The sequence below is a fragment of the Rutilus rutilus genome, assembly GCF_951802725.1.
Source record: "Rutilus rutilus genome assembly, chromosome: 11".
In the NCBI taxonomy this organism is placed as follows: Eukaryota; Metazoa; Chordata; class Actinopteri; order Cypriniformes; family Leuciscidae; genus Rutilus; species Rutilus rutilus.
In genome coordinates, this window is record NC_140216.1 from 16363188 (window position 1) to 16482982 (window position 119795).

General features: G+C 38.1%; 1 protein-coding gene across 1 annotated transcript; it reads left to right on the forward strand.

Moving 5' to 3' along the window:
* Nucleotides 1-24073: 24073 nt before the first annotated feature.
* arid1ab (AT-rich interactive domain 1Ab) lies at nucleotides 24074-112125 on the forward strand. The gene is made up of 20 exons (XM_084424158.1): nucleotides 24074-25363; nucleotides 53458-53670; nucleotides 61142-61720; nucleotides 61867-61983; nucleotides 89387-89627; nucleotides 89746-89820; nucleotides 90344-90508; nucleotides 90625-90931; nucleotides 96822-96961; nucleotides 97087-97184; nucleotides 97604-97813; nucleotides 97987-98191; nucleotides 106003-106135; nucleotides 106261-106433; nucleotides 106914-107055; nucleotides 107256-107366; nucleotides 107514-107613; nucleotides 107702-108530; nucleotides 108618-108748; nucleotides 108839-112125. The coding sequence occupies exons 1-20, from the start codon at nucleotides 24476-24478 to the stop codon at nucleotides 110741-110743; spliced, it is 6762 nt and encodes a 2253-aa protein (XP_084280284.1). The 5' UTR covers nucleotides 24074-24475; the 3' UTR covers nucleotides 110744-112125.
* The last annotated feature ends 7670 nt before the right edge of the window (nucleotides 112126-119795 follow it).

Below are 119795 nucleotides of genomic sequence, written 5' to 3' on the forward strand. Positions count from 1 at the left end.
TATCCTCAGCTGTCAGTTTTAGTGTGAATTTGCATTATTGCAACTGGCATGTTATTCTGTTACAGCGTTCCTTTTATATCAAGTGGACAGTCAAAAAATGCATCCAGACATTCCCAAACCAATTTTTTTATAGCACATTTTAGGTTGTACATCAGTTTTGATTGCCACCTAATGCATCTTTATTGAAAATGAAGATCCAATTGAAGTGTTTGCTTCAACTTTGCTCTGTTTGGTTAAATTGATGTTTATCGCTGTGGCAGATGGCAACCTTTCTACTTCATTCATCTAATTCAGGGATGTATGCGAGCTTCTTGTAAACCTTCTTTAATAACACGGTTATTGAGCTAGAAACTATAAATAAGGGAGTGGAGGGGTGTGGGCATTGTCAATTTACAGCAAGTTTCCCTGATTTCCCCTGGGCGTGGGTTGTTAATTTAATGCAAGATGACATTGTGGCCGACCACATTGGTGAGCAAAGACAACAGGGAATCCTAAAGGCCTTTTCAAAAGCAGTCCACCACTATGGCCTTTGAAACGCTACTCATTTGTGAGCAGATTTTACAGCTAACCTGCATGGCAAGAATCGTCAATTTACAGCTGTCCTGTATTGAGCACAGGAAGCTGTTTCCCCCCCATGCCTCTCTCCTTCTCTGTCAGATCCAGCCCAGCTTTTCCCTCTCGCTACCGACCATAACAGGGAGCCAAGCCTTACATTAAATCTGTGTTTCTGCATAACGGGGCCTCTAGTGTTTTTTTTCTGGGCTGCTGGGCCTCTCTGTCTCTCTCTTTTGCTCTCCTTGCAGAGCAAGTGCTTTATTGCCTTATACAGGCAAATCCAGCTGTACTCTTTTTATCTCTCTTTGCATGCATATATATAAAACACTAGCTCTAAATGAAGCTCAGATTATAGGCCATTTTTTTGTTAGTAGTGTTTGCTCAGGCAAGCATCACTTTTATCAATGCTCATACTTAAAGTTAACGATTTTAATGAACCCTTAACCTTAAGTATACAATTTTTGTGCGTAGCTCCCGCACCATTTGTGCTACAGACATTAATGATGTCTCCGATTGTTAGGGGAGATGTGTGATTGGATGGTTTTCATTGATACACTCCTAACAACCACTGAGAACACCCTAGCAACCACTTAGCAATGGCCCAGTAATCAGCTAGAACTCCCTGGCAACCACCTTGCAATTGTGTAGTAACTACTAAGAACAGCCTTGCAATGGCTTATCAACTAGAACACCCTGGCAACTACCTAGCAATAGAGCGGTCAGTTATGGAAGTAAAAATTCCATTTGTTTTCTCCATAGGGAAATTGGTTTTTAACAATATAACTTATAAAGCCTTAAAGACAGACCTACTCTGAGCTACGAGATTGTTAAGCGATAGTGTTTGCTTCTGTTGAAGCTTTCAGCTCTCATTATTTCAGCTTAGTTTTAAAATAATCATGTTTGACAGTGGAATTTGTGGTGGAAAAACTACATTCCCCATGATGCTTTACAGAAAATTCCACTAATTCCCTTCATGGGATTGTAGTTCTTTCCATCACTAAAGCCGTTAAGTACACAATCATATAGCTTTGTATTTTTGTCTGATTTTCAAATACTTTTTTGCTTCAAAGTTTGTAATATTGGGATTCACCAGTTTCACCTAGCAGCTGATTGGCTTTGTTCGTGGCGTATAACGCTTTAACCAAGACTTTTGAAATCCCTATGGGAAAAATAAATGGAAAAATACTTCCGTAAAAATGCAGCTGAAAAAGTGGGAGGGCACTAATGCACTCTATGGTCTAGTAACTACTTAGGACACCCAAGCAACAGCCAGAACACCTGGCAAATACCTAGCAACGGTCTACTTAGAGCACCCTAGAAATGGTCTGGTAATTAATGAGAACACCCTGGCAACCATTTGGCAATAACTTAGTAACTTCCTAGAAAACCCTAGCAACAGCCTAGTAATTAACTAGAAGAGGGATGGGAAACTCCAGTCCTGGAGGATCACTGTCCTGCACAGTTTAGTTCCATCCGCAATCAAACACCCCTGCCTGTATTTTTCCAGTATCCTGCAAGACCCTAGAAATGGCCTAATAATCAACTAAATCATCATGTCAACCACCTAGCAATGTTCTAGTAACTACTCAGAACACCCTAGCAACAGCCTAATAACAACCTAGAGCACCCTAGCAACAGCCTATTAGTTAGAATACCCTTGCAACCTCCTAGCAACAGCCTAGTTACCACCTAGAACACCCTAGCAATTACATAGTAACGCCCTGGCATCCACCTACAACATCAAATCATCACTTTTGGATGGGTGCGCACACTGTAAAAAATGTCTAACCTTCCCAACTCAAAATTTTCTAGTGACTGATCCCATCTAAATTTTTCATTTGGCCCAAGTGAAATTCTGTAAATGTAATTTGATAATTTACAGAATTTCACTTGCGCCAATTGAAAAATTTAGATGTGACCAGTCACTAGAAAATTTTGAGTTGGGGAGGTTAGAAATTTTTTACAGTACACCACTTATGTAAAAATCTTTTAGCCTCAGTGTACTTTTTGATCTGGTTGGTATATTCACTTCTCTTTAAGATAAGCTGTTTTATAGCACAAATTAAATTGACTTGAATAAGTACAAGCTTTTTCATGTCAAATCTCCCCTTTCCATATTCTCTCATCTAAAAATGTCCCTCTGCTGCCAGAAAAATATAAACTGAGGATTTTGCAATGTAACCTTGTTTCTAAAGCACTCTTCTTTATTGTTGCAGCTTTTGTTGTGATTGTGGCACCTACTGCCATCAAAAAGAAAAGATATCAAAATGTAGTGTTTTCTTCTTTCTTTATTTCTTTTTTCAACAAAATACAATCCCACAGCTTCTGGCGAATCTGTGAAGATGCTCATGAATATTACTCACTTCATTTTGAAAGTCAGTCATTCTTCATTAGAGGACATGCACTGACAGCAAGAGGTTTATTTGTTTGTTTATACGTGCTGCAGTTCTGTGCAATGACCCGCTTAAAACAATAGACGGTGACATCTGAACATCAGCATCATCAAGTCAATTTTTTGTTTTCATAGAGGGGCAAACATGACAGACAGTGGCATTTGCCAAGCAACTCCATAGTGGGCATGATGCCCTTTGCCAGGCACCATGTTCAAGGGTTGGATGCCAGCATTGAGCTAATGCCCGATTAGTTAAGAGGCAATCCCAGCATCCTTTCCAAATGAGCACGGATGCTGTCCAAAGCTTGGGGATCCCAGATATTTCCAATAACACATGTCAAAGGTCAAAACCATCTGGCCATGATAATCCAATCTGAATCTGCATACTTGATTTAATTGAGTCTGATTTGGAAGGAAATCAGTGAAATTCAACAGGATCGATTTAAACATGATAAAATGTATTAAACAGAGATGCGAGTAATAAGTGAAATAAAATGTAATTAACCAAAATAAGTCAATGTTCTAAACCGGTCTGAATCCCTTCTGCATGTGTAATATTTTGTGTAGCTATGCACAGTTGATTGAATTGTGAAAACTGTGTGTTACATCCCACAATAATACCAGGTGGTTGGAGGGGAGGTGTTGAAAAATAAGAGCAATTTGAATGATTTGTACAAAAAGGACAGACACTTTAAATGTGAATCAACACTGTAAAAAATGATCATGATTTTAACAGTATACGACCGTAAAAAAAGCTACGGTAAAAACCTGTTTAACAGTAGGTTTCTTTACTATGTGTGATGAGTAACTATAATAGATCAAACCTTTAATGTAAAAAATGTATGTTATTTTACAGTAAAAGTTTTTGGAAATTACTGTATAATTGACATTCTCAGAATTCCCTGTGTGACACTTCACATTTTACATTAGGGTTTTATGTTACATTTAATGTTGAATTAATGTGTATTGCATTACTTTAGTGCCGTGTATTACCGTGCACCATCTATATATTAGTACATTAATTTCAAAATTTGTGGAAAAGCTGCTTGTGATGAGCTTTGGTTCATCATGTGACTCTCATCACCATCTGTTTTTGGTGGTTGCCAGTGCATTACAATGGTACAAAACAGATATTAGTTCCTCAATAGGTTGGTATATTAACATTATATCAGTTAATGAAATCCGTTTTTTACTGTAAATTTAAGTTAAATCTGTAAAACATAAAATGTTGCTACCATATTTTTTATGGTCAATTTCTGGCAACCACAGCTGTTGTTTCATTACTGTAAATTTCACAGAATTGTTTTTACAGTGAAGTTATTACATTTTGATGAAACGTTCTTATTAATATTGATTTATAATTCAAATTTCATTCTGAAGAATGTGGACTGCTTAATTTGTTTTTCATTTATGTTGATTGTGATAAACTAACAAACACCGGGAGGGGAACTTATAGATCTCTTAAATCTGTTTCAATTCTGAGAAAATTCACAGGCACAGATTTCAAAAACCCTTGTGAGAGGAAGTGTGCTTAATTGTATTGACTGTGCACTTGTAGTGTACTTCAAATCTTAAAAGTATTTTAAACTGTACTTTAAAAAAAAAGCGAGTTCACTTTCATGACTGTTTCTTAACAAACTTAAGTAGACTTTGTCTATAAAGTGCACTTTGTAATAATTGTTTTTCTGTAGCAATTTAGAGGTATGGTTGCATAAGTGCAATGGTTCATCAGCATTTCAATGAGGTATTAGAAACCTTAATCCTGCCCACCTATACCTCTCAACCCTCACCTTTTCCAGCCTTGCCCCCGGGGCAAAAATCCACACCAACTCCCCCAAACAAAGCCCTCAAGGAGTATGCAGACCCCCTGCGGGGCCGCAGCACGTTTTGTTTTCACAGTTGACCGCATGCTGGGTGGTGCTGGAGAGTTCAGCATGCGACTTTATGCCTAAAGTGTGCCAGTCCATACAGAGATATCCCAGCTGTCCCTGCAGTGGACCACACAATGACCCTGTTGATTAGGGCGGAAATAAGAGGTGAAGGTTTTGATATATGTGATTCCCAAATATGCCAGAGTAGCCTACAGGGCAAATAAAATATGTCTACTAGATTTAAAAAAATAAATAAATTTAAGAATATGTAGTCACATATTCTTAAATTTATTTATTTTTTTAAATCTAGTAGACATACTTTAAGTGCTTGTCTGCACCATTATATGTTGCTATGTCGTCGCTAGAATGTTTTGGGTGGTTGCTAAGATGTTGCTTGGGTGTTGTTTAGGAGCCCACACCTGGTCTCTCTATATACTGCATATATATATATATATATTTATTCCCTTCTTCGGTGTGAGATTTGCTTAACTGCTTGATTTTCTTTTGCTAGTGCTACCTTGGTTTCATGTATAAACAATATATTTTCTGTATTTTTTTCTCTCTCGATTTCTCTGTACCAACGTATTAGTCTCAGTCACCATACCGTGCTGCCTCCCCTCCCCCTTCCTCACGCAGATCAAACTGCACAGTTAATATATTCCCTGTATTTGAATTTTTGGGCCCTGGGTGCACAGCGCTGCTTACACGGCAAACAAGATAAAGTCTAAAGCAGAACCCTACATGAGCCCAGGAGCACAAAGGCACTTCTGCACACTAGCATCCTCTTGAGGGACAATGAGCGATATTATACTAAAAAGCAGGCAGAAGCAGCAGTAAGAAAACTGAAACACACTGAGTCGAAAGTATGTGAACGTAAACGCTTGCAGCTAGCTGTGAAAAAGAAGTGCTTTGAATGTGCAATTTAAATCGTAAAAAGTATATTTTGTAAAAACAAGTACTTGCAGATAATTGTAAGGGATCATCTGTATTTCTTGTCTGTTTGGGTGGGTTTTGCACGTGTTTAGTTCTGTTTCCTGTGTTTCTGTTAGTTATTATGGTTTCTCATTGTTTGATTATCGTTTGCACCTGTTGTTCATTTCGTTGATTGGTTTGTATTTAAACTCTGGGTTTCCTTCTGTTCATTGTCAGTTCTCGTCGTGTGTTTAACAGTTGTTTTGTTTCACTGTGTGTTTTGTTAAATATAGATCCAAACTGCTGCGAATAGATCCTTTCTTACCTTTATTGCAACCGGACGTGACAATAATATAATATTACTGAAATAAATGGCCTGTTAAAGAGAATATACTTTCATGTTTTAAGTACACTTTTAAAAAGTGCAATAATGTCAAATTAAAGATTTTACTTTAGAGTACACTTGAAATCATTACGTTTAATTATTTTTTTTAGATTGTCGAGATTATTTTGATGAATAGCCTACTAAATAACTAAATTACTAGATAATAATTTTAACTGTGGTGTGTAATTCAATATTGCATTTAAAGATAATAATACAATTTTATTTCAAGTTATATTATATTTATCATAACAAATGTGTAATTAATTACAAATCAAATGCATGACATTTGAGTTTCAATAGAAGTTACATTAAAGTATGTTGTAGTTTTCCATAAATGCTTGTCAGTACATTTGGCAGTGTTTTAAATACAATAGAAGTAATTTTGAAATTGAGGGTGGGTCAAAAAAGCACTCTAAAGTTCAACTTATTTTCAATATTGAATTTAATAAATAATTTTTTTTTTTTTTTACATTACTTTCCATTCACACTTATATTCATTTCAAGTATTTGCCTCAATGAGTACTCTTTTTAAATATGCTAAAGTGACACAAGGGTATTCACAAGCTTGGTTTCATCCAAATGAATCAGAATGAAATTCATAATCGCAAACGATAAATTGAAAGTACGTGTTGCATTGTCTGCAATACCACAAGGGGTGCTATAGTGGGCATTAAAGCAAACTACTTCTGTGGTCAGTTTCTCGATTAGGTCAACTACTGTCATGGTGCAGCAATTTCAAGAGAATCTTGCTGAGCAAAGTTAGTAAGTTAGTTAAACAGTAAACAGATTTATAGCTAGCTAGCTGAACATTGACATATCCGGTTTAACGGCGCAGACATTTGAACCTAACTCTGTCGCTGCCTTCCTTGAGTACTTGTTACTATCACAGAAAAGCATAAACAATTGGCCAAGGATTCACATCTTCATTTGCGTACTTGTGTAGAGCCACATTTATCGCCACACTCTGGCTTCAGAAGTTTTTTCCATCCTGGATAACAAAGTCTTTCTTTGGGCTGTCGCTGCTTTTTACTAGATCCATCCATCTTTTCAGAGTGTCGGACTCAAGACTGACTGGCGGCTGCTCAGTCTTCCCATCTGTACTATGTCGATAGCATTCCAGTGGCTGATCTCTTACTGGTCATTTGAAACATCTGTAAAGCTCAATTGACACTTCCTTGGCTTTAAGATTACAGGGATTATTCATCTGCTCGACAAGTGCCCATCCAAGAGTTTTAATGATCTTTGGAGATGCACAGCAGATGTTATCAGACAGACCAGCTTGTTTTGGTTGGGCCATTTGAAAATGTTGTATATGAAACAAAGGAGAGATGATTATGTTGTAAAACATAGGCTACATTTTATTGTCACTGCTGTGGATTGAGAAGCACCCATAGGAAATTTGTGTTGTTCAGAGTTGGTCAGAGTAGATGCAAATACAATTTTCAGTTATGTTGTATTGAAGAATAAACTTTTTTTCAGATTATTATTAATTTGTTTTTAAATAAGAGACAACTGAGACGCATGTTGACATACAGTGCAGAGTACAGAGCTGTAAAATTAATAGAACAGCTCAGATCATTTGGTCTGGGAAGAATTTGATGACAAATGACATAGGCTACTGACTTTTGATTACAGATTTTTCTGAGAAGCGGCATATTTAAGCAAGTCTCAAACTGATCTCTCTTTATGTCTATGAGAGACTGAGACATTAAAAAAAGAGAGAGATTTCTGTGATTTTTATTTTCTTCTGGAGAATCACATGGAGCAAAGCAAATGGTTAAAAATAAAACATAAACAGAAGCCAGACCTGCCTTCTATTTTATAGCTGTTATTTTACTTACAGTAAAAAGACAGTTCAGCACTTAAAGACTGGTTTGACAAATGTCATTTTCTTTCCATTGTCGTATTTCATATTGAAACAGGAAGGTGGACAGGTCTTAAAAAAAAAAGAAGAAAAAAAAGCAAATATCCTTTTATTTAAGACACACCACCAAACTATGTTTTGCAACTTGCACTTTTTTTTTTGCAGCCTCTGCTGTATTTTGCTGTAAATAAATAAATATTTGGTAAAGGGAATACTTATAAGCCATGAATCAAGCCAGGTATTTAATAATCAGACAAACAATAATAATAATAATAATAACAATATTAATAATAATAAGTATTTAATAATACGACAAAAAAGAACAAGACGAAGTACTGTACAGCTTTAATGAGAAAAATAACTACAATCCCACAAAGCATTGCAAATAGATAAATATAAAATTATTGATTTAAAGATGTTGATTATAAATAGAAACAGTTTATTTTATGTGTATTTCAAAATATAAAAATATAGAGTGTTGGAAATAAACACCCTCAGGCCATCTATATACAATAGGAGCGAATGAATTATATTTTTTACTTCAAACACTCTATTACTAGTAGCAGGAAGTATTGGGGGAGGGACATTCTAGAGAGCATTTGATTGGACAAAACATTTCATACGCCTCTGAGCAGGAGATTATGTCATCAGTAGTTTTGCTCCATTTTCTCAGATTAGTTTTGCTCACTCTTCAGTTGTACACTGGATTATTTTAAAGGAATAGTTATTTTACTCACCGTCAGGCCATCCAATATGTCTTTTCTTATTTTTCTTCTTCTTCAGTAGAACAGTAAAGAAGACTTTTAGCTGAAACTGGTCCTTGGTGATTTATATCATGCAAGACAATACAATAGCTACCATCACTTTGAGAGTCAAAAAAAAAAAAAAAAAAAAAAAAAAACTTAGCAAAAACAAAATTAATACCTGTGGCTCCTGAGGATTCATTCAGGTCTTATGAAAGCGAAACGATCGGTCTGTGCAAACTTACTAACTTACTATAAAGTTATTACCAGTAGCCCACAGCCTCACAAACGGTCCTGAGCGCAGTCACGGCAGTCTGGAGCGCGAGCTTCCTGTCGCATAATAACATTTTACATTTACATTTACATTTAGTCATTTAGCAGACGCTTTTATCCAAAGCGACTTACAAATCAGGACTAAATTAAGCGAGTCATCATGAAGAGGCAAAAGACAACAACAACGCAAGAAGTGTTCAGAATACGAAGTTCAGGCATTATTCAGAGTAGCATAAGCATGATAAGTGGGATTTTAAGGGAAAGGTTTTTTTTTTTTTTTTTTTTTTTTTTTTTATGAGTTTAGGTGCTCATGGAAGAGATGGGTTTTCAGCTGTTTTTTGAATGTTGTCAGGGATTCAGCATTCCGGATGAGGGTGGGGAGAGTGTTCCACCAGCATGGAACTGTGAATGAGAATGATCTGGAAAGTGATCTTGTGGCTTTCTGTGATGGAACCACGAGACGTCGCTTGTTGATTGATCGTAGGCGTAATAATATTGAGAATCTGTGAAAAGTCAATCTTCCCGCTTGAGATCGCGCAAGCGAATGTAATTTTAATTATTATATAGTTTGTGGCATCCAGGATAAGCACAAGTACCATTTTGATGAACAATACAACAAACGCGTCCCCTCTCTGTTGTAAACAAACACAGCGTTACGGCTCACGTGTGAGTTTGCTCCCGCGCATACGTCATTATGCGTCAGGAAGCTCGTGTTTTAATAATCTGCCGCGAACGCGCTCAGGACTGTTTGACGAAGCTGTGAATTACAGTAGGTAGGCTACTACCATACTAATGTTGTAAATAATGTTCAGTTTCTTGCTCAGACCGACCATTTCGCTTCATAAGAACTCAATGTATCACCAGGGGCCACAGGTATTAATTTTGTTTTTGCTAACCCTGCATGTTTTTTTTGTTGTTTTTTTACTCTCAAAGTGATAGCCATTGACTTGCATTTATGAATCCTATGTTTGAGCTAAAAAACTTTCTTACACCTACACCTAAAAATAAAAAATACACCTACCTACATATTGTAGGCCTGAGAGTGAGTAAATTAACAGTAAATTTTCATTTTTGGGGTGAACTTTTAAAACTGATAAACATGAACTAAAAGCCACAAAACTCCCATTATGATTATCTAAATTATCTTATTCTAAATTAAATTATAATTATCTTATTATCTAAAACAAGTGAGTAGTACTCTTAACCTTGCAGTGTTTTGTCATGTCCAGGAGTGTCTCCTCATGTTATCTTCATGTCCCCTGAGGGATGGATCATGGATGATACCTTCAAATCTGTCTCAGACTGTTGATTACGAGAAATATGGGCATTCCTAAGAGTTCCAGTGTGAAAAGCCCTGGGCGAGGTGAGTTTACCTTAAAAATAGAAAGAGGAGTCCCTCTCACAGCAAGAGCATACAGAGAGGACAGTGCTTTATGTAACCTGAATATGTAGGCCTTCTATTAGCTTGGTGTCGGTGTTTGTCAGCGTGACAGTTACAGATTTTTCTGGTATATTTTCACTCTTTGAAATGGATGACATGCCGATATGATGTGCTCGGGCCACACTTCTCAGCTAAAGAGGGATAATGTTTAGCGATAAAGCTGTCAAAATGAAGATTCTGTCATCATTTACTCACCCGCATGTCGTTATAAACCCCTAAGACTTTTGTTAATCTCTGGAACACAAATGAAGATATTTTTAATATTCTGTCATCATTTTTTCCATATATTGAAAGTCCAGGCAACCACAATTTTCATGCTTCAAAAAGTATAAAAAGACATTGTAAAAGTATAATCAATATGAATCGAGTTGTTTATTCAAAGTCTTCGGAAAAGAAGTGAACGCGTGATAAATATATTTCATTTAGGTTTAAATTCATTTGGAAATGACATGAGGGCAAGTAAACGATGGCAGAAATTTAATTTTTAAATGTAAATTTTTTTAGGTTATAATTAAAAGCCATTATTTAGCCATTTTTAAGTCTGCCTCCCAGATTGTTCCCAGAGTGTTTTGATAGTTAAAGATCATTCATTGTGTTATAGCAGCTGCCATAGCACTATGTCAGTTATGTAAATTTCAGGTGTTTCAACCAAATGCTAAAACGGTTCTAGAAGCTCATTGTGATACACAATATCACCAATAACGTCCAATGAAAATGAGATTGAGAGAGAGAGAGAGGGAGAGAGAGAGAGAGGAGGGAGGGAGGGAGGGAGGGAGGGAGGGAGGGAGGTCTGGTTAGTTTGGTTATCTGCTTGCCTGCACTAAGTAAAACACTTGTGTCATTTTTTTAAAGTGAAGTTTTATATTGGTCGAATTGAAAATCATGGTTTCTGGTTTAAAACTGTTTGTCTAAAAGCAAATAACACTCCCTATAGCACCAGACTGTAGATGTGAAGAACACATAGGCCTACTGGCTATCTTTACTGACTGCAGAAATTATTGGGGGTTTTATTCATTTTTCTCTCTTCTTTTTTTAAAACAACTGAAAATATGATGCATATTTTAAAAAGACTTAATTAAGACCATATAAAAAGCCACACAAACTATTGTATTGTCCTACATTAAGTAATATTTTGTCTTATATCTAAAGAATTTATTGATTTTATTGATTAAGTATATGAAATGAACAATAAGTATATGGCCTTCATAGTGAATCATCTTTTTGCCTTTGGGAAAATAAATATTTTTGATTAATATTAAATTAAAGTATATTAAATTAAAAGGTTTGATTTAATTCTCTGTATTATAGGCTAAATATTTTGAGAAAAACTAAATTTGGCAGTAACAAATTAGAGTAGGCTATTTGTTAGTATTTGGTCCAAAGTATCTTCTTTTTTTTTTTTTTTTTTTTGTGGGAATGAGCAAAAATTCAATTGCTCTGCTCAAAGTGCCACTTCCTTCCTCTGCACACTACAGATTTGATGTGTTTTACTGCTACCCAACAATCCAGTGGACGGAGCTCATGCAGCCACACTGCTGTTTGTATGGGATTTTGTTCACTCTGAGAATAGTGTTCACACCCAGGATGTGTTGCTTAACGTGCACAAGCACAATTGTGAACTCAGTGTGTTTTTATGCCAAACTTGACTCCACTTTTGTTAGAAAATTCCACTCTGGATTGAGTTGTCTTGACAATCCAATGGCTCCATTCCCAGACTGGATTCCACAGGGTTTACAGAAAACGGGGGAAAAAGGTACCTGCCATGAGGACTCTTTTTCTCATGCCTGACAGTTTTACTGTCCTTTGCCTGGGTCATAAATGATGATTAATTTACAGTACACTGGCATTATCTACTCTTGGTTATTATTATTATTATTATTTTCTTTTTTTGCTGACCAAAAAACCCCAATTGTGGTTAAAAACCCTTTTGTGAACTTTAACAGTGTACGGTTTGAGGAAAACTGCAAACATAGAATGCATGCAAAGTTGTGTGGTTAAGTAACACTATGAAGACAAAGCTATAGCCTCAGTTGCTTTTGGTTTAGGATCAAAACCTGTGGTTTTCACCTCAGAGCCCTATAAACACCATGTGGTTTATAAAGTGCCAGCAACAAGTGGTTTTGAGCATCATATAAGAAAAAGAGTGATCCGTTGTCTTTTGAAAAGCTTAAAAGTGAGAGATTTGATCAAATGTTACCTTTGGTGACATCTTGATGCTCTAAAGAACCACTTGACTAAATCAGTTGTCACTATAATACAGAACACGCATGTCTACATTAAATTCTTTAAAAAAAGTCATTGGTGTTTTAAGCTGAATACTGTTGGTTATCTCTTGGCCTTTTTGATTCCCTTCTATTAGACTGTGACCATAATAATAGTGGTGGCATAAAAACTTACTTAATTCTTACTTCAAAATGAATAAATATTATGTCATTGCATTAGACAACAAATGATGTGTCATTTATTTTCAAGATAGCACAAGCGCAGTTTTTTCCAAAAAACATTTTCCAAAAAGATGCCTGTTACAGTATTTTACAGTAAATACTGTTCAAACTGAAGCCAAGAAAAAAAAGTATTCGAATGCTTAAAACTATGAATTCCATTAGATGTCCAAAAATAGCAAAAGGACACATTTTAAGTTAAAGGTGACATATTATGCCCCTTTTCACAAGATGTAATATAAATCTATGATGTCCCAAAATTGTGTCTGTGAAATTTCAGTCGCAAATACCCCCCAGACCATTTATTATAGCTTCTCAAATTGCCCCTTTTTGGGTGTGAGCAAAAACGCCCCGTTTCCCTTTAAATGCAAATGAGCTGCTGCTCCCCGCCTCTGTTCAGAAGAGGGCAGATGCTTTACACGAGCTTCGGATACTCCAGCAATAACAAAAAACGCGAAATCGCGAATCTCACTCATCCAAAATCTCAGAAATCGCCAGTAGCGGAGTGCAGACTTACGGAAGATGCACCTGGACGTTTCTGAATGGTCATGTAGGCTATGTACTTGTGGAGTTACATTGATTCATTTCATCGACTTGCAAGTTCCGTCATCATGTTTAACTTTTACACAAGTTGACACAGTTCCATGAGGTCTTTATAAAACAGCTGTGACATTTTTCAGTTAAATAGTGTTCTGTGCTCGTCTGTGCAGCCAACGACAGAACAGTTTGCATGCTTTTGCTCCAACTTTTGCCATTGCGTTAGAACTGGTTAAACTACTTTTGTCACTTGTGAAAACCAAATGGTGGTGCAGTGGGTGGAAAAGTGCAGATTAAGGCGCGGTAATATTATATTAATATCCCCTTCCTACGTCAAAAGGGGAGTGAAATCTGATTGGCTTAATTTTTGACATGCTTGCAGAGAAAGGCTTACCAAAACAAAGTTACTGGGTTGTCACTTTTCACGTTTTCTGGGTTGGTTGATGCACCGGGGACCCGATTATAGGACTTAAAGCTACAATATGTCATTTGTTTAGCCGCTATGGGTCGCTAACCTCTTACAATAACAAAGGCATATATTGATGACACGCAGTAAATAAGCGGAATTATGGAACTTGTTGTCATGCCGATGGATCTAATAGTGTTTATGGGAAATAATGTTTATGGATGAGTGAATACATTGATGTTTTTAACATGACTGTGGTATGAAGCAGGTTGCGATTGCTAATGAGAGATAGATATCAGCGCCACACCGGGGTCCCGGGGAAATAAAGGAATGATGACATTTCATTCTACCGAACTATTGACAGGCGTCAAGTGACAAGGGTAGGGGCACTATTTAAAATATGAATTTCTCTGAATCTACAAATTCGTGTAATCATTTAGGATAATGCAAGTACACAATTGAAAGAAATATATAACACTGGCAAGTGGTTTTTGGATATTTTGATACAAAATTCTTACATATTGTACCTTTAAACACATGTCCCCTTTAATATTTTCACAAAAAAAAAGTTTGTTTTACATGATAAAACAATAGATATTGTGCTCAAATTCAAGATGGAGGAAAAAACCCTTCAAAACGTTTGAATCAACTTCTGTTAAATTTTTTTATAGATCTGTGTATTACATTTGTGTATTATAAAAACTAATTGCAGATATTAATTAAATAAAAGGCCACTTAAGTGTAATTTCTTGACTACACTGAAATGATTTTTGTCAGTGTACAATGTACTTCATGTGGTAATATCTACAATAAAGGGGTTTGTTAAAATGAAATTAATTATTTGTAACACATTACAATAAGGTTTCATTTGTTAACCTTAATTAATGTATTAGCAACGAACTAACCATGAGCAGTACATTTGTTAATGTGTTAATTTTTGTTAACGTTAGTTAAAAAAAATACAGCTGATCATTGTCTGTTCATGTTACTTCACAGTGCATTAACTGTTAACAAATACAACTTTAAACTCAATTTTAATAATACAATTTTAAATGTTAAAATTAACATTGACTGAGATTAATATATATGCTATAAAAGTGCAGTTTATTATTAGTTCATGTTGTTAAATAGTGTTCATTTTTTAAATAGTGTTCCAACCAATCACCGACAGGGGGTGGGTGTTGTGAGGTTTTGCGCTTGTGTTTATGCATGAGCGCAAAACCTCACAACACCCACCCCCTGTCGGTGATTGGTTGGAACACTATTTATTTTGGTTTTGAGTGGTTGGTGAAACCAATTGTTTTTGTGTGCAGATCTCAGAGTCTAGGCTGCCTACAGAGACGTGTTTTTTTGACGGCATGCTTATGGGGCGGGTAGCTAGCGGATCGTTAGGAAAGATTAGATGAATGTGATCATTTATGTTTGGGCCTTTTTTGCCCTGAAATCGCTGATACAACCTTTAACTAATAACTAAAGTTTAAGCTGCAATCCGTAGTTTTTCCTCTGTTACTATCTCTGTTGGAAATCTGCAATTGCAGTTATTCACGGAATTATCAACTTTACGTGGGTTGTGCCTCGGCATGGCACAGCGCGGATAAATCCAATGTTTTGAGGAGAATGTGCGGCTGTCAATCACCGCGCCGGTGTGGATTCTTTCATTCGGAATCACAGATTCTACTTTTTTAAAGTATGACAAACATAAGAATTTTCACCGGAAAATGTCGTCTGAACAAGTAACATCCACTTTTGTTCTGACCAACTAAGGGGAAAAAGCATTGCAGTAAATCGCGCTGATTAAATCTAACGATCGCTTATCATATCACGTCAAACCATGCAAATTATACTTTGTTCTCAAATTGTTAATGTTTACAACATCAGCATTGCGTGACTACATTTAATGCCCCTCTGATATTTATCCTTATTTTCGCATGTGCAGTCTCTTATTTTCTGTAGCCACTCCGAAGTCCGAAGTCTTTTGCATTTTACATCGGGTGAATCTCCAGTTGTCACTGGTGATTGTCGTTTGAACCTTTCTGGATCCGCCATCAAATTGATACGTTTAATTATATCAAGTGCTGCGAGAAAAGGCTATAAATCTCCACCTCCAACAATCTCACACAATATAGCCTACTAGCCGAGACGCCTTCTTTATGTTTACAGATGTGACGTAATGATGCAAAGACATGCTCGAATTTCCTGCGAAAATCCACCAGTAACACTGGAATTAAAAACATTATTACAAGCTTACCGTTTTGGATCGAGCTAAGGCAAGCAAATAGTTTTGAACACTGGCTGGTTATGTACTTGCTCAAAAATGTATGGATAATTTTTAACCCAGAAAAGTTACGGATTGCAGCTTTAACTAATGAAACCTTATTATAAAGTGTTACCAAATTATAACTGACTGAATTCAACCAACTTGAAAATAAAACAAGGTTTTACTGAAGCATAACTGGCAGTAGATAGAAAAAAGTGGAGTATCCCTTTAAGTAATTTTACCCTGCAGGTTATATCTGCAGGTTATATCTACAGCTTTATGTCGCGGTGCAGCACTCCACGTTGGCAGCAAGTTTGAGCTGCGAGAGTTACCTGCTGCATGATAGCCTTTGCTACATTCTTTGATGTAGCCAGTCTTCCACTTTTTTCGGAAATAAGCTCATTTTACAACTCCCCCAGAGTTAAACAGATGAGTTTTACCGTTTTAGAATCCATTCAGCCGAACTCCGGGTCTGACGGTACCACTTTTAGCATAGCTTAGCACAGATCATTGATTCTGATGAGTCCAGTAGCATTTCTTTCAAAATGACCAAAGAGTTTCAATATTTTTCCTATTTAAAACTTGACAAAACTTTTTGTTTTATATGATGAAAGTTATTTTCCACCTTGATGTAAATACACTCACAAAAATGAATTCATTACCCTTGCTTAATTTTATACAAAATTTAATTTAGTTCATTCAAAATAAATCAGTTTAGTTGGGTAAACATAATTTAGTTCTACTACAAACTACTTTTGTTTTTTTTAAATGTTGATTTAACTTTTTTAACTTAATGTCTAAACTAAATAAACATTATTCATGTAGTTTTAATACAAATTGATTGAGTGAACTTAACTTTTAAATAAATTAGGTGGATTGAACACAATTTAAGTTGTGATAAAATGTTAAATTGTGTTATTTTAGCTCATTTTAATTCATTAAACTTAAGAGGCATATATAAAATATATACACTATATTGGAGTGTATATTTGTTTTAAAATGCCAATTGTGATGAACATAATGTGTATAATAACCTCATTGAAGCAAAATTCACCAATCAGCAAGGAAGGAGCAGCCAAACAAACATTTTCTTCTTTGTCCTTCAGCAGATTCTTACACGAGTCACGACTATACTACCCTCTATAGGTCTGGTGCAATCAGTGTGCATTTGTCGAATGTGTCCATCCTGAGCTTTATTGGAAATTGTATATTGGGTCAATGTAACTCACTTAAAATAAAACAGTGTTCCCTTGTTTTATGTTACATAAACCTGATTGAACTAGGTAACAACAAAAATAGATTTTAGGTAGAATTTGGTAGAAATACCTCAGCAACAACCACACGTTCACTTTTACAGTGTGTTTAACACAATTAATACACTTTTTAAAAAGTGCACTTTGTAATAATGTCAAATTCAATATTTAATTTACAGTACATTTTAAATCACTAGTGCAAAATGCCCGTGAAAAATCAGTTTTTGTGTGTGTTTTTAGTAATTGTTGGTTTGGTGTGTTTGAGTGCTCATTGTTACAATTACACAGCAAAAGTTCAGTGACAATTTTATTTGTGCATGGTAGAAAGCACAAAGTGAACTCTGAGAAAACGCTATGCAACAGTTTGTGAATAGGCTACTACAAATGATGCCCGTGAAAGAGACTGTGAACGCATTGAATAGGATATGTTTAGTTGGTGAATAGCATAGGCTACTATTACACAGTAGCGATAACGTTAAGCGCACCTGAATGAAATATAATATTCAGAAGTAAACAGCATAGCTGACTTACAGATTCACTTAACATCCACAAATGAATAAGCGCGTCGATTCAGGGAGCAGTGCAAAGTGCCCGTGCAAAATCAGTTTTTGTGAGCTGATTGCCGTCAAAAAAGTTCAGAAGATATTTCTTAGCGATGGCTGATTCCAACAGTTTCAATATGATAAAAAATTACTTTTATATTGATTCAATGGATTAATTGCATTTTGAAAAAAAAAAAGTGACATGAGTTTATTGCAGTTTTTGGGAAAAAAAGATTTGAATTTGTTATGTTATTATAACCTAAAGATGCTATGTGAAAGTTTGAAACAGAAAATAGTGGTTTTCACCTTGCCACTTTCTTGGTAAAGAAAACACATTTTTACTCAAATTAATCAAAATGGATTTATCACGTTCTGGAACCAAACTATAATATTCAGAAGTAAACAGTGTAGCTGACTGAGTGTTTATGTCAGAATGTTTATTTTTAAACCACAACCTTCTTGGGGCTTCTTTGACCGATACAACCCTCTAATGTCAGAATGTTTATTTTTAAACCACAACCTTATAAAAATGATATATTTAACGATATCTTTTGCATTTCTCATCCAAACAACATCAAACTTGGCACTGCACTTACTCATGCCCGTGGCAAGACACCTGTCGAATTTGAAATCCATCGGACTAACGGTTCGAGAGATATGCGGTTAACAGACACACACACAGACAGACAGACAGACAGACAGACAGACAGACAGACAGACAGACAGACAGACACACAGACAGACAGACGTTTCTGTAATTTATAGATAGATACATGACATTACAAGTTCATTAATGACATATTGACAGTATATTTTACTATAGGACACGTGTGTAAAATTTATGAGAACCGACTTCATACATCCAATAAAAATCATCTTTAAAGTCCTGTAGTCAACCATTTTATCCATTAAACTCATCTTTGATCATCCAAAATGACATATTTAAGTGTTTTTTCATTGAAACAATTCTTCATGCCTTAAAATAGCTTGAATGTTACTCTACACCCTTGCCTCATTTAGGATACACGGTTCTATGAATATGCAAATTAGCCCCGTCTCGACTCACTCACACCAGCTCAGAGATCCACTCGTTGACGATCACACGTTGACCTGCTTGGTTATAAGGTAGTTTGTGACGTCAGAAACACCAGCGATTTCAAACCGCGTTTTTGAGACTGTCTTTGGTTCACTGCAGTTTTAGGAGAAAATACTCAGCAATGGTGTTGACTTAGAATTTACACATGGTTTGTCTTCAAGCATATTAAAAACACCACGTAGATATATAAACAACATTAAAAACTTGATTTTCACAACAGGGGGACTTTCACACATTTTACTTTAGCCCAATGTTTAATTCATTTTAAATGTTATTATCTTTGTAGTTAAAGATGCTGGCTTACAATTTATGTAAGGTGAAAAATATAAATTTTAAGGTAACAGACCTTCTCTTAACTCTAATCAGTGGATGATCACAGCTTATCAACAGGTTGTTGTGATAAATAGCTTCCACTTACTATTCCAGTGAGTGTATGTGCTTAATATTTAAGTAACGGCGTAAATCTTGCGAATACAGTGTATTTTTGGCCTAGGTTCCTCTTGGATGGGTTCCAGGCTCGTCATCGTGGAGACCGGGGAGAGCCCTCGGCAGCGGACCACAGGTGATGCATCACGCTCAGACTCATGGGTAGGTGGTGGAGGGGGACAGAGTAAACAGTCGTAGATCACAGGCTGTCACAGATGGGCTGTGTCACGGTGCCCATGCGGCGAACTCACAGCCAGAGGCCTGGTGATCTGACTTTGAGAAAGCTTTTAATCTGAGTTCATTAGAAGGGTTTCACAGCAGAAATTAGAGGTAAAGACACTTATGCAGAAGCTTCATTTATCCTTTGACAACTATGACTAAGAGAGTGAATGTGAAATCCATGTAGGTGGAAAAATCTCTGATTCATTCTTTTCAAGTGGGGGAGAGCTGGTGGCCAAGCATTTCTGTTGCTATACAACCTGGTCCCTCAGTCTGAAAGCCCAGGACTTGCAGCCAGAGCCAAATGTTTCAAAGAAAAGTGGCCCCTAAAGTCAATGGCATTCAATGAGCCCTGGATCTAAAGGCCTTTGTGCTGGATTCTTAGCATTCAACTTAAATCTTCCCATTACAACTGCCTATCTGCTAATCATGTTCATTCTTTTTGTATTCTTTTGTTCATTGGCAAACAACATGTCCATGAACTTCATTTAAAAAAGAAAAAAATTATATATTTTTTTCAAAATCTAGATTTTAGCTTAACCCTCCCTTGCTAAAAATAAGTATACGTATAATGGAAATAATACACTTTACAAGAATACATTTTAGAGCAAAAATGGATAAAATGAAAATGTATTATAGTTTATATTAAATGCAGATATTTAAACTTATAAGTGTTCTTTTGACACACTTAAGTAGACTACATATTTGAAGTAGCCTATACTACAATTGCAAATCCAATACGATTATGCACATTTCATTTTCAGAACGGTTACGGAAACATTCAAGGAAAAGTGTGTATTTTATGTGCTGCAAAAATGGTTTATCTGTATTTGAATGACTTTTCCCCCTTCATTATAGTTCATTTTATATGAGGGCAAACAAAAAAGTCTTAAAGCCAATGTGAATTGATTTTGCAAGCCATTTTACAATAATTCGACATATTTATGGGCGAAACAGGATATTCCCCAAGAAAAAGTGTAGGGTCAGACTTTTGTCCATTACAGAAAGCAGTCTGGCTGCTTGTAAGTATGCTAAAACAATGCCTAATTAAACATGTTCCTATTGGTTAACATTATCCGATAGCCACGTACCATATGCGAAAAGGGAAAGGGAAATCATATATTCTGATAAAAGATTACAAATAAAAACACCTTTTCCCCTGTGAATAACATGCACCAATGAATTGTACACAAGACCAGGGACACACATTAAGAAAACAAATAGGGTCAATTTTGATTTCATGTTGACTTTTAAGCACCTATTGTTATAGTAATTTGCTAGAGTAACTGGAAAAATGCTTTGAAACAAACATTAAATTGGTTATAAATGCAAAAAAACGCTGGAGAGAGTTCCCAACCCCCTCTGCTGCCTGTATGTCTACATTCTAGCCGCACTACACTCGCAATTCTGCTGATATAGTCAGCGACTGACCCCCCTCCTCCACCTCGACACACACTCAGGCGCATTCGCACCAAGCACACACACACACACACACACACATGCGCACAAACATGCGCATTTATAAAAGCTTTTTGAGTCTATTTTACTTTATAACAGTAAAAACTTGTTTATGAGCACTGACACGGGTCAGGCTACCTGGCGTCTTTCGCAGGCGCAGGTTCTGCATTGTAGCGAGAAGGCGCTGTGCGTGTTTGCTGCCCATCCCCCACAGCCAGATAGCAAAGTTCTGCTGCTTTTGCAAGCACAGAGCCAGCCGCTGCTGCGAGAAGCGAGGGAGAGAGAGAGAGAGCGAGAGAGGCAGAGGCAGACAGGCAGAGAGAATGAGAGGGGGTGGGGAGAGAGCAGCAGTGTTTGAGTGGGGGAAAGAGCATGGCTGTTTCCATTTGGTTATTTACTTTGCCCTGCCTGTCTCTAAGCTCTCTGGTATCTCTTTACCAAACCAAGTACATGTTTCGCTGTAGAATTTGGTGTGCCAGATTTGATTGCTGCGGCCTACGCAGTTTTTTTTCTCTCCCTTTCTCAATGGCTTGCGCTGCATTTCACTTTTTTTCATTTTCACTTCCTGCTCTCGGTCCATCCCCCATCCTCTTTCCCTTTCCATCCCTCTCTCTCTCTCTTTTTCTGAACACATGCGCACATACACATTAGCACACAGGCTGTAATTTCATGCTGTCCTCTGCACAGATCAAACATAATTCTGCTGCAATAAACCCTCTCATTTGCTGTCTGAAATATGCAAGAACACACTTGGTTCTAAACACTTGTTTATATTTTGTATAGTGTTGTACATTTCATGTTATAGTTCTGAAAATATGATGAAACTGTTAAAGTATTATTTTTTGTACAATTGTATTTATTCCATTCTTAGCGGTGCCCACCAAAGCACAATTTGAACAATCCCCTAATTTAAGCATTGAAATGTGAAATGTTAAAATACTTTGTCCTATTCCAGCTTAATATGGTGAGATGTGTATGATTTCCCTGAAAAGTGTAAACAACGTGGCACTGTCGGTCCTCGCTATGTTGTTAACTAAAATTAAATGTCATTTGTATTGACTATTAAATATAATTTTTGTGAAGATGAAATTAAATTAAAATATAAATATTAAATGAACAGATTAGATGAAGTGAAAAATGTACTTAAAATGAGAAATGTTGCTTATATATATGTTATAAATATTATTTATAAAATAATTTATCTGAAGTAGGCCCACTTAAATGACTAAAACTGAATAAAAAATAAATTAAAGCTAAATAAATATGTAAATAAACAAATAAAGATGACAAAAGAACATAAGAAAATTACAAAAATAAAATAAAAATAAAAACAGAAGCTAATTCAAGATATGAGTAAATATTATAGTATTATATAAATAATACTAAAATAACAGTGGTATCAGGACAAACCCAACACAGTAACATGACTTCAACCAATGGCGTGAGTTTGGGGTGGGATAATCTTTTTGGCTGACCAATGGCTGATGGGAGGAGTGTTCATGAAACCTGTTTGAAAACAGTCATTATTCTCGAACATTCTGTTTGGTGACAGGAGTGGCACCAAAATGACACACTTCCCCTTTAGAGATAGGTGCACGAGGCACACAATTTTGTGTTATGGACGTGAATGAGATTCGGATTGAGAAAAGGTGTGCTAACGATCAGACTTTGCAGACGTTAAATGGGTGAAAATGCCATATACTATAAGAGGAACCTGATGCACATCGACAGAACATATATCATAAATACATAGAGGTAGGCCAGAACCCAATGGACCCTTTTCACAGTCTGTGATGATGTGTTTCCACTGTTATCAACATCACAAATCTAGTAAAGTTTATCATATTTTCATTATTTTTTTAATTAATACACATTTATTACGCTATTGTGTTATATTACCTTGTTAGTAAATGTAAAAACGAATTAACGCTGCTGCGAAGGTGTTTCTAATAAAAGAGAATGATGGCAAATTTGACACCTTTCTCTCTTCTAACCAACATAATCGATCTTTCTTTTTTCCCCTTTTTTGAAAAGTCGTGGAAACTCTAGCACTGATTTTTTTTCTTTTGCTATTGGAGCAAATGGAAATACAAAAATTATATTTGCTGTCGTCTCCCGTTCGCCGCTATAGAAGTTTACCCAATTATAATGACTTCCGCTTCTGATAACCCCGGAAATGTGAAAAGGGTCCATCACCCAGCAACCCCTCGGCAAAGCACTCAACACCATAGCAACTGCATAGCAACCACACTGGCGGCAACTGCATAGCATCCTGGAATCCCTAACATTGTGGCACTGAGTTTTGCATGGGCACATTTTTTTTTTTAAATTGGCGTGAAACGGAAGTTGAGATCCCAAATGTGACGTATATCTGAGTGAACGTCTTTTTGAACAAGAAATAACGTAAACTCTTCTTTTCTCATTTGTATTCTGATGCCATTGAACATATTGCTAATACATTTTGTAGACTGTATACAAAGTTGTATGTCATAAACATGTCATCTCTGTATGTTTTGCAAGAAAAGAAAAGTAAAAAAAAAACAAAAAAAACAACAGCAACAACAAGAAATAATGTAGGGCAGACTTGATTTTGTCAATGGGGAATTGTCCCGCCCGTGTTCCAGTAAACACATCATCCGAGAAGAGAAGAGATGTTGCTGCAAGTGAGAGGATAGGCTACGTTATTTTGGTTAAAGATTATGAGGGCACATGAATACAAAATAAATACATAAATAAATAATATTTATATATAATAATAATATTTATAATATTTATAATAAATACTGCAATATTCCATAAAATCTTTTGGGGGGGGGGGGGGGGGGGATTTCATGGTGATGTTAAGAAAAAAATATTTAAAATTTTTCATTGCACTCCACCTAATTAAACAACAACAGCAACTCTAGATTCATTTAATACAATACAATCTCTATGTTATGTATTATTTCATAATAAAACCCAAAGCTCACACGTATTTTGTGTTCATTCCACGAACTGGAGCCAGAACTATGTGAAAGTACTTGATGACATACTTCTCCCTCTCGCTCCGGATCCGCATAGCGCTCCATGACGCATTTTGCATGTGACCGCGCGCTTCGGTAAAATGGCTGTGTCTCGCGGAGCCTCGTGCTGGTTTGATCGGTTTCTCTCTCGCGCTCTCGTTCTGTAAGAGGCCCCCCCTTCACATACACACTCACACACACATTTGTGTCGGTTAAATTCATTCCCGGGACCTTTATTTATATTCTCCAAGAAACTTTTTATACTCGAGTCGCATTCGGGAGAGAAGACCGAATTCGGTCTGAAAGTCGAAGGAATGATACGGGACACGGGCACGTCTTTATAAGAGCGTTGTATTTATATTCAAAGTGACTCGCGGTGAAAGAGAGGGAGAGAGAGAGATCATGGCCGCTCAGGTCGCCACTCTCAACACTAGCCCGCCCGTCGAACTTAAAAAGCCGGAGCGGGAGCCGCAGGACGAGTCGGTGCTCGGAGATAAGCAACAGGAAAGCAAGGAGCCGCGCTCCGACGGCGGATCCCCGGGCCAGAAGGAACTACAAGACGGGGCCGATGTGGGAAATGCTGCTGGGGGAGGAGGAGGAGCAGGAGGAGACCCTGACATGAAGAACGGCAACGGGAACCCTTCCAGGGTGAACAATAACAATAGCCAGAATGATTCCGAAGGAAACAACCACCCCGGCATGGCTCCCCACCACACGGGCGCCTTCCCCCCACCTCCATACAGCTACAACCAGCACTACAACCGGGCCCCTTTTCATCAACATGGCGGACAACAAAGCCCTGGCATGGCAGGGCCGGCGGTGATGGACTCATACCCGCCCAATTCGCACGAACACGGCTACCCGAACCACTTCAACAACTACAGCCCCTTCCCAAACCGGACTCCGTACCAGCAGGGCCAAGGCTACGGCATGAATTCCCCGCGAAACAGCCAGCAGCCGACGGCCGGGGGGCAGCCAGGCAAGCAACCGCCGCCAGGAGGAACTACTACTGCTGCTGTTGCTGCTTCCTACAACAACCAGAGGTATAACATGGGAACCCCTCAGCCCACGTCCACCCCAACGCTGAACCAGCTTCTGACTTCTCCCAGCTCCACTAGGAGCTACCAAAACTACCCGGCCAATGAGTATAGCGGCCAGGACGGGGCTACCAAAGGACCGGGGGACATCAGTAATCAGTACGGTGGCGGCCATCCGGCCTGGCAACAAAGAAGCCATCACCCTCCTCCAATGAGCCCGGGAAGCACTGGACAAGCCCTCAACAGGACCCAGGTAAACTTTGCTTAACTCGCTTGGCTAGAGCTGTGTGCTTCGGTACAAGAGTCTGCTATTGTTTCTTCCGAGGTGCGTCCAAATTCGCGTACGTAGACACTATGTATGCCGTTTTATATTATATAAACAGTGCGAATAGTGTTCACTGAGAAATCTAAAAAGAACAAGTGCATTTTAAATACCCGGATGATGCACTCATTTCACCGAAAATAATGAAGTGTGGAACGCTGGACACCTCATGCACCCAACGGTCGCAGCTTTCCTTACTTAGCGGAGGTGGAGGGGCTTTCAGACTACTGCATGACAAAATAACCGTATAAAATTCATACAATAGACGGTTGAGTACATAGTGTAAACGCATAGTGTATAGTATGACATTTGGGACACAACTTCAGTCTGCTCTAAAATGGCTGCCTCTGTTTTTCCAGCGAACTCAGTCCATGTAAGCAGCTTTTATTGTACTGTATTTCTGTCCCTTGTTGACTAGTTTTGGGCTGGTTGTGCGAGACAGATGTCCAGAGCTCGGACAGGGCTGATGGGGGCTCGAGTTTGCATGCTGAAATTGAAGTAATGCTAATTTTTGAGGCAGGGCTCGCTGCGTGCATGCAGCAAAAAGTCCAGCTTCGTGTAAGCCAAGATTCACATGATTTGATAATAGTTTTGTCGGGAAAGTTTTGAACGTTTTTGAATAAAGGTTGTTGGTTTGGCTTATTCTGTTAAGATATTCAAGTTCGTTAACGGCTCGTTTATTAGCCCCCAGACTATCATAGGAACTGCTAGTTAAAAACCGATGCTAAACACATTTTCAGCCCGAATATATCACAGTTCGTGGGGTAAAAGTGAACATTAACGCCGCATTAACAGTTAAGATCGGTTTGATTTGAAACGCGTCGCGTTTGGGAGTGTTTTGAGGCGTTTTTTTGGGCTGTACGTGTGTGTAAACAGGCTGAGTGATGTGAGTAAGTGCAGCGGGCTGCTTTGCTTTGGGATTTGAATTATGGAGGTAAAATCCTTCTGTCAAAGGCAGAAGACAGTTGGTCTTAGGTTGACACGCGAGCTCAAATCTGATTGGCTGCCTCTTCTCCTGCGCCTGGCCATTTATAATTGCACCTAATGCAGCAAAGAGCCTCGCCGAAGAGCTGCTCTACTTACACTCACTGTGTGCATGGGCGCCTTTTAAAGCGTTTCATGTTTTAAATGTATGTAACTTTATGATTAATAATAGTTTTTTTTTTCATTTTGAGTCACTTTTGCATTGAAACAGGAGAATCTGATTACTGGTATTTCATTTATGTAGCATTTCATAAACAGGTCATTCATGCACAAATCTGCTTTGTTTTTAACAATCATGATTAAGGGATTTTGCAACTTTGCTTTAAAATGTGTGCAATGTAGAGCACATTTTAGTGATTCAGTGGTTTGCAGGGTCTGCAATGTCCAATGTTAAGAGGTATTTGCATTTCATAAAAAGGCATATCTTGTGCATATCTTAATGAATGTCATTTACTAGGTTATGTTATGAGCTTTTGGCATTTGGATCCAAGTTGCCTGCATCCAGGTTTTCTGATATTTAGAATGCTTCTAACTTATTTGTTTAGGCACTTTTTTTTTTTTTGCGAAACTAAACAGATTGTGGTATTTTTATGAGAATATTTGTAACATCACAAGGTCTCAATTCTTTGTTCATTCAAGAATCTTGATTGACTATCTGAATCTATTTTGATATGAAACTTAATTCTTCTAAATGACATGCATTTTGAATTTTGATGTTAACTTCTTTCATGCATACTATTTTTCTTTGCATGTCGTGAAATGTTCATTAGCAGTGTATTATTATTACAGATTAGTATTTGTAATATGCAGAATTATATCATAACTTGAAAACCATGTTGTAAGGTTACAGGGATGTTTATTTGCATCCAGGTTTCTTGTTTAAATTTCAGGTTGCAACTCATTAGATGCATTAGGTGGAAGCGTTCCTACTATATACACAGTGTGTCACTGATCCCGGTCCAGGTAATATTAAAAGTAGCATGCTTGTTCAGACTCAATGTGTGTCTGTGTTTACAAGCAGTGTAGGTGTTAGCCAAGTGTCACTGCTGTTATACTACCATCCTGTCCTCATTGTCAAACTCTCTTTCTCAGGCTCACACCTTTCTTGAACCCTCAGACATTTATGCTGTTCTGAGATTCTTGTTTTTGAATAAGAGAATAATGTTTAAAGACTTGATTGTGTATTTTCTGTGAAAGTGAAGTGTTTTAAGACCCTCAGCCAATGCAACAAATATTTTTTTAGTCCGTCTACTATGCCATAACCTTGATGGGAAGACAAGAATATTTTTCTTAAATTAATAGTATGTCGTCCTCTAGAGTGTTTTAATTTTCAGATGATAGTTTTGTGGTGATTCTTTCTGTTAATCAGCGCTTGTGCCGGATGAAGCGACATTGTCTCTTTTTAGATGAACAACAGGTGATTTAGTGTAGATGTGACTCATGAATGCACAAACTTATTTCTGAGTTTGATTGTACACACTGTATAGTTTTAAGATTTGCACATTTCTTTTGTGAGCAACTTTTGTGTAGGTAGCTGAAGACATTGTTAAATGAATAGATATTTTATAATATTTATGTAATTAATATTTAATATGTTGAAATTGAAAATTGAATAGGCTTCTCTGTGGAGTTCTGTAGGTGCTGGACCTTTTTGGACCTACAGTAGTTAGATACAGATGTGCATAACATTTTTACATAGATTACTTCATTTCTGCATAGATTTGTGTATTTAAAGTTCTAATTTGTGGTCTAGCCAGATAAATTGTGCGATGTTAAAGATTTTCAGACTGCAGGTTTGCATGAATGATGCAATGGGCGACTTGAACTTGATGATGGTGTGTCATTTTTAAAAGCAACTAGCCGTGGCATGCATATATCTGTGCTAATATTAAAGTGGGACTTTTTTTGTGTACAAATAGCAGAACTGTAAATTAGTTGACTAATCAGTATTAATTAGCCGAGAGATGTATCTCAAAGATAAAATGAGTAAAAGCTTGAGAGGAAGCCATGAACAATTTTCTTTAGCTGATTTCTTTTAAAGCCATAAAATATGGAATAAATATCTGTGTTTGGCAAATATTACTTGAATGCAAAAACTGAAAACTATTCAGATTTGCTGTAGATGACACTTCTCTTTTCTTAAAAAAAAAGAAGAAAATACTATGTCCCCCCCCCCCCCCCCCCCCAATTACTTAAAGGGTAGGCCTACATTTTATTTATTTTCATGCACCATTATGTTGACTGAAAAGCTATTGATGAAAAGTAGATTTACAAAAAAGCAATATTTTGGGTTTTAAAAAATTAATTTAACACAATTTGACCATATATACACCAATATTGCAGATTAGATAAATGATTAATAAATGTAATATATATATATATTTTTTTTCAGAGACTTCTGTGAATGTTTTGAGTGGTTAATGTGGATTCTTGACAGAGTTTCTAATTTATTAATGGAAATGGACAGTCTGAATAGATAAATGGAAATTAATCTCTGCTATCAACATGGTACTAGGGTTGTCTCAGTACCAAATTTCAGTAGTCGGTGCCAATACCAGTCAAATTTCACGGTTCTTGGTAGGGCTGGGTGGTATGATGATATCATAAGGCCATCCTTAAAAATATTCTTGTTTGCCGTAACCCGACCGACCCTGTCAATTTAGGACCGACCCAAATAATAAAAATTTTTCTCTTTTAGTCCGACCGACTTGCCGTTTGTAATCTTGCGTTAAGACCTACCGATTTTTTTTTTTTTTTTTTTTTTTACTCTTCAAACAACTAATACAAATGCAATAAAATGATATTAATTATATTTTAGTAAGTATTGTCAATATAAATTGCCCATACTCCTACATACAAACGTAGGCTAGGCTTTTCCGTGGCGTCATCTATGATTATAAGGGCTTTAGGCTAGGCCTATATGTGAAATGAAACCGAAATCGCAACACTCAGGGAGAAAAATGCGTTCATCAGAAAAAACTTCATCAGAAAATGTGTTTAATACTAATATATTGAAACGTCTGTTTCTACATCCATACTTAATAAAGGAGTCCAGACGTTAGAAAAATATCAGTATACACATGCGTTTTATATTTAATATGAGGGAAATACACTTGTTACGGTCCGGACTTGACACAAAAAATCTTTAACTTTTAGGTGGTAAAATATGTTTTAGTAATTCTATGAATTATACTCGCAAACCAAAAGTAATATGCCCACTGGATGAAGAAGGGTTGGCTCTCCACAGAACATAATATATTCATTTTATTTAATTTTTCGTGTTCGTATTTCGCGTGAGGAACAAACAATGTTACGGACGTGACCGCTCTGAAAGCGGCACTATAAGACTGCTTTAAAACTTTCACAGAGATCTCAAACAAGCATTTAAAACACCAAATATTAAGGATTGGAATATCAAGCAAATTAATATTCGATGATTGATCGAAAATCGTAGGCCTATCTCTCTCCCCACATGCTCACCGGCAAGACGCTCCGACATAAAATTTCTCTGTAGCCTGTAGGCTAATAGGTCTATGCGTTGTAGCTCAGTCATTAAAAAACGATTTCGTTTCATATTCATGTTTAAATAAAAAAAAAATATATATTTTATGTTGATTTATATGAAAAGTGAAAAGCATGAATAAGATGATCCCGAAAATATCGGGAGACAAATGGAGTGGGCCGCAGGCATGATTTTGACCACTTCATTAAGTTTGTTTTTGTAGAAAGCCTTTCTTTAAAGTGAATTTCGTTTTGTATTAATTGTATCTTAATTTTAATCAACGTTTCATCAACCAATTGCCTGGATTTAATAAATAAGAAAATATAGTCGCTGGCGCTTGAACTGGAGATCGTCTCTTAAATGAACCGAAACTCAGTGTATAAGCTACTTGCCTCACAGACCTGAGATGCAAATTAGTTTAAATTCATTTTCAATTTTAATTTCAAACCAAAATATTTTTAAGGATGGCCTTACCATGGTATAAAATGTCTCGCTAGAGATTGTACGTATCGTGTACATCACAGTATTTAAATAAATAACACTATTGACAGTTCAGAGTGATGGAATGCGTGAATGAGAATATAAAGAGCGTGCCTGATGTTACAAAGAGTTATAAACTCAATATATCATGAAAAGGATCCTGGTGCGGTGCTCTTGCTGAATGAGACACAGCGCAAGCTGGCGCACAGTAAGCCGCGTCTCAGCATGCGATCGTGAATCCAGTTCTCTTTCACTTCTTATTACGCTTGATTGGTCAAATGCACACAATTATGTCAAAATGTGTGGAGTATTCATGTAAACACAGCCGGTTATGTCTCATGTAAAGGTAATCAGTTGGGTGTAAACTGGATGTGTGTCAGTATAATGGACCTGTGCGTTTGGTCTTAGTGACAGTAGCGTAATATACCTGCTGCTCTGCATTATTAATGTTAATCAAAGAAAAGAGAAAATAACTTACTGCGCTTGACTAAATGACTTGTTTCAGCTAAGAATAAATGTATATTGAATTCACACAGTGAAGATTGCAATATTTTATTTTTTACATTTGTTACATTTCTGTACTGATTCTTGTAAATAAACCTATTGTACCTGGTGAAAATGGTTTAATTCTTATTTTTTATATTGTTTGTCCTATTGTTTGTAATTTGCTGCTTTTTTCTTATTTTTAATAAAACAAATGAGATAAATTAACACAAAATTACTATATCGTAATATCGAATACAATTTTTCATATCGTGAAATAAGAATTTGTTTGTTGCCCACCCTTAGTTCTGGGTACTGATTTCGTTACCATAGCTAACACTATTGCAACCATTTTGTTTTTACTGAAGAAAAAAATGTGAATGAATGAAATGAGTGAATTTTTTTATACTATTAATGATTATAAGTAAATACATTAAAACATTAGCAAGTTGCCTTCAAATATTGTTCAGTTAAATCTTTCCTGGGACAAAAATGGTCTTTGGGGATAGCAGATGAACGCACACAGACACACAGACACACACACTAGAAAGTACCCTACCCATGTGAACTGCGAGCCCACTACTGACAATAAATCCAAAGTAGATGCAAAGAAATAGTTTGTAATATTAACGTATCCTATTTATTCATGAATATAAAAAATAATCAATGTTAGGACACATCATAAAACATTTGTTATCTGTAAAAAGTCAATGAGTGACTGATTTGAAAAGTTAATAACAAAAACACTCACATGAGCGTTTTAAAGCAGCCGGCTATCAGCGGGTACCAGTACTGCAGAACGGCAGGTATCGTCACATTTACATGATAAAATTAATCTTTTGTAGGACAAAGATTCATTTTTGGGCGGTTGCCAAAATATTTAGGTTACAGGAGAAACCCTGATTGCATACTTTTAAGACTTAATGCACAGATCTATTTTGACACATCATATTTTTTTGTTCTGTCTATTGTCAAACATCAAAATTTCTGATTCAAACCCACATTTTAAAAAGGTTTTCACTCCCCAAACTTTTTGGTGTGTACTTAGCAGCATGAAAAATAAAACTTTTATTCAAATAATGTATGGGTTATAGAGAAAGCGAGGAAAGAGCAATGAAGCTGATATGACTTCAGTTCAGCCGCTGCGCAAGTGAAAACTCGTTTTATAATAAACAATCTGTTTATATTGCACGTTGGATCTCTTATTTATACTTTGTTAGTTATAAAAAAACTAACAATGTTTATACTTTGTTAGTTATAACAAAATGATGCACGAAAGCATGCTGAACGAACTTAAATGCCTCTGATTGGCCATTGCATTCATGTGCTAAACAAAATTGTCTCGGATTGGTTGCAACGCTGCAAAAAACGTTGTAAATAGAAACATTTGATGCTATTCAACAAGCGCCCACACAAATAAACACGGCAACGTTTGAAAGCAGCCGGCCATCAGCGGGTACTGGATTGACCCAGTGCTGCAGAAAGGCTGGTACCGTTACGTTTTAACAATTTAAGTATCGACTTGGCACTGGGACCGGTACTTTTGACATCCATAAATGTACTGAATGATTTATATTTGCATGGTAGTCCAATGTTCTCCAAAGGATGCTTTTGGTTTACCATGAAGCATGCAGGTCTATTTGAATATTAACTGGATGCCCTTTGAACTGTTCTAAGACTAGCCTTTCTGACCCAGACCTTGGCATTGACCCATCAGACTGCCCTGAGAGCAAAGAGTTTCTGTTTAAGAGAGAGAATCCTATCCCAGCATCCTCCGAATGAAGGGCATGGTCTCAGTTGCCTGCGGGGTAATGAGTGAACTGTTGCTGCCACAGCACACTGTCTGCACTGCTGAGTAATGAATCTCCACATGCTGCCTCACTGTGAGTGAGTGTGTGTGTGTGTGTGTGTGTCACAGATACTTAGGGAAACAGAGCCGGGAGGGGGGTGTTTTTGTGAATGATCCTTTGCTGCCTGCCGGTGACAGCTGTGCGCCTGTGAATGTGGGTGGGTGTGTGAGCATGCACATGTTAGCGGACGCTGGGAGAAGCACTCTGACCGGCTCATGCTTCATGCACCACCAGCGATCCGTCTATCTTTTCAGGACAGTTTAGGTTGACCAAACTCTGCACAAATTGGCCTCTTGTACGCTTGCTTTACCCACGCAAAAGCACTCATGTAGCCCTCAAACTGTTCTGCACATCACATCCATTCCTCATGTTTCTCTCTCTCTCTTTCTTTCTTTCTTTCTTTTTATTTTATTTTATACTTGCTCACACTTTATGCCAGTTTGCATGCCCCTATACACTAGACGTATCCGACCGTGCTGGTGATTGGGAAGTATGTAAAGTGATTTTTTGAAGTAAGCATACATTTAAGATGCAAACATGCGTTAGGGATGTGCAACAGTTCAAAAAATATATACTTTCAAAATGGACCAGTCACTGGATTGCCTGAATGAATAGTTGATTAATCATTCTAATTTACGCTGGCTTCACTTGACCCCGACTAGACACGTTATTGTGGGAGTTTTTACAATGCAAACTCAGTGGATCTCAGTCCTGGTCCTGGAGGATGCCTGCTCTGCACATTTTGGATGTCTTCCTGTGCAAGTCTCGTACCTCTACTAATGAGCTGGGTAGAGTTGCACCAGCCATTCGTCATTCGTAAGTTCTTACTTAAACTGGAACATAAATTCCAGACTATAGGCTTAGTAAATACTTGTTAGTTTGTAACTAACTCTACTTCTTTCTGCACTATTCGTTCTTAAAGCAGAACTTGTCTAGTACATGCAAAATCTTACAGAATTAATGTGTAGTCACATAATGACATTTACCTTCGATGATGAATTATTAATGATAAATAATTGTTAGGTTCAATCAATGTACTTATTGTGTTGTATTGCAAAACACTTCTGCTGCTATTGAGGTGGGATAAGGCAGGTTTGGTGGTATGGTTAACATAAATGACATGTTGGAAGGACGGTTTGTCGTAAAGATCTTTCAGTTTTATTTTCAATTTCAGTGTGTTTGATGGTAGTTTTTCTCAAAAGAAACCGAAAGCTTGTGAATTTACTCTCAAAGCAGCATGTGGCAGATGCTGAAAACACTGAACATCACACGTGTGTGTGTTTGTGTATCAGATGAAACGACACCGTTCATTCAAACAGACACATGCAGAAATCACTTAAGCGACATGCACTGACTGACTGTTGTCACTTTTATTTTCACTGTGTGATAGGCTGTTAGCCTAATCCATATCAAGTAAAAAATGTCCTTATGAGCTTATCGTTATCAGCATAAAATTTATAACGATTTCGATATGATATATTTGTTGTTTTTTCATTGCAATGTGTCCCTTCCTTTCTTCTTCTTTGGAAGTTCTACATGTACGTACAATGAGAAATAGGCTTGGGCGCCTGTCTTAGAGCCACCTTGGCACAATCAATTGCTTGAAATGGTGTACCAATCATTTGCCATAGCATACCGTTGATGATGAGGTGTTCCCTTTCTCCTCTGTGATTGGGGAAATGTCACATTTAAGCAGTTCCACAGGGCTGTTTGGAAATGTGAGGGTAATGTATTTTCTTTTGACATTTACTTTTAAAATGTAGCAGATTAGCATAGTAATTTCCTTCTTCAAACTTATGGTCCTGGAGTCTGCAGGCTTCATTTACATGACACATATATGTGTGTGTTGTGTGGAGAACCGAACGCCATTAACCTTTTACGGGCTTCTAGAGTCTGCCACATAAATCACACTAATCCCTAGTGATATCAGACCACAACTTCCGTGAGAAATGTGGTTTCATACCCTTATTTGCCCGTTTGCTTTTTGGGTTATATCGAAATAATGCATGCCTGAATACTGTAGGCTAGTTGTTTGAATTACAATCCAATTTTTTTTTACTGCTATTGAGCACTTAACCGTACTTGTATATGGCTCAAGTGGCTTTTACTGCTTTTTTATTTGTCGTCTTGTCAGTGCTGAATGTCATTCTCGGCCCACACTCTTGTTTTGAGTGAACTGTCAAAACGCCTATACAAATAATCTGTAGGATTTTTGACTCCCTGTTGGAAAACACACTCTTGAGTGGCCGTTAAAATATTTTTTTGTCGTGGATATTTTTGCGGTATCAAAAAGGTGAACTTGTGGTCTTCATTATGTTGTATGTGGAGTTACAAAGTCTTTCCATCCATATAAACATCGGCCTAAGGATTTGCATGCCCACAATCCAACTGTATCTGAGAAATATGCAAAGGACAGGTGCCGCTAAACAAACCTGTTGTTGTCATGATGACCTGACAATAAACTAGCGAATCCCTGTAATAGCATCACTTTGTCCTCAGGACTGTGCCTTTTTAACGTCTCTTCCTGTAACAGCTTGCTGAGGGCATCACTAACTTGCAGCTGTCACCACAAAGCAGTGAAGCTAACCACCTTCTCCTGATGTTTCAAAAGCACTGCCTGAACAACTGGCCTGGCTGACAGGTCCAAATCAACGGAGTAAGAGAAATATGCCGTCTCTGCTGTCGGTGTAGTTAGCTTTGGTTGTGTCTCCTAAAGGAATGCTTATTCGGACAGTTTTTGATTGACATGGACAGAGTGCACCTAGAAATGCATGCCATTTTATCACATGGTGGCTCCATATTCTCCCACATTGGTCAATCATGTTGATATGCTAGGGCTGGATGCTAGAAATCTGTCTGGTGGAGATTTTGCTTTTCTTTTTCCCAACGAGCCTACTGCATTTTAGATTATGGGTGGCACTTCCGATTTGGGAAAGTTCCACTCAAAAAGACTAAAACAAATCATTTTAAATCATAAGGTTGCGCTACAAATAATCTTTATCCGTCAGTTTGGCTGAATGGGCTGTAAAATTTCCTTCATGTTTCCTTCTAGCTGCATTCTTTCCCTCCTGATTATTTTCTTTTTTCCTTTATTCCACTCTAACAGTATAAATAAGGACAACATATACTGCACATTTGTGGTCTGCTCTCTTAAATTAAATTTACTAGAATGCACTAAGAATCTCGTTTTTTCTCCCCAAATCCTCACGTCTCATTCCAGGTTTGTTTTCACATGGATGTTTTAAAATGTAGCCTAATTGTCTCCTCTCTTCAGTTCTAATCCTTTTAAACAGTGTTTACTGGAATAGGTAACTAAAGCAGGTAAATATAATATTTATTGTCTATCACAATTAACTTTGAATTATTAACACTCAGTGTTCCATGTGTGGGAAATTTGAGGAAAGGGAGAAAGGGTTAGTTCACCCAAAAATGAAAATTCTGTCAGTAATTACTCACCCTCATGTTGTTCCAACCCCGTAATGCTGCGTTCACACCAAACGCGAATATGCGTCTAAATTCGCGCCTGCCGCGTGTAGTTATACGCGTGACCACTTTGTGTTCATTCGCGCGTCAAGAGCGAAATCGACGCGCGTAAAAACAAAAGTTTGAAGCGAAATTTACGCGCGTCGCACGCGTCAGAGGCGAAATCTGGAGGCAAAAGTTTCGAAACCCGTTGGCGGCCATCTTTTTTAGATGTTTATCGAGCATTAGCATTAGCATTAATCGAGAGCGTCACCGCTCGTATATGCTCTGAAGAGCAGAAACAGCTGCGTAGGGGACATCGTCGCTGTACTCGGGTCCACCAGACCCTCCGGAGGGTTTCAGGAGTTTCACAATTTGCTACAGGAGCTAGGTTTGGTGGACCTAACGGTGAGGACGCTGACGAGGACAGCGTAGGCCGTATAAGGCCTCGGCCTCGAGTGGTCGCTGCCTGACGAGCCCGCGCTGTACAGCCCGGCGCGAGGTTCACCCTCACCCGCACCCGCACCCACCTAATCTGTCATTTACTTTTTGTTTTGATAATAAATGGAGCCAGCCTCCAAAAGTGAAACCTGTCCTGTGATTTTTGTTTTGTTTTTATACACTAAATTGTGTTTGTTGTCTGTACATTAGATTAATGTTTCATATAATCTAGAATAGATATATATGGAATAAATAGCATTCAATACAAAATGAGTATCTCTCATATATTGAAATCGAGTTTTTATGTGAAAGATTTGCTTTGTTGTGCATTTTAGTCATATTACAAAATAATTTGAGGCCACACATAAAATAACATTATAAAGTGTCACTTCACCACGTGACAGCAGCAAGCAGGCTCCTGATTGGTTAACGCGGCACGAATTGACGCAGAAGTTCAGATTTTTCAACTTGGGTGGCAGACGCGAATTCGCGTCAAAAGCGTGAATGCGCAAATAGCACTAATAAAATCATTCGCGCGTAACGCGCTTAACGCGCCAGACGCTCAATTCGCGCCATTCGCGCAAACGAGGCGTATTCGCGTCTACCGCGCCGCGCTCTACGCTCCATTCGCACCGCAGGAATTTTTTACGCGCGTAACACGTCTTTGCATTGACTTAACATTGAAATCACTCGTGCCTGACGCGCTATTCGCGTTCGGTGTGAACGCACCATAAGACTTTCTTTCATCTTCGGAACACAAATAAAGATATTTTTGATGAAATCTGAGAGCTGGCTCACTCCTTCATAGGCTGCTAGGTAATCTATCTGCCATCCCAGAAAAATTAGTAAAGACATTGTTAAAATAGTCCAAGTGACTACTAGGGTTGGGAATTGTAAGAAATGTTCCGGTTCCGCCGAACGATTCCGGTAGAATAATGTCATCTCAACGTACCTGGGTTTTTTTAATATGCTTATTTGAATATGATTTTTACTTTTTTTTTATATATTTTTTATGAATTTCATTTTTGGTTTGCAGAATTAGGCTAGTCAAATGAGATTAATTGACTTTTATAAAGTGTTTAATTCACTGAATTATGCAAAAATGGGTGAAGGCCCATTCACACCAAAGACGATAGGCTAACCGTAATCAAAGCTATAAAGTTTTAATAATCTTTCTAATTCTATGAGAATAGCAAACTCGGTACCACGGTTGTAATGATAAAGATGCAGAGGAATGATATCATTGGAATTGCTGTTAGAACAAAAATGTTTTTGACAGCCAAACAGAATTTAGCCGATTTTAAAGAACTTTAGCACTTAAAGGGGCAGATGACAAAACTGCAGCGTGTGCTTTTAATAAACAGAACAGTAGGGGTGTGCCATATCATACCGTCCACGATAATACCGGTATAAATTTTTACATGATAAAAAAGTGTCATATCGCGATATCACTGATATGGCGCATTACGTTCCCTAGCACACACAACAACAACACCTGTCTGAGCGCGAGAGCAGCAAGTCAGCCTCCAATGACGATTTAGTACCTAAAAAGGAGCTACTTCAAAAGTATTTTAATAATTCCCGCAGGTCTACCACTTATAATGCGGGAAATTCCCCCGCAAACACTGATTTTACCAACCGCATGAGTGTTCAGCTGTGCCGCGTCTTCTCTCTCTCGCTCTCAAAATGGGTTGCACAAGTCAAGCGTCAATACCACACTCTTGTGTTTAGCAGTCAGGACATGACGGAATCTTTTGTCACGTGCATCGTAACTAAAGTTTAGCATTTTCACTTCTTTTTAAGTCTCATCAGTTTAAACATTTGCGATTTTAAACTACTCTCGCGCGCTCTCTGAGAGATGTTTACTCTGCGTGCATACATACAGTAAAGCCGTCTCACAAACAGCTCGCGAGTAACAAAAGTTATTTTTCGCGGATTAAATCGCTTTAACAGGGGGAAAAACACGCAAAATTGTGTAAAAATTCCGGTCATGGTTAGTGTATTCGTAAACAGTCGGTTATGTCTGAAATAACCATAAAATGCGCGTGACAGTGTGACAGACAGTATAACAGTAATGGATCCGGGCACTAGCTCTAAAAGTGACAGCAGCCATATGTGTCTGTCATTAATGTTGTCGTCAAAACGACAAAAGATAGGCTATTAATTCTGATTCCTTACAATGAAAGCTATGTATCTAATTCAGTCAGGACTTAGGACTAGTGTTATTTTACATTTGATTACCTTATTCAGTTTCTGTAGTATTTCTGAATAGTGTTAGACGGACCTACTCAAAAACTTTTATCTATAAATTATTTTGTATATATTTTTTGCTACTTTTTTCAATTTAATTCAAAGATTGAAATCAAGCTTCCTTGTGTTGTGTAAACTCTTAAAAACAAAATTACCCAATTGTAAAAACACAATGAGTGAGCAAACATTTTGGTGAGATAAATGTAATAATAATAAAAAAATTCTACATTTTTTTTTATATCGTCATAAATATCATTATCGCAAATATTCTTGAAATATCGTGATATAATTTTGAGGCTATATCGCCCACCCCTACAGAACAGTGTTGTTGTGGACAGAAACCGTAATGGTTATCATTATTGATGTCATTCTTGGAGTAAGTGGTCCTTTTATTCCATCATTATTTATTATAATTTATTTATTATAAATGATGTAGTGAATTTCCAGGTTTCCCAGTGGCGAAAATAACTAGCCTATATTTGTGATAGTGATAAAATGACTCCTACCACTCCTTGTACATATGTGAAATGCTGGATGTGAATATCAGCAGGTCAGTTAACATCTCTGTATTACTTTACTGAATTCTTGAGGGCGTGTAGCATGCAAAGTTTTTTTCCTTTGCTCCATTTCTTCTGAATTCTTCAGGATAGTTGGAGAAACATTAGGGGTGTTGAGTTTATCTGCAAATGTGTCAGTTGTTGACTGTAAAAGCAGTGTTTCCCCTCAGCGCTGCTGCAGAATCTTCACATGATCAGTAATATCACGACATTCACTTCATTCACTTACACACCGAAAAACACTGAGACATGGCGACCGGCGGCGCTGCTAATGCGGTGGCTCTGAATCCACTCGTTGACAAGAAAGAAGGAAAGAGCCACATATGGAAATATTTTCGATTAGGCTAATGTCAAGTTGCCATAAGGGGCCGTTCACATTAGGGCTGGGTATCGTTAAAAAAATTTCGATACCGATACCGATACCTTGATTTCGATACCGGTTCCTGATCGATACTTTTTTCGATACCAATTTTATGAAATCCATTTTAACAAGATTATAACACATTACCTCAGAAAAACTTTGGTTTTATTTTTTCAGTTTGACTCATGCTCCTTAGTCAGTGCACAAAGGAACAAAAAAAGCACAAAGGAACAAAATATTCCTTATACATATACATAAGGTACAAAATATTTTTTTTATAAAGAGCTCATGCTCACCAAAGCTGAATTTATTTCATCAAAAATACAGTAAAACTTGTAATATTGTGGAATAGTATTACAATTTAAAATCTTATTTGAATATATTTCAAAATGTAATTTATTCCTGTGTTGTCAAAGCTGAAATATGAAAACAGTTTTTGGAAGGTCATTTTTGATCACTTTAATGCATGCTTACTGAAAAAAAATTCTGACCAACACGTTTTTGAACGGCAGTGTACATTCAGTAGGTCATTATTGCAATATAAACACAGTCAGAGTGATCAACAAGGTATCTCTTCATTTACCAGTCGAAGACGCAGCAAATTTCTGCTCTTATGTTTACTCCGTGCACTGTCAAGGGCTTCATCATATCTGTCGCGGTACCGTCTTTGCAGCCATTATTTTACCACAAATACTGCATCGCACGCTGTTGGCATCGAGCCTGGAGAAATGTAGCCACACTTTTGATCGACTTTTCCACATCTTTAGGGTATTGTGAGTGTGTGTGCTTGCGTGTCATTGAGTATGTGCGCGAGTTTGTGTGTGTGTGCTCGCGTCCATAGGCTCGCGTCTCATGAGAATGTGCGTGGACAGTTTGTGTGCGTGGACAGTTTGTGTGCGCGCGCGTCTCATAAGAGTATGTGCGGAGAGTTCCGCGCGTCTCGTGTGTGTAGAGTTTGCGTGTATGTGCGTGAGCGAATTTAGGCGTGTCGTTGTGCATTTCATATGTATTTGTTTGAGCACTGACGTTGACGAGTTAACCCCTTAGGTATCGAAATCTGGTACCGAAAAACAAGTCATTTTTCGATACTCGATAGTATCGAGGCAATTCGGTCGGTACCTAAAAAGTATCGAACTCGGTACCCAGCCCTAGTTCACATAGCGTGTTTTTTGTGCGTGCAAATTCGTTATTTCAAATCAGGCACGCGGCAATTGCACTAATAATAGAAGCGACACGGCGCGCTCGTTTTTCCAGGCGCGCATCTGTTCATGGTTGCATAGCAACGACAGACGCCACGGAGAGCAAGCGCTTGTGGAAAGGAGAAAGCGATCCGAACTGCGAAATTGGTACTGAGAACCGTGGGTTTTCACTGGTATTGGTGCCAAATACTGACATTTTGGTACCGTGACAACACTATTAGGTAGTTATAAATAGGCTTATCACATACAGACCTTTTCTACTTTTAAGGCATTAAACATACTGTAGGCTACATTCTCTTATCACTAAGTAGAAAGACATGTTCTGATAACTTCCACATTCTCTGACGGGCGCACTTCAATAAAGTAGGTCAGCTACATCAATATCGAGGAAGGTCTGTAGTTGAATAAGGTTAGGATAGCTACGTTAATATTCTTTACTGAGTTAATTGCGAGTGAGCTGTATGGTAACTGAGGGAGTGACATAGAAGAATAGTATTTACTTTTTTATACGTGGGTTTGTTGTTTTGGGACACCTAATGGCCCTCCCACAATAGCATTCAATTACCAAAGAGCCTTAGAGATCTTCTATGAAAAGCCAAGAAAAATTAAGTGCTCACAGATTGGGTGTGGCCTTTGCCATTAAGATAAAATTTTCAATAAATTTTCAATAATCTTTTTCTGGGTTGTGCCATTTCATTTTTCCCCTATCAATTTCTACCTTATAGCTGAAAATTAACACAAAAGATAAACATGATTAATCCTGTCTAAAATTATAAAATGAAGGTTTCTGTTTCTATCCACAAAACTTGGCAGAAGTCATGGTTTAAGGGGTTATGTAAAAAAAAAACCTTCCGCAGGTGCATGCCCCCGGACCCCCCCGCGCGCGGCTCGGTAACAACCTCCGGCTCGTAACAGCACTGCTGCTGGACATTTTTTAGGGGGAAACGCTGAAAAGTCACTAATATTTCCTCCTTCCTGTGTCGCCACTGGTGGTAGTTTTTTCAATTTATAGCTTTGATATTACTCAACCCAGTGAGTTGTAATTGAGAATTGAGTACAGCTTTCTCCTACAATGAGTCCTTTACTCAACAAATGAAGGGAATTTTCTGTTTAAATTGCTGTTGAGAAGTTAGGACTTGTCTCAGTGAGTACAGAATCTCATTTGCAGTCACACTCCCAATGCGGAGCAAATCAGGGAACATGAGTTGAAAGCGTTCGTTCTGACTTGTGTTTTCAATGTTGTTTGAGCTCACAGCATGTTACACATGTGGAACTGTATGGTTGGACACACGTAATTTTGAAAGGTTTTGAAAATTAAAAAAATGTAGCAATCGAAACATTTCCTTTTTTTTTTTATGCTTTCGGGTACCAATAGTGTGAATCTCATGAAAATTATCATGAACATGTAAAAACAAATCAAGTCTTAGTGCTTCTAAAATACTTTACATTTTCTTTTAGGCAAAATACAGGGCTCAAAATAAGAACTGTCCGATGTTCTGGGGCCAGTGTGAACGACGTTTGGGTAGGGCTGGACAATAATTCAATATCAGTATATATCGCGATATGATTTTTTTCAATAACGGTGATATGATTTTTAAACACATTTTTACATTTGGGGGGCATTTTTACTGCGTGATAAATATAAGCAGCATGGCACAACGGTTCAAATGTTCATTGTTATGACCAGAAATGGATAAATATTAAGTCTGCTGTTTAAAACAAATAAAGAATCAATGTAGGAGAATAAGTAATTATGTGCAAAACAGCGGGAAACTCTATTTGTGCAGTGTGCGCATGTCAAAAAATCAATTCCGATTTGAAGCTTGTGACATAAACGCGCACATCAACCCGATAACTTGTTTAGCGCTCATGTGAACACTACATTCAGATTCATCAATCGGAATGAATTCAGGGTGTCATCAACACTCAATGTCCCTCAGCAACATTTGTTTTTGTTGTTGCTCACTTTTTTTTTTTCTATTTTTTTTTTTTTCTACAGCAACTCTGAGCACTTTTCATATTCTTTATCCTGGCTGAAGCACTTTTGTTTCAATCTATAAGAATAATATAATCAACCCATGCTAGCCTATAGTTTAAAGTTAAAGATATTAATATTAATAAGTTGAGAGTCTTATGTTTATTTGACGGTGATTTCACATTGTTTGTATGAAGACTAAATACAAATAAAATATCAACAATAATTTATTTGTACCATTTTTATTCCAAAAAAATTATATAGTTTTATAGGAGGAGGTTTCAGAGACTTGGCAAATTCATTTTTCAAAAGTTTGTAGGTGCAGACATTCGCTGTGGGCGTTCTTGGCAGTTTTTCCTTAGGCTTTTATATTGTTCATATCGATATCGGAATTATATTGTATCGGCCGAAATTAAGAAATATATTGTGATATGTAGATTGGCCATATCGGAACTGCCACTTGCCTGGTTGGGCCAGTGCTGCATCATCACTAAAGTATATAATTTGCACATGTTTTTAACTCTGTTTGATATTCGCGCGCTGTGTAAGAAGTTTTGTGTGCTCAACACATCCGAAGCAAGCACACACAAAAATACGCCTCAGATAGTGCAGAAAAACTGAATTGAGTTCTCTCACATCTGCTTGCACCTGAACGGACAGATTCACACCAAATTATGTGAAAATGCCTGTATTGTCGAGTATCCTAGTAAACAGTCGATCCGTGCAGCTCTTTCAGTGACTGCAGCCTAGTCAATCTGCTGCTGTCTGTCTGTCACTAATGTTAATCTAACAAGGACAAAGAGAAAAAAAATCGCTCGCTGCTCTTGGCTGAATAACTTAACTTAACTTAACTTTAAGGATTAGCCTAATCTTTACATAATTTCTATAGTGAAGACACTGCTGTGTTATTTAACATTTGATTACTTTATGCAATTTCTGTACCTGAAAAGCACTGTTCATTTACATGATTGTTCTATTGTATTTATTTGTGCTCTTGCTTGTAATTTGGTTATTCGTTATTTTACTGACTTTTTACTTGTCTCTAACAATTAGAGATGCTCCGATGTATCGGCCAACAAACGGTATCGGCCGATAAAAGTAATTTTCACTATCGGCCGATTGTTTAAAAACAGCCGATGATCAGTGCCGATTATATCCCGTCAATCAAAAGGGTGCAGAAAAATGTGTCAGACTGCAACTCTGACGGTGTGTGTGAAGGAAATCTCTCGTGTTGAGTTAGTTTGGGCAAGTTAATGCGACAATAACGCTTTAACAGCTAAAAACAGCTACATAAAAGCAGGCTCTATTTGACCCTATGAATCACCCGTAGTTCAAGCCAGTTTTTCCTATACTAAACATTATTTGTAGCACGCCTCTCATCCAATAATCACAAATAGCTCTGTGCTTTGTTACTTCTAAAAAGAAACAAAGTGTCATCTTTCAAATTCTGTCCATTTTATCACGAAATTCAAACAATAAATGGTGTTTTGACGCTCTTAAATGTGACAGATCGCTGTGGTGCCTCAGTTCAAGCAGCAGCGCGGAGCGCAAGTCCTTTTTCTTCTACTTTAATACAAATTATATCAAGAAAAACGTGCATGAATATCAAAAGGTAAGTTGAAAAGTACAGTACAACTTACCGAAATCCGTATCATGTCTCATGTAATCACTTACCGCAGAAAGATGTCAATAAAACAGCTTGCGAACAATATCACTTAATGTTGCATTTACCTCAGGAAAGTCATCCGTTTTTTAGTTAGCTTAAAAAACAAACAAACAAAAAAAAGCTAGAAGACATTTACTGTTAATTATATATATGTTTGAATAAATTTGCCATGACGACAACAAGTGCTTATAAAAACTACCTTATATGTGTAACTGAGTTTTATACAAACATTCCAGCTTTTATTTGAGTGTAAATATTTTATCTAGAAATAAATAGCCTAGCAGTTGAATATAATAGCTCTGTTAATTTTAACCTCTTAATATTATAGTGTACCAAGTTAGAGGTTCCCTGTATAGTTTGCAGCATTATTTGAGAGATTTTTTTTTTATATATAATATATTTTTTTATAAGAAAAACTAAACTATCGGCATCGGGCGATATCATTCTGAATAATTGACTATCGGTATCGGCTGAGAAATTTCATATCGGTGCAGCTCTACTAACAATATTTAAAATTTCTGAGTTAAAACTCAGAAATCTCTGAGTAGTTTTTGGTATCATAACCTTATTTATTAAGGTCAAAATAACAATAACCAGTCCTTTTTTTAAAAAACTTTAGAATTTTTTTTTGTGGTGAGCCTAGTGAATTTTGGCAAGTAAAAATTTGAACCACTTCTCCAACCGCAACCCTCTACGGACACCTTGGCAATAGAATAGTGATTGGCTAGGACATGTTTTAGTTTACTCTCCCGACTGATATACTATATATATCATTTATCTATCCAGCCAAATCTATCTTCATGAAATGGCACAGCTTTTTAAATATCTGAACGTTAGGGCTGGGCGATATGGCAAAAAAAAAAGAAGAAGAAAAATCCATGATTTTCACAAAAAATCCGAATTCCGATTTAAATAGATTTTTTTTTTTTTTGATTTTTTTTTTTCAAAACATGTTTTAACTTTATTTTGTTTTGATTTTCCCTTCTGGGATTTGATCTGGATTTCACCCTTGGGGTTAAAGTGCAATCAGAAACAACAAGCCAAAAAGACAAAATGGCAGACCCTGCCTTTGTAACAAGTGAAAATGAAACATAACATAAAATGGGTAAAAAATAAAATCAAATTAACTTACATCACAATAAGTGTATTGTGATTGTCAAAACATTTGGTAACTAAACAGAATTTTATTAAGTTTAGTGACAGGTATGCTACTGTTTTATTATTACTTGAGACAAATTTCACAATTTAAATTCTTGTGTAATTGATTCTGATCTTGATTCAATATCGATTCCTTTGGATAAATATTAGGTACGAATAATAATGTTAATACATGTTAATTAAAAAAAAAATAAAATAAAATAAAAAAAAAAACTCACCTAATGCTGTAAACATACAGAGCCCTGTCAGCTGGTATTATTCTTAAAGGTTAAAAATAACATCTCAAATTAAATATAATGCGTTTTTTATAATAACAACATTATAATATTTTAATGATATAGGTAAAAATAGAATAAATATGTAATATAGTTATCATATTTACCAAAATACTCCCAAATACGCCCAGCCCTACCAATAGCTAATGATAGGCATTTAGTCGCCCAGAGTGAAAATTGTTGCATATGCGAGTGATTTACTTGCAGTGTACTGGGCCAGTAGAAAAATCATAGCGTTGAGCCCTGAAATATTTCTTGTTTCACCCAAAAAATAGAACGAACAACATTATAACCCATTGTTAAATCACTGTTTTAACTCCTTCAGCACGTTTTTATGTATTTAAATGTGTTAAATACATCAAAATGTAATAAATGTATTAAAGCATCCAAATTCTGTATGAACCTAGCAATAGTGTGGAACCTAGCATGTTGCATACAAGTTTCAAGGATGCCGTTTTGGAGATGACCGGATCCTTTACGCTACTTAAGAGTAGAAATCTTCTTTCCACGTGCATGTCCAGCGCTAACTGTTCCACACTTGCGCTACTGGATAAACCTACACTGGAGTGATGTCATTTGTATTAGTGTGTGTTGGTGTTTTGGCACAGCGATAGTCCTTTGCTGTAGGCTTGGACTGTTTGTTCGTGTGGAGGATTAAATTAGCAGCAGTTGTTTATCATCCGTACCCAATCCATCTGTCTGGCTCAGTAGAGCCGGCGCTATCTGTGCTATCATACTTCACTCCAACGCCCGACCTCTCAAACACACACACACACGAAGCGGTCCACACCCCCTTCCCTAACAGACAGTGAGACATTCCACCCGGTGTAACCTCCTCTGCCAAGAGTGCTTGGCTTTCCTCTATGCAGATTAGCCATGTGCTAATTGCAGTTATTTATTTATTTTTCCCTGCCTTTTTGGATAGAGAGTGAGAGAGGAAGGAAATCAGCCATGGACGAGCGATTGATTGGTTGAAGAAGATGAGAGATGAACCGAATAGCACGAGTGTCTCTGAGCTGTAACATTATTTTAACAGAGAAGAGGTGTCATGTCCAATCACTTAAGAGATTTACAGACCCTAATGACAATATTTGAATGTGTTTGAAGTCATCATGGAATCAAAATTAACTTGCATTCAAAAATTTGAGATCAACAAGTTAAATTAATAACTTATTCAACGAGGATATGCACTAAACTGATCAAAAGTGACTATAAAGACTATAAATGTTTTGTAAATTATGTTTTTTTGAAATGTGCAAATACAATTTTCTTATTATTTTTCATCTAGTTAATTGCTGATAAGTTATGAAATTCTTTTATGAAATTGAGTTATGAAAGCTGAAATTCCTTCCCTGCATTTTTTTCTCCTTAAATATCCTGTTTTAAATGACCGCTGTTTCAGGTTTCATTTGATTTTAATTTCGCAATGTTTCATTTCGATTTCTGTGTGGTTTTGTTTTTAGGAACAGCCAGGGGTGTTTCAAGAGAAAATCCCATGACTGGCTCCTTGTTATTGTTGCTATGAACTAGTATCATTCATTAAAAAAGTGAAAGGGGATACTCTCGCCCTCAGTGAGTAATGCTGCAGTGGGAAATCCTTGAATTCCCCTCAGGGATCAATAAAGTATGTCTTGTCTATTTAAAAATGAGACTGCGAGATATGGTGCTGCTTATCTTTGACCTTGCCTGAGGATGAATTAAAAGCACTTCATTTCTGAACAACTGTTATTCTCTCTCGCCGTCGCATCCCACCCTCATTCCCGCACTTAAGGGAGCCCTGGGGTAATTCAAATACATAATGCTGTGTGAAAGCAACCTCAGCGTTTTTAGACTGCATGCAGGTATGTGCTCTCAACTGCATGTTTACCACGGTCTTAGACAGAAAGAGGATTTAGATATCTTTTGACCTGCTGTCTTTATTTGTGAGCCATTCTCTACATACAAAAATTAATTTGTTCTTTTTCACTGGATATGTACTTATTTAAAGTTCTCCTGTGGTGGAAATCAAGGTTTTAATGTTGTTTATATGTCTATGTGGTGTTTTTAATATGCTTTGACAAACCATGTGTAAATTCATAAGTCAACACCATTGCTGAGTATTTTCTTCTTAAAACTGCAGTGAACCAAAGATGGCGTCAAAAACGCGGTTTGAAATCGTGTCAACATGTGATCATCAACAAGTAGATCTCTGAGCTGGTGTGAGTGAGTGGAGGCGGGACTACTTTGCATATTCATAGAACCGCGTCCGCATATACTAAACAAGGCAAGGGTGTAGTTACATTCAAGCTATTTTAAGGCATAAATAAATAAAAAATTCAAGTAAAAACGCTTAAATATGAGAGATGAGTTTAAGGAATAAAATGATTGACTACAGGAGGACTTTAATGATGAGGCATTAAATCTAGCATATTCTAACCATGTAAAATCCCTTGTTTAACCATGTAGAATACAAATGAAGATGGCAACTTGGGGTCAGAAATTTACTCAGATCTTTGTTTAGACATAATTCTTCTCTTTTATCTACTTCCATTATCCTTTTGGTCAAGGGCCTCATTGATCTCAGCCATAACCTTGTCTGGACTGCTTTATCACGGCATGTAGATGCCATCTTCCATTCTTATACAAGTAAACACGGCTGTACCGTCAAAAATTAACTCAACACTATCTCCATTCTGGGCTTGTGGGCTACAAAACTACATCTCTCCCATTAATCAACTTGAGCAGACACTAGAAGCATCCGCTGCGGCCCATCACTCGTCCATCTGAAATAACATTTAATTTTTTTTTTTCTCCTGTTCTTGTTTCTTGCTCATATTGACAGAAGAAAAAGTGCCCAGATTTACTTCAGCTTCTGGAGGAGCAGTGCCGATTAAAGATTTGCTGTGGTCACAGCTGTTACCACTTCAACTGTCCTACCTTGTCTCTCTGTGCCTTTACTGGTCCTAGTGATCTTTGAAAAGTATAGTCCAAGACAAAGAATATCTGAATTTATAAAAATGACCCTGCTCAAAAGTGTATGTACCCTTAATTCTTAATACTGTGTGTCGTAACCTGGATGATCCTGGATTTTTGTTTTGTGATGGTTGTTATTGAGTCCCTTGTTTGTCCTGAGCAGTTAAGTTGCCCAAAGTTCTTTAGAAAAATCCTCCAGGTCCTGAAAATTCTTCAGTTTTCCAGCATCTTTTGCATATTTGAACCCTTTCCAGCAGTGATTGTATGATTTTGAGATCCATCTTTTCACACTGAGGACAATTGAGGGACTCAAACACAACTATTAAAAAAGGTTCAAACATTCACTAATGCTCCAGAAGGAAACACGATGCATTAAGAGGAATCTGACAACAGCCGGTATGCTCCACACGGAGATCTGATCTCACCATCATCAAGTCCATCTGGGATTACATGAAGAAACAGAAAAAAAACTAAGATGGACTAAATCCAGAAGAACTGGGGTAATGTTTTCAAGATGCTTGAAGAAACATTCCTGCAAAGCTACAGTACTGTGTTTAAAAATGCTGTAAAGTGAGGATGCTTTCAAAAAAATATAATGTCATAAATGGATTTTATTTATCAATTAACTTCTATTAACTAAATCAAATCAATATTTGAGTGACCATCCTTTGCGTTTAAAACAGTTTTTGTCCAGGTATGCTTAAGTTTTTCAGGTAGCTTTGCAGGAAGGTTTCTTCAAGTGTCTTGGAGCTAGGGCTGCACGATAAATCGCATGAGATTGTTATGCGCATCTCGTCAGTAAAGCCGGTTCCTTGATTAGTAGTAAATCGCCATCACCTGCTTTCAGATGGAGCGGCATTTACTACAAAGAGCCGTAGTTAACTGACAAGCTGAGCCATATCGCATTAATATCGCGGACGTATCGCCAGCGCTAATTAATGCGATATGGCTCAGCTTGTCAGTTAACTACGGCTCTTTGTAGTAAATGCCGCTCCATCTGAAAGCAGGTGATGGCGATTTACTACTAATCAAGGAACCGGCTTTACTGACGAGATGCGCATAACAATCTCATGCGATTTATCGTGCAGCCCTACTTGGAGCCATTGCCCACAGTTCTGGATTTAGTCAGTTTTTTTCCTGTTTCTTCATGTAATCCCAGATGGACTCGATGATGGTGAGGTCAGATCTCCGTGTGGAGCATATCGCTTTTGTCAGACTCCTTGTGCATACAGAGGTCTCACTGGATTATTGTAATTATATTACAATTAATAGTAAAATAAATGTTTGGAAATGTAAACTGATACTGACTTGGGATGAGTCACGATTTTCGAATATTCGATTAAATTGTAGAATATCATAGGTTGTGCGATTTATTGTAAAAAAAAAAAAAATCGTTTCGTGGTGGGAATGGAGCACTGAGCACCGCTCGCTCAACCCAGAATGTCCTGAATGTCCTAATTACTGACTAAAGTTTTTTTCTAGTCGTTTAGTAGTTGTTCATTTAAGCCATTAGTGTAATCACATGTTTATATTAATTTAATTACTTAAATATATACTGGAGAGAGAATACTAAACCATAATGAGCGTTTATGTAATAACTATATATAGCCTATTTCTCACTCAAGCGCACGCATAAAGCTTGCCACAAAGAACCGGCAAAAGCAATGACTGTGTCAAATATAGCAAGGAGAATTGTTAATTGTTTTTTAATAAACTAGTGTTTTCTGTGTCAGTGTCGGACTCGGCTGCAAAGATGAAGTTGACAATGCGGACTCGCAATCTTCGCAGTATTATGAACGCGCCTATAGAAAGAAAAATAAAAAATACAAATATTTTATATATATATATACTTTTTTATTTTTTTCTCATGTGAGGCAAGTAGCCTATACGCTGAGTTTCAGTTAATTTATGAGACGAGCTCCAGTTCACGTGCAAAGTGATCACGCTGGTGCCTCCATGTCCTGATTATATTGTTTGCTATATTTGCTTATTTATTAAATCCAGGCAATTGGTTGATGAAACATTGATTAAAATTAAGATAAAATTTATACAAAAATTTCACTTTAAAGAAAGGCTTTCTACTAAACAAAACTTAATGAAGTGGTCAATCATGTCTGACCCACTCCATATGTCTCCCGATCTAGTGCACATCTTATGATCTTACTCATGCCGTTCAGTTTTCATATGATCAACATAGATGAAAAAAAAAAAAAAAACCATTATATTATTTAATCATAAATATGCAACTAAATGCGTTTTCTTTAATTGATACAACACGTAGGCTATAGTAGGCCTACTGTATTGGAGCAGGATTTGAGTGAATGGCATTTTACTGGTGAGCATTTGGGGGAGGGGTGCGTGGTTTTTTTTGTAGTGTATTTTTTTATTTTTTTATATTAATCGAATAATTCCCAGCGATCCTTGAATATTTTTGCTTGAAATGCCCATCCCTAATACTGACACACTACAGCAAAAGATATAAATAACTGGCTTAAAACCATTTTTTTGTGAAGATACTAACAGGCCTAAGACTTTTGTACAGCACTAGGCTTGCTGCAATAGTCACTTGCCCACCATGCCCAACAGGATTGTTGGTTACATCACTTGCCCACCATGGCACCGCCACCCACCGTCTATTTTTATTTATTTATTTTTAAATATAAAATCATTAAGTTCAGTTAGAGAACAGACACCATTAAACTGAAAGTGTCTGCTTAATAAAGAGAAAGCCGAACGAGAATCGCAGCACAGATCAGCAGCAGGAGTCAGATATAATTTATCACGAGAGTGAGGAACTGACTGACAAGGTGACGGCGGAATATTTGGTGACAAAGCGAAATGTAAAAGCAGAACATATTATCCTAATATCAAATATTGTCCTGTTTAAATGTTATTTTGAATGTGATGACCAAAGCATTATTTATTCATCCTTCAAAGATTACCCCCATTTATAAAACTAAAAGTTTCAAGATGTAGGAATTTTTTTTGTTTTTTAAAAGGAAATGTCTGACATTTTAATTTTTTCCGTATCGAAAACGTACCGAACTGTGACACCGTGTCGTACCAAACCGTGAATTTTGTGAATTGTTACACCTCTAATTTATTTATTTTGTGTGTATATTAGGTTTGTATGTTTGTGTGTCTCATGTTTCATTTACCTCACTGTCATCAGTAAGCTTCTGTCAGGCAAACGTCGACATTAATTTGCCTGGTTCAGCATGTTGAATCGGCGTCGGGTCATCAGTGAGAGAGTTTGCTCTGATTCAGTTTAGCGAGTCAGTGCACGAGAATAAAAGCAAAAGTGATGAACAGACTGCACAGACAGAAGGCAGTTCTAATTTTACGCAATCTTGCCTGAGCATTCCAAAATTTAAATAGTTTCATAATGAGCTGCCTGGAATTTAGAAAGTAATTGATAATTAAAATGTCAGGCAAGTGCTGGTTTGTTTACTTTTTTAATATCTACAGTCCTAGTTTCAGTTTCCCTTAATGATTGATGAATATGATACCTGCTGCAGGCATGAGAATGCACATGCTAGTTGGCCGTTTTCTTTTGTTTCTGCGGTGTGTTCAAGCATTGTTTTGTTTTTAGGCCTCCGCGAAGCGACAACCCAGCCGGCTTTCGTTGCCACCAGTTCTTTGATGTAGGCTTGTCACATCCTTAACATGAACAATGTGTTTTTGTTCTTTCTGATTCAGATTTTACATTTTACTATTCAGTTCATTTGAGAACACTTAAAAGCAAGTGCTGCCTTTTTACAAGTAGAAAAAAGATGGGCAGTTCATTGCCAATTTCAGTCGATGATCTCAGTTTCTGCCTAGAAGTGGAAGTGTCCCTGTCATCTTTCCCTAATTCCCAAGCACTGTATTCTTGTAGTACCAGAGACTTTATTCTTTATCTCTCTCTGTCCTGTGAGCTGGTGTTCGGGTCACCCTTCAGTCATCATACACATTTGTTTCCTCTTGTCTGTTTTCAAAGGGAAGTTCAGTGTTCATCCAGTCTCCAGCCGCTGACACTCAGGATGGCCTGGCAGATAGAACCGCTGCTTTCATTCTCTCATTCATTCCGCGCCAATTTCCCCTCCCTTCATTGGCACTGTTTTTGAAGCATACAGATCTATTTTTGATTTTGGGTGGTGTCCCTTCGCTATGCTCTAGCTAATACTGTTGTGACATTGTGATTGTTTTCATTCTTAACAGTTGAAACAAGCCTCTCTTGATATTGATCACCATTGACTTCATTTTAACCAGAGATGCTTAAGTGAATGCTTCAGAAAATTAATGATCCAAGTGCTTGGCGTGCAGCTGGATCAATCGTATAAGGAAGCTGAATCGTACCACAATAATTTCACTTCCTGTATGGCACTAGCTAATTTTGAACTGTGCAGCTGAATTATTAGCTCTTACCTTTATTCTTTTTCTTTTTTCAGCCTCCCGTCCCTATGGACCAGGTGGGAAAAATTCGAGGGCAACACTACGGTGCTGGAAACCCCTACTCTCAGCAGCAAGGACCTTCCCCTGGCTCCCAACAGGGTCCTCCTTACCCAGGACAAGGTTATGGACCCCCGGGACCCCAGAGATATCCTATGGGCATGCAGGGCCGCACTCCTGGGAGTATGAGCGGAATGCAATACGGACAACAGGTCAGCTTAATGTATTTATGTTGTGGTGTTTTGTGTCATTTTGATGCATTACATAGCTTTGAGATGGTTTCCTCCCAAGTAAAATAGTCAGTTGTATGGCAACTATAGAACATGGTGCTCAACGCTACGGATTTTTTTATTTGGACCCGCCACGGAAAAGTAATAAATAAAATGCTGACGAACAGGAGAAACACTCTGCAACAATACAGTCAGAAGGCTTTTCAATCTACAAATCACCATCATTTACCATGGATTTACTGTAGTATTACTAACTGCACCATGGTATTGTGGAGGAAATGTGGGATATTCATATCAAATTTTACTATATTATTAATGTAGACATGTTTTAAATGAGTAATATAATTACTGTTTTTTGTGATTTTAAGCTATAGCGTTTGTGCATTTATTCTAAATGTATTTAGGCTACTGTTTTTCATACAAATACCATAGAAACCATATATTTAGATTTTACCATGGTAGTGAGGGGCTATATGCATGGTTTTAACTGTGGTTATCTAAATCAGGGGTGTCCAAACTCAGTCCTGGAGGGCCACTGTCCTGCAGAGTTTAGCTCTAGCCTGCCTGAACACACCTACCTGGAAGTTTCTAGATTGCCTTGATTATCCTTGATTACCTTGATTATCTGGTTCAGGTGTGTTTAATTGGGGTTGGAGCTAAACTTTGCAGGACAGTGACCCTCCAGGAGCAGGATTGGACATCCCTGATCTAAATGCATGTTACTATGGAAGACCAATGGTTAATTTTAAGAAAACTCTGAATATTTAAATTTGACCATATAAAAAAATAAAACAGATTTTACTGTTTTTGTTAATGAACATAAATGTACATCAGCATCTTAACTCAAGCTACTGTCAAATGTGCATTTCTAAGATATAAACCATGTAATATTAATATTGCAGCCTGCACTGCAAACTGTGCTGAAGATGTCATTAAAGTCAGGCAACACAAACCTGTGTCATGATTAGAGATGGGACGGTATGAAAATTTCATATCACGATTATAGTGACCAAAATTATCGTGATTTATCAATACTATCACGGTTTTGTTAAAACGAGATGAAAGTGTTCAAAAAGAACTGATGCTCACACTGAAAAGAGTTTTATATATACACAAATAAAACAAGCAGCTCTATGCACTTTTTTAAGCAAGATTCATTTCTGTGGCATTTCCTTCCTTATAATGACCGTTGGCAATAGCAACGCATTATAACGGCGCACATCCATGTATCACAACGGACGCGCTCTTTCGTTTCATTCAAATACAACTTGCCGTCTTGTGTCTCCGTTTTTGATTGTTTTGAAAATTAAATCAGAGTTGATTTATTGTTTACAGTGTTTGATATTGTTGTGATCATCTTGTCTGGATGATTGTTTTGTACGCTGTACAAAATGGATTTATAAACGGGTAAGATTTAAAACATTAATCTCAATTTAATATGTCCCCGTAATTATGTGGTAAAAACGGTGTACAATGATATATACATTACTATACCTTAAATGTCACTCTTAATAGTCTTGTTTGAACTTGATCGTTTGTCTTTGGCTCAAAGCCTCTTGCTGCGCACTTTTCTTCGCGGAAGCTTCACGTTTATTTCAAGTTAATGAGATCAAATATATCAACTCAAAACAACATTTTGTGCCCAATTATTTCCCAGATGTAGTTTTGGTATTGAGGTCAAAGTTAATTTGCCTTGCGTTCGCTATAAACAGTGGGTGACGGTCACACAAGAAGACTCGGCAGATTTGAAGCGTTTCCCCCCATTGTAGTGACCATCCTCGATTAAGTTTCACTCAGGCCTTTGTAAAAGCCAAAATATGACCACACCTCAGATTTGGTCCTCTTAAAAGGCTGAAAAATCTCCCGAGCACGGTCACTGCCTTCCGCCATTCCTTCTCAAAAAAAAAAAAAAAAAAAAGCCTGTGTCAGACTGTTGCTGAGTTATTAAAATCGTGATAATAATAATTTTTATATAATAATTTTTTTATTTGAATAATAATTAAATTTTAAACGATAATACCAACCGTCAGTACATTTTATCGTGATTTATAGTGAAACCGTTAATTGTCCCATCCCTAGTCATGATTTGAAACAATATCGACCACATGTAGAAACTAAGAATTGTTTTTCTATTAAGATATTTATTGTAAGGAAAAAAGACTGGAAAAGTGCAAAGAAAAACGTGAAGTGCTTGTCATGTTCTGACAATAAAGAGTAGGCTAGTTTAAAACCACTGTTAATGGTCTGGTTTCTACAGCTTTCACTTAGAAGAAAAAATCTGCTTTTAAACTTGAAATAAATAAAGATTTGACGTATTGTGATAATTATCAATATCGACTGATATGAAAGATTTCATTGTGATACATTTTTTTGGCCATATTGCCCATCCCGACAGGTATCCTTGTATATTTAAATAAGGTTATAACACCAACATATTAGATAACCATGAAATTTTACAATTCTCAATTGTAATTTCGATACCACAGCAAAAACTGCTAGCCTAACAAACACAAATTATTAAACCTTATTAACGACACTTAAATAATAAATCAAATTGCAATAGCACAACTAAATACAATAAAGCACTATTTTTTTGTTGTTGTTTTTTTTCACATACAAAATTGCACTTTCTATTTAATTTAATGGACATATACAATTTTACAAATCAATTTTGCTCAGGGGGTTGGTAAAGAGACCCTTTCCATCTCTCTTCTGCAGCACTTGCTTGTGCATTAATGCCACTACGTCGCGTAATATGGACTGCACTTTAAAACAATTTTCTGATTTTTGTTTCGGCACATCCAGTACCCCGGTACAGCGATTTTAACCGAGGGTGACAAGGAACGTACATTTTTTTGTGTAGGGCACCCAAAAGTATGCAGCTAAAATACTCAATTTATGGATTTTACAAAATATGATTCATAATTGCGGGAGCTAATTCACATTCACAAGTTTGTCAAATTAGTTTTGACACCATTTTATCTCCATACTGTAGAATTCAGGTGGTTCTGGTCTAACCATTTGGTTTATTAACATAGTGGGCAGACCTTAAGTCTACTGCCAAATTTATTTCCAGGGTCTCAGCTTGAACCTGAAGGCTTCTGACAGTCCTAAGACGTTCTTGATCATAGCAGCATGAGCTCATGAGTCTTTTCATCTGCACTTTCAAAGAAGGTTGTTATGAGGTCACAGTGAGCCTCGGGTTTGTCACATGGGGATTTCCTTGCACTGCTGTATTTTTGTATGTGGCAGTCTTCAAGTGTCTGCCTTTCTTCATCCCGTTGTCTGTGCACTTGTGCTAGGTGCCCCATTGTGCTTGTGTTGAGTAAGCAGATGCACTGGAGTGCCATCCATTTGTAGACTGGCGTAGAACATGCTCCTCAGGTTGTTTTTTATTAAACCTTCCTGTCAGAGGTGTTTTTCTTCCCCATTTTTATATTTCCTTTTTTCCTTGAGAGAGAAAGTGCCCAGCTTGTCACCATCAGGCTTTTGTCACACAGTACATTCACCAGCAAGGTCAATTTTTTGTAGGCTGACTGAAAGTAATGAAATTCAAGCATTTCCCTGAAAGCCCATGTATGCCCTGGTCGTTCAAATGGATAAGAGCCCTGTAGAAAACACTGACCTCAGTCTTAGTGAAACCTAAAATGTATTTTTGCTGCCATTGTGAGCCTTTTGAAAAAAGTGGAATGAGAACACATCTCACAATGCAACTCACATTAACTGCTATTTTGCACAGTTGCTTGCCAAGTTGATTCTCATAATTCAGGGCTCCAGACTGCGACTAAAAATATTAATTTGCGAGTGATCTTTTTGCTGAGATCGCCACTGGCGACTATATAAATGTACATGTTATGATTACATTTTTTGTCTTTTTACCTGCTGTTCTGTGATGAGTAGCCCATCACATCTTTTGTCTTGTTGACGTAGCCTAATAAAATGAGACAACGCGCAGCAAAGTTGCAGTAAAAAAAGAAAGAAAAGCAAACCAGCATGTGAGAGAAAACGACGGAGCCGTAAGTGCAGGAATAAGTACCACAGATAAACATGTCAGATGTGTGGACGCGAACTAATCGTTAACAATTCTAGTTTTTAATTGATACTGTTTTGGATTCTTATTCTCAATATTGTTTAATCTTTGCTGTTTTCTGCTACTGCCTGAACTTCACATTATTTGTCACGCAGCCATTCATAATCGCAGTAAGATTAGCAGTTTTGCACTTAATTGTCACCTTTTAATGTATTTAATTTTATTAAAAAAATTAACAAACTTTCAGCTCTCAAATTCTGTCAATTTTATCATGAAATACAAGCAATAAATGTAGTTTTGGCGCTCTTTATGTGGCCTGACAGATCGCTCAGTCAGCATTTCGACCTTGGAAAGAGCTTGTCTAAAACAGCTTGAGAACAATCATGTCACGTAACGTAAAACTTACCCCAGGCTCAGAAAAGCCATTCAATGCTCATACACTTGTAAGTCAGCTAGAAAATAACTATAGAAAGGGGCATTTTACAATATGATCACATAATCCTCATATTTTTACTTAACCTGTTGTCTACATGAGAAAGAATGGAAGGAGCTAAAAATGAAATTCAACAATGTCCTTATAATTGCTTATGAAGAGCTGTCTTTCACCAAATTTACCTCTCAGATACTAATGAAGAAAAATAGATTGGGTGTGTGCAAGACATACGACAACGTTTATAGGATGCATTAGGAGGCCGCAAAACAGTGCCGCTGCTAGCAATTTTGGTGCCCTAAGCATAATTCCTTTATGATGCCCCCCACCCCGACCCCCCCCCAAAAAAACTTTGTTTTTGCCAGTTTAACTTTTTATTACCAAACATAAAACTCAGTACCAATAACACAATAGCAGCATCACAGTATAAAACTTAAGAACACTAAAAAGAGAAAGTAAAATCTTCACATCTTTGCTGACTTTGTAAACATATGTAGAATAGCCAACACACACTACACATATGAAAGTGCAAACTTTTCTTCAGTAACAGAACAGCAAAATAAAAAAATAAAAATAATCCAGACATGTTTTTTCCCAAATTCAATGTCACTTTGAATAAATTACATTTATTAGACAAAATATTCAAACAAAGAATCTCTTAAAATTATAAACATTTAAAACTGAAAGCATGGCAGCCAATGAGTTCTCCCCCTTTATTCCTTATGTATCAATTATTTGATTAATATAATATAATATAATATAAAAGCATAATAGAATGAGGTGCAATAATGCACACAATTAAACAGTATTGTTTGCTTTATATCATTCATAATGACATTTTATATTTTTTATATAGGCTATTTAACAGGAATTGTTAGCCTACCATGTGCACTGCACTGACTGCTAACATTAACTGTTACTGAGAAAGTATTAACCACCGTCACGTCAAAATAAACCTTAAACTACTGCTCAATATCTAAAGAAAGATAACAGAAAGTAACAGCTAGCTGGCGTCAGTTAAATATGTATTGCTTTGTATTAGGTCATGTTTAACAGTAAAATCTCAATTTAGCTTGCACCGAAGTTATAAGTTATAATAACATAGTTTGCTAACATTAACGTCAGCAAGTTCGAGGCGCATTACGATTAGCAGCAGCACATTTCCCGTAGCCTATTTAAGAATGATTAAACATGGACTTGCCTGCAAGTGGTGCACGGGCATCATCTCGCTGTTTCTTCTTCTTTCTTTTCTCAGATCCTAACTTCTGCTGTCTTTTTAGGGGCCATTTCCAAAAAAGTTGCCTTCTGTCTGTCAAACTTCTTCCGTGTTCGTCCTTCGCAAAGGCGCCCGCGCGAACAACCGGCACGGACCATCCAATGCGGGGGGGGCAGTACTTTCTAGACTAGAGCAATTCAATTATCTTGTTCCCCCTTTTTTGTTACATATACATGGCTAAAATGTGCCTAATAATATTTTCTATAGGCTAATGAAATAATATCGGCATTATAATTTTTTTTTTCATTAGGCTATTTTTGGTGCCCCCTCAGCACTTGGTGCCCTACGCACAGCGCGGCGCTGCCGCCAAACTATACACAGAAACTGAGCCAGTCACCATAATGATGTCAGCATCACTTGGCCAATGAGTAAAGAACAATTCTTTGTAACTGTATAAACTTTCTCAAGTTGTAAAATAAATTCAGTTCCTACTTTAAGTGAATCTTAGTTCCCAGGACATCCACAAGATGGATGAAAACGGTGATGCTGTAAACGATCATGAAAAACACATGACAATAAAAAAAAAAAAAAACTTTTTTGTGGCACTTAAAAATATTAATTTGGTGCTTATTTATTTTGTTCCTTTATATGAGCCAATGACTCTTTAATTGATTTTTTTTTTTTTTTTTTTTTTTTGTCTGGAGCCCTGTAATTATATTTGGATTAATTACATTTAATTATTTTCATGTTATAACCTGTAACTGAGAATGAGTAATGTTATGAATTCATATTTTTTTTTTCTTTCTTTTTTCGTTTGGCTTGGTTTTTTGGTGGTAATAATTTGCTCTAGGGATTATTGTTGTTGTTGTTGTTATTGTTGTTGTTGTTATTATTATTATTATTATTATTATATTTTTTCATTGGAAGCTTTAAGTAGCTGGTGAATGTTTGTAGCAAGTCTGCTGTTTTGCAGGTTGCAGACTGCCCCTGCACAGACTTGTTTGCAGACACACAGTCCACCCTACCACTCATCTGTTTCAGTTTTATTTACGGGTTACGCTGGCTCTAAATTGAGTGTCAGTTGACCCCTCTCACTGAATGTAAACAGTGTCCTACCGGGTAACTTTTTCAAGCAGTTCCTTGTGCTATACTTTCCTCCCTGCCTTCTCCTCACTCCCTTCTGCTGCTATCGTCTGGCTGTTTGCCCACATGCCCATGAGAAAAGCTTGAGTAAAAAGCACTTCAATCAGAAGTTTTGAAATCCTAGAATAAAACAAAAAATGCCATGATTTAATAATGAAAATGATAATAGTGAAAATATTAATAATAATAACACAATGCACTGTTGTGATTGTCTCTGGTATGTATGCAGTACTTCAATTTAGTCTGCTTAAACTCAGCCTCTCCACAATTGACTGCAAGCTCAGGTTCACTTTTGAGTGCAACGCCTACATCTCTAATCCAATCAACTTAAATGTACGTCACAATACAGAAGAAATGATCTATTGCTATAGCCAATTCATTGCAATTTGGTTGTTTGTCATAGAGAATATCTTAGTCTTGTTAAAATAGAATTGATAGTTTGTGAATCAGAATAAAATCAAATTAGTAGCAAAGACCTGCTCAAGTTTGCGTGCCTGGTGATCAAGAATTAAAATGCATACGGACAGTTACAGATGGTCACAGATATATCATGTCCCTAGTTTATAGGTTTACGTTGCAAAATTGATGTTTGCTTGCTAATTGGAGTACTTGGTTCTTATTGTGTTCTCTTTAGATGAGCTATGGACAGCATGGCCCAAGTAGTTATGGTCAGAACCAAGGTGGCTACTATGGACAACAAGGCCCTTCACCTCATGGAGGCCCCCAGCAGTCTCCATACCCCCAACAGCCCTCCACTGCTCCAGGCTCTCAGCCCCCTTATTCCCAGCAATCCCCTGGTCCTCCCCATGGCCAGAGTGGGCCCTCTTACGGGCAACCTCAGGGCCCCCATGGTACCCCTCAGGGCCAACCTCCATATTCCCAGACTCCACAGTCACAGTCAGGACAGCCTTCCTACCCCCAGTCCCAGGGTCCCCCTCAGTCACAGGGTCCTTCTCAAGGCCAGCAAGGGTCTCAGTCGCAGCCTGGATACTCTCAACCACCCTCCGGTCCGGTTCAGCCTCCTCAGCAGCAGGGACCTTCACAACAGCAGCAGCAGGGCCCACCACAATCACAGCCACCCAGCTCAGTGCCACCTCAGTCATCCCAGCAACCTTCAGGACAGGGTCAGCCCTCACCTTACTCCCAGACCCCTCCGCTGCAGTCTCAACAACAACAGCAGTCGCCCTTCCAGCGCTTTCCTCCGCCACCTCAGGTAAAAACCAAAATAAATCTGACAGGTTATAACAGTGTCCAAATACTTGGAGGTGCTTCGATGAACACTATCCTTACACAAGTGCTGAGTTTGTTGCCCTTCTACAAAATGATTCTACATTTTGTCGTCATCACTTTGTTCCTCAGGAGCTTTCTCAAGACTCCTTCAGCTCTCAATCTTCAGCTCCTTCCTCCAATCAGCCCATGGTGTCTGGTAAGAGTGGTCCAGAGGAGACCATGCAGGGACGACCTTCCAGTCTGCCTGTGAGTACCACGAATGTTTCAAACCAGAATAACGTAATGCCGTGCTAGCTTTCAAACAGTTTAAAGTGCTGAAGAGGTAAGCTCTCTTGCATCAAGTCTATGCAACTGCTTTGGTTACTCATCAGAATATTTGTAGTTTATTTCCCACTGCTAGCATATGCTGTTGTGCCTTAATGTATACAGACTTGTTCAAAATGTCTTTGTCTTTGGGATAGTGATTGGCTGGAAGACAGTAGTCATAGCCAGTATTATACAGGGATCGGCAGGGATCAGCTCCATGGCTATAAGGTAGTTTACGTGGTAACTGGCATTGAACCTTTAATCAAGATTTGTGAGTTGTGAGGCCTGTGGTAAATATTGTACAATGTGTTCCTAAGTCATGGGTGTCCTGTCCTGCTCCAGAAGGGCCACCATCCTGCGCAGTTTAGCTCCCGTCCTAATTAAACACACCTGAAGCAGCTAATCAAGGTCTTTAGGATTGCTTAAACCCTCTAGGCAAGTGCATTGATTCAGAGCATGTTGGAGCTAAACTCTGCAAAACATTGGCCTTCCAGGAGTAGAATTGGACACTCCTGCCCTAAGTGCATCAGAATCGGGAAATTACCTGATGTTTTAGATTTCAACTGGGGTCAACTGCACTTAAGCAGCATATAGCATAAGCACTGCCTGCTAGACCACATCTCTGATATACTTGTTACTTTTGGATGGGTAGAAATTCTGAACATTAAGTCTATGCTGCTAAATTTTCTGGTGGTGTTCTGTACAGCCTTGCATGAAAACGATTGCAGCAGGGCTCGGCAATAAGGACTGCCCGATGGCCTGGGGCCATTGTGAAAGATGCTCGAGACAGTTGACGGAATTGCCCCGATCAGGCCAGTGCTGCGTCATTAAGAAAGTTAATTTTTTGCATGTGTTTTTTTTTAAGTCGTCAATTTAAACGTTCAATCGATTTTAAGCTATTCAGTCACAAAAAGATGCGAAAGAGAACTCGATCCAGTACCTGCGTCCTGTTTTCTATGCGCGCACACATAGAGAGCCTGACAGCTCTCGGTGTGGTTGCCAGTAGTGGTCGACCGATATTGTTTTTTTGATGGCCGATATCTTAGAGAGCAGGGTGGCCGATGGCCGATATAAAGCCAATATTTTATATATATATATATATATACTTTATATTTATTTTAATCAAAATTTTATAAATTAGAAATAAATTAGATAACAAATCTTTAAAATAAACATGCTTGTACTTTAGATGGCAACTTCTTGAATCTGCAGTCCTGTTTGAGTTTTTTTCACAAATAAAGTAATTGTTTAAAAATATATGAAATTATGAATATGTGAATAAAAAGGAAGTAAAACACTGTAACAGGGCACTCAGTAATCTGGTAATTTCATGCGCAATGGTAATCAGTTTTTCAAATAAAGACAAGGTAACGCTAATTTTACATACAGCACACAGTGAAGACGATATGAATATGACAGTGGGCAACTGGATATAGCACAGCATATTTTAAAATGAAGGATTTTAAGTTTTTCGATCGCGTCTCCTGTGAAGCTGATCTTCTGTTTGCATTCACTCACTTCGCACGGACCGACCGTCACTCGCAGTCACACGTTTATGCAGGCTACAAATGCACACTTCACAAGATATCACAGCTGGATTCGATTAAATCTGCAAGGTTTGTGAAATTAAATGTTTATTAGATGTTCAGATATTTGTTTAAATGATGTAGATGCGCATTTGCTGAATGTTGACGGTAAATGAGAAAGTATTTTAGCCTGATTGTTTGCCTTTTCTGTTACAAATAATATAAAAGCAAACACTTTACTTTTTCGCTTACCATTTACCTTCTTTGTTTACCAGTTCTGTCTAACAAAGTATTAGATATGACTAACAGAGATCGTAAACTAATGAAGACGGAGAATGTGAGTGAGCGCTGTTTGATCAGGCGCTGCTGATCTCTTCTCAGGCGCTGGTGTTCTCAGCGCCACCCGTCAAAATAAAAGTCAACACTTCGGCCAATCAGAAAAACTTATCGGCCAAAGCCGATATTTAAAAAATGGCAAATATCGGTCGACCACTAGTTGCCAGAGTACGGAATGGAGTTTTCTTTCGCATCGTCTTGTGCTTGCACGGAAAAATTCACACACAACAAAAGTATGTCAAAATCCTGGCGAGTATTCTCATGAACAGCCTTTAACAACATGTCTTAACGTTAAACAGGTGAGAAACTTAACGCATGCATTGGCTCTTAAAGTGACAGCAATAGAAAAAGACAAAAAGAAAAATCACTCTCATCTTGACTAAACAACTTTTATAGCTTTAACATGTTAATCTATATTTGATTTATACAGTGAAGTCTGTGCAGTGTTATTTTACGTTTGTTTGATTTTTCAGTTTCTGTACTTAATACTTAGAATACTACTGTGAGACCTACCTAAACTTAAAGCACTGTTTAATTTATATCTTTTGTTCTTTTGTATATTTATTTTTGCTGTTGCCTGTATTTTTTTTTTTATTATTTTATTATTGACTATTCACTTGTCTTCAATATTGTTTGAAGTTTATTGTAGTTTTTAGTGTGGTATCAAAATTGAATTCGAAAATTGTGACATTTCACTGGTATCAAAAATTTTGGAGGATTATTTATTAGAATGTTACATGGGTCAAAACAACAACCAATTTTTTTTTTTTTTTTTTTTTTTTTTTGATGGGGCCAGTGAATATTTTGGCAGGGCAAGTAAAAATTGGAACCTCTGGACTGCAAATAGAAGAAATCCTTAGCATTGTGCCTTGTGCATCATTCTTTGAAAGAACTTTTGTTTCGTTTCGCAACTGAGTGTTATGTGATCTTGATTTGTCTCATTTACCCAGCATAAACCTTATATCATGCAACATGTTGGTTACTAGGTTTACTTAGTCCAAGATAAGCGTGGACGCCAAAAGTCGGCTTTGCAAGATTAGTTGCTTTTGTAAATCAGGTCAGCAAAAACCTGGAGGTTTGCACTTCACTGTCACTGTGAAAAAACATGCAGGATATGGCGCGTGCGTGTGTTTGCATATAAGGTTAGCAGATACAAATAGCTCATTCAGAGCAACAGTGTGTCCAAAATTTTCAAATAAGCTGAGAATTAATGAGAGAGTGAGAGAAAGTGTCTTATAGAGAGCTGGCAAATGACTGGAGCTCGAGGGCTTGAGAAGGTAAAAGGGGGGGGATGAGTGAGTGAGAGAGAGAAATGAGATCGTTTCGTATCTGCCAGTGGGGGATGCCCTCAGGATGTGATCTCCTCTTCATTTATTTATTTATTTATATATTTCTCTTACGTAGCCAGTGACTGAGATTGGCCGAGATTTTATTCAATCCAAGGAATCCCCATGGTTGCCTGCAGGAAAGGCAATAATGTAGCCCTCGATTGACCCCTTCTACCATCAACATCTCCCTCATGCTCTGCTCTCACGGTAGATTAGCCCCTATTGCTTACTTTAGCCTGGCTGACACCAAAGGTAAAACCCCTCCAAATCACTACCTGACCTGCATGGGAGTTATCCAGCTGTGTAACAAAACTACTAGAAGCTTAATGGTACTGCTATGCTGAGAAAAAATACTGGGCATATGCGTATTGTTACTGGGTTTTTATTTGTTTTAGCATCTTCATTTTCCACTCCTTGTTGTCTAAAAGTCTTTAGCCCTAATAGAATAAATATAGTGCTTCCACCTCCTGGAATTATTAGACTTTTAAGATCTTTTAGATTAAGTCTTCATTTGTTGGTTTTTGAGGACTGATTTCATGAACGTTAATGTGGATTAAAGCTGCCAACTGCTGAGACATTTCAGAGAGTGAATAGGGACCAGTTTAACTGGTTCAGCTGGTTTCCTGACAGTTGTTGCTTCACACTGCAACGAATGAACAAGTCTAGCAACTGTACACTTTGTCAGCTCTCTGTGAACTGTTTGTTCTCATGCATGTTTTGCCGTCTTCACTGAAGGATATTTACAACATTCTTTAACGTTTGATTTAGTTGTGGCTGCTGTAGCTGAATTTCTAAAGCCATTTCTTTGTGTAAATCAGTGAAATCATTGCACACTGTTCAAAGAATAAAAAAAGTTTGTCCTTTTTAATCTTTTAAAAAATGCATCTCGCTCCACCTATTAAAAAAAAGTCTGTTTCGGCTGATGTCACTGAGGCCACACACATAAACGTGAAACGTGAGTATAAGGCTACTGATTTTAGTATTGCTGTTCTAAAATCTTGCTAATGGTTAAAACAGTAACTTCTCTAACCTTCAAAACACTCAACCATGGTGAATGAAGATATATTCTGTTGCTTGGTTTATCATGTGCTGTTGGTTACCCCTGTCCACAGTAAAGCCTCATTAGATCAAAACCTGTCAGGTTGCGCAGTATTTTTGTGTTATTTAAGTGTTATTTTAATTAGATTAGAGTTGGATTGTTAAAGTGTTTAGATGAATTAATTGAAATACTTTTAAATCATCCTGTGCCCCCTCATGGATGTTTGCTGAGGCCCCTATTGGGCCCTGGTTGAGAACCACCATGTTAAAGGGATGTTAGTACCTTTTTATTAAACCAGTACAGCGCACAACCACAGTTCACTGTGCCTTATATAACCTAGTGCACTGATGCTTTTAAAAGTTTTTCTGCTGTAAATAAGTGTGAAGCCACATTCAGTGATTGGCAATTATATTGACAACAAAAAACATTGGACTTGTGGGTTTATGCTGGCAAGATTCTACCTTCAGACAGCTTTTTCATGAGCTTGCATTTGTCTTAGTTAATACCCATTTGGCATATCCCTCTGTAGACGCACTCTGGTTTACCATAATGTCTCAGTCATATGTATGCTGATACGTGCCAAGATCGAGAAAGACAGAAAGCTGGAGCTGATCAGATACTGGGGAGAATCTGAATCCAAAAAACTGATTCCCCAGATTGTCTTCATAGGCAGAAAGACTGGGCATCTTTTGCTGTGATCCTGATTAATTAGTTTTGAATTATGTTTTTTCTTTTTCATTTCCCAAATTAATCTCAATGCAGTGTGGTTCATATCAGTCGAGGATCAAATCAAATCCTCTTCCATTTGGTTGATGATAATGGTGTTTATGTCCGCATATATATGAGAGAGAGATCTGGCGGGGGGAGATTTCCAATAGCTTGCGATTTCAATGTGGGATGCCCTGGAAGTGATATATCCTTTTTGTGTGTGAGAGAACATGAACACTTCCTTCAGTCTTTTCTAATCTCCAGTTCCTTTCTGATGGGCTTTTGTGCTCCTTCCTCAAAGTGCGGCTAATCCGAAGCAGTATCCGCCTCCTCTCTGTACTTCTAAACTCCGCCGTGACTTCAGGGGTCTGTCACCCCCGGCCCCTTGTTTCCCCCGCTGCCTTTATGTATCACACACTCTTCCTTTCTAAGGCAATATCCTCAGTGTCCTGTAAGTGCTCAGTTTGAATCGTCCCTTAAACTTTGTCCATGATCTTTTTTGCAGGATCTTGTTCTGAGATGCATAATAAGTAAATGTGCTCAGGCCTGGAGGGGGAAGGTCACATGCTTGTCACATGCTCGTTCGTTTTTTCCTTCTTCCTCCCAGTGGAAAGGTTTTATGGAGTAGTAAATCTGACTCACAGGGGCACAGACCGTTGGGAACGTGAGAGAGACGCGAAGAGAAAATTGGGGTGGAATACAGTGAGATGACAATAAAACTCTGCAGTAAGGCCTGGTATCAGCCACTAGTTCATGATACACATCACAATATCATATCTTATATGCAATCTTAATATGTAAAAAAAATATAAATATGTATTTATTTATTTTAATTTTATTTTTTATTGTTGGATGCCCATCAATCATGTGCAACTGGGCAACACTCTTGCAATGCACATTTTAATCCAGTGTTTGCAGATGTGGTTTAGGATTAATAACTGGTTCTTATTCCAAACTAGTTCCTTTAAAAAAAAAAAAAAAAAAAAAAGTTTAATTATGTAGGAAACACTGCTAGGAATGAAAGCAAATAGATATTAAGTGGAGAAAGAGGGCGTCAGGATGGATTGAGGCAGGAAATTGATCATGAAAAAAGAAATGGAAGTAAATGGAGGAAAAGTGTATTGGAAAGAGAGAGCAAGCAAGTTTCACACAGGAACCCCAATGGCTGACATCATTTTAAGACCACCCGCATTTTCCCCACCACTCCCACCCTGACAGACCACGAGTGCCAAGTGCTCCAGTACTGTCAGATGTCTGCGGCTCTTTCCAATCTTTCTGTCCTGTTCCTTTTCACTTAGTTTCCCATCTAACAGTTTTGTCTTTGTTGCAGTTCCCTTTTTTTTTTTTTTGCTCTCATTGTTGTGCTGTCTGTTTGCAGAGTGGTGTATTTATGGCCATCTTTTTACTCTTCAATTTTTTTTTTTTGTATTCTGTAGCTTTTATATTTATTAATAGCATTTGCTCAAGCAAGCCTAACTATTACTCTTGCTCATGCTTACGCAGGGCTCCAGACTAACTTTTCCACTGGTTGCACTGGTGCTACCAACTTTCTCAGTTGGTCGCACCAGCATATGATTTGGTTGCATCTTTTTTTTTTTTTTTTTTTGCTACATGCCATGGTAGGGGTGGGCGATATCTCGATATTTACGATATATCGAGATATTTTTTTAACTCGATATGGATTTTGACATATCGTATATATCGATATATTGTTTATATTTAATTCTGATTTCGCCACTTTGCTTGTTTGCCTTCTCTGTGCTGTGCTTGCCCCCGCCCTCCTCTGCTTTTGTTCCCCCTCCCCTCGCGTGTTGTCTGCTGTTTTTTTACAGTCTATGGTTGTCTCATTCAAGTTAAATGATTCAACCAACCAAGTCCCCCGAGTCCGGTCACGCACATGATCAATCTTTCCCCGCCCAGCGAGTGCTTGAAGTGCGTCAGAAACAGCGCGCGCGCGATCAGTTGTTGTTGGTAATTTGTTGTGTAGCGTCGCCTCTCGCCGCATTGCTTTTGTTTTAGGGCGCTTAACACACTCACACTTAACATGCTCCCCTGTAGAAACGGGCCTGGCAGCTCGCGCAAGGTCTAGACACAGTGAAAGTTTCCTGAGTGTGACGGATGGCCGAATTTACATGACACATTATAAATTAGCATTAGCCTACCTATTCTGCTATCCAGAGCCAAAAAGAAGAGAAGAGGATAAAGGTGGATAAAGACAGGTAAAGTGATGTAATGAATGAACAGTTTATCTAATAGCATAGTAGTAAGATACTATAATTTAATGGCAGTTTTTTTTTACCTTAAACTTTATGCTAGCAGTTGTTCTGAGTTCTCCAGAGGCCCCAGACAGTGTGATTTTGTAACAATCATGTCAGTTTTTAGATGCATTTTTATCACTTTTAATCTACAAGTGCAATTTTACTCTACAGTTGTGCAGTTTTTGGGGGGTATATGGCATTTTGTTAAATTTATTTGCCAAAATTAGTAATGGTATTTCTATACAGGTTTATTAAAAATAGTGCAATATATTATTTCTTCCATTATTTTACAGTTAAATTATTATTTTAGTATACAGGACTTTTTTTTTTTTGAATGTCGCAGAAGCACTTTGTTCCTACATGAACTGCCTATTTGCACTTCAATAAAAAAAGACTTTGTGGTATTTGGCATATTTTTGCAGTAGTTTTTGGGGGGTTATTTTTCCTGTAAAGATATCGAGATATATATCGTATATCGAGATATAGCAAAATATATCGAGATATATTTTTTGCTCCATATCGCCCAGCCCTATGCCATGGGATTAATCAATGCATGCTGATGAATAGTGGTCTTAATCTGCATACCCTAGTTTTGCACTGATGTAAAAAGACTGACAGTGACACAAGATCTCATGTTAGCAAAAAGTTTTAATCTTTTAACTCTCAAAAAAACTGTTAAAAAACATGTATGTTCTTTAATGTCTGACGATTCTGCTTATCGATCCGATTCTTTAATGATTCTCTTATCGATTCTTGATAGCACTGTGTGGAAAAATGTAGTCATATGCTTTTCAAAAGTGGTTTTATTTATTTTAAAGCTTAAGCTTGAGTAAGCAAACTGTACTTTTTATGTAATTTATGTAATAAATAGAACCTTATTGTAAAGTGTTACTGATTAGTTATACACCGATTCAGACGTCTCCTGAGTTCACTGTTGGAAAGATCAGTTGTTTTAACCATTCTTTCAAATGAATCTGTTCAAAGGAGTCATTAGTTCGCGAATTGGACGTGTCATGCGCGTTGTGTGATTATCCCAGCACTTAGGACATGGATATCCAAGATTTCTGTCAACACAGAAAACATTTCATCACTGGATAGTTTTTTTCGTTTAATTAAAGTGTTGTTTTATGTCAGCTGAATGTCCGGAACGCTTTTCAGAGAAGTTAAGGCAACTTATTTAGCACAATTCACACCCAGCGGTAATTCAGGAAAAAAAAAATCTCCGAATGCTCCACATGAAACTTTGGTCTTCCGACCTTTTACCACTGTGTCGATTTATTTTGATTAATATGTGCGAGGGAGAGAGAGCAAGACAGCGCTTAGTTTGGAGACGGTGAAGTCTTGTTTACACTTTCGCCTGGCTCCGGAGAGAGAGAGTGCGTGCGCGCGACTGGGTCTCTCTCTCTCTGCTCGTTCTTTCAGTTAAACATGCGCCCTGTCACAAGCGCAGCAGTTCATCTACATTACTCACCGATCAAATAAGACTTTGGCGGGACAAAAATTCACTTTGGCGGGCGCTAAAACAAGTTCAATGCAGGAAAATTCAGTAGTAGTAGTAGGCTACATGACCATGCACTCGCACAAATGCGACCACATAAAATTCGAACTCGCACATTCTCAAAAAATGGTCGCAGTCTGGAACCCTGTTACGGTTAGGGATTTCAACAATCGTTGCTCAGCCCTCCACTGTTTGAGGTATGAACATGATTGATGCCTCATAAATTGTGTCTTGAGGGGGAGTGATGGTAATTTTCCAAATAATCAGATATTAGATTTTTGCCCGGTGGAGATTAAAGGAATGTTATGGAAGCCCGTTTCCACAACGAAATAAAAAAATAAAGTAATAAAGACCTTTTAATATCACAATTGTAATTTTATTTCTCCAAATTCTGAGTTTATATCTTGTAATTTTTAGTTAATATCTTGCATTTCTGACTTTTTTTATTTATGTTAAAAAAAAAATGTATTTGCAATATAAATGTGCAATTCTGAGAAACAAGCCAGAATTGAGATATAAACTCACAATTGTGATCAATCCTATTTTCCTGAGTATTACACAATTATTGATTTATCATAATATATATATTATGAAATATATATATATAATTTATATAATAAATATTTTGAGTATCTCAATTTGTGTGTGTGTATATATATATATATCATATAAATAAATAACAAAGTAAACAAAATATACTCTGACATGCACTACTGCAGTGTTTATCACTGGACACCAGATTGAAGTATTTAACTTTAAAATGTAAAAAATGTTCTAATGGGAAACAGACATTTTCTCTTGACAGACTTATGAACTAGATTACAATGTAATTAGTTTATAAGTCTATAATTCTGCTGCAGTTTCTTTTTAACTTTTGCTCTCTGTGTGATCTGAATGTTGTTCAGAAGGCAGCGGTTCAGCGTAGATCTCGGCCTGTTTTGCGCGGCTGTGCCTTTGCAGTATTCAGAGTCTGGGGCGTGTTTCCTGTTGCTATTCTGGGTCTTCCTGTGTGCGCGTGGCTTATTCATGTTCATGGGCTTCAGGTTGCTCTTGTTCATGCGCTCTCTGTTGCACAGTTTTTCCCTCATCCTGTGTGTTAGCTTAATTAACAGAATCAAGCACGATGCAAGAAAAGCTGCAGTATTAGATTGCATTTCATGCTTTATAAAAAAAAAAGGATTTGTGTATCAAATACATTTCACTTGTATTTTTGTCTTTTCGTGTTCTCCCTCCCTTCGTTGTCTGTCTCTCGCACTCTTGTTCACACACCCACTCTTAGCCCTCCAGCCCCCCCCCCCCTCTCTCTCTCTCTCTCTCTCTCTCTCTCTCTCTCTCTCAGCGCTTCTGCTCGGCTGACGGCAGCACAAAGGCCGTGTCTCACTGCAGCACTCTCTCTCTTTCCGTCTACTGCCTCTCCCATTATTTCTATTTTTCCTCATCTTTCCTCTTCCATACTTTTCTGAATTGCATCAATCCAGTGTGTTTATTTAGTTTTTTTTGTTGTTGTAGATTTGCAGATGGGGTTTAGAATTAAGAACTGGTTCTTAGTCAGAATCAGAACTAGTTCCTTTTTTAAAAAAGACACCGTCATCCATAATATTTATGATGTTCAGTTTCATTAGTGGTTCTTAAGTGTCAGCCTCCATCCTCAGGGCTGGGTGGTATGGCGATATGTACCGTGTGGTGGTAGAAATGTCAACGGGAAGATTCTGTTATACTGTTTACCTTTTTATATCTTTGGTGTGATTTAATTCAAGCGGCAAGCAGAAAACTATAGTGTGGATACAGATGGATGCTTCCAATGTAGATTGATTATAATGAAAGTGCGTTTTCATGTAGGGATGTGCTGCTGTAAGTACAGGGCTCTACACTTACTTTTTGAACAAGGAGCACTGGTGCACCTAAATAAAAAAATTTAGGAGCACAGACAAATATTTGGGGGCACAGTCATTTTTGTTGTATAAGTTTATCATTATAGTTTTATTATTAGAATTATTCAACAATTAAATTTACAATGCTCATTGTAAGGTTAAGAACATCAGACCAAAACTTTCAAACAAAAGATTTTCAATTAATTCTATTTTATCGTCATGTAGATTTCATTTATCATTGTGTGTAGGCCCTATGTATGTTTCACATTTTATCTGAAATGAAGATCATGTCTGAGCCACTTGGCCAAGCTTTGTAGCCTGGTCGCCTTGACCTCTTTCCACCAGACAGCCAATTTTCAGCACATTTTGTAGGATCAAACAGTTCCAGGGAGGGCCCCTCTGTGCTGATCCGAATTAGTAGGGCCCTATAAAATCCGTTTTATTTTTTCTCAAATTCCGTTTTATTTTTTCCCAAATTCCGTTTTTTTCCGTTTAAATTTTTAGCAAATTCTGTTTTTTCTGTTTTAATTTTTGGGAATTCAGTTTTTTTTTTTACCCTTTACTGTAATTTTAGTCGTAAAAAGAGTTTTTAATGTTAATGATTAAAATGTTCACAAATAAAATAGGAATGACCCTAAATTTATTGAGGTAACAAACAAAATTCTCATTTTAAGAGATGTTAAATGTGGTTTGGTTTGTTTACATTAGTGAATGTATTAGGCTAACTAACATGAACCACGAGCAATACATTTATTACTGTATTTATTCATCTTTGTTAATCTTAGTTAACCCTAACCCTGTATTTTTAATGTTAGTGCATTAAGCTAACTAATGTTAACAAATACAACTTTTCATTTAAATAATGTAGGCTACTAAATGGTGAAATTAACATTAAAAAAGATTAATAAATGCTGTAGAAGTGCAGTTTATTAATAGTTAATGTTAACTGATCTAGTTAACTAGAGTTTAATAAATGGAACCTTATTGTAAAGTGTTACCGATTTTGTTATACACCGAACCGATTCAGTGTTGGACAGATCAGTTGTTTTAACCATTCATTAAAGTGAATCGGTTCAAAGGAGTCATTAGTTCGCGAATCGGACGTATCATTAGCAGACTTGTACGCGTTGTGTGATTATCCCGGCAGTTTTAGGACATCGCACAAGATTTGTCAACACAGAAAACATTTCATCATTGGATAGGTTTTGTTTAGTTTATTGAAAGTGTTTTTTATGTCAGCTGAATGGGCGGAACGCTTTTCAGAGAAGAAGGAAAGGTAAAAAAGGTTTTTTTTTTTTTTTTTTTTTGCACAATTCACACACAGCGGTAGCCTAATTCAGGGGAAAAATATCCAAATGCTCCACGTGAAACCTCGTTCTTCCGATATTTTACCATTGTGTCAATTCTCAATTGATTTAGATTAATAAGCGCGAGGAGAGTGAGAGAGAGCAAGACAGTTTGAAGACGCGCGCGCGACCGGGCCTCTCTCTCTGCTCGTTCTTTCAGTAATATGCGATTTTCCTTAGACATACGTTTTTCTCCCACACAAAAAATAATTTTATTCCAAATATGTAAAATTCCGCGCTGACACTAGATTCCGCGTTAATTTGCCAATTCCGCGATTCCGTCCGCGATTTCGGAAATTATAGGGCCCTAAAATAGTTCGTGTGAGGGCACTGTAGTTTTTTTAATTTATTTATGAGGCTACAGACTAGCTACTGAAGATTTAGGCCTAAATGACTGATCTCCCGGTAATATAGTGTCCTACTCTGCCCCTCCTCATGATGATGTATTTGCAGCTGTTTCTATAGAAAAATGCTGTCACTCGCACGAGTGCGCCCAAATATTTTTTCACGTTCGCACGCCGAAATATTTACTCGCATGTGCGAGTGAAATGGGCGCACTGTAGAGCCCTGAAGTAACAATTGCAGTGCTGTATTACTATTGGAATTTTACTGGTTTGCACATTTATTTTCGTAAACTACTTAGAAATGTGGCTTATGCAATCCTATTTCTAAAGGTCTACTGAATTAAGCCTGTTGTTTTTAACTTGTAAACTTTTTAACCTGGTCGCATTAATGAAAATTTGCTGGCAAAAAAGGTGCATTGTCTATTGTCATTAGTTTAGCGACGTATGAAGCACCATTCATACAGAAGTCACTTTGAAACCAGCCAGCTTTCTGTTGGTCAACAACACAGTGAATCTTTGTGACCAACTGAACCTGTTGCCAAATCTCTGTGGGGACATATTTTGGCATAACTCGAAATTCACGATTGTGTGGATTCCTATTGAAATGGCTGTGTTTTGCGCATAAAAATTTGCTGAATAGTAAATGACCACACTTATTTATATTGCAAATAATTAGTGTTGCACGATTAATCATCGCGATGTCAAGCCTATGCGATTATATGACGCAAAATGCTGCGTTTTATGAAATTAATAAATGCATGTGTGGACATAACAACCCATTCTCTCTGGGAGCTGTTTGCCCATTTTCTACACCGCTAATATAAAGAAGACCAGACAGTTAAGTTTAGGCAGTGGCACGTGTGGCGAGTATGGTCACGTCATGACTTTCCGGTGTGCAGCGCGGAGAACAGGTGAAGATGGATGCCAAGCAGACGGAGACTGAAAAAATTCTACCTCTGTTATATGGCGATAAGATAACCGAAACTGAGCAGCGAGAGCAGGACTGCCAACTCTCACTCATTCAGCGTGAGACTCAAGCAATTGACACTTTTCACACGCTCACCCCACACATCCATTTTCTAACGCAGAGAAAAATCGCGAAGCAAAGAGGACAGTGACACCGACAGACTAGACAGAGCAGGTTACTTTTGATATGAAACTAATTCTCAGCTTTCAGATTCTGTCAATTTTATTACGAAATTCAAACTATATCGGTTTGGCGCTGGTAAATGTGACGTGGCAGTCAGATCGTGGTCGTGAACCGAACATCTCTTACGCTTTACTAGTTAATAGTAAATAAACACGAATGAACAATAGGTGTGTTGAAAGATACAGTACAACTTACCGAAATGTTTATGCCTCACATATCGATCAATCAGTGTTTTTCAACTGCGGAAAGAGGTCGATTAAACAGCTGGAGAACAATGTCACATAACGTTACATTTACCTCAGGAAAGCCATTTGATTAGCACATTAGTTGGCTAGACAAATTATAGAGTGTATTTTGTGAAATATGTGCACTATATTAAATATTATATTTTTACTTATCATTAAAATATTGTAACGTTGTTATTATAGCCTAGTAAAAACCACATATTTAATTTGAGTTATTTTTAACTTTTAATAATAATACCAGCTGACAGGACTCTAAGTATGTTTACAGCATTAGGTGAGTTTTTTTCTTGAAAAGAATTTATATGTATCTACTGTCGCTAATATTTATCCAAATTAATCAATATTGAATCAAGATCGGAATCAAATCACAAGATTTTAATTGAAATCGTGAAATTTGTCAAGCAATAATAAAAACAGTAGCCTACCAGTCATTGTTCCATGTAAATGACATTTTCTACTGATATTTCATTTTACTAATAAAGTTATACAAATCTTTACAGTGAACTGACTTTGTAAATCAAGTTTTATGGTTAATATACATTATGGTACAATTCTGGGTACCATAAGAACTTGATTTACAAAGTCAGTTCACTGTAAAGATTTGTATAACTTTATTAGTAAAATGAAATATCAGTAGAAAATGTAATTTAATATACATATATAAATTAATTCATATATAAAACACCAATAGAAAATCTTCTATAAAGCAATTATTGTGCTTAACGTTTTGCCATTCGTGGATGCTCTATTCGTACAAACTGAAACGAAGGATAATTACCATTATCCTCCAGAAAGTAATCCTCTATAAGACCGATTATGTCATAATTTGGAACATTTCCACCGAAATGTATAGCATACAAACTGTTTAAACAATCAGCTATCTTCTGTTCCTCGCTCTTCGTGTGCCGCCATGTCAGATATGGAATTAATCATCCCAATGCATCGGCATCCAACAACCGAATTGTTTCGACACGTAGCAGGCAAAAAAGTCCTTAAAATAAGATGCTTATCTTGGCAGAATATGGAGTTACAAAACAAATAAGCTGTTCCTGAAATTTCGGTGATGACACGAAAAAATCCACACAGAAATCGGAACCCGGCTTAAATGGCCATTTTCTTGCCTTTCCTGAGACTGACCTGATTGTTGCTCGTGTGGATTGATATTAAGGTCTGTTTGCTCTCTCTAATTGTAGAAAAGATGTTTCTGAACCAAATGATACAAGAATCAGCAGGTGTGTGCTGAAAGTAAACCAGAGATGATTAAAATCAATGTTTAGGAAGCCAACTTTCTGTATTTTTTGGCGCAATTTTATGTATCTCAAAGGCCATTGTATAATCTATCATTTAGGTGGGGTCACATTTTATTTGTAAAGTATTTATTTGCCTGAAAGATACTCGGGTTTTGTATTGAATAATGTCCTACATAAATAACTGTATTATACAGATATAAATTTGCAACTGTGATATGATTTGAAATATATGAAAATGCAGAAGAAAAATCGCACTAAAATACTTGGGAAGCCGTACTTAAATGGCAGTATTTCCTACACTACTTTTCAGGCATGTTTGTTATTTTTCATATACATAGGCCCGGTTTCACAGACAGGGTTTAGATTAAGGCCATAGTTCAATTAAGTTTTTTTAAATGTGCCTTAGAAAAACATTACTGGTGTTCATCTTGAGACAAAACAATTGCTCTAATATATTTTAATATATGTCAGTGCAAGTTGCTTTCAGTTAAAAAAGATCAAAGATGCATTTTAGTCTGGGACTAGGCTTAAGCCTTGTCTGTGAAACCAGGATATGTTCATGTAAACCAGGTTAATGTATTTAGTACTTAAAATCTTACAAATACTTAATGATTTTGGGTCTGTAACAATTCCTTAAGTGGATTTGGAACCAGAATCCCATTAAGTTGCTTACGATTCCTATCCTTATTTGCAAATCTCAGTTCTCTCGTCTCTTATTCTCGGCCTACAGCTCCAGCAGTTTTTCCGTGCTGTATCCGCATCTCCGGCCCTCTGCTCTGCTCAGCTCTGACTCTGGGGCCGCTCTTCTGTGGGAGGGGCGTTGTTCTGGAGAAGAAGAGGCAGACAGGCTGTTTTTTTCCTCTGTCAGACACCCAGCCCCCCAGTATCCACCTCTCCTCCCTTCTCTCTCCCTCTGTTTTCACCCAGACTGGGCGGCTGCCTCCCTTACAGAAGCATCTGTGGTTCCCGCTACTATTGTGACCCACACAATAGACCCCCTAATGCACTCATACAGAGAACCCCTCCCCATCGAGAGAGAGAGAGAGAGAGAGAGAGAGAGAGAGAGAGAGAGATGGATTAGTCCAGATGCTTGTGAATAGATGTTTTTATTTGCAGCTCTGACGGTGGTGCCCATATGATATGGTTACATTTGGCTTACAAAATTGTTCAGTGTGTCACTAAAGGATATTTTTACTTGTGGAAACCATTAGTTGTTACAGTAATCTGAACATATTTTATATGGTACAGTTATAAACCAAAAATTTTGGATAACTACCTAAAGACATCGAGAGTATTCATCAGACTTTGGCTGTATCTGAAAGCTTAAAAAGGCTGCCTTCAGATGATGCATCAAGGCATGTCCAAATACAAAGTTAGCTTCACTTCCTGTCTCCTGAGATACCTTCATCTGATCAATTTTTGAAGGCAGCATAGATGTGTCCTTCGCTTCCTTTGATATCACACAATCCTGTGCTTTCCATTCTGAAACAGTTGAGCTAATAAACAAAGATGGCATCTGAAAGTAATGGTTGGTGGTCACTTTGTGTGTAAATGTAAATTTTTGACAACGTTTTCCACTTTTGATGTAATTTCTATTAGTGCTGCACGATTAATCGTATCGCAATCGCAATCGCGATGTCAAGTCTACGCGATTATATGACGCAAAATGCTGCGATTTTATATTAAATAAACAAATTAGCGCTGTTAACGCACTTATTAATGCAAATGCTTTTAAACCATTCATGCGCGATAAGACATAAAAGAACGAGCCGCCTGTGAATGTCCTCCTGACACACACACGTACACACACACACACACACACACACACACACACACAGATAGACGGGCGCCAGTATCAAGTTCTCTTTCGCGGTAGAACGAACAGCACACATGTATGCCAAAATGAACGCGCTGCCTGTGAATGTCCTGACTGTGACAGACAGAAAGACTCGCGCTAATATCGTGCGTGCGTACAAAACAGCATGCCAGAATACAGTTCTCTTTCGAGCTTGAACGAACAATAACACACACAATTATTACAAAATGTCTTTTTGTCGAGTGTCTTCATAACATAAGAGTAGTCTTATGATGAACATGAAGAGTTGTGATAACTCGTGAAAGAATGAGGCGCGTGTGAGATCCGCGTCTCTGACAGCGGCTGGTCTTAAAGGGACAGTACAGTAGCCACTAATTACATCTGTCGCTAAAGTTATTATTATTTATTATTTTCTTTTTTTTTTCAATTTCTTTTTTATTATTATTATTTTTCTTTAACCTGACATGTATGGTTATATGTACTCTTGTATGTAAATTGTGTTTTGTTCTTGTTAAAATGCAAAAAATGCAAAAAAAAAAAAAAATCTGTTGCTAAAGTTAATCAAAGAACAAAGGGAACAGAGAAAAACACTCACTGCTCTTGACTAAAGAACTTTTTTCTTTAGGCTGATTATTACTAATCTGTGTGTGCATTTATTTTCCTTGAGAACCAAGCAAGTTGACTCATGAAACCATTTGTTTATTATATCGCATATCGCAATCGTAATCGCAATATTGACCTCAATTATCGCAATATGACATTTTCCCCAAATCGTGCAGCCCTAATTTCTATCGAGAAATTACTATTGTACTAATTAAATATTCTCTTGGTTTTCACCAAAGCTCTCTATTTTGCTGTAGATCATTAAACTGTTACGTTGCCTCAGAAGTCTGCCTGAAATCAGTTTCGTACGATACCTTCATGTGCAAACGCTGCCTGCAAAGTCATTGTCTGATAGGGCAGCGAGGCAACAACTCAACTGCCTACGTTTTTGGACGCAGCCCTTGGCTCTGTGGCTCCAGCTTTGATTGGTTTACTGGTAAATCCAATCACAGACATTCAATCACCCTTAGAGAGAGTGACCATGGCATATAGCGCAACAGTCAGGTTCCGGAAAAATCCCATTCATTTTCCCTAGGGAAAAATTGAGTTGTAGTGATTAATGTGTGAGAGGTTTCAAGACACGCCAGGAGCTCTGAGGTTAAGTGATGATATACGTTTCCGAAAAAGACGATAGTCAGTGTGATTTTAACTCGCTTGTACTACGTCATCAACCATCATAGTTAAATTTCAGTACTCAAGAACACAAGTACAGTGGACTCATGAAAGTACCCGGATGTGTTCTGGATATCGAGGATGCATAAAATGCAGACTTGAGAGAATCGAACCGTTACAAATACCAGAAGAGGCGTGGCAGTCGAAGTACGGAAGCCTATGAGCTTTAAACTTCTCGTTCTCACTTAAGAGATTCCCCCCATTGCAAGCTCGCAAATATGTGACGGCTCGTGAAAGTAAACATTTGTCCGTTTGTTTTGCTTAATTTTAATAAAGTGATAACCTAAAGAAAGCCTGCAGTATTTTTGTTTGCATATTAAGAAGAATCTTAACATTGACCAAACATGGGTAACACATAGGCTACTCATTTTCATAAATACATTATGCGGTAAAGTAAAAAATATATCAAAATATATAAAAGCAATGTCTATAATAATATGAAATAAATGTTTTTTAATAGGTTATGACACTTGTTTGTGATTGTTGTATTTATTGTGATTAGGGTCGTGTACCGAAACCTTATACCGATACCTATATCACCGGTATGTACCGGGCCGAATCAGAACGCCAATCATTTCGGTGCCACTTAAATGCCTGAGCTGTCGAGGTGGCGGCAAGGGACCGTCTTTGAGCGAGTCGTTAAACCGTTCATTCAACCAACACGTTCAACAACGCAGATTCATTCAAAGATTAATGTAATGAAACAAGGTGTTGAAATTATTTTACCTTTGAGCGCCACTTTACAAGGCTCGGCTGAGCAGCAATGCACTGCATGGTCAACACTGAAACTGATGCTTCACTTCAGAGAGACCAATGGCATTGATTTAATTTTGAATTGAATTTTCCAGCGCTGACGCCATTCATGGGAAATATCCTTAAACGTTAAAAGGATAATACGACAAAGATTTTGCTCTCCGTGGACATGGCAAACGTATGAATTATTTTTTTATGAATCTATGACTTGACCGGAAGGACAGACGCAGGTAATCGCACGCGCTAAGTCGATCTCTCTCGTTCATTGTCTGTTTAGGCTTGTTAAGTGCAAATCCATGGAGCCCCTGTACAAATCACCATGATAAACAGTCTTGTTATCATTATTTATTTATTTAACATTCAATACACATCCACGAAGTGCAAAACAAGGGCATAGCCTCAAAAAAAAAAAAAAAAAGTGAATATCGCGGTTGCATGCATTCCTTTGCTAATGCCTATTATTAGTACTGTAACTTATTTAGTGTTAAATTATTGTAGTTGGATTAGGTGGCTTAGGTTTTTTTTGTGAATTTATGTAAAGTTGTTTTTTTGTATTTCTTATTTTTATATATTTAAGTATACTTTACACTTTTCATATATTGTTCAATAAAAAAATTAAAAAAAAACGTTCTTTAATGTCATCCATTGTCGTTTTTTGGCTCTTTTAAGTGTCAGTTCAGTTACCGTTTAGGCGCTGGTACTGTTTTAAAAGTATCAATTTGGCACCGGTATCAAAAAAAAACAAAAAAAAAACGGTACCCAACCCTATTTATAATATGCTGGGGACGGTCAGTTGAGCAACAAGATTGCAGCACATCTCAATTCTCACAAAGATCGCATCCTTCCAAGTTCGCCTAGCAAGACTTGAGAATTCTTAGAATTGAGAAACAACCCCAGTATAGAACTCCATTACCCATAATATTCAAAAGAGATCCACCAATCAGAGAAACAAAATTAGCAGTCTTTACTAGCAAACTTATTTTGTGACTTGATGTATTTTTTTATTACTTAAATTCATTTCACAATGATTGAAATTCAGTAACAAATATACACAGATGTGCCAAAACAGGCTTAATTTATTTTTATTTTTATTTATCCAAGAGCAATTTTGCGCCTGCACTGTTCATGGTGACTTTCGGTATAGGGGCCAGCACTCCAGAGGGGATTAGGGGGCGTTCACATGGGACGCAGTGCCAAGACCCCTGGGGTCTTGAAGTGTTTTTTATAGAATGCATGATTTAACAAGAGTATTTATAACTTGGCACAAGATGCTGAAACAATGAGATGCAATGCAACAGCCAGTTTATTTGTTGAGTATTTGAGACGAGAAAATTGCCCTTGGAAAGATCCGTAGTTTAGGGTGACGTGAGGATATGACCATGGAGTGTGAAAAGTGAGTTATCAGCTATTAGCAAAGCTCAATAAATGAAACCAAATCGCTTATTTTCTTCTCAATGTCTTTCTGAGCTAGTGCAACTTGTAACTCTTTACAATGTGAGTGGAAGGGCTGCACAATAAATAAAAAAAAAATAAAAATCGCTATATGGCTCCTTTTTAATTAAATATACTCACTGCACGTTTTGAAGCACAGCACCGTAGCCACAAGCAGCTCATGATCCGATGTTTTCAGTATCTCAGATTATATATCTTTATTATATAATTATTATATAGAGCTGCAACAACTAATCGATAAAATCGATAATGAAAATCATCGACACTGTGAATGGAAAACTTCCGCCAGTCGCTTCAAATTACAGCACTGAGTAATGCATTTCTATGGACAAAATGTATCTAAAGACAGAGTGAGCTGCTGCGGGAATGGTACGTGATCCAAGCTGCCCAAAACATGAGAATACTTTATTTTAATCTTCAAACTAATGCATTTAGCGTAATGTTTAACATGGCTTGTCCTGTCAGGTGCTTTGACAGATGCGTGTGCTGTTTAATGTATGATGTTTCCTCAGCGCAAAACTTTTATTTTACGGTTATTCTTATCTGTAAGTGTTACAAATTCACACGAGTATTTCCATTTTGCATGAAGGTTCATCCTGACCGTCTGCGTTAAACAGACAAGGACATATTAGAGAGGGAGACAATTAATATTCAGTGCAAAAATGTTCATCCCGCTGAAATATCTGTTGTTGGGTGTTAAATTTAGGTTTAAAAGTCAACATGTAATTCAAGTATTTTTTATGAGAGTAGTAACTGTAAAGAGATAACAGCATGTAATTTAATATAAATATAAGGATAAAGAAATGACAGTAACAGGTTACTGTGTCCAGAGTGAATGTGTGTGTTGCTGCAGAACATTCCTCTTATCTGTTAACACGGAGTTTGTGTTTTTCTTTTTCTTTATTATCTTTATTTTTAAACTCTCCTTTTGCTTTATAGCTCTTTTGCATATAGCATATATATGTTCACTATATGTTTTCATAACATTCAGTTGGCACGTTTGTTTGAAGGACAGCATTGGGCAGGATGTGTTGTAAATCGGGCCTTTTTTATCCGATTAACCGAACTAATCGATTATCAAAATAACCTTTAGTTTCAGCCCTATTATTATATTAAATAACGTGTATATGTATTGTGTGTGTGTGTGTGTGTGTGTGTATGTGTATGTATGTATGTGTGTATATATATATATATAGTAATCACAAAGGCAAAATTGCGATGCTTTTTTTTGCAGGACATTACATTTTAAATAGCTAACTTTCCCCAAATTGCGCAGCCCTGGTGAGTGGTGCTTGCCCATGCAGACGTCACTGCCACAATGGTTGCCAGCGCATTTCTAGACGTTTGCTAGTGTGGTGTGGGTGGTTGCTAGGCTGTTCTGTAGTTTTTAGGCATTCGCTTACTGACAAGTCAAAATAGCCCACCTAAAAATCTGTATGGTATTCTCGTCTCTAGCTATCCATTGAACTTCTCAAGCCATATCTAAAGCCTGATCACATCCTTTGTGCACATCCCTAACCCTAATATGAGCAGTGATGCTTGCCTTCGCGAGAGGAGTATCTGTGTATGTGCTGAGACTGAGGCAGTAATGGCCGCTGGTGGAGGCAGGGCCTCTCTCTCTCTCTCTCTCTCTCTCTCTCTCTCTCTCTCTCTCTCTCGCTCTCTCTCTATCCCCGTCACTTTCACAATCAGTGGGCTGGTAGCGCCCCCTCATGGCTGACATCTGCACAGACACAGCACACTGTACTTGGGTCCTCCTTCACTTGGTTAGAGATGTTTGTACTGCTCTGATTTGGTGTGAGCAGCAAAAATGTGTGTATTGATAATCTACAATTAATCTGCTGTATGTGTGCGTGCACACGTCCGTCTTGGTGTATTTGGGTTTGCTTTAACTTGACGTCTTCGAGATGCGTTGCTCATCCAGATACTGTGATGCTGTGACTGTGTTGACTGTGAACGCCTGTGTGTGTGAATGCACTGTGACCTCAGCACCAGAGAATGGGAGCGGAGGGGGAGGGGGTGCTCTACTTTGCACTTATGTGTCAAGCACGTGGAGACAGTTGCTATGGCAACCTCACAGATGCAGCTGCGCGTGTGTTTTTTTCTTTTCTTTTTTTTCTGTCCCTGTCTCCTCCCTCCCTCTCTGCCTTTCCTCATTCTACTGTTTTGGCAACAGATGAATGGGCATGTGTGTGTGTGTGTGTGTGTGTGTGTGTGTCTGAGTGTGAACAGGAAAAGGAGAGGGAGTGGATAGCATCCTGAGCCAGCAAGGGTCAGACAGAGTCTGTAGGTGCGTCCCAGTTTGCGTACTTATGCACTATTCTGTGCTGTTTTGTAGTAAATAGTGCACACACTGAAAATCACAAAAAGAACAAGTGAATTTTAAATACCCGGATGATGTACTCATTTAACCGAAAAAGTGTTGAACGTTGGACTTTTACTCAACTGTTGCAGGATTCCTTGCATTAAGACTGCAATTCTGGATGACAGAATAATCTTATACAATTTATACACTAGGCAGTTGAGTACATGGGGCATAGTACAAGTGCAAAGCGTAGAGTGTGTCATTTGGGGAAACAACTTGTGACTGCATTCTATACCGTACATCCCTCTGCACGTTGTCTTACCTCTGACAGGATTTTCCTTCACCTCATTGTGACTGGGGTAAATAAAACCTCACAAACAGCATTTGCCATCTCAATGTATTTCTGTTCAGTTAGTATACTTGAGTTTTTTCACTATGGTGTCTGTGAAACTACGTGGCAGCCTTACATCACAACTCACTGGCCTGTTTTAAGATAAAAAATATATTTAGATTATATTTAGAGTGCTGTCCTTTGCTTTTGAAAATCTTATTGCGACAAACTGATGCGTTTTAAACAAACTGCATTTTCTTTGTTTTGAGTTGATAGACTAGTCGGGCTGGATATTGAGACATTTCTAGAGATTGAGCAATATTGATTCTTTAAAAAAAAAATAACCAATACCGATTATTTGCATGTTTATGTGCCTGATAACCGATATAGAACCAATATTTATTTTACTTGTTTTTGACAATCATAGCAACAGCACTGAACTGAATAAACTGTCTTTTCTTAACACTTTTTTTCAATACTGTAATTTCACTCCCTCCTTTCATACAAAACACTTCTTCATCAATAAATAGTTGTCTGAAAGAGTGCAAAAAATAAAATGGTGCACTGTCACTAAAGTGTTTTCTTAAAGCTTTGATCAGGTAAACAAACGGGTAACAAATAAAGCATGTACAAATAATTCTTAACAAATCAAAAAAATAAGCATAAAACATTTTAAACTGCCTGAAAAGGTGTAGGCTATTCCAGCTTTGAGATGCACATATTTTGAATTGGTTTTGAAACCCAGCCAGAGAGTGAACAATAGGAGAGGCAAGCAGAGGTGAAGGCTGGAGGGTCAGTCATGCTACAGTATGATGTATTGCTGTGTTCAGACAGTGTAACATGTTGCTCAATGCTGCTCTCATGCCCTGAACTGAGCTGCTACTCTTGACCTCTGTGTCGTCAGGAGAGCCCAGTCTGACCTCTCGTGACTCCCTGACATTTAGAGATCACGGGGTCAGACAAGTTCATGTGACTCTCCTGTCAGGACAGAAGGGGTTAAGAAACCCTCAGCCATCAGTCAGATGACTGGTCTTGTGATAGCAGAGTGTGCCTGTGTGAAGCCACAGTAAAAGAGTGAGTGTGATTAGAACGGGCTGGCTTTGAAGAGGATTGGATGTTTTAGTATTTCCCAGTTTGTTTGAACTTGAGATTAAATATTAAAGTCACAATAAGCTAGCATTTTAGCTCTTAAATTTAAAAGATAACTTACAGTAACAATACAGTGCTGGTTGAAAATTGGCAATGTCTGTAATATATGTAAATGAACAGGTTACATGCACCCAGATATATTTGTTGACAAAGGTCCGGACTGTTGCTGAATAGGTGCTATGTAATCATTGGAGGTCAAACACAGATTTTTGGCTGGTTGAGTTTCGCTAATAATGGATTTATGCATGGTCAACTGTATTAAATCATGCTGAAATTACAATATATTGATAGCTGAATGCATTATCAAACTAGTTAAAATTATTAGGCTAATAAACTCGAAGTCCTTGGACATCTTCAGAGTTCTGTGGTTTCGGATCCTGTGTGTGCTTAATATATAGGAAAACATTCATATAAATGTGACATCAGTCCCATGATGCTTCCTGAAAAGTCTTGTTTTTCATCCGTTGCACTTTCCACATTCATTTAATTGATTTAATTGAGTTCTGTGAAGACATAAACTTGTGTCTGAGCTAAATTAATTTGTAACAGTTCTTTGGTAAATTGCAGAAGTTTCCTTGATGTGATTTTGTTATTGGGTTAGTTTTTTTACACACACACACACACATAGTTTCTGTCCTCAGGGTCTCCATTAATTAATGCCTTCTCTTTGGGATCAGTGATACACTCTTGGGTAATAAACACCTTCCTCATGGGTCACACAGGAATCTCCTAGTAGACGCACACATGCCAACATTAACACACATCCACAGAGGATTGTTTCCTGTTAGGAGAGCAGACCTGGGTCATACAAACTCTCTCCATGGATGCAGTAAGCGTGTGTGTGGCAGTTAAAACAGGAGCCTGAATCAGCGTTCTCCTCCTGTCTCTCCCTCTAGGGTTCCTCCAGCAGGTCACGGCCCAAAAATAGCAGCGGGCGCCGTTTCAAGTGCAAAACCGCCGACTTTGGGGCCGCAGCCAGTCTGCGAGTGTGAGATTTCTATGGGAATACTTGGCTAAGCTCCAGTCGGGCTCTTGAGTGTGTGTGTGTGTGTGTGTGTGTGTGTGTGTGTTTCTCGTTCCACTCCCACTTTTTTTCCCTTTCCCTCTCTGATCCGACTGGCAGATGAGCTTGCAAATTTTCACTGAACACATGCGCTCCACGTGACGACAGTTTAGTGTGTAAATATTCCCACACACACGAACTCCTCCGCTGGGAGGCTTTATGACTGACTGCCAGATTGATTTCAGCATCACACCCCATATGAACTCACTGCTCATTTTGCTCAGGCTTGCTTTCAGGCAGCCAGTGTTCTGTAATGGGCAAAACCATCAATAATCAAAGACACATGGTAGCACCAAATATCCATGTTTATTTCATGTATATTGAGCGAACATTTTTCATATCTAATAGTTATTTTTTTGTATTTTTTTTAATACTTGTCATGTTGTATTTGTTATGCACCATTTGTGTAAATGTCGCTGATGTTTGCCCTGCAACTAGATTTATTTTTGAGAAAATGTGAAGTGTTTGCCTGTCCAAAACTTTGACGCAATAATGCTAGTTTGTTGTTGGTGCTATCCAGATCTTTGCTATTAGGGACTGGTCAGGATGTTTTGAGTAGCCAATTCGTTACCCCTTTTGTTATAAACCCATAAGACTTCTGTTCATCTTAGGAACACAAATGAAGACATTAATATTCTCTCATTGTTTGTGTTCATCCATTGAAAGTTCAGGCAACCAAAAAGCTTCAATGCATCAAAAATAGGGCTGCAAAATTATTGTATTTGTCCTATTGTTTTTACTTTGCCCCTTTTGTTCTTATTTTTAATAACAAAGAAATTAAAATAACAAAAATAACTGATCGTCCATCCCTAGTTTCAGGTGTTTGCTTACCTGGGTGTTCTTGATGTTAAGTTTTCCGCTTGATATAATTGTATATTGCCAAGTTGAAGAGAGTCATTGGTATTTAAAATAGGTATTTTGTTTTGTTAACATTGATGTCAAAATGAGATGGTCAGATTTGTGAAGACTTATGTTCTGCAAAAGCACTGCTGTTCACTTTCAGAAGTTGTAGTGACGCTTTATTTTGCCACAAAGAATGTGAAACATATACTGGTTATGTAACTTTCAGTTTTTAAATATAATGTAAATTGATTTTACACACTTAAAGCATTATCGTATGGCATATCGAATATTGCATAATTTATCGCATCAGTTATCATACTTTTTCTTCACGATCGTGCAGCCCTTATCAAAAAGTACAAAAAGACATTGTAAAAGTAATCCATAGGAACCAAACAGTTTAATCCAGGTCTTTGGATCAGATACAGTCACTTTATATGATGAACAGATTTAATTTAGGCTTTTATTAACACATAAACATTGATCAACGCTCATCAAATATGGTAAACATAAACACGCTTGCTTGCTGCATTAGGCTTGCTGCTGTGTTCGGCCATATACAGATTACATGACCCATATACACAAATTATAGGCCAATTATGATATATGATATGATTATGATTGTATATTATATAAATTATAATATACAAATTATATTATTAATGTTGGTTGTATGGACATAAATGATGTGAGTATTAAAGATATCTTCGGTTTTGTTCAGATGCCTTTTAGTTTTTACAACATTTATAATGCGAATGATGATGACAGAATTTTCATTTTTGGCTGTGCTATTCCTTTAAGATTTAAATTGCGATGACAAACATCTCGGAGAGGGTTTTAACGTATCTATTATTATGTTAGTAGTAACCATAAATGGAAGCAAGAAACTCGTCCCAATATTCTTGAAGTATAACCATAGACCTTAGTTAGGGCAGCGTCATATTATATTTTCGACAGGAATGAAAACAAGGCTGAGAGGAATAGAATAGTGCGTTCAATGGACTGTACTGTTGTTTAACAACAATCCGATTGTTCAGCTGAAGAAATGTTTCTGGGGAGAAAAAAAAAGTTGTGCAAATTCTAGGACCTTGATGCAGTGTGTGCTATTGTTAACCTAGTTTTTATCTGCGTTAAATTCTATATGGTGGCTAACCTGACTAAGGTTTATAGCGTGCACATGCTTATTGAAATTATCATTTTTTTTAACAGCGAATGCAAAAGTTTTGCGAGTGAACGCAAGAGCATTAAAATAAATTTTTTTGGGCCTTTGTAGAAAGTACTAGCACACCTCTCGATTAAATCACATGATTTTATGTATTCAAGTCTGTAGCACAAATGGTGTGGCACAGGGACTCAGGGTTTGTTCAGATTGTTTAGAATAAGCAGCAGTAATAGTGAAGCATGCCTTATCACACAACACTAAAAACATTTTTTCATTTCCTCTTGTTTCTTCTGTGCAGGATTTGTCGGGCTCCATCGACGATCTCCCCACAGGCACAGAGGGTGCTTTGAGCCCGGGCGTGAGCACATCAGGTGTGTCCAGCAGTCAGGGTGAACAGAGCAACCCAGCACAGTCGCCTTTCTCTCCTCACACCTCTCCTCACCTCTCGGGTATCCGTGGCCCCTCTCCCTCACCCGTGGGCTCCCCCGCCAGCGGCCCGGCCTCGCGCACGGGACCCCTCTCACCCGGAACCATGCCTGGTGGGAACCTCACTTATATGATTTATTTTAATAATGCAGTATTTTTATGTTTATTTTTTCTTATTTTTTGAGATTATCAGTAGTTGCCCAATTTCTTTGTTGTTTACATCACCTATAGGAAACCAAATACCCCCCAGACCTTCGAGTGTCCAATCGGATGGTATATTACATTCCTCCATGAGTCAGGATAGAGGTGAGTCTTGATAGTTTTTTAAATTACTGTGACATTTTATGATTTTTACAATTTGACTAAGGGCTGCACTATTAATCAAAATAAAACTGAAAACGCGAAATGGGTGAGTGTGATTACAAATCACAAAGCCTGCGATTTAATTAAATGTATGCGCTGTGTGCCTCATCGGCAGCGCGCCGACATATAGCGCCTTTGCGCTTCAGGCAACCCAAGTTTGATTCCCGGCTCCCGATCCCCTCTCTCTCTCTCTCTCTCTCTCTCTCTCTCTCTCTCTCTCTCTCTCTCTCTCTCTCTCTCTCTCTCTCTCTCTCTCTCTCTCTCTCTCTCTCTCACTTTGCTTCCTATGTACTGTCCTATGATAAAAGGCAAAAAAAAATTGGTATTGTAATTTTACAGTAATGTAAAATAAAATAATTATATTTATCTTTAATATTTGTTTTATTTTACAGTGAAATATTATTTTGTTTTTAATAATTAACGTCAAGGCTAGTTAACATAGCATAACTGTGTCCGCTCTCTGCAGTATATATGAGGAACCCTCAGATGCCATACGGCTCTCCTCAACCCGGGTCAACTTTATCTCCACGGCAATCATCTGGAGGCCAAATGCATAGTGGGATGGGTTCCTTCCCCCAGAACAACACCATGGGTAACTATGGACCGCAGGGTGCCCAGTATGGACCTCAAGGTGAGAAGCTTTGTTTTGATTAAATATTTGACTGATGATTTTTAAGAACATCAAAAACAAATTTCACTTTTATTACTCTAGCCTAGTTTACCTTAACCTCAAAATCTACTTAACAGGTTACCCGAGGCCACCAGGTTATGGAGGCATGCCAAATGCTAACTATCCAGGTGGTCCTGGCATGAGTGGCTCCATGAACCCTATGGCTGGGCAGGGTGGAGGGGGGCCGTATGGAGGGATGCCTCCAGGACGCATGGGTCCAGGTCAGATGGGTACGAGGCCATACGGCCCTGGCATTGCCCCCAACATGGGCGGCATGCCCCCTCAGGTGGCATCTGGAATGTGTCCACCACCGGGAATGAACAGAAAGCCTCAGGATCCTGCTGCAGCGGGCATGCACCATGGCCCATCCAACTCCATACACAGGTAGAGTGCACCACATGCTGCTTTAGTTTTAAACTTAAACTCATTGAGAAGTGCCGTGCAGAATACAGGCCCTCTTGGACAAAAAAAAAAAGTTTGGATCTGATCTGACAATGCCAGTTCTTCAGTGTGAGAACAAGCTCATTGGTCAGTGCCATTCACGCAAGAGTCCATTCCACTTACTGTCAATGCAAATTAAAAAAATGCTTGATTATAGGGTCGTAGTTGCCATCAGCAGGTAGTTGAGTGTGATCATATACAGTAACAATAGCCATTTATATTGCGGAAAATATTTTAACGTGACTTCAAGCAAGTATGCAATCTAATTCAAAATCCTTGACGCGTTTAAATAACGCAAATATATTTATGAAGCACTCAAACCTGTCATTAACGTAATTTGCATCACTCAGTTAAATGATCTTGGGAGTCGGGAGTTTTTCCAACTGAGCATCTATAATGACACAATTCCTGTAATCCTGGTTGGCAGAAATTTCTATTCTAACCCCTTAACCCGATTTCGCTTCTCTGTTTGCGATCGGATAATTTTAAGCAGCTAAACTCCGTGAAAGTTTTCAACTATCCACTAAGCAAATTCTTTCAAACAATCAGTCCAAAAACAGCGCTTGTAGTTAAAGAAAACAAGGCTTATTTCATCAGAGATGTCAGATAGAAAAGTGACTCATGGCCAGTTTTCAGTGAATTATTCATTCCAGTGTGTTTCTCGCTTTAAATATTCTGTCAAACTCTGTGATTGTTTCTGAAGAGCGTGAGCCCTCACGCGTCGCGCTGTGTGAAATACAGACTGAGCGGAACATCAAAACATCCCACCATGGCCAGATGATATGCAAACTACGTTTCTCAGCTGGATAAAGCAAACCAGCTTCTCGCTAGTAAAGTTTTGATGGATGCGAATTGTAATCAAGGTAAATACGATTGCAGTAACGTACAGGAGTCGTACAGTAAGCACGCGTGAGTCCGTTATTATTGATGCGCAAACGAACCAAACCGTGAATGTGCGCTCTTGATGCACTGATCGCACATTGCATTTATGCATTGACAAATTTGAGTACATTCATGTTGTTTTTGCTCAAACATTCAGGGCAATGGTTTTATCTGTCATGTGTATGTTGCTGTGTTTAGTAATTCTGAATGGATCCGTGTACTGTAGTAGGCATATAATGCAGTCATGTCAAAGCATTTTTTTTTGTTTTTTTTGGGCATCTCCATGTGGTCCTGTTCAGGATCCAACTTGACATGTCTAAAATGTAAACAAGTTCTAAAAATCTCTAAACAAGCTATTTGCTGTTGCACTGTACACATACTATACACTGTGAATTCTGCCTTTTTTTTTCTGTAATTTTTTTTTAATCTGTGTGCTTTGGTGTGCATAAATTTATGAATTATATGGACTCCTTATACACTCCTGAACAAAATCTTAAGGTTGGGGGAAACATTACAAGTATTCATATTTCGCACTGGCGGATCGTAACCGCGTTGTAAGTACTGCTTCAAAATGCCAAAAGAAGAAAAGAAAAATAGAGAATAGGCTATTTATTATGACCGCCGCTAGCGTAGCTAGCGAAAGCGGTCATATAGGGATTGTCAAAGTTTTTTTTTTTTTTTTTTTTCGTCATCTACTGAATTTTTCGTCAACGATACCAGGGACACCGAAGCACCGGGGAACATGAAATTTGGTGGGCATGTAGCCCCACTAGACTTCTACGGAAAAATTTCGTTTGGTCCCCGGGGGCCACTCCCCCCCCGCGCTGGGCCCCCCCAAACCCAAAAAAATGCAGTTTTTCCTAAATAACTACCTGAACCGTGGCACCGAGGATGAAGACATTTTTATGGTATGTTGGTCTACTAGACTTTTACGGAAAAATTTCGTTTGGTCCCCGGGGGCCACTCCCCCCCCCTGCGCTGGGGCCCCCGTAAATTTTTCGTCAACGATACCAGGGACACCGAAACACCGGGGAACATGAAATTTGGTGGGCATGTAGCCCCACTAGACTTCTACGGAAAAATTTCGTTTGGTCCCCCCCCCCCCCCCCCCCCCCCCCGCGCTGGGCCCCCCCAAACCCAAAAAAATGCAGTTTTTCCTAAATAACTACCTGAACCGTGGCACCGAGGATGAAGAAATTTTTATGGTATGTTGCTCTTAAGGGCCCACATCAACCTAGCCCATAATCACTCAGTTGTGATTTGCGCCCCTCCCATAAAAAATGAAAATGCAATATTATTCTGCTTTAATCGCCCCTATCTTCAGTGGAGATGTTCAGAACTGCACCATATTTCATGTGTATGATTAACTTGACATCCTCTGGGGGTATCCTCTGCTAAGTTTTTTAGAATTTCATCCATGGGGGGGTATAAAATAAATTCATTTATGTGCACATTTAGTGACTGTACACTCATCGGCCTGTAGATGGTGCTGTTGAGCGAAGGGTTGCTGGTTTAGGATGATACTGTCACACACACACATGCAGGAATACAAACAAACGCAAGCATGCACACACACTGACATCCACACGCACAGACACACACCCATACACACACATACAAATCCACATGCACAGACACACACACACAAACACACACGCGCACACATGTACGCACACATACATACACGCACAGACACACACACACACACAGACACACATACACAAACACACACACATACACACACACACACACACACACAGACAGACATGCACATACTATTACTTTTTTTAGGTATATACATAAACACGCAATACAGCCAAATTACTCCACGTCATTTATTTTTGTGGAAAGCCAGTGCAGGCCTGAGCGGCGGTCATATTTTGTACCGCGATGCAGTACATCTAGTTTAGAACTGCATTTAAACTCAAACAGGCTGTTGATCAGCTGATCAACGCGCAGTCGCTGCCGAGATTGGACGCAGTAAGACAGTCATTTTACATTTCTTAAAAGATCCTTAGAGTTATGGGACAAAAAAGTCAAGTGGTAGACCCCAAAAAATTTCTCCTGCTCTGAGCCGGAGGATCTGATGGGTTGTCTGTGAAGACATGGGCCGATCCTCGACCCAAATTATGGCCCTTACTTATGCTGACTGCAGCCCAATAGCCATAAGACGTCATCTGCGAGAGAAGGGCTTAAAGAACAAAAAACGTCTTCAAAGGCCAAGTCTCCTCCCACGCCACAAACTTGCCCGTTTGGAATTTGCAAGGGAGCACCAAACATGACACATTGAAAGGTGGAGGAAAAATGTAACCTGGACGGTCATGATGGCTTCCAGCGTTACTGGCATGACAAGGAGATCCCACCGGAGATGTTTTCTACGCGGCACAGTGGAGGAGGCTCCCTCATGATCTGGGGTGCTTTTTCCTTCAATGGGAAAATGGAGCTTCAGGTTGTGCAGGGGTGTCAAACGGCGGCTGGCTATGTGTACATGTTGCAGCGGGCATCCCTCTTGACTGAGGGCCTTTGTCTGTGCGGTAATGACTGGGTCTTTCAACAGGACAACACTGCAGTTCACAACGCCCGCCTGACGAAGGACTTCTTCCAGGAGAGTAACGTCGCTCTTTTGGACCATCCAGTGTGTTCCTCTGATCTAAATCCCTTTGAGAACTTTGGGGATGGATGGCAAGGGAAGTTTATAAAAACGGACGTCAGTTCCAGGGCGTGGATGCCCTTTGTTAAGCCATCTTCTCCACATGGAGCGACGTTCCCACCAGCCTCCTGGAAACAGTCGCATCAAGCATGCCGAAACGAGTGTTTGACGTGATCAACATAAACATTGGGGCTACTCACTACTGAGTCCTTTTTTGACACTTTTAGTTTTGTTGTGAGTTTATTTTTGGGCTATGGCCTTAAACTTTTGATCAGCTGGTGAACAGCCTGTTTGAGTTTAAATGCAGTTTTCAATAAATTTCCTACTCTCTATTCTTTGTCTCTTGCTCCTGTTGCTTCTTTTGGCATTTTGAAGCAGTACTTATAACCCAGTTACGATCCACCAGCGCGAAATGCGAATATTTTTAAGGTTTCCCCCGGTCTTAAGATTTTGTTCAAGAGTGTATTATTTGGTTAGCTTGCTTTTGGAGTCTCCAAAATTTCCTTTTTTTTTTTTTTTTTTGGAAAGGCACCTACATTTACTTTGAAAAAAGCTTGGAGAAAATAGTTTTGTGACAATCATCCTTCAGTCTAATGGTTTACTTTGCTGGATATTGCAAATTATGGCAAAATTATCATGTTAAACAAGATAAATGGTTACCGTTTTGTGCTCGTACTCATAAAAATGTTCTGATACCAACAACCGATATCGCTTAGCAAGTGTACAGTGTTTGTGTCAAGATAAAACATAGACAACAGAGAACATAATGGGGGTAAAAAAGAAAGCTGTCTATGAAGTAAATGTATCTAATTAGTGGAAAATTAAACGAAATATATTAACGCCTATAGCTGTGGTATGCAAGCTGATAAGGGAAAAATCGCGCAGTGGAGTAAGCGACACAGACACGCAAGCTTGTCGAGCGCATCCCCTTTTCACAGACATCAGTGGAATGTTTGTAGTAATGTCAGTTGCAAAGAAAGTAAAACGAGGTATGTATTAACGTTAACTGACGGTGTAGAGAGAGAGAGCGCACTTGTTGCATGCTCTTGATTGCTGATCGTTCATGCAGCACACGTGTCATATGGATTAAAACTAAATCGGATATGTAAGTAAAACATGAACTGTTACCTGATTTATGTATAACGAGTGGTTCCCTACATTATTACAGGACGTTTGCAGGTTCAGAAGTTTCATGAATGCAAACATCCGAAGCGCGCACCCAGAAAACCTACGTCTCAGATTCAGATACTGAACTGAAATCTTTCACGTCTTGCGCTTGTACGGACTAATTCACACAAAAATATGTAAAAACACCTGTCTTGGCGAGTATCCTAGTAAAAATAGTCGGTTATATCTCAAGTAAATGTAGACTGTATATTCATATTGTGCCTGTGCATTCGGTCTTAAAGGTACAGCAGTCTAATAAACCTGCAAATAAATCACTCACTATTATACAGTGGTGAATATGCAGTGATATTTCACATTTGATTACTTTGTTCTATTATATTTATTTGTGCTATTTATAATTTGATTACGTTCTTATTTTATTACTGACTGCTTGTCTTTAATAATGTTTTAAATTCACATTATGCTAGTAGTTTTTGCTGCAGTGTCAGAATTTTTATGTACAATGCGAAAGTCTAACACAACCTCTGGTGTTGGAATGCTCACATAGCTGGATCTCTCTCGTGCCTTTTGGAAACAAACAGGTTGGTAACATAATAGGCAAGTGCATGTCGTGAGTGAATGATTTGTAGAGATCACTTGGAAATATTAATTTATCGCTTTTCTTTAAACGCTTTTATACAACCCTGACTCTGTGGAAGTCCTGGTGCTCCATATGTCGATCCATCCCTGCTCACTTTACAATGAAATTCACTGCATTACAGCATCAGTAAAGTTGGAACACGTATTGATTAATTTGTTTGAGCTCAAAATTATAGATTTCGATTAGCTAGTATTGTTTCCCCACCCTCAGGTTAATGTTTTTTTTTGCAGAAAAAGGTGGAAATAAGACAAATAATGCAGAGTTTGCTTGATATTACATTTAAATTCTGCAGTCGCAAAACCATAACATCCTGGAGGGACTGCCGGTAGAATCAGACTTGCAGCAGAGATTTTACATTCTGGGGGAGCACAGCTGGAGTCAGTCTGATCATACTGTGAGAGCTGAAGATGAGATCATAACAGTGAGAGTGAAGGCAGTGTGTTGAAAGAGACAATGGAAGATCATCTGAGTCATTCATACCTTTTAAGATTTTTCAGTTAAGGCAAATTTTTTTAAATTTGTTTCTCTCCTAGACCGCCTGGATTTCCCAACATGAACCAAGGAATGATGGGAGCTGGATCTCCATATGCACCACCCATGAACAGCATGCAGGGTATGATGAATCAAGCAGGACCGTACCCCATGCCTGGCAACATGTCCAATAACTCTGCAGGTAAGCACTGAACTTCCTGTATTTTTCTTTCGTTTTTCTTCACACATCAGTTTTTGTCGGCACATTTTTCTAGATGTTTTCTAGTGTTAGCCCACAATGACAATGTTTTTCAATTTGTCTCATAGGCATGGCTCCTAGTCCAGAGTTTGGCATGGACAAACTCAACCAATCTCAGAAGTTGAATAACAAAGTGGATGGGACCCCTAAGACTGAATCCAAAAAGGTGAAGAGCTATTAATATTTAAATGGGTCTCGGCCTTAGTTTTGTTGGCCAACATGCCTCTCTTAAGCTCAAGGACATGGGCCTCTCTGAGCTTTGTGAACAGCGCTTGACTGATCATCTGTAGGGAGGGTTGTGAATGCCGGAGAATGTACATTGGGAGGAATGCACATTCAGGGGTTTTGAAATTGCTCCCTGCAGTCCTGGCTTTATACATCATTAATGAAAATGCTTTTCCACTGAAATGCACATTGCACATATACACAGTGTTGATATATCTGTGTATTGATAGTGCCCCCCCCCCCCCCCCCCCCCCGGTGCTTCCTGTTTATGAAAATTACATGTTTTTTTCCCCCATAACTAAACAGCAGGAATCTACTATATGCATCCATTTTTCCATTTTTGCTTTTTCATCTTTGCAGAAGTCGAGTTCCTCTACCACCACTAATGAGAAGATAACCCGTCTGTATGAGCTGGGTCCAGAACCAGAGCGGAAAATGTGGGTGGATCGTTACCTTGCATTTGCTGAGGAGAAAGCAATGGGCATGAACAATCTCCCTGCGGTGGGCCGCAAACCCCTTGACCTCTTTCGCCTCTACGTGTCCGTCAAAGAGATTGGCGGCCTCACTCAGGTGTGGAGATGAACTTCTCCTGATATGGTAGCTGTAAATTACAGAATGGTTTCATTAGGAGTTATTTGTGATTTGCATATGAAATGCTTATTTTGGTTTCTGTTGGCTTTGGAGTTCACTAAATGTCTCTTCAGCCTGTCAGTCATTAAATTGTGTCTGTCTGCTGTTATCAGGTGAACAAGAATAAAAAGTGGAGGGAATTAGCCACTAACCTAAATGTGGGCACATCCAGTAGTGCGGCCAGCTCTCTGAAGAAACAGTACATCCAGTGTCTCTACGCCTTTGAGTGCAAGATCGAGCGAGGGGAAGACCCTCCACCCGACTTCTTCAACACTGACCCTAAAAAGAACCAGGCCAAAGTTCAGCCCCCGTCACCAGGTCAGTGCAGACATGCCCAACAACTGGAAACTGTTATTTTTTTTTGGTCATAATACCTTGATCTGAAACTAAATCCAATGCCATGCCATAACCAGGTGTGATGCAAAAAGGCATATTTCACATGCTAGTTCTTTCATTTTTGCCATGTTGCACTGGGTAGCCCTGCCATTGTGCAATCTTATTGGTCCACAATCCCTCTTCACAGAGATGTGTATTAAACATCAGATATGTTCTCACTATTTGTGAGATTTGGTGCTTGCTTTCAGCATTTCTCTTTCTGGTGTAAGATTACCACAGTGTTGTGCAGATTTGAAGCACATGAATTTGAAGGAAAGGTTAATGTGGTGTTGTTCTGAGTCAGTTTCCCAAATGCAGGTACAATGTTTTCATGATGTCCAGGAAAGCTGACATAATCAGACTTGAAAGACGATAACTGCCTGGACATGAACCTCTTCCCATTGCCCTCATAATGCACCTGTAACCAGCTAGATTAATGTGGTTGTAAATGTGACATTATAGTGTGCATGTCTTGTTTTAATGGAATATTTCTTTGACGTGGTTTAATACAGCTGGTAATGTTTGTACGCCAACATTTGACGTTCATTTCTCGTGTCGTTTATAGTGATTTACTGCACTGCTAGCTACCTCTCCTTTCTGCTGCGATATCATAGTTTATTTATACCCTTCTATACTTCTATCTTCAGGGCTCGAAAAATATATTAATGAATTGTTTTCATTTTGCCAAAAACAGGAAATAAAGTTTGGACAGTTCAATTTGGGTAATTGGGTACTTGAACTTGGTATTCTGTTCAGGGCATTGTGCACTCAGATGAACATTAAATCAGTTTTAGTAAAGTTTTTCGGCAATGAGCCGCCTGTGTTTTAGCCAAACAAGTTGCTACTTCACCATCCTTTTTGGTAATGGTGAAGTGCATCCACACTGCTTAATTGTTTACCTGTTGTAAGTAGTGTTGTCAAAATACTGAAATTTCTAATTTCGATACGATACCTTTTTCAAGACCATGGGGAATTTGCCACAAATAGTAGATATTTTTAATATCTTATTATTTTTTTGTCCATCCATTGAAAGTCTAGGAAATCTATATTTTCTGAATGCTTTAAAAAGTATGTAAGCATATAAATATGAATCAAGTGCTTTAAAGGGCACCAATTATGCAAAACCCACTTTTGCATGGTGTTTGGACATAAATGTGTGTTGGCAGTGTTTGAACACAATCAACCTGCATTGATAAAAATCCACCCACTGCTTTTTTTTTTTTTTTAAATCTCCATTAAACCAAAGCAGTCATTAAACATGCCGTTTTGATTCTCTGAGCATGGATGGATTTAAGAGTGAACATAAGTCTTAATTTTCTCCCAAGATCCGAGCCACTGAGGACACAGTGGATTAGTTTTATTTTTGAAGGTAATGCGCCCAAAAATATACCTAAATTCGTTTGTGTCCACACAAATTATTTCGCTCCAGACTGCTTTGTGAACGAGGGGCAATACAAGGCAAGCTTTGCTAAAAAGTTGTTACTCGAGGATGGATTAGTACCAACTGTTCGTGATCCAGCTTATGCCGGTTCACTCTGAACGATTTTAGGCCCGATTTTCGCTCGCCAACAGGTTTTGTGAGATTGCTGACAAATGCCTGAAACCATAGGCAAATCGGTGCTCGTTCATGTGAGTGACAATCACGCAGTGTGAATGATCAAAGACCCGATCTGAGACAATCGCCGATGAGTCGCCGACATCTGTGAGATATTTGGCATGCTAAATATCTGGACCTGCCGGTGATTCAAAATCCTGCGTTCTGACTGAAAACTACATCGGCGATGACCTACAGCCAATGAGAGAGCAAGATATACAGGGCAGCGGGATGTTCAGGGAGGAGTTATAGACCAGAATATCAGTATTTTAATAGATATATTTACAATTATATCAAACAGAAACAAAGCACAAACATTTGCTTGACCAGCCAGCAACAGCAGCACATTGCAAAATTATTTATTTACCCCCAACTCTCTGCAGAACACTCAATCCTTGCTCCCCTCGTCTCCCCAAGCATTTCCTCCTGCACAATCTGTTTTTTTGTTTGTTCTCCTTTTCGCTGCAAATTAGCGCACAGACAATTTTGATCACAATCTTCTTGCAGGCTATCATTTTTAATAACAATTTCAGTCTTGCATTATTTCCTTATCACTTCTCGACTTCTCACTTCACTTCTCACTTCACAATGTGTTTGGTTGTGTGACGTAGTTTGCGGACCAGACAGAAGTTGTCTGCGATTCTTTCTTTTGTAAAGTCATGCAGTTTGAAACCTCCTGTCGCCGATCCATCGTGTAGTGTGAACACAGCAGCAACTGAATGTTACCCCAGATAGTCATGCAGTGTGAAAAGAACAGTGACCCGACTACTTTGAAAATCGTGCAGTGTGAACTCGGCATTACAGTCTCCGGAGCGATGCTGGTCACAGCAGTAATGAAAGGGACAGCACACACTTTATGACAGTTCAAGGTTTACAGATATAAAGTTTACCAGTTAATTAAGCACCTCCTGAAAAGGCATAAAGTCTGTATATATTTGTTTACTGTTAGTTGTAACAAGTAGTTTTGTGTAATTTGCTGTGTATGTTGATGATAATACAAGGGAGAGAGAGAGTTTATGGATAAGACTTTAATGCGCACTTCTTGTACTGTGATTCATTCAGCTCTTACGGTGATTTTGTGACGCTTCATCTTTTGTGTGATGTACAATAAACTTTATAAAACTCATTATAAAAATTTTGGCCATCGTTCAGATGGGGTCTACTCTGCTACAACAGGCTTGTAGTGTAAAAGGAAGGTGACAACTTAAGTTATAACCATAATTAAACTAAACCATACCTTTTAATAATAAATTAAAAGCATAGATAAATACAATCTTGCTCTCTTCTCATGACAGCAACTTAACAAGTACCAAATTGCGCTTAAACGTCAAGTACACCCAAAATTCTCAAAATGCCCACCTCAGCAAGTATTCACGTAAACACAGTCTGTTATGTTTTAAGTCAGGGGTGTCAAACTCATTTTCACTGAGGGCCACTTCAGCATTATGGCTGCCCTCAAAGGGCCGGTTGTAACTGTAAGACTTTTAAAATGTTAATATATTGTCTCTTTATTTGATTATTACTTATTTAAGTTACAAATATTGTATATGCATTTGCAGGGGTGTTTCTAGGTTTTAAAAACATCAGGGGATGAGCCCGAAACATCAGGGGCTGGGTAATAATGATTTGATACAGAGAATAATGTATATTGTATATATGCAGGGGAAAACTGGCTCAAAAATTCAGCCTTGGCACTGTAGCCACACCAGCACACAATTACCACAGTCATGCGTATTCAAATGTGAGGTACAGTAGTTAGGGGGGTTCGGGGACATGCTCTCCCGATAAAATTTGGATTTCTCTGACCTACATTATGTGCATTTTAAGGTGTTTAAAGGCCAAAAAAAAATTGATCACAATAGCTTTAAAAGCATGTCAGTGGGCAGTAGCATAAATTATTTGTCAAGATAACAGATTCTTAAAAATGAGAATGAGGATACATGTTGCAATGAATGATCCACACTACAAAATGGAAATGCAGAATGTTTCTGCTTATTGTTGACAATACACAAACACATATTCCAAACAGGAATGGCCTTAAATGAGAAATCTTTCAAGGATTATTTTGCATAGATGTTACATTTCAATCAAAAACCAGTGCGATCTTTTTGTGTCCAGAGGCAAATGAGCAATTTATATTAGCATTAAAGATTGGTTTCAGCAGCTTGTTTCTTTCCTGAGTTAATCAATGTTTTTGGCACTAATCAGTTTTAAAGTTCAATTGTTCACTCATAAAGACAGTCACTTGTCGCCACCTACTGGCTTATGATGCAAGTGGCGCAAACACAGACAAGCGGAGTGATACAAATGGTGAAAAGGATAATACTGGTACATATATTAAATATGATGTAATATATTTAATATATTAAAATAAATATATTATATTATATTAAAATAATATAAAATATCAATATATTATTCTTCAATCAGTTCTATGCAGCAAACAGATTTAACAGATTTATTTTTTTGACCAATTGTCAAAATAAAGTATAGTCCTACAAAGCTACATTTTATCAGAGCATGAACAGAGCAGGGAGAGGACCAGTGAACGAAAGGATCGTGATTCGTGTAATTTTACCAGTGTTGCCCAGCACGGCTATACACACCATGTTACAGCACAGTAGTGCTATTGCAAAAAAAAACAAGTCCAGAGAAATTTCATGTCGGCACGTTTTTTTTTTTAGCGGACTTTGCCTTTCCGGTGAGCGTGAGCAGAGCTCGCAACACAAACATACACACGCGCGGAGGTTGCTTGCGGAACATTGAGCAGAACGCGCTGTGAACACAGAGCGGAGAGCACAGCGCGCTCACACAGCGGAACGCGCTTCGAAGTTCTTCGGAAGCGGACTCGCACGCAAAGTCATAAAACACACTGAGCCAGAGTCAAACCATCGTCGAACACGGAGGGGCGCGGTGGCTTTTTAGTATCTTTCGGCCAAAAACCGAAATTTTTATTTTTGTTATTTTGTTGCATCCCTAATTTTAAGACACCCATATGCTCTCGCGGGCCATATAAAATAATGTGGCGGGCCGGAATAGGCCTGCGGGCCTTGAGTTTGACACGTGTTTTAAGTGAACGTAAACAGTTGAGAAAGAAAACAAATGTGTAACAGTATATTGGATCTGTGCATTAGCTCTTGCAGTGACAGCAGCCTAATAAACCTGCAGCTGTCTTGTTAATGTTAATCAAACAACAAAAGAAATAAAAGATACAAAAATCACTCACTGCTCTTGACTGAATAACTTTTGTAACTTCTGTATTTAATTTTTACAATGAAGACTATTCATTTATTTTACATTTGATTACTTTATTCAATTTCTGCAGTATTTCTTACCTGAATACTACTGTTAGACTAAGGCTGCAAAATATTTAGTTTTGGTATCGATATCGCGATAAGTGCATCCGCAATGTCAAATATAGGGATTGTGGTTTATACGTAATCCGTACAGACCAGGCACCTCGGTTCGAAACTCTCGGAATAATTGCAAAGTTTAACCATCATAGAGTGAACGTTTATCATTTGCACGTGTTTTAGGTTTAAACATTCAAGCAATCTAAGTGCACAAAGATGCACAAAGAACTTGCGCGCTATTTTCTGTGCGCACAGACTGATCGGGATGCAGCAATTAACCGCAATTTAAAACATCATGGTTAATTATTCGCAAAGGCTCCGCAACACTGTGTTTCTGTTGCATGGAACAGAACTGTTTCAACTTGCATGAAACGAAAACAGTTACACCAGCTTAAAGTGCCGTGCTCCGAGACACAGAGGTTATTTTTATTTCATTTTAATAAATTATAATAATATAGTGTAAATAGTGTATTTATTGTATCAAGCATAGCATTTGTCTGCAATAGTGCCAGAGTGTCCAGCCTAGTATACGAAACTGGCAAAAAGCCTGGGTGTTACGTATGCTTAAGGAGACTGCTGGGTTATGCACTCCATTCTATTTGTCCATCTAAGATTACAAGAGAAATGGGGCGAGTTAAAGGGGATCCCTGTGATGTAGAGCATGTCTGCTTGGCACAGTGTCATGAGCTCTTACCCCCCCCCCCCCCCCCCCCCCCCCCCCCACTAACCAAGGGGTTAGTGATATGTAAAGTCAAGCTGGGTTTTTCTTCATGTTTTTTTTTTTTTTTACCCTCCCCCTTTTTATCTGTGTTTGAGGGATATCCTTGCCCAGAGGAGGGAGGCTGAGGTATTGTGCCATGTGTTAAAGAGCATGTGTGAAGTGTAAGATATGGATACGTCTGACCTGGCAGTGACCCCGATGTGTGTACGAGTTAATGAATGAAAGCATGAGTCATCCAACAGGCATGCCAGTAGTAATCGTCCTCTAGCTGGCCGCAAGATGAGCTGCAACATGTGGTGTACAGACATGCTGTTCATCCACACACATTTGTGTCTCTCGTCATCATTCCCTGCACTCTCTGACATTTACACACATGCACATTGGCTCAAGTCTACTTAAACATGGTAATTATGTTGGTTGGGATTGGCATGAGCACTCAAGTATTTAAAAAAGAGACAGTAAAGTTTGATACTGTCTGATACTTTGATCAGACTATCAAACACTCTTATCAGATCCCAAAAGCAAACAAATGGTGCTAATACTGAAACCTTGATTGCCATAACAAAATGTCAGATGAATTTATGATTCATTAAAATATTGGTTTCTGGGTTGTTCTAAGCGCAGGGCTCCAGACTAACTTTTTTACTAGGAGCACTGTAGCCGATATATACCACAATATAAACTAGTGTCTGAATATTAAACCACAAAAAAACTATTTAAATATTAATCCTGCATGTTCTGCGTGTCTCTGCGTGAATGAATGTTACAGACACGCTGTTTGATTTACCACACACACACACTTAAGCAAGCTTGACGCTCACAGTGTTTTCAGTCTCTGCTGCCTCACGATATGAGAACATGAATGCATGAACTTCATCTCCAGAGCCGCTCTGAGAGTCACTTCATGAGCATTTTACCGTTTCATTTGAGAAACTATCGTCATACACACACACACAAACTCAAAGGTCTTTACGGCAACCTGTTAAAATAATAGTTCGGTTTAACTTGAAGAAATTGACAAATAATTATATTAGGCTACTGTTGTACAGTAGATTTAGCTACGTCTCAATGTAATAATAATACTAATAATGTGTGAATAGAAAGTTGCTTTCACTTTTTATAAACAATGTTTACTTTTAAACAGCATGTAACCTTCAATGTTTATATGTATTATTTGCTTATGATTACCGTCATAAATAAACTCATTGAATTTAATATTTTTTTCAAATAGTTAAATAAAATGGAAAAATAGTTCCAACAGATTTAGCTGTGGTACCGATATTGGTACAGAGAACTGTAAAATGTTAATGGTATTGGTACCGACTACTGGAATATCGTGACATCCCTAACCGGATGTTTTTAAAAGCTTTGCTTAAATGTGTGCTATAAAAATCTGCTCATTAACATCTGTTGAAATGGTGCTTGGACTTGGAAAACAGTATTTGATACGTCACGACTTAACAAGTGGATAACTAAATGCGAAAACACCAAAAATGGGGCCTCATTTGTAATGTTATGAATTGCATTTGAGTACTCTGCCTGTTTATCTGAATCATCAACCGATCCAACTGACCACCCATGAGGCATATTGCCTCATCTTTCTCGGCACATGACTAAGCACTTAGCTGCTGGTTGAGTGGTAGTAATGGAGACTCTGTCATGCTGGGATAAGGAGTTTTAAACCTTAGGATGCTACTCTCTGAGCACTTAGCTGGCAGAGCACCTCTACCTGTGTCATCGGTGGGGGAAAGTCCTCAAATGAGATAAAGTGCCATGAAAAGCAGCTGATTTCAGGCTGGGGAAGGTTGCCAAATGAGCCAAGCTCAGTACATTTCCTTGAAAGTGTGTCGCTGCATGTTGGCATGCTGTCTGTCCACACTGACGGTGAAAGTGCTGTGGAAACAACAAACGCAGCACTTCAGAACATATTTGATGTTAAATTACAGCCATGTGGAAAGGGATTTTTGTTTTCTGGTTTGTTTCTTAAAGCACAGTGTTTACTATTCACACAACATGACCACCTAAACTTCCTTTAGGATTTGCTGACTGACAAATCTGATATTCCCCCCCCCCCCCCACACCCCAGCTGGATCAGGATCGTTACAGGGTCCTCAGACGCCTCAGTCGACCAGCAGTTCTATGGCCGAAGGTGGTGACCTGAAGCCCCCTACACCTGCCTCAACACCGCACAGTCAGATGCCACCCATGCCTGGTGCTAGGTACATGTCAATACTGTGCCTCTCTGTATCAACTGTATTCTCAGTTTTGGGACAGGACATTCAGAATTAATTTCAAGGGCCACAGTCTCTCTCATTTGAGCTTACCGGCATTATGTCTCACACAGGAGCAGTGTGAATTTACAGGACCCGTTTGCTGATGGTGGGGATCCAGCTTTTTCCAGGCGTAACTCTGTTACCCCCAATTCAGGTTATCAGCCTGGTATGGGTGGACCAGACATGATGGGCCGCATGGGGCCTTATGAGCCAAATAAGGACCCCTTTGGTGGTATGAGAAAAGGTGACTCTTCTGGTCATATCCTTACAAAGTAATATTAAGGATCTCTTTTGTAAATTTTTCTGTTTGTTTTCTTTGTAATATGAAGTTATCTCTCGTCAATATGTACTAGTCAGTTACATTCTGGCCCAATTTATATGATGAAATCTTTATAGTTGTCCTGCTATAATATTAAGCCAACTCTGTTACCAGTTTACTCAGTGTAGCCAGTTTGTATGTACTTTGCTACATTAACATTTCAAACTTTCTGCTCTCAGAAGAATTATGCACATCCTATGAATCTTATCCCAGTTGTTAAAAGGCTGGACAAATTTTATTTATTTTTTAACCTGAAATTGACTAATTATACTTGTAAGTATAAGTTGTACTTTTAATGATTTGTCATGTAGTAAACAACAGACTATGATAAGAATTATAAGTGGTACATAATATTTTAGTATACAAAAGAGGGTGTTCAGTGTGTCTCTCTGCTTGCATTTTCAGCGGGTGAGCAGTTCATGAGCCCAAGTCAAGGCCCAAATAGTGGCATGGGTGAACAATATAACCGAGGCGCCCCAGGACCTATGGGCAATATGCCGATGGGTCAAAGACAACAGTACCCATATGGTCCAGGATACGACAGAAGGTGAGAGCATTTAATTGTGTTTTACCTTTTTATTAAATTTAGCCATTGAATTTATCACAGCTATGAAAACACTACTGAAATCTGATGAAGTGTTAATATTTAGTAGCTTTGCTGTGATTTTGACATTCCAACACAACCTAACCAAGGAGTAGTGTCTTCAGTTGCGATTTTTAAAATGCCATTTCTTTATTTCCTTACAGACCAGACTCAAGTATGGGCCCAGATGGCAATATGGGTCCACAACCTAACATGATGCCTTCTGGTGCAGATGCAGGGATGTACTCACCCAACCGGCCCCCACAACAGCAGAGGTTAGCGTTCAATTAAACTACACATAAAACTTGCTAAATGTTTATAGGCTTAATTTTAATTGCTTATTTCTATTGTTTGCTACTCACTATTAAACATCCATGCTTTTTGGGGCTTTCTGAAACTGGATGTATTTTTTTGCTTTGCAGGCATGATTCCTACAGTAATCAATACCCTGGCCAAGGTGCTCCCCCTTGTGGACCATACCCAAACCAACAGTCAGGAATGTACCCACAACAACAACAACCGGTCAGTGCAACATAACCTTTAAAAAATTATTGCATTATTGGTAGCTGTGTTATTGCCTAAGATCTAAAAAAACCTTTCTCTCATATAGAATTACACGCAGAAGAGACCGGTTGATGGTGTTTATGGTCCTCCTGCAAAGCGTCATGAAGGGGACATATACCCGTTTAGTGGTCAGCAGCAGGGACCCCAGGCCCCAGGTGGACCTCAGTCCCAACCAGATATGTATAACCAGTATAATACCTATCCAGGCTCAGACAGACGCCCACCTGGCCCACAGAGCCAATTTCCTTTTGGTTTCGGGAGAGATCGAGGACCTAACATGGGTGGTCCAAACTCCCAGCCCTCCATGCAGCCACAGATGATGGGTAGCTCCATGAGTGTGCCCTCAGTCCCTGATGGACCCCAAGGTCCCATGTGGCCTGGGCGTAATGAGATGAACTACCCAAACTATCATAATCGCCAGGGGCCCCCTGGTGTCCCTTCTCAAGGTCAAGGCTACCATAGCATGAATCGTTCTGAAGACATGATGCCTTCAGATCAGCGCATGAACCATGAGGGATCTTGGCCTGGCCATGTTAACCAGCGTCAGCCCCCATACGGGCCTGGAGGCTCTGGGCCACCAATGTCCAGAACTCTTCAGCCCAACTATCAATCCTCTCAGAACCACATTCCACAAGTGTCCAGCCCTGCACCCATGCCAAGACCAATGGAGAATAGGACCTCACCCAGTAAGTCTCCATACATGCACTCGGGGATGAAAATTCAAAAGGCTGGACCTCCAGTTCCTGCGTCACACATTGCCCAACCATCAGTGCAGCCCCCTCTGATCCGGAGAGACGTAGCATTCCCACCAGGTTCAATAGAGGCATCGCAGCCCATTCTGAAACCACGTCGTCGGCTTACCATGAAAGATATTGGTAAGAGGGTCATAGCATCGTTCCCATGAATACTTGTGTCTTGGTCCATTTATAGTGTTCTGAAAGTTGGGTTTTGTTTTGTTTCAGGAACACCAGAGGCTTGGCGAGTCATGATGTCCCTCAAATCAGGCTTGTTAGCTGAGAGTACGTGGGCTTTGGATACCATTAATATTCTTCTCTATGATGACAACAGCATTTCTAACTTTAACCTGAACCAGGTCAGTAAATTCTATAGACTATATGACTAGGGATGTGTCAGGTTGGTCAACTAGTGACTTATCTATAATATGTCTCTGTTCCCATTGCAGCTTCCTGGCTTCCTAGAGCTTATTGTTGAGTACTTCCGAAGGTGCCTCATTGAGATCTTTGGCATCTTGAAAGAGTATGAGGTTGGAGACCCTGGGCAGCGTACCCTAATTGACCCAGATGCCATTGACCCTGAGATGTCTGATGAGGAGGGGCCAGAGGCAGAGCAGATGGAAGAGGAGGATGAGGATGATGATGATGTCGAGATCAACCCTGTTCATACGTCACAAGTCCAGGTCAAGCAGGAGAAAGAGGAGTCTATGCAGGGTCAAAAATCCAATGAAAAGAATGACATAGAAGAGAGGGAAGGTGATGATATTTCATGCAAAGATCATCTCAGATCATCTACCCCACTGCAGGACACGAGTGCCTCCCAGGAGAGGCCAAAGCAGGCTAGTAAATTTGACAAGCTTCCCATCAAGATATTGAGGAAAAAAGACCCGTTTGTGATTGGGCGCACTAGTAAATTGGGTCGGCGGCAAGCTTTTGATAGTGGTCTTATCCATTGGAGTGTGGGTGGTGGTGACACCACCGAGCATATACAAACCCATTTTGAGAGCAAGATGGAACTCTTGAAGCATCAGAAACGGGTGCCAGTGAATGTTGAGCCACGTAAGAAGGTATCTCAAGTAGTGGAAACTGTTATGGATAATGTGCAAAAGGCTCAGACAAATGAAGAGCAGCAACAAGTACAACCTCAGTCATCCTCAAATCAACCATTGTCAGAAGGTAAAAGTACTACAACAGCAAGTACGTCGGCAAGCATAACGGCCACTATTGATGACGTTCTGTCGGCGAGGCGAGGCTCTGTGACTGAGGAAGCAGTCAGAGGCAACCTGAATAGCAACAAGGAGAAAAATACGTTTCTCTTTGGAATCGATCTTGCACAGCAGAGTCGCAATATCAAGATCTTGGAAGACGAGCCACATAGCAAGGATGAGACGCCGCTCTGTACACTCTCAGATTGGCAGGATGCCCTTGCTCGTCGCTGCATCTGTGTTTCCAACATTATTCGCAGCCTTTCCTTTATTCCTGGCAATGATCTGGAGATGTCAAAGCATCCAGGGCTTTTGCTGTTACTTGGTCGGCTTGTGCTGTTGCACCATCGACATCCTGAACGCAAGCAGGCACCGGTTACCTATGAAAAAGAAGAGGAGGAAGATGAAGGTGTCAGTTGCGAGCGAGACGAGTGGTGGTGGGACTGTCTTGAGGTTTTGCGGGAAAACTGCTTGGTCACATTAGCAAACATCTCAGGTCAGCTGGACCTCTCCATCTATCCAGAAAGTATTTGCTTGCCACTGCTGGATGGCTTGCTCCACTGGGCCGTGTGCCCTTCGGCCGAAGCGATTGACCCCTTCCCCACGCTGGGGCTCAACGGGACACTGTCTCCCCAGAGACTCGTCCTCGAAACCCTTAGTAAGCTTAGCATCCAGGATAACAATGTTGACCTCATTCTGGCTACACCACCTTTCAGCCGCTTGGAGAAGCTCTACGGCTCCCTTGTGCGCATGGTCGGTGAGCGCAAAGTGCCCGTCTGCCGGGAAATGGCGGTGGTGCTGCTAGCTAATCTGGCACAAGGTGACAGCGTCGCGGCCCGGGCTATTGCTGTGCAGAAAGGAAGTGTTGGAAACCTTCTTGGCTTCTTGGAGGACAGTCTTGCAGCCACCCAGTTTCAACAGAGTCAGGGCTCGTTACTGCACTTACAAGGTGCACACTTCGAGCCCACTAGTGTGGACATGATGCGGCGGGCGGCACGAGCCCTGTACGCTCTTGCCAAAGTGGAAGAGAACCACTCGGAGTTCACGCTGTTTGAGTCACGGCTACTGGACATATCTGTGTCCCCACTTATGAACTCTTTGGTGTCCCATGTAATCTGTGACGTACTTTTTCTGATCGGCCAGTCATGACAGCCGTGGGGGTGATCATGTTTTTCCCCACTCGTTTTTTTATGTGTGTGTGTCTGCGTGAGTGGAGAAAATTTAACAGCGAAACTGACTGACTGTATGTTCATTTTTTTAATTTATGCAAAATCACCTCAGATTCCACTGTCTATCCTGTCTATCCTTGCTTTGCTCTAAAGGAAGGATATACCATTAAGTCCCGATGGATTTGACATGTATAAGAATTAAACTAACAAGGATGTGCCGATCGAGATCCTTACCTGCAAGAGTGCGCTGCCCTTTGGACTTTTTTTTTTTTTGTAAGGAAAAATAAAATTACAAAAAAGACACAAAAAACAAAACTGTAACCAAAGTTGCTGTCACGTTTACAGTGAGTTTGGGGAAAAATTGTGCCCATATTCACCTTCCGGGTGAGGAAGGGCATGGAGACGACCATAATCTGGTTCTTGGAGGCTAAATGGACTTGCAGACTCTGGTGTGTGGTATAAATTGCTGTAACTTTGATTAAATATATACTTAGCCCTAAAGGAACCAGGTCGTTGGCTGTGAACAGAAATGTAAATGGGAGGCCTGTGCAGTAGATTGTAGGACTTTTTTTCTGTACTGTACACCTTAAAACTGTAAACATACTGTAATAATACTGTTTCACACTGAGATAATGCTGGCTTGGCAGCAAAAAAACTGTAGTTTTTAAAAATGATTTTAGTTCGTTGAGAGAGGAAAAAATGGCTTTCCCCCCAAAGTTACGTGAACCTACAACACCCCGACCTCTTCTTTGTCCCTCGATTGTATGACTTGACCCTTAAAGAAATCACCTCTTAGGACTGGTCTTGAGCTCTAGATGCAGTCCAGGCTGCAGTGTATATAATGATGTTGTAAATTACACTTTGCTCTTTTTCTTTCTCTCTCATCTTATGGCGCTCTTCACCGTTTTTAATCTTTGACGAATTAAAGGTTTCACTCAACAGATCTCTCATTGCGCATTGCCATGTGTTTATTTACCACTTTCCTCTCCTTACATCTCTGGTTGTAGGGATGCAATCTTTTGCCCTTGCGATCCCATACACATAACATTTCAATTCCTTTTTTTTAAAGCTGTAGAGGCATATATCAAACCAGACAAGTCCATTAACTCCAACCGATTTCATCATCATTCACCGGAACAAAGATACAATAAACAAGTTTGTTTTCCCCTCTTTCCCAGCGGTTTCCTTAGTCGATTCCAGTGCTATGGATTCATATTTGTATTTCAGATGATGTAGCTAAAATCTTGTTGTAAATTCCTTTTCCCCCCCTTTTGGCTTAATGAATATCATTTATTCCGTATGAAATCTTTATACTATATGTTCCACGTGTTAAGAATAAATGTACATTAAATCTTGGTAAAACGTTTGTGATTGATTTATTTATATCAATTATCAGTTTTGCAGTTTATGAATTTATACACGTTAAGATGTATGCACTGCATTTGTTGCATTTTTGATTACCACATATATTTTTCCTCAGTAAAAAAAAAAAGTGATACAGTTGTGGTTGGAACCAAGTAAAGCAGTTATAATGGAAGTCAACGGTAATGCTCAGATGCTAGTGTTTGGCAAGTATAGCCACAAGTCTTAAATGTTATACATGTTCAATTGTTGTTACAATCCTACAAACTGTATGTGCACAGTTGCTGTCCAGTAATTCCACATCATGACAAATGCACAAGGTCAAAATCCTAATATGTATGGTGACAGTTACGCAACTAAAGTTTGTTCACCTAGAACCTTAGTGCCACTGCAAAAGTGATTTGGACAACTTCACAGCCTAATACCTCCTATTCAGGTAAGTGCTTAAATAAGTCTCACATTTCTGCTGGTAAACTTTCAAAGTGAATGTCCCATTTAATTCCATTGCAAATGTATTCTGTAACCTGTAAAAATGTATTTCTGTTGTAATCAGTTATCCTTCAAGTGCTGTTGATAAGAGTATGAATTATATACTTAACAGCTTCAGATTAGGCATCTATATGTATTAGTTTTTAGCTGTTTGATGGAGGCCTGACTCTACATAAGTGTGTCTGTACTGTAGTATGGAAGATTCTACGAAGTTACATTTTGTTCTCCCCCCCCCCCCAACCCAAAGGAATAATTGCACACTGTAAAAATACAGGCTTCTTTAGGCTGCTTACATTAGTAGAATAAGTATATGAAAGTAGAATATGAAATGTATGCAGTTTTCAAAGAGAAGTTGATTAGCATAGTTAGGTTTTGCATTGCAATTATAGTAAAAACAAATCCATTAACATCAGACAATCCAATCAAATAATGAATCAAAGATATTTTAAACTTGCAGTTGTAAATGTAGGCTACTTAATTACGCTGGAAAGCGAAGGTCAAGTCGAGTTATGCATACACAAAGGTGCATCCTGCTAATGCAATACCCAATGTAGCCCTGTTTTTATGAGTAACGAGCACTTTAAAAGCAATGTATTTTATCAATCTCTCTCACATAACATACAATCCAAATGACCGTAATGATAACGATAAAATAGATCCATATATCAATAACTCGTTTTGGTTTTAAGAAGTTGTATTTTATACTTTTTTTTGCAAAACATACAGAGATTACATGTTTATGATGTATCTATTTTTTGCCTCATGCTAGCAATGGACACGTGGTTACATATCTCCTTAGGAATATTAGAGCACGCAATGTTAATCCCACAGCTCCATCTAACGGTTACAAGCAGATGACTACTTCACAATTATTTAATTTTTTTTACCAATACATAGCCTACTTAGAAATAGATTAAAGGCCGGGCAGGGATGAGTGCAATGGATGCTGTTTCTAAAAATCGGAGCTATCTTTTTACACACTGCCGAAAGCTACGCTGCAATTCGCAGAAACAGCTGGAATCCAGATAGCGAAACGTGGATTTAGGGGTAAAATTATACCCGAAATAATGTGTAGGCTAGTTCTTTAACATGTTGGGCTAGCCAATTTGACAATATATAACAATGATATATAATTGATCATCCGGATTTAGATCTACCTATATTGTATAATAGTGTTAGTGTAGCACAAAGCGTTTTCCCCGCGTCAAAATGTAGATTTTTTGATGATGTAGAACATCTACATAAAATGTAGAAGTAGAAATGTAGATTTTTCCCCGCGTCAAAATTAGTCGATTTCTGAACACGTGCCAAGATCCATGGGACACTGGTTCTTTTGTAAGTTGTAAGGAGCAGTGTCGAGGCCAACTTCCTTTCATTTAAGAAGATAATCGTTTGTTTTACTCCTGTTTTCGCTGTTTCCCTATGAAATCCAGTCATGCAGCAGGATGCTCTGCCACTCAGTCCGGATGAAGTGGGAGTGTGTTCCGGCGGGAAAGTGACGTTATTGCTCTCCTTATACACGTAGTAGCTGTTACTTTTCTCAGCGCTGGTCAACGTGGACAATTTACAGTAGCCTACACTGTAAAACATGTTTTCATGATTTGTTATCACAACATTTTTCTTTTGTCAAATCAACTTAGATCATTAATGTGGTTCAGATAACAATATTTTGAGTTTCTGTTGATTAAACCAATCTCCATTGTGTATTAACTCAAATGTTTAATTTAAATTAACTCAAAATTAAGGCAACCAGGTTACTTACTTTTTAAGGTAAACCAACGATACTTTTTATTTAATTATTTTAAATAGTGGTGATTAGCCTACTGGAGAGTATTTTCTTTCTTTCGTTCTTTTCTTTTTTTAAAGCATAGAAATCATGTCATAGAATGTGTAAATTCTTATCGTATAGTCTTTTTCTTATAATAGAAGTGCACGAATGTCTCCAGTATGACAAAACGTGTCCGGAGGCTTGAATCATATAGACATAATAAATACATAGACGCAGGGCCCTGACCAATTTGCTGCCCTAGGCAAGATTTTACCTGGCGCCCCATGCATCACAGCCCATTTCACCCTGTCATTGTGTTCATGATTTAGCATATATATATATATATATATATATATATATATATATATATATATATATATATATATATATATACACACACACACACACACACACATTACAGCAGAACTGTTTCCAACACTCATAATAAACCATCATATTAGAATGATTTCTAAAGGATCATGTGATAGACCGGATGTCACATGTGACACTGAAGAATGGAGTAATGATGCTGAAAATTCAGCTTTGCATCACAGAAATAAATGATAATTTAAAGTACAATAAATTGAAAACAAATTATTTTAAATTGTAATAATATATCACAATATTAATTTTTTTTCTGTATTTTTGATCAAATAAATGCAGGCTTGATGAGCAGAAGAAACTTCTTTCAAAAACATTAAAAATAGTAATGTTTCCAAACTTTTGGCCTGTACTGTATCCCCCAAAAACTGCACAACTGTAGAGTAAAACATTAATAAAAAAGTGATAATAAAAAATGCGTCTTAAAACTGACATGATTGTACAAAATCACAGTCTGGGGACTCAGAACTCAGAACAACTGCTAACATTAAGTTTAAGGTAAAAATAACTGCCATGAAATTATAGTATCTTACTCCTATGCAATAAATTGTTCATTCACTACATCTCTTTACCTCTGTCTTTATCCTCTTCTCTTCTTTTTGGCACTGTATCTATCGCAGACTGCTCATTTATAATGTGTCATGTAAATTCGGCCTTCCGTCACAATCAGGAAACTTGTCTAGAACTGGCGCGAGCTGCCAGGCCCGTTTCTACGAGCTATGTGTTAACAAAAGCAGTGCTGTCTACATTGGATGCGGCGTCGGGCACGCTACACAACAAATTACCAACAACTGATCGCGCGCGCGCTCTGTTTCTGACGCACTTCAAGCACTCGATGGGCGGGGGAAGATTGAAGAGCCGGCTTTTTTTTTTTTTTTGCTTTATTTGGTAGTATTTCGAATTAATGGTTTTAAAATAGTAGCCTATTATATATATAAAAAAAAAAATATATATATATATAAAAAAAATTCACTCGTTCAATCATTCTGGCGCCCCTATGGATGAGTGGCGCCCTTAGCATTTGCCTATACCGCCTATGCCGCGGGCCGGCCCTGCATAGACGCCCTATTGGCCGCTGGATCGTACGTCAACGGCGCCGCGGAGGGCAACTTTCCCATAACTCTCATAACGGGAATTGAGAAAAATGCCTGCTTGGGGCTGTACAAATCGCCGCACAGTTGAAAACAGGTCTCGGGGAATTACTTTTCACAAGTAAGACTGAACATTTGTTTCTGGTTGTATTTGACATTATATAATTAGTAGTAGCCTAGCCTAACGTTAGTTGGCCACCGGAGTCAAAGTTGAGACATAAGTTGACATGATTTACATTATAGCTAGTTTTAGCTTAAATTATTATATTTTATATTATAAAGTAGGCTACATTTTCTGAAATCTAAATATTAATCTAGCCTATATTTTCTTAAAACCGACTTTTATGACAAGTAGGCTACTCGTTTCGGGTAGGTAGGCTATAGTCACGATTTCATTTAGCCTACTATTTTTAGTAGGCTATGTCTATATTATTCTGCAATTGATATTACATTGTATTTGCTATTATTATTATTATTATTGTTGTTGTTATAATATTATACCACTTGCGATTATCAATCATAGTTATGCTGTTAAATTACTGTAGCCTACTAGTCACTATTTAACTTATTTTTTATTGTCAATAGTAGGCTATTATATATAAACTATATGCTATTATCAATATATTATTATTATTATTATTATTATTATATTATTGTACTTAGCCTATATTATATATTTGTTTTTTTTGTTGTTTTTTTTGTTTTGTTTTTTTCCAGAAAAATCGCAGCTCATCCGTTAACTTGCATTTGTTTACAGCGCAGTCTTGCAGGGTAATATGGCGGACGCGTTGACGTATCGCAGCAACGTTCCAAAGCGACAAATAGGGCGTATATATGTATTCATTATGTAGGCTATATGGTTTATCATAGACATAAGGTTTGAATGCCATGTAGACTCATCTGTCTAACCATTGACCGATCGTCAAGCGCCCTCTAGTCTAGAGAAAGAGCAATGTTCTGTCTCATCATTATTGGCAAACATTTTCGCTCAATCCGAAGTAGGGTGAATTAACCCTCAGAGAGTCTTCGGTCACTTCTGACCGAAAAAAATTCTGTTTTGAATTTTAAAAAATCACAGCTTCATCGGAAGGTTATGATACTTGGTGACTTTTATGGCATTAGGTATATGTATGCAAAAAAAAAATTGAGGTCATGATCCGAGCATGCTAAGTGGTCGTAAAAAAAATAGTCACACTCAGTGCCTTCGGTCAAAAATGACCGACCCATAGGAAATGAATGGGAAATTTACAAAAACACAAAAATTCTCTGAATTTTTGTCTGTACAATCTACAAATCGGCCACGATTCTAAAAAAAAGTACACCGCAGTAAAGGGGTGACACTCTACAACATCAAGAGTGCAAAAAATTCACACCCACCCACACACACACACATAGAAACACACTTTTATACACATACACACCAATAAATTCAGATTACAAAAAATCTGTTTTGAATTTTTAAAAATCACAGCTTCATTGGAATGTTACGAAACTTGGTGACTTTTCTGGCATTAGGTATGTGAACACAGAAAAAAATTGAGGTCATGATCCGAGAATGCTAAGTGGTCGTAAAAAAAATAGTCACACTCATGGTCTTCGGTCAAAAATGACCCCCATAGGAAATGAATGGGAAATTGACAAAAACACAAAAATTCTCTACAAATCGGCCACGATGCAGAAAAAAAGTGCTCAGCAATGAAGGGGTGAAACTCTAAAACATCAAGAGTGAAAAACATAACATAATTAATAATTATAATTAAAATATATATATAATTAATATAATAATTATTAAAATTATTAAAATAATAATTAATAAAATGTTATAAACCTTGGCAAAAAGTATTATTTGACAATTTAAAAAAAAAATACAATCAATCCACATCTTAAAAGTAAGTAATTTGGTCCAAAAACAACTAGAATTCACAAGCATCTCCATTTAGAGCTATTACAGGCATCTAGTGGTAAACCCATGCAATAACATGATTTATTTAATTTTATGTTTAATAAATTGATTTATTTTTTTTATTTTTATTTTTTTTCTGAAAGCCTAGTCTCTATTTTAACTGAAAATACCGCATAGAAAAATAAAATAAAAAATAATAATAATTTAAAAAAAAAAACATTATTTTCAATGGCAAAAAATGGACTATAAATATTGCATAAATATTAATAAGTTCAATCAAATTGTCTCAAAATACTAAATTAAAAAGAATAAATATTATAGAACAAAAATAAATTGCATTGGTTTTTACTGGGATGGAGGAAGTTTCATTTTTAGGTGTCCGGTCACTTCTGACCGGGAAGGCACTGAGTGTGACTGCTAAACGAAGACTCTCTGAGGGTTAAGGGTGATTGGGACAGTTTTTGAATTTCCGCCATAAATTTGCGGAATAAAAATCCGCCATAAATTTTTGTTCAGGACTTCTTGCCATAAATTAAAAACATCAGTCCAACACATGCTACATTTCTGTAATAGGCCTATACTGAAGATGTTACCTATCCATTTGAACAGGAAAAAAGTTTGTTATAATGAAAGGATGTTACATATAGGCCTACTTTTTATGTAAACTGAGCCAAAACCCATTTTGTTGGTAATATTTGGGTGATTGTGACAGCACATCTTTTCATTAATTTAGGTAGTCTAAGCATATCTACTGTATTGCACAAGTTAGTTCATACTTTGATATAATGCAATTTTGCTTTCCCTGTTCATTGTTTAGAGTCATGTTTATTTCTGTTTAACTTTATTTCTAAATGTTTATAAATCCACCCACAGTATGTAATTGAGGTAAACGAAGGCCAAAAGTCATTGAAAACATTTAAAATTCAAGTAAACAATTTTTACAAAAAATGCTTCAGGACAAAAATTTCTTACAAAACAGATTAGGTAAATCTGAGCCAGATCTTTTTTTTTTTTTTTTTTACTTTTTTTTAGGGGGGATTATTTGGATGAGATGTTGGGTGCCTCCATGAATTAACTATTTGTCAAACGCATTAAACCTGCACAAACCTTTAATGGAAACTTTAAATGCAAATGGTTTATTACTGCAACACAATCAGTAAAAATGTTTTAACTATAATGTTTCTTTTTTTTTTTCACCCAAAATCATGCTGTCCCATCCACCCAAACTGTGTTTGGGTGGATGGGACAAAATAAAAACAACCTATTTTAAAATAGAAACATGATATAGGCCTAAAATTTTTTTTTTTTTTTTTTTTTTTTTTTTTTTACTGATTTGGTATCAGCCTAGTGCATCATATTCGTGTTTCCATCAAAAGTTTGTACAATATAGTAGCTACGACAATTTTAGGACCTTATTATGAAACCAGCAAAAGCTAATGTCATTTTCCTCTGTTCATTCAGGGTCAACTTCCTGTTTGATGCCTGGCACCCACCTACAGGATGTCACAGCAATAAGGGCATCCAATTTTGATTATGCGTTCTCACAGCTAGGGCTCAGCAAAAACAGTTTTTATTTTCACTCATTAGGTGAGAAAATAAACTCTATATAGTTATACTGTCCCATTCGACCTCATGTCCCAATCACCCTTAATTCACCCTATGTATTTAAAAAAACAACAAAATTTTTTTTATTTTATTATGTAGGCCTATCTGTTCAATAAAAATAGCACTTGCATTTAATATGTGATTTGATTATTATTTCATCAGTTTAATGTTTATTTCCTAGAAAAGTGCCATGGAAATGTCATGCCGTCCGTCTGTAGTTGCATAATCATGTAGCAACTGTTGGAACCATGTATTATTGTTTGTTTATACTTCATGATGTATATCATTTTCTCCAAAGGGTTAAAATGAAGAATTAAAAGAGGTTGCAGACATTTCTGCAATTTTCTTTGTTCTATTGCTTGTGATATTCTCTATTTTTATTACTGAGAAAAAAAAACCATATTGTATTCTTATAACTCAAGAACTGAGAACT

What these genes read in the sequence shown, in the direction of transcription:
- arid1ab (XM_084424158.1), top strand. Translation starts at nt 24,476, where the DNA reads ATGGCCGCTCAGGTCGCCACTCTCAACACTAGCCCGCCCGTCGAACTT. An exon ending in GCTTTCCTCCGCCACCTCAG is followed by an intron (nt 61,721 to 61,866) that starts GTAAAAACCAAA and finishes TTTGTTCCTCAG; the next exon opens with GAGCTTTCTCAAGACTCCTT. An exon ending in GGTCCAGGATACGACAGAAG is followed by an intron (nt 107,056 to 107,255) that starts GTGAGAGCATTT and finishes ATTTCCTTACAG; the next exon opens with ACCAGACTCAAGTATGGGCC.